At 44.4% G+C, this 144,179-nt stretch overlaps 2 protein-coding genes and 1 pseudogene across 5 annotated transcripts; 1 reads left to right on the top strand and 2 right to left on the bottom strand.

Annotated features, from left to right (window-relative positions):
• The first annotated feature begins 27,448 nt into the window (after positions 1 to 27,448).
• Positions 27,449 to 37,220, top strand: APLN (apelin). Its single transcript, XM_072745016.1, has 3 exons — positions 27,449 to 27,815; positions 33,810 to 33,981; positions 34,644 to 37,220. Exons 1-2 carry the CDS (start codon positions 27,749 to 27,751, stop codon positions 33,974 to 33,976), a joined length of 234 nt encoding a protein of 77 aa, XP_072601117.1. The 5' UTR covers positions 27,449 to 27,748; the 3' UTR covers positions 33,977 to 33,981; positions 34,644 to 37,220.
• Positions 37,221 to 65,623: 28,403 nt separating this feature from the next.
• Positions 65,624 to 66,267, bottom strand: LOC140596125 (large ribosomal subunit protein uL23 pseudogene; annotated as a pseudogene).
• An 18,004-nt stretch (positions 66,268 to 84,271) lies between these two features.
• OCRL (OCRL inositol polyphosphate-5-phosphatase) lies at positions 84,272 to 137,664 on the bottom strand. Of its 4 annotated transcripts, none has more exons than XM_072744519.1 (24): positions 137,380 to 137,631; positions 137,029 to 137,099; positions 131,086 to 131,165; positions 127,639 to 127,677; positions 118,948 to 119,058; positions 118,435 to 118,521; positions 117,691 to 117,811; positions 117,440 to 117,601; positions 116,172 to 116,273; positions 115,280 to 115,394; positions 114,085 to 114,201; positions 113,793 to 113,980; positions 111,694 to 111,805; positions 110,243 to 110,352; positions 108,221 to 108,356; positions 102,625 to 102,735; positions 101,818 to 101,983; positions 101,322 to 101,557; positions 93,156 to 93,179; positions 90,271 to 90,387; positions 89,292 to 89,376; positions 88,543 to 88,670; positions 86,909 to 87,020; positions 84,272 to 86,728 (listed from the first exon to the last, which is right to left on the bottom strand). In XM_072744519.1, exons 1-24 carry the CDS (start codon positions 137,416 to 137,418, stop codon positions 86,607 to 86,609), a joined length of 2,691 nt encoding a protein of 896 aa, XP_072600620.1. In that variant the 5' UTR covers positions 137,419 to 137,631; the 3' UTR covers positions 84,272 to 86,606. The 4 variants fall into 4 exon arrangements, with proteins under 4 accessions (XP_072600620.1, XP_072600619.1, XP_025873889.1 ...); XM_072744518.1 differs by having other exon boundaries at positions 137,029 to 137,117; positions 137,380 to 137,552; XM_026018104.2 differs by having other exon boundaries at positions 137,029 to 137,108; positions 137,380 to 137,552.
• Positions 137,665 to 144,179: the final 6,515 nt, after the last annotated feature.

Genomic DNA, 144,179 nt, shown 5'->3' with positions numbered 1-144,179 from the left:
AGGCTGCAGCCCAAGGGGAATAGGAATACGGTGTTGGGAGGGCCGAGCCATTTGAAATGGGCTCTGCTGTCGGGCCAGGGTGGAATACTGTCTTCTCTGGGAGGAGGTCAAGGACACAGCTGAAGCCTATTTACAGCTCCCTTCCTCCCGTGTCCCTGTGATAATAGCTCCTTCCTATTGAACCCTTGGTAAGTGCCAGGTACTGTTCTCAACCTTTTCCATGGATTATCTCATTTAATCCTTCCCAACAGCTCAGTGAGGTAGGTCTATTATTATCCCTATTTTAGATATTAAATATTAATAATTTTTTAAAACCCCAAGGCACATAGAGTTTAAGTAAGCTAGTAAGTGGCTCAACCAGGATTATGAATCCGGACAGTTTGGCTTAAGAGGACAATGACCTAACCGTGAGGCTTACTACCTGTCACCCCACAGCCCAGCTACCTTGACCCAGCCTCTGGGACTGCCTTCTGAAATGCCCCTTCAATCCTGGCCCTCTTGGGGCCTATGTCCTGCTTTGAATATGGTAATAGCCACCACCTTACCTCGTGCTCAGTATGCACCAGGATTGTGCTAAATGCCTCATGTGGCTTATTTAGTAAGCCCGGTGGAATAGGTATCATTGCTCTCTCCATTCTACAACTGAGGAAGCTGGGGCTCCAGAAGATTTCGTAACATGTTCAAGGTCAAGCTACTAAGTAGCAGAACCAGGATTTAAATCTGAACCAAAGTCTGTCTGATTCCAAAGCTCTAGAAACACATTTTACTCATCATTCATTCATTCATTCATTCAACCAACCAAAATTTTCTAGACCATCTGTCATGTGGCTGGCGCTGTGCTCAGCATAGATGGATATGCACAGTGATAATGTTTCTGAATTTCTGACTCCATCTCTCTAGCTTAGACTACTCTCTAGAACTGCAGGCTCCTGAATCCAACTATCTGTTTGACACTACTGTCTCAGGTAAACATGTTCAAAACAGAACTCTTGACACTTCCTCCAGAGTCACTTCCTTGGTTCTGCAAATGGCATCGCCATCCACGCAGCTGCTCTGACCGGGGCTTGAAAAGCTTGAGGCTGTCTTTGAATCCACACTTTCCCCTCATGCCCTATATCCAATCTATTAGCCTGTCTGCTTGACTTTAACTCTGAACACATTCTAAACCTTTTCACTTTTGTCCATCCCCCTGCTTCCCATCCTATGTGTTCTTTCTAAGAGAAGCCAGCATGATCTGACAATATGAACCATCCTATGTCCTTTCCCCTGCTTCAATCACTCCAATGGACCCCTGGATGCTCCTAACTCAGCTTCTATAAAGAAGCTTCTAGAAAGACTACTTTATAGAAGTAGTCACTCTCTTCTCTCTGCATGGCTCTTATTACTAAAGAATACTTTCTTTTTTTTATTTTCCTACTCACCTGTGTCCCCCACCCACTAGAATAAAAAGCTCCATGAGAGCAAGGAGCTGACTTCTCTTATTTGTCATTGTCCTCTCCACCTAAAACCCCACCTGGCACATAGCAGGTGCTCAGTAAGTAAAGCAGCATTGGTGGATAAAGTTGGTGGACAGCAGGGGGTGGGTACACAGAGCAGTATATAGTCCTTGGTCAATGACAAGGGAACAATAGTCTGGAAGCGGCAGAAGGAAGTAAAGAATATGCTGATCCCTCCCTGAGCCTGGGGCCACAGAAGGAGGTGTGAGGCCTCCAAGTTTCCACTCTGCTGCTCACTCAGCTTTCCTGAGCTTTGCGCCTCATCTGGAAATGGGAGTAATGCTACTACCACCTAGCCACATTGCTCAAGGTAGGGGCAACTCTGTTCAAATCCTCCCACTTCCCCTCTGCCTTCATCTGCTACTCCTTTTCTGCTCATTCCTCTTCTCCAGCCCCATAGGCCTCCTCTGTGTTCCGGCCTCAGGGTCTTGGCAAAGCTGTTCTCTCTGCCCAGAATGATACCTCCAAATATCTGCAAAGGCTCACCTCTCACTTGCTTCAGGTCTGGTCTCAAATGTCCACCTCCTCCGTGAGACCTTCCATGGTCACCCCACTTGACACTGCACGAGAGGTGCCCCCTCTCCCCTTCTCTGCTTGGCTTTTCTCCAAAGCATTTCCCACAAGCTGGCATACCGTGTCTATTACCAGTTTGCTCTCTATAGCCATGTGTCCTCCCCAGTAGATTGTAAGCTTTGTGAGAGCTGGGAATTCAGCTGTCTTATTCACTGCCATCCCCACAGCTCCCAGAACAGTGCCTGGTACAGGGCAGGCACTCAGTAAATCTTTACTGAATGTATGAAGTGCCTGCATGATACCTGGCATATAAAAAGAGTTTGGTAAGTGGTGGGTGCTATTATGAATAACTCTCTCTCTCTCTCTCTCTCTCTCTCTCTCCCTCTGGCCCCCGTTCCAGCAGCTGGACCACAGCGCAGAGCCCTGCACTTGACAGATGTGCAGTCAACAAGTGTAGAAAGAGGAAACTTGCTGGAAATGGAAAGTCCTCTACCTGTCACAAGAGAAAACCAAGTGTCACAGATCTAAGAGTGTAGAGGAGAGAAGGCAGGATGGCAGCTCCACCCCTGTCCCTCAACAATGAGAGCTCCAGTGAGGGCAGTTGAAGCAAAGGGCGATTCTCACAGATGGGCAGCAGGAAGGCTATGTGGGTCCTTAACCTGGGTCCCTGGTCTTCTTTTTTGGTGGTGGTGGGGGGAGTCCCTGGTCTTCTAAGGAGTCTGTGGCTAGAATTCAGAGAGTTCATGAACTTAGATAGGGAAAATTGCCTGTTTATGTCTTCTCTCTTTTTAACTACTTAACTTAAAGCACTACTAACTTTAGTGCTTCCTTCAATCATGAATGTCAGCAACAATCCACCAGAATACTGGAGGACCTGTGAATTGGCCCCCAACAGAAATCACACATATTTTGAAGTAGATCTCTTCAAATATCAATATGTTCATCACTCTTTTGGAAAACTTTTAAGACTTACTGCTAGATTTTTTTTTTTAAGTTTTATTTATTTAAGTAATCTCTACACCCAACACAAGGCTCAAACTTACAACCCCGAGATCAAGAGTCGTATGCTCTTCTGACTGAGCTGGTCAGGCACCTCACTGCTAGATCTTTTGTTTCATGTGTTAATAACGGGCTTACATATTACAAATTTAAATTTTTATTATTATTATTTATTTATGATAGTCACAGAGAGAGAGAGAGAGGCAGAGACACAGGCAGAGGGAGAAGCAGGCTCCATGCACCGGGAGCCTGACGTGGGACTCGATCCCGGGTCTCCAGGATCACGCCCTGGGCCAAAGGCAGGCGCCAAACCGCAGTGCCACCCAGGGATCCCTATATTACAAATTTTAAAAAATATGTTGATAGCTGTATTTGAGCCTAATTGGTTTTCATTATAATCCCTTATGTTTTATTTTATACATTCTGAGAAGGGATGTAGGGGCTTCACCAGACTGCTAAGAAGCCCCTGGCACATAAAACAAGGCCACAAGCCCCATGTTGCAGTACATACAGTCTGGTTGCAATTGGTGCCAGCTCTCCTGGGTGACTTCTTCCAAGGGGAGCCCACACATGTACATGTTTGAGCCTAAGTCTGCCAGAGCAGACCTTTTCTAGTCACTCTTGGATGGGGGCACCCCCCTCCCCAACAGTCTCTCACCTTCTAACACTATGATGTGTTCATGAATTGGTTTGTCAAGTGAGCAGTAGGACCGGTGGGATCAGAACAGGCAGTGGGTCTCAAGCTCCTTCCTGAATGCCCCTACCAGCCAAACTGGACAGCTCCTGGTTCCCTGGTTGTGCCACAGATATTCCACCTTCCTAGTTTTACATTTCCTCTGCCATTCCTTCTGGCCAGAAGGCTGGTTCAGCTCCAGCCCCAGCCCGAAGATCATGCTCCTCAAACATCAGATCTTCCAGCCGACCAGGCTAAAGTCATGTTTTTACACTCCAAGACCCATTATTCTGCAACCTCATCTGCATACTTGTTCCAACACTTGAGCTGATCCACAGTTGTTTCTTGAAGCAATGCATTGGCCCTGCTCCCAAACAGTTCAGCAGCTTGGGGTGGGCGGTGGCCTTCTGTCTAGGCATGAAGAAAGGCAGGCGTGTCCATTTTGAAAACAAAATCCCAGCTCCTCTACCTGTGTTACCATTCTTGGTACCCAGCACACCCAGATCCAAATTTTAGTCTGCAGCACAGAAGCCTCCCCTCTGCATACTCACTGAAGAGCTCAGCCTTGACACCCTCACACACACCCAAGGCCTGTTGGGTGCATGGCTCTTAATCCCAGATCAGTAAAACTGAACCTCAGGGTTGGAACCCAAGCATGGGCATATTTTTTAAAGTTCCCTGGGGATTTTAATTTTCTGGGAACCTGTGATCTACATCGATGCCTCCCTACCTTTTGAGCTTCATCTTGCCCCATGACCACCCTGGCTGCATTCTGGCCACATTGCCCTACTGTCCGTCTCTCTGCCTAGAACATCCCCCCTTCCTTTCAACCCATTCCCTTTCACCTCCTAGTGACAATTCATCCTTCAGATTGCAGGTAATTAATTGCCATTTTCCTGCCCTTACTCTCCCCATGTACACATTAAATCAGATTCTTTCCTTCCTAGCACTCATTCAATTGTACATCTGCATTTATTTTGGCCATTATTTGATTACTGTCCATATACACCAGTAGACTGTCAGCTCCATGTCAATCTTATTCACCGCTGAATCCTTAGTAGCTAGCACAGTGCCCAGCACAATATAATGCCTTGATAAGTATTTGATGATTGAATGTGAGGTAAAACGAAGTATTTGAAACTATATGATCAATGAAATATGTTCATTGATCACAAACTGAATTCCTAATCTTTGTCATAATCCTACAGTACTGAATCAATGTCCCTGGCTACAGCCCATGTCCCTCCTCACAGCTGCTTGGTGAGTGATTCTCAATCCTGGCTGCCCATAAAAATCACCAGAAAAGCTTACTTTAAAAAGAGAGCCCAGGGGCGTTTGGGTGGCTCAGCTGGTGAAGCATCTGCCTTCCGCTCAGGTCCTGACACCCCCACCCCCCCTCTCCCAGGAGGGGGCGGTGTCCTGCTAGCCGGGTGCCTGCTTCTCCCTCCCTCTTTCCCTCTCTCAAATAAATAAACAAAATCTTAAAAAAAAAAAAAAGCCCAGTATTACCCCAGACCAATTAAATTGAAATATTTGAGGGAGGGGGAGCCGGCCTAATTAGTTCCCTCCCCCAGGTTTATTGCAGTACCATTGACAAATAAAAATTATATATACTTAGGTTGCACAACATGGTGTTTTTAAAGGTGTACACTGTGATGGTTTGATATAGGTATATATTGTGAAATGATAACAGTTAACATAACCATCACCTCACAGAGCACCTCACAGAGGCACCTTTTTTTGTAGTGAGAACATGTAAGATTTATGCTCTCAGTGTAGTGTCTCAAGCTCCCCAGGTGATTTGAATACGCAGCTGCAGTGAAGAGCAATGATCTACCCCTTGCTCCTCCAAGTGTGGTCCCCGCAGCAGCTGTGTCCCTTGGGAGCTCCTGAAGCATGCAGAATGTCAGAACCTACCTAGATCTTCTAAATCAGAATCTGTATTTTAACAAGGACCCCACGTGACTCATCCAAGTAACAATGTTTGAAAAGCACCGCCAAGGCCAAGGAATCAGGCGGGAAAGTGTGAACTTGGGTTGTGCTCCCAACTTCCAGCAAAGTGTGCGGTTGCCGAAGTAGGAGCAAACCTCCATTCGTCCTCCCTTTCACACTTCCTACCCTAACCGTTCGGCGCTTTCCCAGCCTGCTGGGTCAACCTCCTAGTGTAGATACTGTGAGTAAGGTCTTAGCATGGACAGAAACGGCGTCCTGAACAGCGATGGCCAAGCAGAGGTCTCCATGCCGGCGGGAAAGCTGGGACCAGCAGGAGATGTTTGCTAGGAGCCCTTTCTGACGAGTGGGAACAATAGAATAAAGAACCAGCCCTCGCGGTCCTGTCACGTCCCTGCACCCAACGAACAGCAGGGCTGGGCCTAGCGATGATCGCTGGCATTGCAAGCACTGAGCTGGCACCGAGGGACCAGGGACCGTTCGCCAACGCGCGGCTCCCAGCAAGGGTCTCCACCAGCCCCGCCCCCGCCCCCAATCCTTCCAGCTCCCCCCCAACCCCGCCCCGCGGGAACAGATGTGTTCCAATTCTGTTACTGGTTGGTTTCTGAAGGTCGACCCTGTTTCGATCGCGAGCCTGGAGCCTTTGGGCGGAGCCGGAACCCCCTCCTCCCAACCCCGAGCGCTGGGGAGGGGGTGGGCAGGCAGAGAAGCACCGTGCCCTGGTCCCCCCGCGCGGCGCGTGCTGCCGGAGGGCGGATCCTGAGGCGCCCCCCCCACCCCCAGGACGGCTGCTGGGCCCCGCGCGCGGGCGGGCGCTGCACTGCCCCCCTGGGGCGGCCGGAGGCCGTCGCTTCCCGGGCGGCTGGCACGGCCGTGTGCCACCGCTGCCGCCTGTCTGTCCGGCTTCCCCGCCAGGAAATGTCTTCTTACTGGAAAGACAGCCGCTGTCTGCTGCAGCGGGTGGCTGAGTCTGAAACCAAGTCGACAAGCTCCGGGCGACAGAAAACTTTGTGTTCGTCATGGGGGTGACGGTTGTTGTTCTCTCTGAACAAAGCCACCTGTCAGGTCCCAGCTCGTAAGTGAGCACACCCCCCAACCGGGAGGAAGGTGGGGGTGGAAGGAAGCATTTTCCTGGGCGAGGCTGACACATCGCTGCAGCTGCCAGCTCGCAGCGCCCAGGACGCTGCCCCTCCGGAGCCAGCTGTTTGCTGTGTAACTGAGAGCCGAGTCCTCTGAGGACACTCGGGCTGTTGGGTAAACACTCTCCTTGCTCCTGCAGCTGGGCGTGGATCGCAGCCACCTTTGACTGGGGAAGCAAGGGCACCCAGCTGTTGCCCAGCCAAAGAGCCAACCTGTCTCCCTCCGAAAGTCCCAGACTCAAAGTCCTTTCCTAAAGGACACAGAGCTTCTGAGAAAAGCACAAGCTGCTCCCTCCAGGGGGAAATCGTTAGGTATATATACATGTACGGGTATGTAAAATCTTGTGCCTGGATACTCATCCCTGGCTCTGGGGCCTATGCCCATCCACCTTCATCCTGGCAGTGGATCCCAGGCCCAGGCATAGTCTCCACAGAAAAATTGGGTCCTGCATGAGCTCATGTCCATCCTCTGCCTTCTTTCTCCTGCTTCCTTAATCTTCCTCATTCTTCTCTTGTTGTCACTAGCTTTCTTACTTCATCTTCTCTCCCCATTCATTCCAGCCCTTCCTCTTCTGTTTCATTCTTTCTCATTCATTCAAAAATGCATTGATTGTGTATTAAGCAGCATAGTAGCCAGCCCAGCTGCCATAACAAAATACCATGGTCTTGCGGACTTAAACAATGGAAATTTATTTTATCATAGTCTGGATGCTGGAAGTCCAAGATCAGGGTGCCAGCATGGTCAGATTCTGGTGAGCCTCCTTTCCTGGCTTGCCAGTTTCCCACTATGTTCTCACATATTTTTTCCTTTTATGACGACACAGCCCTAAGGGTTTAGGGCCCATCCATATGACATCATTTAACCTTCCTTACTTTCTAAAGACCCTATCTCCAGATACAGTCACATTGGGAGTTAGAGATTCATCATATGAATTTGTGGGAGGGACACAGTTTCCCCCCAGCAAGCACCTGCAGGGATTACTAGATTCCTAGGGGGAATCTAGACGGGGGGGGGGGGGGGGGGGGGGGTTGGGGGGGGAGAGACAGCAACCTAAACAGATGTGATGAGCCCTGCTAACAAAGTGTGAACAGACATGAGAGACTCCTAACTCTGGGAAATGAACAAGGGGTAGTGAAAGGGGAGGCGGGCAGGGGGATGGGGTGACTGAGTGATGGGCATTGAGGGGGGCACTTGACGGGATGAGCACTGGGTGTTTTACTATATGTTGGCAAATCGAACTTCAATAAAAAATATATAAAAAAAGAAACATCAACAATATAAAAAACAGTGTGAACAGAACACAGTAGGGGAACAGAGGAGCAGGAGTGAATCCATGCCTCAAGGAGCACTCAACGGAAGAGGCGCCTTCTGAGCTGGCTCTTGAAGGATAAGAAGGAGTTTTCTGGACAATGAAAAGAGAAACTATATTTCAGGCAAGGAGGATAGCACTTGTGAAATGAGGAGTAGCAGGGCATGCTGGAGGTGCAAGTCGGGGCCTCCCTATAATAGTCATGGCCTATACTAGGGCAGAAAAAGTGGAAGTGAAAAGGAAGAACAGAACGCAGGAGCCATTGGCAAAGCCAAATGGACTGAATGGTGTGGTGATGATGGGGCAGGAGTGGAGGGTGACCCTCAGATTTTAAGCTGGGGGACTGGCACCATTCACCGGCACCTATAAAAGGAGTTGTAGATAGATCCAAGGTGGGAGTAAGCAGAAATGGTGAATGTGAAGTATCTCTAGGACAGCCTGAGGATATCTGCTGGGTGCTGGGGGTGAAAAAGGGATGGGGTAAACTCTATATAATAGGTTCATGAGCATGTGTGAGGACACTGTCTGATGCTGGGGAGAGAACCGTAAGAAATGATTAGAGTGAACATCACTCAGAATTCACACAGGGCTGAGAATAGTGCCAGTTCCCAGTCAGCTGAAACTGGAGCATTGGGTAGAGGACACAAGAGGGTCTTGCCTCAGTATCGGGGAATAATTAGCCCCAGACCGAGCCTCACTCTGATTTAATCTAACATAGCTTAACAGCAATATCCAAAGGGATCAAACAATTTCCCAGAAACTTAATTAAGTCCCAGAGCAAAGTTCAAGAATATTTATAGCAGGCTTTCTCAACCTCAGAACAACTGACATTTTGAGCTTGATAATTCTTTGTTGTAGGGGCTGTCCTGAACATTGCAGAATATTTCCCATCATACCTGTCCTCTACTCACTGGATACCAACAGCACCCTCCAGTTGTAATGACCAAGAACATTTCCAGACCAAAAAAAAAAAAAAATCACACTGATAAAGGAATACAGGCATATAAATAACCCAACACGGTAGAATTCATGTCTGGCATCCAAAAAAATTTATTTGGCATGGATGGAGCTGGTAGCTATGGGCCACAAGGACTAGATAAATCAGTTAATTGAAATCTAAACCGGAACTGGGCCAGATATGAGAATTAGTAAACAAGAATATTAAAACAGTTATTATAACTGTATTCCATATGCTCAAAATTAAGTAGAGACAATGGAAGATATTTCGAAATACCCGAATCAAACTAATAAAGGTGAAAACTCCAACATGTGGGGTAGAAAGTACCTTCAGTGGGATTAATGACAGATTAGACACTGCAGAGAAAACACTAGTGAACTTGAATGCTTAGCAATGGAAATGATTCAAAATGAAACACACACAGAAAAGAGAATGAAAAGAAATGAACAGAGCATCACTGAGCTGTAGAAAACATTCAAGTAGCCTAATATAAATATAATTGGAAAAGAGACAGGTGGGAAGAAATGTTTGAAGAAATGATACCCTCCCACATTTCCAAATTTGGTACAAATCTGAAACCCAGAGATCCAAGGAACTCAGCAAAGTCCAAGTGCAAGAAACATGAAGAAAACTACATCAAGGCACATCATAATCATATTGCTCAAAACCAGTCTTAAAGAGAATATTTTTAACAGCAGCTGAGAAAAAAAGACATGTACAGAGAAACAAAAATAAGATTTCTCATTGTAAACAGTGCAAGTGAGAAGACAGTGGAGCAAAATGTTTAAAGTACTGAAAGAAGAAAACCATCAACCAGGAATTTTTTTTAACATCTTATTTATTCATTTGAGATAGACAGATACTGAGAGCACATGAGCAGGGGGAGGGGCAGAGGCAGAGGGAGAAGTAGATCCCCACTAAGCAGGCACCCGGATCCCAGGACCTGGGATCATGACCTGAGCTGAAGGCATCTAGATGCTTAACCATCTGAGCCACCCAGGCACCCCTCAACCAGGGATTCTATAACAGGCAATATCTTTCAAAAAGGAAGACCAAGGATGCCTGGGTGGTGCTCAGTGGATTAAGTAAGTACCTGACTCTTGATCTTAACGCAGGTCTTGATCTCAGGGTTGGGAGTTCAAACCCCCATTGTGGAGCCTACTTTAAAAAAAAGGAAGGCCAAATAAAAACACTTCAGTCATACAAAAGCTGAGAGAATTCATCACAAGCAGACCCACACTACAAGGAATGGAAGGAAGATGATAACAGATGAAAACAGATTTCCGCAAAGGAAGGAAGAACACTAAAAATCATAACTACATGGGTAAATACATAAGATTTATAAAGATTATTTAAATACTTTTGATAGTGGACTGTTTAAGTGAAAATAATGTGTGCAGTCTAGAACATATATAAATATAAAATGCATGACGACAATAGCACCAAAGTTGGGAAGGGAGAAAAGAGCATATGCTATTGTAAAGTCTTTATAGTATATGTGATCTGGTATATCACTTTAAAGCTATGTACTATAAATCTGAAAGTAACCACTGCAATAACAAAACAAAGAGTTACTGCTGATAAACCAAAAAAAGAGACAAAATGGAATAAAAACAATTCAGTTAGTCCCAAAGAAGAGAAAAGGAAACAAAGAACAGATGGAATAAATAGAAACAAATGACAAAATGATAGATTTAAACTTATCTATATCAGATTGGATATGAAAGCAAGCACCAATTCTATGCTGCCTACAAGTAAAGTATTTTAACTATAAAGTTAAAAATGCATTCAAAAAGTAGGGGCGCCTGGGTGGCACAGATGTCTGACTCTTGGTTTCAGCTCAGGTCATGATCTCAGGGCCCTGATCTCAGCTTTAGGAGATGGAGTCTCGTGTATGGCTCTGTGCTCAACAGAGGGTCTGCTTAAGACTCCTTTCTCCCTCTGTCCCTCCCCACCTCTGAACACTCTCTCTTGCTAAAATAAATAAATAAAATCTTTAAAAAATATGTTGTAAAAGTATGAAAAATATATGCCATGTCAAAGCTAATAAAAAAGAGTTGTGGAACAGCTATATTAATATGAGATGAAGTACATTTTAAAGCAAGAATCATTACCAGAGATAAAGAAGGTTCTTTCATAGTGAAAAAGGGCTCAATTCGACAAGAGGATATAAGAATCCTAAATGTGTATGCCCTTAATAACAGAGCTTCAAAATACATGAAGCAAAAGCTGACAGAACCTCAAGAAGAAACAGAAAAGTCCACAATTGTAATTGGAGATTTCAACACTCATCTCCCCATAATTGATATGCAGAATAAGTGGGCAGAAAATCAGCAAGGAGAGGAAGCTATGAACAACACTATCAACCAACTTGACCTAATTGACATTTATAGAACACGCCACCCAATGAGAGCAGAATATACATTCTTTCCAAGAGCATAAAGCACATTTACTAAGACTGGCAGGCCATATTCTAGGGCATAAAACAAGTCTCTAAACTTTTAAAAGAGTACGAGTCACACAAAGTATATTCTCTGACTACAATGAATTTAATTCAGAAACCAATAAGAGAAAAATCTCTGGAAATTTCCTAAATATCTGGAAAATAAATATGCCTCTAAATAATCTATGGGGCAAAGAGAAAATCAAAAGGAAATTTAGAAAGTATTTTGAAATGGATGAAAATTAAAAGACAATATAACAGAATTTGCAGGATGCCACTAAGTGACTGTATTAGAAAAGAAGGGGGACGCCTGGGTAGCTCAGTGGTTGAGCACCTGCCTTTGGCTCAGGTCGTGATCCTGGAGTCCTGGGACTGAGTCCCACATCGGGCTCCCCGCAGGGAGCCTGCTTCTCCCTCTGCCTATGTTTCTGCCTCTCTCTCTGTGCCTCTCATGAATAAATAAATATAATCTTTAAAAAGAAATGAAAGGTCTCAAAATCAATGATTTTCAGCTTCTACCATAAAAGGCTAGATAAAGATGAACAAATTAAACCCAAAGTAAGTAGAAGAAAGGAAATAATAAAGATCAGAGCAGAAATCAAGGAACTAGACAAGGAATAAACAATAGAGAAAATAAATGAAGCCAAAAGCTGGTTCTTTGAGAATATCAAAAAAAATTGATAAATCTCTAGCCCGGGAACATTAGGAAAAGAAGAAAGAAGACACAAATTACTAATATGAGAAATGACAGAGGTGATAGAACTACAGATTCTACAGATATTAAAAGGATACTAAGGGGATATTATGAACAACTTTCTAACACTAAACTTGACAACTTAGATGAAATGGACAGACTTCTTGAAAGACATAAAATACAAAAGCTCACTCAAGAAGAAATAGGTACTGTGAATAGCCCTCTATTAAGGAAATTGGATTTATAGTTAACCACCTTACTACAAAGATAACTTCAAGGCCATTTGACTTCACTGTTGAATTCAATGAAACATTTAAAGAAATAATACCAATTCTATACAAAGTCTTCCAGAAACTTGAGAAAGTTGGAATACTTCTTCATTAATTCTGTTTGCTAGGCAGCCCTGGTGGCTCAGCGGTTTAGCCCCGCCTTCAGCCCAGGGTGTGATCCTGGAGACCCGGGATCGAGTCCCATGTCAGGTTCCCTGCATGGAGCCTGCTTCTCCCTCTGCCTGTGCCTCTGCTTCTCTCTCTCTCTATGTCTCTCATGAATGGATAAATAAAATATTAAAAAAAAAGATTTAAAAAATTCTGTTTGCTATCAGCATTACCCAGATAACAAAACCAGAAAAACTCATAACAAGAAAACTACATATTAGTGTCTCTCATAGACACAAAATTTTAATAAATCAAATCTAACAGTATATTAAAAGGAGACTACATCCATGATAAAATGGAGTTTATCCCAGGAAGACAGGGTTGATTTACCATTAGAAAGTCAAGCAATGTAATTCATCATATTAATAAATAAAAAAAAAGAAAACCACCACATGATTATCTCGATAGATTCAGAAAAAGGATTTCATAAAATCCAGCATCCATTCTTAAGGGAAAACCTCAGCAAGCTAGAAATAGAAAGAAACATTCTCATCTTGATGAAGGATATTATGAAAAACTTACAGGTAACATAACATTTAATGGTCAATTACTGAATTCTTTCCCCCTAAAATCAGGAGCAAGACAAGGATGTCTGCCCTTATTCAACATTTTACTGGAAGTTCTAGCCAGTGAAGAAAGTCAAGAAAATGAAACAAAAGGCATCTAGATAGGAGAGGAAGAAGTAAAACCAACTTCATTTGCAGATAACACCATCATCTATGTAGAAAATCTAATGGAACCTACAAGAAATCTACTAGAACAAATAAGTGACTTTAGCAAGGCTTCAGAATACAAGATCAATACATGAAAATCAATTTTATTTCTATATACTAGGAACAAACTATTAGAAACTGAAATTTTAAAACAATACTATTTACAGTTCAATGGGGAAAAGAATAGTATCTTCAACAAATGGTGCTGGGACAGATGAAAGCCACATGCCAAAAAATGAAGTTAGTCTCCTTTCTTAAATCATATATAAAATGAACTCAAAATAGACCATGGACCTAAATACAAGAAGTAACACTATAAAATTCTTAGAAGGAAACATAGGTATAAATCTGTGTGACCTTGGATTAGACAATTGTTTCTTAGATATGATACCAAAGGCAAAAGCAACCAAAGAAAATATAGACAAATTTGGACTTCATCAAAATTAAAAACTTTTGGGGCATGTGGGTGGCTCAGTGATTGAGCGGTTTGCCTTTGGCTCAGATCATGATCCCGGGGTCCTGGGATCGAGTCCCACAACAGGCTCCCTGCAGGGAGCCTGCTTCTCCCTCTGCCTATGTCTCTGCCTCTCTCTGTGTGTCTTTCATGAATAAATAAATAAAATCTAAAGATAAAAATTAAAAACTTTTGTGCATCAAAGGACATTATCAAGACAGTGAAAAGACAATGCACAGAATGGAAGAAAATATTTGCAAATCATATGTCTGTTAAGGGTTCTACTATCCTTCAATATATAAAGAATTCTTATAACTTAATGAAAAGACAAATAACACAAGTGAAAAATGGGCAAAGGCTCGGAATAGACATTCCTCCATAGAAAATATACAAATGGCCAACCAGCACATGAAACATGATTAGTCATGAGGGAAATGCAAATCAAAACCACAATGAGATAGCACTTCACACCTACTACAATGGCTATAATAAAAACAGAAATGGAAAATAAGTGTTTGGGGGAGGATGTGGAGAGATTAGAACCCTCCCACATTCATGGTGGAAATGTAAAATGGTGCAGCTGCTATAAAAAAACACTTTAGCAGTTCCTCACAACATTCATCATAGAGTTACCATATGATCCAACAATTCCATTCCTCAGATTATACATCCCAGGAGAATTAAAAACACTTTCACAGAAAAATTTGTACATAAAGCTCATAGCAGTATTTATAATAGTTCAAAAGTAGTAATAACTCAAATGCCCATCAACTGATGAATGGATAAACAAATGTAGTATATCCACATGATAAATGGATAAACGAATGTAGTGTATCGACTACATTTGGATGGAATATTATTCAGCCATAAAAATGAACAAAGTACTGAAACATGCTGCTACATGGATGAACCTTGAAATATTATGCTAAGTGAAAGAAGCTGCTTATAGAAGGTCACATATTATAGGATTCCACTTATATAAAATCCATGTAGATATAAAGTAGATTAGTGGTTGCTAGGGGGTAGAAGAAGAGGTGAATTAGAACTGACTGCTTATAGATATGGAGTTTCTTTTGGGAGTGATGGAAATGTTCTAGAATTAGATAATGGTGATGGTTGCACAACTTAGTATACTAATAGCCACTAAGTTGTACACATTAAAATGGTGAATTTTTTAAAAATATAAGTTCTATGCCCAATGTGGGGTTTGAATTCATGACCCCAAGATCAAGAATCACATGCTCAACCGACTGAGCCAGCCAGGTGCCCCTAAAATGGTGAAATTTATGCTATATAAACTATATCTCAATTTTTTAAATGGACTAAGGGTTTGAATGGATATTTCTGCAAAGAAGATATATAAAAGGTCAACAAGCACATTAAAAGATGCTCAATATCAGTAATCATTAAGAAAATACAAATCAAAACCACAATATCGCTTCACATCGCTAGGATGGCTAAAATTAAAAAGACAGACAATAACACGTGTTGTTGAGATGTGGAAAAATAGGAACCTCATATGTTGCTTGTGGGATTGTAAAATGGTACAGCTGATTTGGAAAATAGTTTGGTGGTTCCTCAAAAGGTTAAACATAGAAGTGCCTGGGTGGTGCAGTTGGTTAAGCATGGGACTCTCGGTTTCTCAAGTCATGATCTCAGGGTCGTGAGCTTGAACCCTGCCTGGAGCTCTGCATTGGGCTCCACTCTCAGTGCAGAGTCTGCTTAAGACTCTCTCCCTCTCTTGGGACACCTGGGTGGCTCAGCAGTTGAACAGCTGCCTTTGGCTCAGGGCATAGCCCCGGGGTCCGGGGATCAGGGATGGAGTCCCACATCCAGTTCCCTGTGAGGAGCCTGTTTCTCCCTCTGCCTATGTCTCTGCCTCTCTCTGTGTGTCTCTCATGAATAAACGAATAGAATCTTTAAAAAAATCCTCTCATTTTTCCCCTCCTCCCAATCAAGTACTCTCTTTCTCTCCTTCGTTCTCAAATAAACAAATCTTTTTTTTAAAAAAGGTTAAACATAGGGATCCCTGGGTGGCACAGCGGTTTGGCGCCTGCCTTTGGCCCAGGGCGCGATCCTGGAGACCCGGGATCGAATCCCACATCGGGCTCCCGGTGCATGGAGCCTGCTTCTCCCTCTGCCTATGTCTCTGCCTCTCTCTGTCTCTCTCTCTGTGACTATCATAAATAAATAAAAAAATAAATAAAAATTAAAAAAAGGTTAAACATAGAGTTACCATATGATTCAGGTAAATACTTATAGGCATATCCCCAAGAGAACTGAAGACATACATATACACAAAAATGTGTACGAGTGTTCAAAGCAGCAATTTTTTTTGCAATGGCCAAAAATTATAAACAACCTACTGATGCATATGACACTATTAATACATACAACAATGTGAATGAATCTCAAAATAATTTTGCCAAGTGAAAGAAGCCAGCAAAAAAGAAAGGCTATTGTGTTATTCTATTTATATAAAATTCTAGAAGATACAAGCTATATAGTAACAGAAAGCCCATCAGTAGTTGCCTGTGGATTGGGGACTGGGGAGTGGATGGAGAGATTACAAAGGGTCAAGAGGAAATTATATGGAATGCTGGAAACTTGATGGTGGTATGGTTTCACGGAGGTGTGTATATGTCCAAATTATATATGAGCAAATTATACACTTTTTGGATGTGGCATGCAAAGTGTGCAGGTTACTGTACATCAATTATACCTCAATAAAGCTATAAACAAAAAAGGAGCAGGTCTTTGAACAGATGAGCTGCAAGGTCCTTCCCAGCTCTATGGCATCTATTAGAGGGAATTATCTCAAAGCTCTGGATCATAATAGTGCTTTGTATTAGAATGCCCAAACCACTGAGACCAAACTGGGGATTTTGCTTGGATTATTCAGAGACATGCCTTTGTTCTTTACCTTTCTGGGATGGTGAAGACAGAGCCTCCAAGCCCAGTGGAGCAACAGAGCAGGGAAGCACACTGGCAAGCCAGTGACATCCAGGTCAGAGAAGGACAGAGAAGGAAACTGGGGAAATGACAGCCTAATGAACTCCGCTCTTTCCAATTTCTTTAAGTTTATGATTCAGAGGATTGGCTCGCCGTGGACATTCCAGACCAGTGAGGTATCTCAGGTCCTTGAATGCATAGACATCCCACGGGAGAAAACAATGGAAGACAAGATGGAAATGAGAAATGGCCTTTTTAGGTCTCTTGACCCAAATGCAAGGAGCTAAGAGGATATGCAGGAAGAGGTGGAAGTGTCCCTTCCCTGCAGGAAAGGAGATTATGACTTGATGGGGTCTGGGGAAATCAAATGTAAGAAACTAGAGACCTGGAATGTCAAACCTCCAGGGATGCCTTATAGATGGACGTGCTAGAGGAGCAGAAGGAAGGGGGTGATCCTCTCCATGTCCCCTCCGCCTCCCGCCCAGTTAGCAGTGAAAGCCAAGAAGGCAAGGAAGGAAAAGAATGAAAAGCTAAGGGACACACTTCAAAGTCATTTGTCAGCTGGGCAGTTACTTAGGTAAGCCAGCCCTACGGCTGAGAGATTACCCCGTGGGGAGCACCGGTGAAGAAAGACCTGGCCCAAAAGGCTGTTGCCTCCTCCTCAGCCTGAACCCAGAGCAGATGCTTGAAAGGAAGAAAATCAAAACCCTAAAGGCCCAGGGTGACTCCAGGCAAGGTTTATGCCAGAGAAGAGGAGTGGTATTTTCTTTTGATCCCAGGGGGTGATAAGGTATGAGCTTCAAGTTCGGAGCAGGGGAATTGAGTGTTCTTGTAATTTTATCCTACACAACAAAGCCACAGAAAACCCTTCTGATTCAGAGCCATGTGGATGCCAAGTAGCATACCTTATCCCCACCCTCGTTTCTCCTGCTGCACCTACCCTGTGCAGTGCGCCTCCCCAGCCCACCCCCCCAAACTGGCTACATCAGCCAATAGCATGACAATTTTTTAAGTTAGCAAGGCATCTCCTGGTTTATAAAGCCCCTTCTCCATTATTTCATTTTTATTCTTATCCAACCCCATGAAATAGGCATTGTTTTTCTCATTTTTTTTAGGAGAGGAACTTGAGGGATCAGAACACAGATATTGAGACTAATTCACCATTAATCCACTCATATATTCATTCAAATAATGACCGAATGCCTACTATGCATCAGACCCTGATTAAATGCTGAAGACATAGTGATGAAACCAGATAGGCACAGTCCTTGCCCTTGTGGGGCTCAGTCTAGTGAAGCTGGGGAAGGGGTAGTGAGACATTTATGCAACACAGATCTAATTACAAACTATGAGGAATGCTATTATAGGGGACTCTCAATCAGTCTGGAGGCCAGAGAAAGCATCACTTGAGGAGCAGTGATTTGGCCTTCAAGCTGAGCTTCTGAATGATGGGTGTTAGCTATGAGATAATAGGATGAGAGAGAGAGAGTTTTCTAAGAGGAGAGGAGAGCCCTGGGAAGGCACTATGACAGGAAGGGACATGGCATTACAGACAAAAACAGGGTGAGAAGTGAGAGAGGAGTCTGGCAAGGCAGGCAGGGGCCTTGCAGACCATGGCCAAGAATTGGGTCTTGATCCTCAGAGCCAAGGGGATCCACAAAAAGTTTTCAAGCAATGCAAGACCAGCATGACCATTCTGGTTGCTGTGGACAATGTGTGAGAAATGACAAAGACTGCATGAGGACGGGGCAGCAGAAACCTAAATGAGTATACAGACTCGAGAGATATTTAGAGGTAAAATTGACAGAAAGTTCATACTCTTTCGATTCCAACGTGCCAAGAATGTGAATGGAAGTAGTGGGGCCTAGTCGGTTGAGTGCTGGCACCCCCAAAAGATATGTCCATGTCTGAACCCCTGGAACCTGTGAATGTCATGTTTTTTGAAAAAGGTCTTTGCAGATGGGGATCCTAAGTTAAGGATCTCAAAAGGAGATTAGGGCATTATCCAGGTGGGCCCTAAATTTATTTATTTATTTTTAAATATTTTATTTATTTGAGAGAGAGAGAGTGTGCATGCACGCACACATGGGGAGGAGGAGGGGGAAGAGGGAGGGGCAGAGGCAGAGGGAGAAGCAGATTCCCCGCTGAGCAGGGAGCCCCAGGGCTCAATCCCAGGACCCTGGGATCAGGACTTGAGCCAAAGGCTTAACCAACTGAGCCACCCAGGCACCCCCAAGTGGGCCCTAAATTTAATGACAAGTGTCTTTATAAGTGAGGCAAAGGGAGATCACAAAGAAGAGGAGAAGGTAACGGGAAGATGATGCAGCCCCAAGCCAAGGAAGCCTGGAGGCATCAGAAGCTGAAAGAAGCAAGGAAAGACTCCCCCCCGCAGAGACTTCTTGATCAGACTTCTGGCCTCCAGGACTGAGAGAGAGTACATTTCTGTTGTTTTAAGGCCCATGATTTTTGTTAATCTGTTATAGCGGTCTTGGGAAACTAATACATGTGATTTTTCTGTAAAATGACTACTTTTCTTTTTCTTCCTCCCCCCACCCTGAAATGTTATTTTTGTTTGTTTGTTTGTTTGTTTGTTTGTTTGTGTGTTTATGAGAGACACGCACAGAGAGGCAGAGACAGGCAAAGGGAGAAGCAGGCTCCATGCAGGGAGCCTGATGCGGGACTTGATCCCAGAACCCCAGGATTACACCTTGGGCCGAAGGCAGACGAGACGCTCAACTGCTGAGACACCCAGGTGTTCCAAAATGTTACTTTTTAAAGGTTGGTACACGATTGTACTTTCTTTATGTATTCAGGAAATTTATGAAAGGCAAAGAAGAGAGAAGTCAAGAAAGTCTCAGTCTATGACTAGGGTTAGGATCCATGTGATGATTGGTACCAATCTCTGATCACTTTAGGGGTACAAGCTTGGATTTGGGATGGGGAAAAACTGACCCAGATTACCCCCTCTGACTTTAACCTCATTATTTCAGAGCTCTAAGCCCATAAACCAAACCAGCATAGACTCAACATCTAGTCTCCAACAATCTTTGCTCTGGCTCAGTACACAAAGGTACCAGATTTGAGATCAGATAACATTCCACCATCAGGTGGGATGTTAAGTCCAGATAAGACTACCTGGCAAAGTAAGAGAAAGAGAGGTCCGATGGCCCACTCGGCCTTGGAGATAAACCTGCTTGTTCAGGAGTGGCTATCCTAGGGCCACTCACAAGGACCTTACTGCCTGAGGAAGGAATTTGCATGCCTCCCCTGGGAGACTAGAGTATTTATAGACCCTAGAGGGGAGGAAGGATGGAGGCCCCTGGGAGACGTCATAGAGGATGTGCAGAGGAAATGAAGCTGCTCTGAAAGACCAGCAGGAGGAACAGGGACCTGTGTGGCTCTGGGACAGGCCAAAGGATCAGAAGGACCTGAGCAGGAGGCAAGGAAAAGGCGGTGACTGTGGGGCTGGGATGGCATCAGGAGCAGAGCGGTAGTTCTTCACCTTTTGGGAGGGCCTCTATTAGGACCCATTCTGCTAGTAAACAGTGATCCCTTTGAAGACATTTGAAAGACATGGCTGATTATCTAAATTCCATTGCCATAATATTTTTCAGGAACATGATTATTGTGTCGAATGAGGTCTGTGTGCAGAATATATGTAGTTTGCAAAGAAGTTGGAAGAAACATGTAAGTGGAATAAGCATTTCTGGGACATTTGGAGCCCCTTAGGGGGTGGCCGAAAGGTGCCGTTATGGAAGGGTTTAGCAAGCAGTGGGGCTCAGATATAGTGAGAAATACTGGAGACGTAAACAGGAGTAGTGCAGTTATGTTGCCTTGTGGCTACTTCTCTCATTTTTGCAAAAGTGATAACTTATAATGGTTAGTATTTGTGCGCTTGGGAAAAGGGCAAGAGTGAGAGACAGGATGTCCATCTACGGGCAGAGTTAGGATCTGTCGGTGATCAGGATTAGGAGGCACTGGACACCAAGGTGAGAGGGGAATCACGTAGCTAGATGAAGAAGAAATCTTGGCAAAGTTCAACAACTCCCAACAACCAGTCTTTTTCCTCCGAACAGCTGTGAAAGTCTTTTGAGTCATAGACTAGGTTCCAGGCTAGGTTCTGTATAATTAATGTCATGCTCTCTGATCAAAATGGTCTCACCCCCACAGTGGGTAAGCTCATAACTGAATACGTCTTAAGCATCTGCTCTATGGCAAGCATTGTGTTGGTTGCTCTAGTGGATATAGATGAGTTAGAAAGCTCAGCTCTGGCCAATAGAATTCAAAAGACAAATGCTTAGTAACGAGACAGTGAAAATTCCTGTTCTCTGCCTGTGCTTAACCAAGCAAAGATCATTTGTCATGGAGCTAGTTGGTGAGGAAATCAAGTAGTAGCTAGCCTCTTCTGCTGCTTTTCAAGTTCCCGCTAAGAACCTCTAGAGACAGGGGCAGCTTTGGGGATCTTTTGAAATACTTTTTACTGTTGCTATTACTGAACTTCTTCGCTCATTAATTTAGCTTAAGTCTTAGGGAACAAACTGGAAGAGTGATATTGAAAACACACAGTATTATGAGTGTTCTGGAAGGGCTGGGTTGTGGAATGAGGGTTCCCTTGCCTAACTACAGAGTCCTGAGTGTCTTCACAGCTGGTGGGGTGGGGAGGCACTGCTCAGCCAGTGAGCCAGAGCTCTCCGCTGGGAAGGCATGGAGGGAAAAGTAGGAGATGGGAGTTACTTAGACCTAGATCCTCATCTTGACTTAGCCATGAGCTTTCTGGTAACCTTGGGCAAGTCACTATTCCCTTGTGGCCCTCAGTTTCTCCATCTACATAACGAGGGAGTCAGGGCTGTTTCTGTTATGAGATTTCTCTGATCACTGGCCAGGCTCATCATTCCAGATGCCCTCTCCCCACTATACTTTTTACATCACTCCAGTAAAAAGCACCACTACACAATTGGGGCTGGATGACACTCACATCTTTTTGTTACTGCTGCTGTCAGTATTGCTCTAAGAACCCACTGGACAAGTTGTGATGATTTTGCCCAAATAAAAGTGTTCAAATCAGGACATGATATAGATCATAAACCCAGAGTGATTATTAACATGACTATGCAGTTCCTTTCTGCAATCAATGAACATTTATTAAGTATTTGCTTTGGAAACCAATACTGCTGGTGAGGACACAAAAATGAGTAAGACACAGTATTACTATTGCACAGTATTGGTAAGACATATACATAAATATCTATGAGAACATATAACATTTGTATAACGTTTGCCTCACTAGGAGACCCGAGCACTGTACCAAGTACTTTATAGGTGTAGATTTTTTTTAAAGATTTTATTTATTTATTCATGAGAGACACACAGAGAGAGAGGCAGAGACACAGGCAGAGGGAGAAGCAGGCCCCCTGCAGGGAACCCGATGTGGGACTCGATCCCAGGACTCCAGGACCATGCCCTGGGCCAAAGGCAGGTGCTAAACCGCTGAGCCACCTAGGGATGCCTATAGGTATAGATTTATTTAATCCTTCCAGTAACACAGGGAGCTAAGTATTAGCCCTTTCTTCAGATGAAGAACCTAAGACTGAGAAAGAGCAAATAATTTGCCCCAAGTTACCTATTTAGTAAGTGACAAAGCTGCCTTACTGCAGAACCCATATGCTTAACCATTATTGCTTCACTGCTTCCTCAATTCAAGACAGGATGAGTTCAGCCCTCTAAGTGCAAATAAAGTGAGCCTTCAAGAAGAGAACAGGACACTTGGAGAGTCCAATTCAGGAAGGTTAAGAAAAGCTTTCTTTCCAAAGTTTCTGGACCCACCTCAATAGCTTTCGCTGCTTGTTCTTTTGTTTCAAATTACACAAAGGCAAATTCCTTTGGATCTCCAGTAGATTTATAATGTGGTATACTTACATAAACAATAGTGCCACATCCCCCAAATACTCTTTCAATCCAACTGTGATTAACGTCTTTGAGAAGTAATTCCTATGATAAATTAGAAGCAATATTAAATAGACACATACTCTTTCTCAAGGTCAATACATTTTTACTTGTAATATTTTTAAAAGATTTTATTTATTTATTTATTCATTAGAGACACAGAGAAGCAGAGACATAGGCAGAGGGAGAAGCAGGCTCCCTGTGGGGAGCCCGATGCGGGACTCTATCCCAGGACTCCAGGATCATGACCTGAGTCAAAGGCAGATGCTCAACCACTGAGCCACCCAGGTGCCCCTGTAATATTTTTTAAGTGCAAATAAAGTGATATATGGGGCTAAAGATGTGGGAATATGCTTTTCAAAGCTCAGTGAGGGAAGAGCCTTCAGTGAAGGCTTTTGAAGTTAGGCAGGCCTGAGAAAACCTCTGTTGCCTCATCTGTGAAATGGGGATGATAAGGAATAGGACTACTTCATAGGTATGAGGGTTAAATGAATTAACATATGTAAAGCATTTAGAACAGGGCTTGACACATGGCACATGCTCAATAAATTTTAGCTATATTAGCAGCAGCAGCATCGGCAGCAGCAGCAGCATCTTTGGGGACAGGCAGAGAGGAATGGGCTGCAACAGGATCGAACTCTGTGGTTTCAGTGGCTGGACCCACAGGTTAAAAGTTGGGTTGTAAGTTGCCAAAGGTAATCCTTTTTTGCATTGACTTTGAAGCAGGGTGAGCTCTATTTAGAGCAAGTAAATGAAAGTCACTAGAGTATCTCCTGGCTCAAAAGGGCAAAGCTTGATAGTACCTTAGGATGGGATATTGTCTCCCAAAGGCCCCTATTAAAATGAATACCACACCCAGGAGGCAAAACCTCAAACCACCATCACACATTAACTCCCTGAATCAAGTACATTCATCAGATTGGCTCCAGCAGAGATCGGTGCTTTTGGGGAATAAGACAGTGAGCAGTTGTGATGGCTACTAAAAAGACTTGTGTGGATGGAGCAGAGCAAAGACAGCCTTTCCTTCTGGATCAGTTTCAAGAGGCCAGAGGTGAGAGGCCAGAGCCCTAAGTGGGAGGGGCATATCAGGAAGAAGAGAAAACTAACATTGAATAAGCAACTTTTGTAGACTAGGGACCACGCTGCTGAATTCTTTACTTGCATTATCTCATTTAATCTTGCAAGCATAATAAGGTAGGTACTATTACTACCCTCATTTAACAGCTGAAGAAACGGAGTCTCAGAGAGGTTAGATGACTTTTCCAAGGCCACACAGTTAACGAATGGGATAGAGGAGGTGGAACTTGAATTTGGTTATTTGAAGTTCCAAAAGCTGAGCTCTTTCTAATATACCACAGTGAACAGAATGCTGGATGAGTCAACTGAACGGCATTAACTTGTGGTGGTGACATAGGACGCTAAGCAATGCTGAATAGCTTGTGCATAGCAGTGATGAGGGTGACAAGTCACAGAGGGGCTTCACATAGGTCAGTTATCTCATCTTCGTGGCCAGTAATACACTGAGTCCTACCCTTACCCCCAGGATTGCTCCTGACTTTGATTGGAACCTGAGTCTTGTCCCTGACACCCAATCCTCATGTGCAACAATGCACTTCACACCTGTTTGCTACCTCGGGGCAGGAGAGTGGGGGAGGTTTAATGTACCTCCTCCTCACTCCTGAAGAAACGCCTTAAAACGTTTATTTGCTGATATTAACTCAATAGTCTCATCTTCCTTGAACAAATGAACAAAGGCAGCAGAGAGCTATGCCAGCAGTTATTCCTTCAACAAGCAGTTTCCAAGTGCCAACTCTATGTGCTAGGCACTGTCTAGGTACTATTGTTCCGGTGACCTTAAAGTCCAGTGAGTGGAGACAGATATGAAAATCGGTCATGAATATGAATGTCATGAGTATGACATTAAGAATATATGGGAGGGGCACCTGGGTGGCTCAGTGGTTGAGTGTCTGCCCTTGGCTCAGGTCCTGATTTCCGGGTCCTCGGATGGAGTCCTGCATCAGGCTTCCCACAGGAAGTCTGCTTCTCCCTCTGCCTATGTCTCTGCCTCTCTCTGTGTGTCTCTCATGAATAAATAAATAAAATTTTAAAAAATATGAGAGCCCATGGGGCTGTCAGAGTGAGCAATCAGAGTTGCATTCCTTGCCTCACATGCCTCTATACCAGAATGGGTATGCTGGTGGTGGACCCTCTCCACAGGCCCGCAAAGCAAGACATGCAAATATGAAAGTACTCCCAACTCATTTCAGGAGTAACTGCAGGTTACTGCAGCCATATGAAAGGTATAGCCACAGCTGTGATGAAGAGGGCAAAGTCTCTGTGGGCAAGAGTGGCCTGAAAAAGGAGGAAGATGAGATCTGGGACTGAAAAAATGGGTGCAATTTGGTTAAATGGAGAGAAGGATTAGATTAAAATATGATTCTCCCTTGTGTTCAGCTCTTTAAATCTTGCTTTTAAATGCATGCCTTCTATTTACTGAGTGCTACTTGCCTTGAACACTATTGTTTGCTTTTGTATTTTTTTTCCCTTGAGCATTTTGAAGATTAGGTAAAGTGGGAAAAAAGATTACAGAAAAAGGAAGAATGAATGAGGTGCTTTAACCGAGCACTGTCTGATAGAGCTTTCTGCAATGATTGGAAGCTTCTATTCTGTGCTATCCAATTCAGTAGCCACTGGCCACATGTTGCTACTAAGCAACTGAAATGAGGCCAGTGTCATGGAGGCAATGACTTTTTCAATTTATTTTAAATGTCATCCATTATCTACTGTATTGGAAAGCACAGCTCTAACTGCTTAACAAATAGCCCATTACACACCCTAGTAAAGGTGCGGTTAAATATAAACGCTTCTATTAACCTAGTTATGGGGGCACTCATTTGGAGTTGCACGGGCTTGATCAATCAGGGGCTGGAGGATCACGGTTCTTCAAAACGACCCTACAAGGGTTTATTCCCTATTTGCACTGTGCCTTCAGGTACTTTATCTCATTTAATCCCATTACAACCCTGAAGAGGGGAGGCTGGAGATGATCATCCTCATGAAATCCAGTAAGTAGGTGACACTAGTAAGGTCCTACAGCAGATAAGGGTGGAGACCAGAGGCCAGGTGTTTTTCCTCCTGATTAAAAGAGTCTTTCCAGAGGAAAGGCACCAGGGGAAATGATGTCATATTACAAACGCCCACTGCTCACAGCATAGGCCTTATGGATGATGTGCTCTGCTTCACATGTCTCTGCCTTTTTCCTACTGTACTGTGGCTAATGGGGCCATAGACTATTAACATGAACCCTATTTTATTCCCTTCCCACTGCCTTGATTGAAGCAATCGGGATGTTTTTTTCCCGAAGTTCATTCATATATTCAAAATTGTGTATTGAGCATCAACCTCGTCCCAGTCAGTGTTCTAGTTTTGGGGATACACCTGTGAACAAAGCAGAAATCCCTTTCTTGTGGACCTGACAGTTGTGGCGGTGGGGGGGGGGTATGGACAATAAATAAATCGTGTATATATTGGATTATTTCAACATTTTAAAAAGATTTTAAATATACCAAAGTATCTCACATCTCTTATGGCACACATACACACTGTCCTATTGTGTGTGTGTGTGTGTGTGTGTGTGTGTGTGTGTGTGTGTGTAAATCTGGATCTGCACTTAAAGAGTCTGCCTGGCTAGCTGAAATGTGGAAACACCTTTCGATGTAGTCTTTTAACATGTGTTGAGTGCCACCTATGTGCGGAGTCTGATACTGGGAACTTTGGAAAGATGCAGAAGAATGAGAAGACAAGGTCCTGTTTAGGGGGTTCCCAGCCCGGTGAAAGAGGCAGTCCCTTCCCTTAGGAGCTCCCAGACTATAAGAGCTGACAGTCTAGCTTGGGAAGGCAAACAAATTCAAGACCCTGTTACAAAGGGGAATCCCAAGTAGGGGCAAAATTAATGCAGCCTAGACTGTTCAGAGCTGGGTAGACTCTCTCCCTCATGATGATGGGGAACAAGAAAGGGGCACCCTAGAAGCTGCTGCTTGTCCCAACGGGCAAGGAGGAGGATCCTGGGGCGAGGGGGCAGCCCTTCCCGGATTACTGTTACCCTGGAGAGTCTTCTGGATGAGATGGGACTTGAGGTGCTGTTGCAAGAATGAATAACTGGGAGGCAGGATGGGGTGGGGTGGGCATTGCAGGTAGAAGATGCCTCCGGGGGCCCTGGGCAATTAAACAGTCTTGGGCATAAGCCTAAACAGTTAGGCCCAAGACAAACCCAGCTGAAGATGCAGAGGAGAAAGGAGGGCTAATGGGAGGAGGTGGATCTTGGCTGGGGAGTGGCAGAGGGCAGGAGCCTGGTCAGAGGTGGAGGGGATGAGTGGGAGCAGCCTGGGCCGAGTCCTCCCGGGAGTGCCCTGGTTCCTTGACAGCCATTAAGGAAGCGAGGTGAGAAAGGGTTAAGTGTGCCCCTCCACCGCCCCAAAAGCTTCCTGTGTTTGAAATCCTTCAGGTCTCCTAAACCCTCTGGCCCCGGGCCAGGCGGGCATTGTCCTGGGAGCGGTTGTGGGTTGTCAGAACAGCCCTGTCGCCTTTGTTGTGTGGCCACCTCGAGGTTCCCTCTCGCTCCCTGGCTGAGGCTGCAGAATGCGTGCTGGGAGGGGGGCGGTGCGGGAGGCTCGCTCCCTCTCCCTCTTCCTGGCCCCCCCTCCAGCCCTCCCGATGACCACATGACCAAGTGGGCTCGTGGCCAAGCCACAAGCTACAAAATGCAGCCCCTGGAGTGAGCGGGGAGCATTCTCGCTGGCAGCCTGGGCCCTGGGCAGTTGGAAGCCGCCGCCGAGCAGCCAGCCTCCTGGAAAGAGCTCGCCTCTGTCCCCAGAGCCGCCAGCCGAGGCCAGCTTGGCGGCGCTGCCCCCGCGGCAGGAGAGGAGGCGGCGAGCGAGCGCGGCAGCTGGCCAGCCTGCGGCGCAGCCCGGGAGCCACGCGAGCTCCGCGCCCGCCCGCACGCACGACCCGCGGCTCGCGCCTCTCCTCGCCTCGGGGCGCCCGGCCAGGGCTGCAGCGGCCGCCGAGGAGCAGCATGAATCTGCGGCGCTGCGTGCAGGCGCTCCTGCTGCTCTGGCTCTCTCTGACCGCGGCGTGTGGAGGTGAGTGCGTGCCCTAACACTCGCCCGCGTGCCCCTCGCCGCCCTCCTGGACCGCAGCCGACGCCCTCCCTTCCCTCCGCCCCCAACTCGCGCGCTCTCCGCCTCCCGGACCCGGGCACAAGCCGAGCAGGAGCAGCCACGCGCCAGCCGCGCCGGGCCGCAGACTGACTGACGGGGCGCCTTGGGCCGGGACCGGCCGGGGGAGGGAGGGGCGGTTGTGGGGGGTTGTTGGCGGGGAGGGTGCTCGGCTCGGTCTCAGGCATCACCCGCCGGGTGCCTCGCCCCTCTCCGCGGCCCCGCGAAGTCCGCGGAGCTGCCGGCCGCGGGCGTGCGCCCGGGGTCCCGCTCCCGGCACCCCACGTGGTGGCGGGTATGTGTGGGTGTGGGTAGGTGGGGGAGCATGTCAGACTCCCCATGGATCAATCAGTGAGTGAAGGGAGCTGACCTGAGCCTGGCGGGCTGGCCTCCCGAGTTGAAGGTTTTCCGGCCCCTGGAGGCTAGGGGCTGCGCGCCGGCCCGGGGTGCGGGCCACTCGGGATGATGTGCCAAGATGCAGACGTGACACTTGTTGCATAGGCAGGAGCGCGCGGTGGGGGCGGCGGCGTGGAGCCCAGCTGTTGCTCCTTTCAGCCTGCATGTGAGCAGAGGCAGGGCCTGGCCAAGCTGGTCTTCTCTTCCGCGCCCTGCGGTCCTATCTGCTCTGCTCCCCTGCTCCCACACAGCAGGCTCTCCCCACACACTCCGCGCCTCCCCAAGGACTCATTCTTCGATGTCCTGGCTCCGGCTTTTACTCGGCCCCAGGCACAGGCGCCCTTCACCTTAGTCCCCTTGTCTCCAGGCACCAAACCAGGAAGCATGAGCCTGACTGGACACCTCCATGCAATTCTGGGAGGGGAGACATTTCTCCCCCACCTGCCCACATCCCCCACCTGGCATACTTGGCACTAGTGCTCCCTTGCTCTCCCCAAACCTGGTCCCCACGGATGCCCTGGCAGCCCCAGCCCAGGCTGCCTGTTCCCTGTGTGTCAGTGTCTCCTAGGGCTGTCAGCTCCTACCTCCGCGTGCCACAGTCCTGTGATCTGGCTGTCACTGCTGCCTGCCTGACACACAGAAGGGGAAAGGCCACAACCAGGTAGACTAATGGCAGTGCCAGGGCTGGAGTCACAGAAAGGTGGGAGCAGAGGGAAGGAGAAGGCAGGGCAGCAGGTTTCCTAGATGAAGAGCATGGGGCCCTACTTACTTCCAGACCCTCCAGAGCAGGACGGTGGCCTGCAGCCCAGGAGCCTCTGAGGGGCCTGGCGGGGCTCCACCTCTCTCTCTTTGCAGGCTGCCTCCTCTCTCTGCTCTTGCCTTTTGGCACTGCCCTCGCCCTGGGAGCACTGCCTGGCTTCTCAGGAATGTACATTGATTGGCTCTGCCCCCCTTTCCTTCAGCTAGCTATCCACTGGTCTTCTTCAGGACCCAAGTGCTGGGTCAGCCTCTTCCTTGGTAAGAAGGGAGCAGGCTTTTCCTCAAAAACTCTTGTCAGGCAGGCAAACAGAGAGCAAAAGATATGAATGAAGGACACCACATGGGCCTGTCCTCCAGGCACCTACCATCCAATGCAGTTGGCAAGACGAGACACCCCACCCACATGACACCACCACTGGCAAACAGAACAGGGAAGAAAAAGTGGGTACAGCGAAGGCATCCCAGAGGAAGCTGGGGCTTCCTGATCTGCATACTTGGTGCTCCCCCAGAGCCTATGGGGGGACCCTTTGGCAACTGACCACCACTAGGACCCTTTTGGGGGTCCAGCTGGTTAAGGGAACAGCCAGTTTCAAGGAATGGAACACTGTGTTTGGCCCAGACCCCATTGCCTCTTGTTTTAACTCACCCTTCTTCATTAGATCATCTAGCTTCGTGCCCTTATGTGGGTAAATCTGTTGCCCTCACATTTTGCTTCAGCCTGGCACTGGACACTTCCAAGGCTCTCACTGCCGTCTCTACCCCATGACATCTTTAGGAGCCAAGGAGGGACCCTTCTGTGCAGGTGGCCACCAGCCAAGGGTCCAGGTACTCATGTCCTGCTCCTCCTGCCTCCTATCCTGGGACCCCAGAACCACCTTGCCCTCAGCCCAGACTTGCATGCTTTCCCCAGCCAGAGTCTCCAGTCAAAGTCCCAGGCCCAGGGGCACCTGGGTGGCACAGTCGGTTGAGTGGTCGACTCTTGGTTTTTGCTCAGGTTGTGATCTCAGGGTCATGAGATCAAGCCCTCTCACCCCCTCATCGGGCTCTGTGCCCAGAAGGAAGTCTGCTTGAGATTCTCTCTCCTTCTTCCTCTGCCTCTCCTGCGCGCTCTCTCTCTCAAATAAATAAATAGTTTTTAAAATAGTCCCAGACCTGAAAATCTTGCTTTCTCCACAATACACTATGTCCCGACTTGGAATGTCCCCCTCTCCCTTCACTGAACACACTCAAACTCCTCCACTGCCTCCTGACCTGGGATACACCTTGCTCTTCTGAGTCGGAGAGCTGCTGGGCCAGGGCCAAGTGTCCCTTGGTCTTTGTCTGAGCACCTCTCTCTCTCTCTTCCCCCTCACTCTCCCCTTCCTTTTCCTCCCCCTTCTCCCCACCTCCTCAGCCAGAGCTCCAAGCCTGCAGTCACAGTGCTAGTGTGAAGACAGCCTACTGTACCTCACCCTCTCAGGGAGGGGGCATCTCTCCTCTATCCCCAGTCCCTAAGCGCTAAGCACTCCTGTAACCTGAGTCAGGGCCTCTGGGGCAAAAGACTAATGCATGTGAAGTGGATGGCCAGGCTGCCAGAATGTGGTGTGTCCAAGGGCAGCAGAGCTGGCATGGGAAGATAGCTCCGGCCAAGGGGGAGACAGCGGTACTAAGCGGACCAAGGACGGGTGCCTCAATGGGAGAGAGCTGCCATATCATACATAGAACAGTGGAGGGGGCATAGTCAGCGGGGCTCCTGCCACAGCACCCATGTGGGCTTTGAAAGCAGTCACAAGACAGACTGGACGGCAAGAGGAGAAACAGGTGCGTCATTCCTGGTGAGGCTGGCATGTTCCTGAAAAGTCACACGCACCTCTTTGTGCATGGGCAGGCGGGGTTGGAAGTTTACATTGCACAACCATCAAACCCTGTCCACCCCTGGCTGTGGTGCTCCGTGGAGAGCTGCTGAGGCTTCCTTCAGGCTCTTCCTTCTGATGGCGCTTCAGGGAGCAGGGGCTCCAGGCCCTCTGGGCTTCAGATTCTTCCGGGGAGTTGCCCCAGCCTCCCTCTAAGTAGCAAATGAGTTAGAAGAGAATATTGAAGCATACTGAGGATGGCCCCCGTTTCTAGAGGGGAGATTCTTTGGGGCAGCCAGGACCTTTGCAGTGATGAGAATCAACAGCCTCTAAGTTGGACAGGATAAAGCCTGGGTTTCAGGTGTCAGCTTATCTCAGGGTGAACCAGACTCAGAATCCAAAGTAGGAGGAAACAGGTGGGTGATGGGATCACGGTGTGGGAGGAGCTACAGACGTCAGGCTACAAAGAAGACAGTGAGCCCCCCACCCGATGGGATGTAATGTGCCAGGGGCTTTCTGGGTGGCTGCTTTCCGGGGCTTGACTGATTGCTCAGGCAGCTCAAGGGAGTTTTCTACAGGCTTGAAGTCTAGATGTCTCCCGGGCCAGAGTCTGAGCCACTCTCCCTGTTCTCCATCCTGGTTCGCGGCCTTCCCCCACTTAGGGCCTTTCAACCCTAGCCTTCCCTCCCTTACTGCCAGCAACACTCACAGTCCTAAGTACTGAATATTTTGAGGTGATGTCCTCCCCTACCCTCTTCTCCATGTCCACTCTACCCGTGGGGCTGTGCCTGTGCCATCGGCCCACCCTCACTCACCCCCAGTAGTGGAGGGCATGGACTGAAGAACCCAAGGCCCCTAGGGTCCTTCCCTGTGCCTGGCCACACCCTCAGCATAGTCCATCCCACCCTGAGTATGACTCCTCATCATCATTCCTACCCCCCTCAGTTGTCAGGGAGAGCCTTGAGGGGACCCCAAAACACAAGGCAGAAGCTGTAGCACCTGAGTTTGGGAGTGGGGTGGGGAGGCACTTAGTGAAGGCCCTTCCCTCCTCTCTCCTTCCCCAGTCCAGCCCTTTTGCAAATGGCTTTATGACAGACAGAAGTGGCCTCCTGCCCTACCTCCCCCAAAGTGCGAATATAATTTGTGTTTTCATTGTCTCATTCAGGTGATGGGTTTTAATTCTTATTAGGGGATGAGCTGACACATTAACCTACCCCAACCAGAAGCACAGAAGTGTGGCTGGCAAGCAGTGGGATCCTAATGGGCCTGTGACTTTTCTTGGGGAAGGTGGGTGGAGGACTAGAGTGTGCGCATGTGCGCAGTGGGCTTGCGTGTCTGAGAGAGCAGCAGGCCCCGGGAGCCTGGGTGGGGAGGGCCCAAAGGACAAACCTCGCCTGCTTTTGGCCCAAGAGGAGGATAAATGCCTGGAAATTGTGTGCAAATGGAGGAGGAATCACTAGAGCCAAGGAGCCAACAGAGGAACCAGAGCATGGGGATGCTGGAGACAGGAGGAGGGAAAGGAAGAGCAGCCAGGGGCATGACTGGGGGGCTAGCAGCCAACGGGTGGTTATATGGAAACTGTGAGCTAGTTGTGGGGATGCCTGGATGGATGGAAATGGGGCTTTGGGGGCAGGGATACAGCTTGAAGGCAAATCCGGTGGTGTGGGAGGAGAGAGACTGGGATTTGTGATCACTGACCTCAGAAGCCATATTTCTGCAGGCCAGCCCTGGACTTGGCATTGCACAAGTTCCCTGCAAGTCCACCTTCTGCCCAACACCACCTCATCTGCCTGTTCTGCCTGCTTCCAGAGGCCAGGCGTGCTTCTGAAGTGCAAGCCCACCTTCTGTGGCTGTCCTGCAGCCTTTATGAGAGCCTCCCTCACTACACTCAAGAGCATCCAGCGCCACTTGGATTCTTTTGTCAGGCCTTGGCCTGGCATTTGGAGGCTTCTACTCTAAGCCAGATGTGGACAGATGTAGAGCAGAGTCCCAGAGAGTAGAAGAGAAGCCAACTGGAATTTAAATGGAAGGAATTTACATCAGACACAGGGTAGAGGTGTGATCTGGGGATGAAAGGAGACAGGGCATTCGGTGGGGAGGTGCCAGTAACAGTAGCCTACACCCCTCCTGATGCACAGACTTGCTGCTTCAAGTGGCCATCCACTCACTGGGTCACTCATTCATTCTGATAATATTTATTGGCCTCTAAATCTGGTCACAGGCTGAAGAGAACCCAGCTTAAGGCCCACAGAACCAGAGATGACCCCCCACCCCAGCCATACCCACAGGGACATGACAGGGAACAAGGGAGCCTTAGTGAGGCTGAAACACTGATGAGGTGCCCAGGGGTGAGGTAGGAGATCTCAAAGTGGGTCACCTGCCTATTGAAGGATGTCAGAGCACAATGACGTGGTGTTCTGGATTTGCTGTAAAATACTTCCACTAAGAAAAAAGAGAAAAGGGATAACTAATGCATATGTGACTCCATCTGGATAGCTGTTGAACCCGGGTGGTGGGTATGTGGTAGTAGGGGATTCATTTCATTGTATGCGTGAAATGTTTGAAGTGCATCTGTGACAAGGGTGCCATGGGGAGTTATTGCTTGCTGTGCCCTAACCAAGGACAGACATATGCTCCAGATTGTACCCCCCCCCCAATGATGTTCTAAATGAAGAACACATTTGTGCCTGCCAGAAACATGGTAGAACTGCCAAAAGGCCATAAAGTCAGTTCCATAAATTACAAGATATGAGTAGTAGGTTTGGCCCAGGCCAGTGTAAAAATTGCAAACTGTTCACCAAGATGGAAGATAAAACCAAAGGGAAGCTTCAATGAGTACTACCTCGTGGAGAGGTTGCCCCTACCGTGAGCCCGCAGCCCTCTGTCCATTCGCATCAGCCTCCCTAGCTAACAGGCTTTCCTCTTCCTGCAGGGCCGCTGCTGCAGCCTCCTGACGGCAAGGGGCTGGAGGAAGGCAATATCCGCCACCTGGTGCAGCCCAGAGGCTCGAGGAACGGACTGGGGCCCTGGCAGGGCGGTCGGAAGAAATTTCGCCGTCAGCGGCCGCGCCTCTCCCATAAGGGCCCCATGCCTTTCTGAAGCAGGTACTTGAGCCTCTCTCTAGTCGGTGGGCAGCGGAAGGAGCAGGGGAGGGAAAGCCAGGAAGTTGAGTGACCCTGCTGCTTATTGCTGGCCAGACACCTGCACCAAGCAGTTCTGGGCCGGCACACAGCGTAGGGGCTTCCAGAGTACCCATCTTACTCCTGCATTTTACACATGTGGAGACCAAGGCCTGGAGAGGAGCTGGCCACCTGGGGCCAATCTCCACCTGGGGTTGCGCAGGCTGGCCCACTTGGAGAGTTCTAGAAGTCCTGGGTGGCCTTGAGAGCTGGAGAGGGGGGCCTCAGGGTATCCTAAACATGTGCAGGGTGGATCTTCACCAAAGAGGGGAGAGGGAGGCAGAGAGCCTTGCAGGGGTGGCGGGCGGGCAGCAGGCAGAGAACAGAAAGAGAGTTGCCCAGAGCCATAGGAAAGAAAGAAAAAAATGCAAGCAGTAGCAGAGAAAGACAGGCCTGCTTTCCCCTGTGGCCGGGCCTGCTGTCTCACCCCTCTAGCCTGGACAAGGTGGCATCAACTCCCGGGCCTTGGGCTTAGGTTCAGGGTTGTGGGGAGAAGGGAACAAAGGCTGTCTCCTTTCCTTGCCCGGCTGGTTCCTTTGACCTAGGACATGCCAGTGACTTCTCTCTGGTCATTTTTGTCTCTTTAGGATGGAAGGGGCCCCCGAGTCGCCGCCTCCTGCAACTCTGGCTACTCCATAGATTGGTCTGCTTCTCTGGAGCCCTCACTTCCACTCGCCTCTCTTGTCGCACCTGTCCTCGCTGCTGATGGTCCTAGCTCTTCTCACCCACCGGCTTCCCCAAAGGCACAGTCCTGCCTCAGCGATGATTCCCTTTGTCTCCCATGGATCCGTTCAGCCCCTCTTCCTGGCCCTTCACTGGACTGACTTTGGAGACCAGGCTTCCCCTTTCTCTGGTCCCTACCTCTCTCCCATCCTGCAGCCCAAGCTCCGCCCATAACCCTTCCTGCCTCCTGTGTGCCTGGGAAGGGGGGGTGGTGCTGCGGGGGGGGGGGGGGGGGGGGGGAGGCCACTGCCTTCTTCAATGGGCTCCTGCCAGTCCCAGGCTTTGGAGTTCCATTGGCCCTTCACCCAGCACGGAGGTGCCGGTTGGAAGGGCTGAGGCATTGCGACGCAGACGGGGTGCTTGGGGGGACATTGCAATGGGGCTCGGTCCTCTGGCAAAAGGGAGAGGGGAAAAGCTTTGGAGAGGAGGAAGACTAGCTGCTGTGGCCATTTCCCCAGGCCGTGTTTGGCTTAAGGAAGAAACAAAGGAGAGGGGCTGTGAAGTACCTTGTCACCTCTGTCACCTTTCTTTGTCTCCTAACACTGCCCCTCACCCCACCTCCCAACTCCCTCCTTCCCTTGCCCGCTAGTTCAAGCTCTCTCTCGCTTAGGAGCTAAAGCCAAGCAGGGGTGTTTTTTGCCAAGAATCACAGAATGTCAGAGCCAAAAGGAACCTTGGCAATCACTTTGCTCAGACCCCTTAGGCAAACTCCTGCGAAAGCAGGCCTGGAGAGGGTCGGTGATCTATTCAGGGTCACAGCTGAGCCAGAATGAGGACCCAGGTCTCCCTGCTCCCACTTGATGATGTCCTCTTCCCTCTTGATGATATCTTTTCACAACACATTAAGTGCCTTTCTTGGGGTTGGGGCGGGCGGGGCTGAGAAGGAGGGGCAGCCATGAACTGCCCGGTTGTGGGGGGACCCAGCTGCTCCCGCCTCCCTGGCCTGCCCCTGCCTGTCCTTCCCCAACCTGCGTTGCAAAGGTCTGGTCACTGGTCAGCTGCCCCACCTGCTGCACTTCCAGAGCCTTGGTATTCTCATAGGGGCCACTCAGGTACTGAGGCTTTCACTCCAACCCCTACTGACACTGGTTTCTGGGAGCCAGCAGGGAGCCTTAATTGGCCTTCCCTTTGCATTGACCCGACCTTCTTTCCCAGTGCCCTTTCCTCCTGGGAGGGGCCAGGGGCAGAAGAACGAAGGAGAGAAGGAAGGAAGGAAGGAAGGAAGGAAGGAAGGAAGGAAGGAAGGAAGGAAGGAAGAAAAGAGGGAGGAAGTATAGGTCTGAGCAGGCTGCCTTCTCAGAGACCTCCCAGGAGGGAGGAAAGGGGAGACAAGAGCCTGATGGCCATCTATGTATGTGTGGGGACAGGGGGAGTCAGGGCCCTCCGAGTCCCACAATAACCCCGACGTTGCCTAACTGCCTCTCCCCCTCACCTCTGCTGCTGCTAATGCTGCTGCTGCTGCTGCTACTGCTGCTGCTTCCAGGCCCACCCTGAGGAGCCAGCTGGGCACCTGCTTCCCCCACACCCCGTGGTCTGGATGTGGGGACTGGCCAGGGTCCAGAAAGCCTCTTCTGTCACTGATGCCCCCACCAGGGACTGGGCCTTCTTTCCCCTCCTCCTCTCTGCGTCTCCTGCCTCATCAGCTGCCAGGCCCCCTGGGGAGAGGGGGTAAGCTGGTAAAGTCCAGAGACACAGGGCAGAAGGGGGCAGTTGGGGGGGGGGCTGGGGGCCTGTCTTATTTAAAATGGTTGTGTATGATTCTTATACTAATTTATACAAAGATATTAAGGCCCTTTTCATTCAGAAATTGTCCCCTTCCCATAATTGTGTTCACTGTGTTTGTAAAGATTGTTCTGTGTAAATATGTCTTTATAATAAAGAGTTAAAAGCTGACAATTCACCCTTTCTCTTGGAGGTCATGTTCAGGAGGGGCATTCCTGTCCCCTGAGGCCCATGGTTGTCCCCATGCCCACATATTGCACTTGCACGGAGGTAAGTGCCTACATCCCAAATCGATTCCAGGTCAAATGGCCTCGAACCAATTTGCCACAAACTCCTAAAAGGAATCTCTGCGCTTAATGACTGGTCCACATAACATTCAGCCTGCTTTTAAGTGTTTTGGTATCTGTTTGGGTGTCCTTCCCCGCCCCCCTTCAGTGTCATTTAAAGCTTTTTACGAAGCAATTGATTTAAGGACATTCTGGTTAAAGGTGGGATTCCCACTAAAATTTGTTTTATATCCTTGGTGGGTGTCTTCTAATTTTATCTACTTCTGAACACTTTCAGGACTTTTTAGCCAGTTTGCCTTTCTCGAAAATCATTGTTTCCTGCAATAAGTACACTTGGTAATGACTTTGTATGTATCATTTTATGTTTCACAATATAGAGCTGCTTGATGAATGAGAAAGCCTGAAAAATAAAACGCAAGGAGTTCAATACAATTCTGCCCCATCTGTCTCACTTCTTCACGTTTGCTGTCGAAAGGCCAGTATCTTGCCGAACAGAGAGGAGCATGGGTACATGCTAATTTGGTTAATCAACTCATTAGGTGCACACAGGCATACACAATGCAGAGTACAACCCAGTGAGGAGACATAATCATCAAAAAGGTGCATTTGATAAATCTTGTGGGATATTCTACAGATTTGACAAGTATTCGGGGCTAGAAAGACATAATTTTTAAAAAATAGAAAGACATAATTTTAAGGAAAGGTCTGCAGACAAACTTGCCAAAAGGCCATAAAACTGCTCAATAGGAAATAAAATAGAAAAAACAACTCACAAGCATACAACTCACAATCATTGACAAAATGCTGCAGATTGCGACATAGTGATTTAAAAATATGACATTATGCTGGAAGTGCCTCTTGGGAAAATTGGTACAAAATGCCTTCTTTCAAAATTACTACTTTGACTTTTAGGCAAACTAGTCGTCAGAGTGACTGGTTAGGCAAAGAGGTTTTAGGTGGGCTGGCTTCATGCTGATTGGTCTGTTACCTCCCTAATCACCCCCCAAAGCTCTAATTTTCCATGAAACCAAGGAGAAGGGGGGTGGTGGCAGGGCCAGAGAACTTAATACCGACCCAGGAGTGTACAGCCCTTCAATAGCTTTCAGAGCTCTTTTTAAAAATAACTCATTTTATCATCCTAATGACTGGATGACACAGTCCCCCAACTCCTGTTTCACAAGTGAGAAATGAGAAAATGGGCTCAGAGTGGTGAAGCCAGCAAGTGAACCTAGAATCTGGACTTTGAATTCTAGAAGGCAAATTATTTCTATGGTACTATAGAAGTTTCCCCAATTACAGGGAAGACTGAAGTACAAAATGTGTCTGGTATTCTCAGTTTAAGTGCAGAAGAAGTAGATGGCATGGTGTAGACTGGTGGCATCACTCACACTGCCTCCAGAGGTCCAATCGCATTTGCATAAGTTGGCAGGAGGACAGTGGGCAGTGAAGGTGAGGACAGGACAGGGAGCAGCCACCTGGGTCCTCTGGGCATAGGTAACTCACTGGATGCTGGTCACAGGTGACTGCCAGTCTGATCTTCTTGGGGCAGAGAATGAGGGAAAGGTGAGCTGATAGCCTTCTGGGAAGGTAATTAGACATCAAATCAAAAGAAGGCAGGACATATGGGTTGCCACCCTTTGGCAATATCTTGACCAAATAAACACAGCAAAATCAGAATAGAGGGTTGTTTTGAAAATGCAGAGGTAAAGAGAAAAAGGCACTCATTTAACTGTTCCTGGACGATGAGTCCTAGACCAGGAGGTTGAAGGGTGGGGGTGGGGGACAGACAACTTGAGAAACAACAGGGGGACTTCAAGTCCCCCTGGAAATGAGGCGGTTTCCAAAGTGCCAGAGATTCGGGGGGCAAACAGACCCAGGCCCAGACACACGACTTCTTAGGCACCCAGAGGTGGTGTCAAATGAGCCAGAGCCCTCCAAAGCCTAACATCTCAGACTCTCCCACAAGCCCTGGCTGACTCGGTACCACCAACTGGGGCTGGGCTCACCCACTGTGGAGGGAGCTATGGGGCCTGGCCCATAGCAGCCATTCTGAAGTACTTCTATAACTTTATTGTTCGGGCCCAAAAGTTCTTCAACTGAATTGCTCAATCCAACATTTCTTTCTGACCAGCGTGAGCTCAGGCCAGCTAACCGTGAAAGGCAACAGCAGAGAAGACTCACTATGTTCCGCTCCCAACCCTAGAAGGGGCTGCAAACTCAGCCAGCATTTCCCTGGAACCCCCAAATGGAAGGCCTCTCCATTTGAAAAGGCCATTTTTCCTGATATAACTGGCCAGTGCCCACAAAAGGAGCCCAGCAAGGGGCTTCCCTCCTAATGGCCCCCCGAGGTCTTTAGGCAACGGCCAGAGCCGTGTCCAGAACATGTCCTTGAATATTTCAAATCAGGGGTCAACAGACTTTTTCTGTAAAGGGCCAGGTAGCATTTTTGACTTTGTGGGGGCCATTCCATCTCGGGCTCGACTACCCCAGTGAGTGGTGCTAAAGCAACCACGGACAACATGTAAATGAATAGATGTAGCTGTGTTTCAACCAAACTTTATTTATAAAAACAGGTGGCAGGTCACAGTTTGCCAAATCCTGTCTAAACTCTGCCCTTGAACCTTTGCCTGGGGCCTGAAGAGAAGACTTACATTCTCCAGTAGGATCTAGAATGAAGGGAATTTCATAAACTGATTATGAGCTGGCCTCTGCGCCATGCTAATCTGATAATAATCGTACTGACAAAGGGCTTTCAGTGGAAGGGGAAGTCTGGGTCAGATCAGGGTTCAAATCCCAGTGTCATTGTTCACTTATCTGTGAGAACTTAAAAGGCAGTGTCTTGATCTGCATGAGCCCTGTTTCCAAATCTGGCAGGATGCTCTGCCTACTTTTCAAGGCAGTGGTCAAATTTGAATGAAATGATGCGGGGAAAGTGTTGGGCAGCGTGCCCAGCCCATGGTACAAGCTCACTAGCAGGAGCTAATGTTATCTCTGCTAAACCTGCCTCTAAACCTGAGAAGTGGACAGGGTAGTCATCATTATCTCCAATTTATAGAGGGGGGAAACGGGCTCAGGGAGGTCAAGTCACTTGCTCAAATTCAGAGCCAATAATTGACCAGTCAAGCCTCAAATCTGGCTCTGTCCTCACCTAGGGTCAGCTGTCACGCTCTCACTAGGGGTCTGCTTCCCCACTGTGAGTGTGCCTTGGCCCCTGGAAGCTTCTGGTGTCCCAGACAACACATTGGGCCTCCCTAGGGACAGACTGGGCCCTCAGCACTTTCCTCTGTGGCAGTGATAGTTCTTGAAGCACTTGCGATAGGATTTCCAAGCCAGGCTCATTCTCTGGGAGGCTGACCTGGCCCTTTCATTCCTCTCTACACAAGGCCAGGGGCCCAGAAACCCAAGTCCCAGTCTTGAATCTGCTTCCACCCAGGGCTTGTTGGGTAGCTTGGCAAAGTCTCTCCTTCGCCCTTTCTGGGCCTCTGCCTCCTCACCTGCCCTTGAAGTGAGGTCTCCTTGAAGGTCTCCTTGAAATGAGAAGCACCTGCTTGTTGGGGTCCCAGCAAACAGCGAGGATGCTTCAAGCCACCCTCCAGAGGGAATCCAGGGCCTGACCTAAGGACCTGTAGTGGGGAGCTCTGGGAGACGAAATGGACATATAGCAGGAAATGGGAACCTTGGCCAGTGAGGAAGGCCACCACTGTGTTATGCAGGTCCGTACAACCTTCCCTTGGTCCCAAAGGCTGCCATAAAGTCCATTTTGTACTTTTTTTAGAATGAAAGCAAAATGCTTTCTAATCTCCCCTGGGTGTAGCCTAGCCAGCCCAATGGCCTGAAACTAGAGGTTTAGCACTCTGGAGCCTAACGTCATCTTGGCCAGTAACTGGCTGTGTGGCCCTTAACAGGTTAGTTCATCTTTAGGGAGGCTCCCAGTACCCCCTCATCACCTATTATCATAGCTCAACAATCTCTGCTTACGCTACCTCAGACACACAGAATCCTAGAAGAACAAAGCTGGAAGGCAAGTGGGAGGTCATTCAGTCCCCCAGTGGGACTCAGAAAACGAAAGTGGCTCATTTAAGGGCCACAGATAGGTGGTGCGAGCAAACATGCTGGAACACTTCCTACGGGCCAAGCCCTGTTGGGACATCACCTGTCCTGACTTCATCTCCATCACAAGTCGATTTTCTAGCTGAGGAGTCTAAGGCATGGAGAACCTAAGTCTATCTGAGGACCCTCTGTGGTGTGTAAAAACGAAAGAGAAGGCACTTTATTTTTTTTTTTGATACTTTATTTATTCATTCATGAGGCACACAGAGAGAGGCAGAGGGAGAAGCAGGCTCCCCACGGGGAGCCCGATGCCAGACCGGGTCCTAGGATGCAGGGACCACGACCTGAGCCCTGAGCCGAAGGCAGATGCTCAAGCACTGAACCACCCAGGTGCCCCAGGTGGCTTTATTTACTTATTTTTTTTGTATATTTTTTATTGGAGTTCTATTTGCCAACATATAGCAAAACACCCAGTGCTCATCCCGTCAAGTGTTCCACTCAGTACCCGTCACCCAGTCACCCCAGCCCCCCGCCCACCTCCCTTTCCACTATCCCTTGTTCGTTTCCCAGAGTTAGGAGTCTCTCATGTTCTGTCACCCTCTCTGATATTTCCCACTCAAAGGCAGTGTTGAAATGCAAAGCATTCAGTCAAGGGCGGCTGTCACTTGTCACCTCTGGGGAGGACTTCACTCTAGCGCCCCCAGGCCCTGGACGGCAGAAATGCTGCATCTGCAGGACCAGGGGAGATGTGCCTCCTCCCAAGTCCAGGTTTCCATAAAGGCAGTCTCTGGCTCCCTCCCCAGCAAGTGTGGGGACAGGGGCCAGTGGCTGGGACACAGTGATGAGGTTTCATCCCCTGTCTGTAGGTATCCAACCTTGCTCAGAGCCTAGAGTTCTCTCACCTCCTTCAGAGAACTCCCAACTCCTGGAGTGTGGGCAGGGTGGGAAGCTAAGGAGAGATACGCAAAGCAGAGGCAAGGATCCCATGGGGTAGAGAGAAGCTGGAGGAGGGGTTTTGTGAGGGAAGCTCACCACTCAGCCCCTTCGCCTCCATCAGAGATCTCAGACACTGCTTCAGCCAGAGTCCCGGGCTGATTTCCTTCCTTCCCCACCCGACTGTGGACCACCTCCCACCTCAGCCCCATCTCCCTCCCTGCCTCATCCCCTCTCCCAAACTGCCGACAAGCTTCAGGTCCCATGGCTTGTGCAAGTTTCTCCTGAACCGAGACTAACGTTTTCAGAACTCAAGCGTAAGAAAAGCCCATCTTGCATCTTGCCTGCCCTTACCCTGTGTGAGCATGAGTGATTGTTGAGGAGGGACAATAGAGGAGACTTGCTCCTCTCTTTGTCCCTGGAAGGCTGAGGGGAAAGATGCATGGGGTAGTGTGACAGCCCTTGCTGCCTGTGGCTTCCACCGTGCCCTCTGTACCCCTTGCTGCACCCTTGGCTCCAGCGTTTGCTGTGCAGGACTGGGTTTTCACCCACAACTTTCAGGTAGCAGAAACTGGGAAGGTCTCAGCCTAAGGTACCTCTTTCCCCTTTCTTGGAACTCTTCTAGTCTATCCAGGCTTCCCTTCCCTAGCCACCCCCCACCCACCTCTCCAAATCCTCCAGGTGCCAGCCAACTCAGCCTCCCCCAGGAAATCTTACAGGATGCTCCTCTACTCTGAAGGTCATGGCAGGTGATGCCCGGATGGGAAGCTAGGTGTGTCTCCCTCCTAATCCTGTGTGCTTGCCAACTATACTCTTTCTTGCCAGACTGCTCATGGCTGTAACCACAGTGGAGGTGACAATGCCCACAGTAATGATGACCAGGGAATATAATGGTTGTGCCTTCCAGCATGGGATCTGGAAAAAAAAAAACACACAGCAAACCCTGGCTCCTCTAAGTACTAAGCCTGGGCCAGTTGTATTGTATCTAAAATAGAAATCGTTTGACCCTCAACTCTATGGTCAACTAATATTTGACAAAGCAGGAAAGACTATCCACTGGAAAAAAGACAGTCTCTTCAAGAAATGGTGCTGGGAAAACTGGACATCCACATGCAGAAGAATGAAACTAGACCACTCTCTTGCACCATACACAAAGATAAACTCAAAATGGATGAAAGATCTAAATGGGAGACAAGAATCCATCAAAATCCTAGAGGAGAACACAGGCAACACCCTTTTTGAACTTGGCCACAGCAACTTCTTGCAAGATACATCCAAGAAGGCAAGGGAAACAAAAGCAAAAATGAACTGTTGGGAATTAACCAAGATAAAAAGCTCCTGCACAGCAAAAGAAACAGTCAACAAAACTGAAAGACAACCTACAGAATGGCAGAAGATATTTGCAAATGACCTTTCAGATAAAAGGGCTAGTATCTAAGATCTATAAAGAACTTCTTAAACTCAACAGCAAAGAAACAAACAATCCAATCATGAAATGGGCAAACGACATGAAGAGAAATCTCACAGAAGAAGACGTAGACATGGCCAACACGCACATGAGAAAATGCTCTGCATCACTGGCCATCAGGGAAATACAAATCAAAACCACAATGAGTTACCACCTCACACCAGTGAGAATGGGGAAAATTAACAAGGCAGGAAACCACAAATGTTGGAGAGGATGCGGAGAAAGGGGAACCCTCTTGCACTGTTGGTGGGAATGTGAACTGGTGCAGCCACTCTGGAAAACTGTGTGGAGGTTCCTCAAAGAGTTAAAAATAGACCTGCCCTACGACCCAGCAATTGCACTGCTGGGGATTAACCCCAAAGATACAGATGAAGTGAAACGCCGGGACACCTGCACCCCGATGTTTCTAGCAGCAATGTCCACAATAGCCAAACTGTGGAAGGAGCCTCGGTGTCCATCGAAAGATGAATGGATAAAGAAGATGTGGTTTATGTATACAATGGAATATTACTCAGCCATTAGAAATGACAAATACCCACCATTCGCTTCGACGTAGATGGAACTGGAGGGTATTATGCTCAGTGAAATAAGTCAATCGGAAAAGGACAAACATTATATGGTCTCATTCATTTGGGGAATATAAAAATTAGTGAAAGGGAATAAAGGTAAAGGAGAGGAAATGAGTGAAAATATCAGTGAGGGTGACAAAACAGGAGAGACTCCTAACTCTGGGAAATGAACAAGGGGTAGTGGTAGGGGAGGTGAGCGGGAGGTTGGGGTGACTGGGTGATGGGCACTGAGGGGGGCACTTGGTGGGATGAGCACTGGGTGTTATGCTAGCTATATGTTGGCAAATTGAACCCCAATTAAAAAAAAGAAAAAATAATAAAAAAATAAAATAAAATAGAAATCGTGAGGCTCTTGGGTGGCTCAGTTGGTTAAGCATCTGCCTTCAGCTCAGGTCATGATCTTGGGGTCCTGGGATCAAGTCCTGAGTGGGGCTTTCTGCTTGATGGGGAGCCTGCTTCTCCCTCTCCCTCTGCCATTCCCCCTGCTTGTGCCATCTCACTCTTGTTCTCTTTCAAATAAATAAATGGATAAAATCTTTAAAATAAAAATAAATAAAATAGAAATCATAATCCATAGCTTCCTTACAGGCTTGTAGTAAAGCTCAAGTGAAGTTAAAATGAAGTTAAAATGTTTGGTACACTGAAGAGTGCCATATTTGTGTGAACTGGGAGAACAATGCACACTTTCCAGTTTGCCCAGGAAAGTGCTTTGTCACATGCAAAGTGCCATAGAAATTCATTTCCCAACATTCAACAAATGATTGAGTGCCTACTATGTGCCACTTCTCTTACCATCTGGTGAGGAAGATCGATGTTATTCAAAAATCACAAGGGATATCTGACTGTAGCTGTGGTAAAGGCTCCGGGAGAAAGCACAGGGCTCCAGGAAGGTTTATTATAGAGAGACCTCTAAGTCTAGTGTGGGGAGGGGGTTCAGAGAGGCTTTCTTGAGGAGAAGTGGCGGCTGAGACCTCAGGGTGAGTAGAGGGTAAGCAGGAGAATGGGAATTTCTGGCGGAGGGAGCCTGCGCCTGAATCCAAGCGCCAAGAAGGGAGTGAGCAGGAGTGATTTATTCTTAAACCCATTTCACAAACAGGGCGTGGGTCCTGGCAGGGGCTATGACTCGAAGAATGAGAGGTTCCATTGAACTCCTTTGTGCCCGCTGATTCTCTTCCAGGCCTTGGGCAGAGCTAGAGCAGGGGCCTGCCATGGGACCTAAGACGTCCTCTTCCAATAACTTGCCCAATGCTCTCTCAGGTTCACCAGCTGGATGGGAGGGACCGAGGCTCCCACCCACAGAAGCGGGTGGCTAGGTGCACCTGGGCCAGCTTGCAGGCTAGAGAGGCACTTTGAAAACTTCTTAGACGCTCCACTTTCCCTTCTCTCTGCCTCCCTTTCTCCTCCAGTTAGTTCCCTTAGTCTCTGGGTGAAATTCACTGGGAGAGAGCATGAGAGGCTGCCCCCTGCTGGCCGATACTGGGGACTGCAGGGACTTCTTCCTGCCTGAGCCGGGCCTTGGTCTGGACCATTGAAGGGAAAGAAGCTCCTGAGGTCAGCTCATCTGTACCATTCTGCAGGAGCTGTGAGAACGAGCAGACCGAGGTGGGTGCAGAGGGGAGGCTGATCGAAGTTATTCGAAGCTAACTCTCTTAGTTGCCTCTGCTGCATAATTCTGAGTCTGTGAATGATCTTCTGGGTGTGAATGTATGTCTCATGACTTAAGAGATCGTGTGGGTGCAAGGGTGTGTCTACATCATGAGTGTAGATGGGCTATGTGTGTGAGTGTGTGCACACTGACTGGGGCAGGTACACATCTTTGCTCCAGGATTTGTACTGTATTACAGTCTGTGTACATGCTAACTATGGTTGTGGGTGATGCATGGTGTGTGTGGGGGGAGAAGTTGCCAACCAAGGGTACCAGGGGTGAAGTTATCCAGCTTGTGGTTGCAAAAGGCAGCAGCTGTCCCTCTAAATCCAAGCCAGGCTCTCTTTGCATCTGTACCAGATGGTCCTAGGCTATCTGGCTCTTGGGCTGTTCCAAGGAATATTTCTTTGTCCCAGCCAGAGTACCTTGCTAGCAGGTACACACCTACATCCTCACAGCTACTGGGGGAAATCTTGCTGCTTTTGGAGGCAATAAGCAAATTTGATTTCTGCATGTGCTCATGAGAGAGGCCTGAAGTGATAGTGCAGGCTTCCTGGATGTTTTTGGCCTGCAAACATTCTGAGCAGTCAGTGCTGATCATGCCATGCTGCTTCTTGAAGTTTTTTAATGGCACCCCTGTCCACTCCCCACATTGCCAATATACATATATATTTTTTAATCTGGAGCTTCAGGAGACCATGACTTAGGGTATTTCTCTAGTTCTCAAGCCTGACAGGAGGGTGTTTTAAGCCCTTCTTCCTAACCCCTCCAAATGCCAAGAAAATGTTAGTCCACCTTAGTAGTCTCAGCAGGCAAAATTCCTTGGTGAGGCCATCAGCCATCAGTTAAATACTGGAGTCATTAGGTTGGGTTCAGAAGTATCAGATCAGAGTCTAATGACTCCCTTGGGCTTTACCCAAAGGCCCAGCTTTCTGAGTAAGCTCAGAAGTAAGGAAGCTATGGAGGATTCAAGTTCAGGTTCAAGTGAATGCTCAGGAGCAGGCCTAGCCTTGTCCTTTGTCCATGGGTGAGGCACACTGGCCACACCCACAGCATTTCTAGGAAACACCTTCTTCTGCTCCCTGGGCTTTGGCCTCAGCTCTTCCTGAGAGAAATGCAAACTGGGGGAGCCGATTTCCGATTTCCACAGGTGACTGCTGGGCGGAATCCCTCCTCTGTGGCCAGCTGGTGACTTGCCCTTTCCACCTTCTGTCCTCCCCATATGCCCTGAGGATTGCTTGATGTATGATCCAGGGGAAGCTGCCCTCCCAGTTCTACCACTTGGTAGCTGCCTCACTCTCCCCCTCTAAGCTTCACCTCCCTTATCTATAACATGGGGGTGATAATTGTATCTCTTGAGTTGTCTTGAGGCTCAATTAAGACGCTGAATCCTAAAGCGCTTGGGAAAAAAAAAAAAAACATTGTTGGAAGCATGCAAGGGATGAATGTAAAGCTCTAAGGTGCTCTCCTCAGTCAGCTCCCCAGTGGGGCAGTCTCACTCTTGCCAGAATCCCTGTTTTCACTTCCAGCGTGCTCAGGTCGATTTGTAAACAACAATCACATAGGATTCCAGTGTTGGCAAGAACCTCTGTTGAGCCATCATTAGATCAGATAAGCTAATATTTGTTGAGGACTTATTATATGCTAGGTACTGTTCAAAGTGTGTTACATATATTATTATACTCACTTAATTCCCACAACCCCATGAGCTATAAACTCTTATTATCCCCATTTTACAGATGAGGAAACCAAGGCTCAATAAGCTTCAGTAAACTGTCCAGTCACATAGCTAGTCAGTTGGGCCAAGATTTGAAGCCTGGAAGTCTGGCTCCAGAATCCATGCTCTTAATCATTGTGCTCCATGAATTCTACGCGGTCTTCGCTGAGCAGTTGTTTTTGCCTCTGCTTGCATACCTCCAGTGGTGGGGAGCTCATCACTTCTCAAGGTAGCCTGTTCTAGCTGTGGCTGCTAGAATCTTCTTGCAAGCCTTTGGTGATCCAGACCACACAAAGATCTCAATTCCCTGAAGACTCAAGCAGGAGGAAGGCTACAGACAGAAGACTACAGAAAGCAAATGTTCTTCCTGTACCCCAACACACCCAGACCCTCTGATCCCATTTCCTTTGGCTTGCCCACACCTTCTCCTCAAATGGAGATTGAAGCAGGAAGTAAGGTGGTTCCCTTTGCCTCACTATCCCTCTTTCAGCTGAGGAGAGTGAGTGAAGTATAGGCATTCCTATACGTAGAGCCCAGGACATACACAGTGCTCATTGTATTAATAGGCAGTCAATAAGGGGTGCCTGGGTGGCTCAGAAGGTTAAGCATCTGCCTTTGGCTTGGGTCCTGAGATCAAACCCCATGTCAAGCAGGGAGCCTGCTTTTCCCTCTCCCTCTGCCTGCTGCTCCCCCTGCTTGTACTCTCTCTTACTCTCTCTGTCAAATAAATAAATAAAATCTTTTAAAAAAAATAGGCGGTCAATAAATCCTGAATGAGTAAGTGGACAAGTGAATGAAGAACAGATTCACAGCCTCCTTTCCTGCTAACCTCAAGCTCCTGGAAGAGTTACTTTTGCATTGTGCTTTGAGATCCTTAAAAGCAGCATTTCCATGGTAACGAGGCATAGCCTGCCACTCTTCAGGGCCAAATTCTTTCCTGTCTCATTGACTCTGAACTCGCTCCAGAAAAGATCCTTCCTTCAGTGTCTGTGGAGTGGTCACTATCAAGTGGAAGACCTGCAGAGTGTGCACTGCCATGGGTGGATCCCCCAGTGCACATCTCCTCCGGGAAGCTCTGGGCTGATCAACCTTGGGGGGGGGGGCGGTTTCCATGGTAACAACACTAGGGTAATGGGTTTCCAGGGTGATGGTGTGCTACTGCTAAGATTGCACGGGACAGGACCACACAGGGCCAGTGAGTTGAAAAGATGCTAATAACACCTTTCTGAGTCTCCATGACAACAACATTCAAGCACCAGGGTAGGCTTTGTCCCAAATGCAGATTAGACCCCACCATCCATACTCAGCAAGAACACCCTGGGAGGCAAGCCACTGGCCCAGTGTTCTGCTGTTCCCTCCCAAGACTGAGCACTAGCCAGGGCTTATTCCCCCATCCGAGCCCCCCTCACCATACTGTTCTTCATGGTGTTTGGTTGAAGCAATCTGAGTTCAGGCAGTTAAGACTGTCAGGGAGAAGGGGTGGGCAGGAAGAGGGCTCGGGCTGGTTGGCATGGAAGAAAATGGAACTTTGGGGCCACTTTAGGGTCAGGAAAATCTCTTGATAGGGCTGCTCCCAGGCCACAGGGCTCATGCACTCTGGAGCTGAGGAAGAAGCCAGGGGCCACCTCCCCCTAGCAAAGCCAGAAGCATGGGGCGAGAGTTTTCAAATCAAACTACTTTTAAAGCTGTGGCACATATGAATTCCATCAAAGCAGTGTCTGGAGGCCTGGAGTTTCATCCATTCAGTCTTATCCCTCTCCCTACCAGTGTCGCCCAAAGCCCTAGCCTTCTGTGAAGCACAATCTGAAAAGCCTCTGGCCTATGCCAGTCCCTCATAGTCAGGATGTAGAGGCTAACTGGGGACCAGAGAGGACAGGAGACTTGCCCAATGCCCCACAGCCAGTCACTAGTATAGCCAGCGCTAAAATCCAGGACTCTCACGCTGGTGGGGTCACTCCCCATCAACCAGGAAGATATGAACCTCCCGAGTGGTGTCTAACTTGGGCTCTTCGAATTCCCAAAGGCCACTAGGGCTTCTGTCTTCCTACCTATTCATGGGAGGGTATGATAAGAATCTGGAGAGGAGAGGTTACATTGCAGGGGCAGGCAAAATGTTTAGAATGGACCCTCCAGATTGACATATTTGAGCACCTACTATGTGTCAGACATTTGGTTAGAACATGCATTCTGTGCTAGACATCATCCTATTTCTTCCTCGTAACAAGCTATTTAGATAGGCATAATGACCTTCATTTAGCAGGCAGGAAAATGGAAGCTTTGAGGGTTATCTGAAGCTTGGGTCTACTAAACATTGAGCATCTCTTCAGCAGAGATGCCTCCTTACTGATCCAGCAGGAGATGCTGGGATAAATGCTAACCCATAACCTATCTCTGGTGACGTTGAGCTGAAGCAGATGGATGAATTAGAAACATTAGAGACCCCTTCCTGGCTACCCACCCCCACTAATATCCATATCTAACTGCCCCATCAGAGACAACTGAAGGGTAAATTCAATCTTGAGGGCCAGGCGTGTGATTTCTTCACGACTCACACAGCTGCCGGGCCACAATGGACAGAACATCTTGAGTTGGGATGGGGCGGGGTGGAGGGGTGATTCCTAGTTGCCAGGGAAAATCAGGGAAAGGTGTGAGGGACGCCACATCTGTCATGTGGAAAGTCTAGGGCTGCAGCATACAAAGCTCCGTCCCCAGGTGGTGGGCCTGGTGGGGGTAGTCGTACTTTGGCCGCCCCCAGGAACTGGCCAAGTGTGTGGGCTCCGGTGAAAAGCTTGCCAGGACTTCACTGGGACTCAGGGGGCACTGAGCTCCCTCAGGTCGCTCCTCTCTCTAGACATCTTTCCCCTCCTTTAGATCCCACCTCCTGTGGGATCCCTTTCCTCCATTGCACCACCTCCTGCCTCCACTGGAGCTTCTTTGTCTTTACTTGCTCTGCTGCACTGGGAAGTGCCTGTGACAAGGAGTCCAAGTGCTGACCCTGGCTCCTAGCTCAGTGACTCATTTACTTCACTGGGCCTCAGTTGTCTTCTCTGTAAACTGGGCTGTGGCAAGGATCGGGCAAGACATCCACTGAAAGAGTCAAGTTCTCGGGAAGACTATCCCTGGCATCCTAGACCAGTTTGGATTAAATGTCGATTTGGGCTCCTTTTTGGGCCTCCCCAGGCCTCTGGCTGCCCCCTTGATGGCCCCCCTGACATGGCAGAGTAACCGGTCACTAGTTGCTCTCCTTCCTTAGACTCTGTGGGCTGTGTGACTGCAGGGGGCAAGCCCCCCACCGGGCCCCCAGCATGCCCACAGAGTAGGTGGCTAGGAAGTATTAAAGGAACAGAGATAGCGACAGGCTGCCGGGTCCACTCTTTCTCCTTTGCTTTTCAAACTTTCCTACCCTAGTACAGTTTCCTTAGGGCCCCTCAGACACCTGCAAAGGTCTGAGAGACTTGAGTCAAGGCCCTCATTGGGGCCAAAGGCCTGACAGGCCTTTGTTGGAGCGCCTCCAGCCCCATGACACGTAGAAGCCATGTGGAAGCACACGGGACTTTGGCAACTCCAACCGGTGCCCTGTGATGCCACCGCTAGGCCGAGGTGGCTTTGAATGAGTGGGTCTTTGGCTGGCAGGGCCAGTGGCTCCACTCTGAGCTGCCCTTCTCAGACAGAAGGCAGTGTAGTCTCATGGTTAGGAGCAGAGACATTCGAGTCAGATGGCCACTTCTCAGCTGTGACTATGGGCGAGCTACTGAACTTAACAGAGCCAGTTCCCTGATCTGTAAAATGGATGTGTTGATGGCGTCTGCCTCATAGTGATCTTGTATGCCAGTGCTCTGAGCGTGTGTGTGTGTGTGTGTGTGTGTGTGTGTTTCTAATACTGCTTGGCACCAAGGAAACATGAGTAAGAATTGAAGAGGAAAGTAAGGGGGAAGTCTCCATCCCAAGTGACGGTGGGGCTTCCCTCCTTCTAATACCCCCTCATCGCCACCACCCCAGTGTCTTGTCAGAGTTAAGTCCCATGGGAAGAAAGCCTAGCCTTTCTGGGCTATTCCAGTCTCACTGATTTGGAATCAGGGAGACCCTGAGCAGGGCAGCGTTTTCTACCCCCATGGCATGGTCCTTCCCCCATCTCTCCAGGAGCAATCACTTTCATTTATTTACAATGCATTTGTTAAGCACTCATTGCATGCCACTCCCATGCCTTCTCAAGCGTGGCTTCATCAGTTCCTTAAAAGAAGTTCTGCATCAGCTGCCTAGCCATCCTTTCTTCCTTAGCTTCGAGTCTCCTTCAAACCGTGGTCCTCCCCCTCGACCTCTCAGTAGCTCTGTGACCTTGGATCAAGCTCTTCCTTATTCTGCTCTTTAATTTCCCTATATAAAAAATTAGGCCCAGGATGCCTGGGTGGCTCTGTCTGTTAAACCTCTGCCTTCAGCTCAGGTCATGATCTCAGATCCTGGAATCAAGCCTCACATCGGACTCCCTACTCAGTGTGGAGCTCGCTTCTCCTTCTCCCTCTGCTTGCCGCTCCCCCTGCTTGTGTTCTCTTTCTCTTTTTGTCAAATAAATAAAATACTTTTTTAAAAAATGAGGCTCTAGAAGGTCTCTGAGAACCCTTATAGCTCAGGTGGTTCCAGATGACCGGTCATCATTGTTTCCTTGTCCCAGGGTCAGGGTGAGTTGTGTGTGTCCTGGGCTCACGAATGGCAGGGCTTGGGTTCCCTGCCAGCTGGAAGAGACACAGCCCCTAGTGGTGGGGTGCTCCTGTTCTCCCCAGGAAGGGCTAAGGCTGTGGTGAGGAAGAGGGTGTGGCCAGAGACAGGGATTCCCAGAGGAAGACTGCCACCTCTCCAATGAGTTCCCAAATGTTGCCCAAGGCTGGCCAGGCTCCAGCTGAAAAAGGGGAAGATGGGCGTTGGCAAGGCTCGATAAAAGCAGCTGCTCCCTGCTCTCTACAGGTGGTTGGAGAGGTGGCATGGAGGGGCTAGAAGAGGAATTCATGGGGACAGCACCTCCACAGTGAGGGATGGCTCCCTGAGCCATGAGCCTCCCCCAAGGGGCTTTGTTTGGCCCATATAGACTCAGCATCTCTCCTGCATGTGCTGCCTCACTGGGCCTGATCAGAGTCCTGTGGACTGTGATGCATACACCTCACCAGACTACTGAACAGGGGCTTCCCCATGGCCCCCTCCTCCAAAGTCACTCAATTTGAGCTATAGCCCCTTGACAGTCAAGGAATTCTCACTCCTTTCCAGCTGTAGTCTGCCTTGCTTTAACTGAAACTGTAGCCCCTCATTTAGTTCCCTTGGGGTGAAGAGAAGTTCCTCAACTTTATAGGCACAAGGGAGCCAAGGTTGATTCTGGAGCAGTGGAATAGCATGCTGCAAGTGCTGGGGCCTACTGAGGAGCCAGCCCCGGACTTGAAACACTTGGACATGGAATACCCGACTCTTAGTCCTGACTCAGACTCTTACTGGCTGTATGACCTTGGGAAAGTTACTTCCCCTTCTCTGTACCTGTTACTTCATCTGTAAAATGGGGATGATGCCATAACCTGCTCTGCCAACCTCACTGGGTGGGTGTGAGGATCAAATGAGAATGTGTATATTGAAGTACATGTTATATAAATGCTCAGTGGTGGATGAGAAGATGCCCTGCCTCTTTCCCCAGGAGTCCGGCTCCATGCTTTACCTTTCCCCTCTACTACCTGTAATGTTCACCTCCCTGCTGGCTCCTTGCCTTCCCCTTGGCTTTCCTACGTCCTCGGAGCTTCTGTCCACTGGCATACAGCAGTGAAGTTGTGAGACAAATGGTCTCTGCCAGCTGCCTTTATCTTCTGTCCACAGCACATCCTCCTGCTCCTGCTCTCTGCTTTCCACCCTCCACCCACTTCACCCTTCATCCTCCTTGATGTCGCTGCAGACGTTTGATCCCACTGATCCTTCACCCATCTAAGTCCTCTGGCTTCTGTGGTAGGCAGCTTCATGATGGTCCCCATGATCCCTGCCTCTTGGTATCCCCACCCTCATTCAATCACTCCCTGAGTGTGTGATGACACCTAGTGACTCGCTTCTCATGGACGGAATGTGGCAAATGTGATAGGCTATCATTTCCAAGGTTAGATCCTAAGACTTTAACTCCTGTCTTTCTCACACTCTCTCTTAGCATCTGTAGCTTGCGTGCACTGAGGAAACTGGCTGCCATGTTGTGACCTGCCCTGTGGAGCATTACACATGGCCAGGAACTGAGGGTGGCTGACAGCAGGACCCTTGTACTTGCTACTTCTTATCCCAGAATGTTCTTCTCCTGAATATCAGCATGGTCTAGTCCCTCACAAACTTCAATATTTGCTTAAATGCCACCATCTCCATAAACTCCCCCCCCCCAAACAATGTTATACCTTTGACTTGTTTATTTATTGCTCTCCTCTCTGCATGCTAGAATGTAAACTCCAGGAGGGCAGGGGTTTTGTCTGGTGTATTCTATAAGCCTGGCAGGTGGGGGCAGCTTCCATCCAGAAAAGTGTACCTATCATCAAGGAAGAGTTCTGGAAAAGTCTCACTCCACACCCACAGCAAAAGTAGTTTCTGATTCTGTCCCATCTGATATCTTCCCTGGAAAAATGGGCTGCGTGCGGGCCTATGTATGAGAGCATGTGTGGAACTATGTGGAAGTGGGTAGGATTGGGAATAGGGAGTGTGTGTGTGTGTGTGTGCGTTAACTGTGGAGTAACCGTGTGTATGTGCTCAGGAGGGAGGGGGAAAGATGCCCTCCTGGGGCTTTTAGGGCGAGTCTAAGCCCCCCCAAGATTCCATCTCTGACCTCCAGCAGGTGTGCTTATGGTACAGCCAGCCTGGCCAGACTCTTTCAAGAGTGTCCCTTGAGGAGCCAAGAATGGAGGTGACTATTTGGCCAAGCATCTCTGAGGGGGTGGGGGGAAGCTTCAGGCATTTCCCCTCCTGAGCCAAAGGAATGCCGGAGAAGTCCTGAGAACAATGGGGAGCGGACAGCCGCTCAGTGGACCTGTGACGTGCGGACCCCCGAGAGGGTGCACAGCTGCCTGCCAGAACCTGGGGCATGGGGGCCGGGTGGGTGGGATCCGTGAAGGAGGAAGCCGGAAGCAGCTGGGGATGACACCAAGAGGCATTTCCCGCCTCAGGATGCCCTCCCGCTTTCTTCACTGCCGCTGCAGCTGCAAAAGCAAAAACTGCAGCTTCCCTCTGGCCCCCAGTGGCTGTCCTACAGGTTGGGAGCCCGGACCCCAGGCCGCCTCACTCCCAGCTGCCATCCCTGTCCCTGAGGGAGGCAGGCAGCTCCCCTAAGCCACAGTGGATGGGACCTAATGGGGCCCTTTGTGAGTTTAAGGTGATTGTCTAGAGCTCTCTTCCTGCCGACCCCAGGCTTATAATGAGAGCAGCTGGGGCTGAGGGCATTGGGGTCTGGAAGATCGCACCGGGCCCCAGATAAGTTGAGGCCTCTCCTTGGAGAGCCCATCCCACCACCAGAAGTTCCAGAACTTCTCAAACTTCTTTGCACCACAACACACTCTAAATGTGCTCCCATTGCCATCCTCAGATTGCGATAACAACTACCTCTCCACCCCGGATTTGTAGGACACAAGGCCACATGTCTTAGGGACGCTTCATGGCAACTCCAGGGCTCTGCCTGGGGAAGACAGGCCAGGCGGGGGCCATGTGCCATCCTTGCACGAAGCTAGAACCTCACCCTTCGTCTCCCATTTAAGGCCTGCTGGAGTGAAAACGACCTTGTCCTAGGGTAACCCAACTCTATTGCTATATGTAAGAATAATCCTGAATTCAACCTTGTTAATAATAAAAAGTCACTCATTGGCAGACTTTATTATTAGCAATATGCCTCATGACCGATCCGCCATAACTCTGTAGTCGACAGAAATGGCTCCCTCCAGAGCCTGCTCTGGAATCGATTGCCTAAGAGGGGCTCCAGGCAGTGGCCCCCTTTGGAATGTCTCAGTCAGGATGGGGAGGACTGTGGCGCCAGATGGCAGGCTGCAGTAGGGGCAAGTCCTTGGGCTGTGCACACAGCAGCAGCACTTGGTTCCTGCCACCTTGAGCACCCTGCTCACCACACCCTAGGTACACAGCGCACAGCCCAAAGACTAAGGGACAGAAACACCGTAGTCCCTGAAGACCGAAGGTGACAACACACCTCAAGAAATGCACGGGAAAGGTGCAGACATGGGGAGCCCTTCAGTAAAAGAGAGGGAAGGGTGCTGAGACATCCTATAGAGCTCCGCTGTCAGCAATGGTCACCAGCAGCCCCATGTCACTATGGAGCCCTTGAAATGGAGCTAGTGCAAAACAAGACACGTTGTCAGTGTAAAACGCATTGGAATCGAAAACTTCACATAAAAAAAGGATATCAAATAGCTCAATAACTTTCATGTTGAACTTATATATAAATGACAATATTTTTGATATAGTGAGTCACAAAATATATTAGTAAACATATCTTTACAAAGGGCACAAAGACACTATTTTGATCATGGGGAGCGTTTCACAGATGTATGTATATGTCAAAACTTTAACTGTACACCTTACATATGTTGCAGTCATGTCAATGACTCCTCAATAATGCTGTTAAAATTTAAAAATGGGTAGCTCCCCCATTGCTACCCCAGAGGATAAAAAGAACAATTTCACCTGTTTATTTTTTAATGTGGCTATTAGAAAAAGTATTTATTTATTTTTAAAGATTTTATTCATTCATTTATTTATTCATTTGAGAGAGGGAGACAGAGGGAGAGCACACAGGAAAGGGGAGGGGCAGAGTGAGAAAAATCTCAAGCAGACTTCCCTCAGAGTGCAGAGCCTAATGTAGGGCTCAATCCCACAACCCAGAGAGCGTGACCTGAGCCAAAAGCAAGAGTCAGATGCTTAACCGACTAAGCCTCCCAGGCACCCCAGAAAAATTATAATTACATGTGTGGCTTGCATTATATTTTTATTGGACAAGACTGATCTAGTGGTTATAGTCCATTTTACAGACCATGAAACTAAGGCCCAGAGAGGGGAAGGAGCTTGCTTGTGTAATGAGGTAGAGAAGATTTCCTTACTTAGTGGCAGGAATCCACAGGGCAAGAACTACCTATGTTGGTAAAAAGGACTCAGATAGGTTCTTGAGGAAAGTGATCCCCACCCCTGACCTTCACATACTTACTAGGCACCAAGGCTTCAGAAGTTGGGGATGAATTTGTAGTAACCTCAGAAACCTTGAAGGGAAAGGGTAAGCAGTGGAGAGGAAGAGGGACAGAGGAGTCAAAGAGGTGAAGAAAGTCTGTGATCTGCGTGTGATATCACTTCTTCCCCAGGAGTCCACCCACCACAGACCTTCAGCAAATTCTACTCTCCTTTACTTGGTGGAAACTGAGGAAGGGTCAAGTTTTTTCATGCATTGGTCAATGCAGTGAAAGCAGAGATCATGGCCCAAGCCACAGAAATCTAGGTGGCAGAGGAAGCTACAAGGTTATAAACCTTCCGGGGTGCCTGGCTGGCTCAGTCAGTAGAGCATGTGACTCTTGAGCTCAGGGTTGTGAGTTCAAGCCCCGTGCTGGGTGTGGAGCTGACTTAAAAAAAAAAGAATATAAATCTTCCCTATTCCTCCACCCCAAGAAATTTACCAATACCTTGGACAGGGTTCTTGACTTGCACAAATTAAGGGGCAGGGGTGGAGGCAGCTCATAATAATGTCATTTAGATCTCAAGGGTCATGCAGGACTCTGGTAATTCATGGATCCACTAGCATGATCAGAGTGACTGTAGCTTTATTTCCCTCCTCCCACCCTTTAATTCAGCAACTGAACCAAATAGGATTAAGGAAGCCTCTAGTACATGCAAGGCCAACTTCCACCCAGCCATGCTAGGTGCTGTGAAATATACAAAGAAGCTATGGTCACTTGAAGCCCAAAGAGAAGTCACTTCAGCAAGAGGTGGGTAGGCAAAGAACAAATCAGAGAGTAGAGTAGTTAAAAGTATATAAGGGTACTTGGGGTACCAAGGAAATAGCTCAGTACCCCAGTAGGACTCTTATATGGGACTTACTCAAGGAAGTGCTGGATGTGTCCATAATCCCTGTCCAGGAGGGCAGGAAAATGGGCAGACTCTGGAGGCCCAAGGTCAGCAGAAACCAGGTCAATCATATGGGAAGAGGAGCAGCGAGCTGCATTTTGGGGGAAGGAAATATGTGGCATTTTGCTCTGAGTTCTGGATTGATCTGGCTGTACTGTAGACATAGAATACCAGGATCAGAGTGGGCATAAAGCAGAGCCCAGATCCGATCCAGTGTGCTTCATGGCTACTGTCAGGGGACAACATGGAGGCAGCTTGGTGCATCCCTTTGCCCTGTCCCATTGACTGAATCCCAGCTTTACCAATGCTCACAAGGAAGGCCTGATCAGGGGGTAGAGGTGGATCCACAAGAGCTGGCCCCATTGTTATGCACATGACTGGCTGGCAATGGGTCTCTCACCCTCCCCTAGGGAAGCCAACCAAGGCTGAAGAGCAGCTGTACTATCCCTCTGGATCCTTCTCAGCTCCATTCAATCATTCACCAAGCATCTAGGAGCACCTGCTGAGTGTAAGGCCCTGTGGAAGTTACAGAATGGGTCCCAGCCCTCAGGTAGCTGATACCTGTGCATACATTGTTACAACACTCACTAGTTAGGTTTCCAGGACAGAATCAGCTAAAAAGCTATGGAAAGTTAGAGGAGGGAGAGAGCATTTCCACTTGGATGGTCAGGAAGACTTCATGAAGGAGGTGGCATTTGAATTGAACTTGAAAAGAGGGTAGGATTTGGATTTCAGTTCCTAACACTTTATATAGTGCTCGCTATGTACCAGATATTCTTCCGAGTGCACTAAAAATAGTAACTCATTTGGGCTAACCATTATCTTATGAAGTAAGGGCCATCACCACCCCCATATAACATTATGGAGATGGAGGCACAGAGAAATTGACTTGCCCAAGGCCACACAGATAGTGAGTGATGGAGCCCAGAATCAAACCTAGATAGAGTCATGCTCATAACCACATACTCATAACCACTGCCTCTTGAATCCATAGAAACAGGGTAGGGGCCCAGTGATCCAAGGAATAGAATGAGCAGAGAGTCAGGGATGTAAGAAAACATGGCCTCCTCATGGAGAGCAGAGATGAGTCTGTTAGGGCTAGAGTATTTGGTGTATGGAGATTGAGTAGTCCAAGGTGAGGTAGAAAAGGAAGGTGGTTTCAAACAAGATTTTCAGGCCCTGAGGATAATGGGTCTTGGGGAGCTTTGGGGTGCAGTAGCAGCCATCACCCTGGGCCTGACTAGAGAAGGGAGGCATGACCCTCTGAATCCAGGCCCAGCTGAGGCAGTGCTGCCTGTTTCCAGGGGGCTCACTGAGCCCCACTGGCAGCGATGAAGCTCCGAGGTGGGTGCTCATTCTGGGACAAGAATGGAAAATCCATCCTGTTCACCACAGGAAATAACACTGCATCAAGAGCCACCCCCCTTGGGAGGCAGGTCCCATTCCTGTTTTGTTTGTTTGGGGACTGAATGTTGTTATTCCCTGCTCAGCCTGTGTTTATGTTTATGTCAGGGAACATTTGCTATCAAAAAACAAAGTCCAGGCAGCGCCCCTACCAAGGCAACAACCACAGAGCCATTCACTCCGGCATTTCCGGGCTTGCTCCCACCTGATGGATTTCTTGATTGAACAACATCAAAGACCTCCTCTTTTGGCTTCCCTCTCATCTTAAAGGGACTGGTGCTGAGAGGAAGTCATTTGACTCTGGAAAAAAAGTGATTTCTAGACTTGGCATCCTTGTCTGTCTCTAACCTGGGTGAAAAGTGAAACAGGCTTGTTCCCTAAACCCCAGCATGCAGGAGCTGAGGACCCCAGGCCTGGCTCCTCATGCCTCTCCACCATGGGGACACATCCACAGGAGCCTGCAGGGCTCAGGCCTGGGAGAACAGCCCTAAGGAAGCAGGTCTTACTAATCAAATTTAACAACAGAAAGCAGGAGAGGTCATACCACAAGCCTCTAATATGAGCACCTTTATTGTGCAGATGAAATAACTAAGACTTGAAGAAGGGAGGACAGTGATGACAAGAAGAGAAGGGAGAGAAGGCAGGGGCAGTGGCGCAGAAAATCATTCCTTCAAGCCTGAGTCCTACCTCCTGTGCTGTGGTCCTCACTGCTCTTCCCTTCTTTGATGGCATAAAATACAGTAAAGTGCAGTATGGGCTGCATAGTTTCACACTGGGCTATGTATGCAATACCCCATGGGCTCCTTCCCTCCCTCCTGCACAAGATGACACTCTCCATCAGTCAGGGTGGAGACCGAGGACTCATCTCTCCCCTCCCTTCCCCTCCTCTCCTCTTCCCCAAAACACCTAACAATGGGCCATGTCCTGTGGGCCAGTAAGACATATTGATATGATCCAACAAGCCTCCTCATCGACATGAAGGATCCACTGATCACTGAGGCCAGTAGTGACTGAGGACAGGAATTGGGGAGTGGGCAGGTGGTGAAAGGAAAAAGACACAAAAGATAATAGGCAGAGTCCCTGACAAGGAGGGGAAGCCATTTCTCAAGAAAAGGGAGAGACTCGTGACACATTACCAATGGCCAAAAAGCTGAGAAGGGGAAGCAGAAAATTGGTGATCCAGTCATGATCTCCACAGCGCTGGCACCCTACTCTGTGTCTTACGTTGCGCCGTTGCTGGCCTTGAACTGGCACTCAGTTGTGTCTCTAGCACTGGCATGGGTGTGGGAAATGCGAGTGTGATTGGTGCATTGAGCCGGTGACACACTCTGGCCTGGACCTTGTGGGATGCACAGCAGGTGTTCACACACCCAGCTGCAAGGTCTCATGCCTGAGGCAGCTGGATTGGGGGCTAGGTGAGGAACAGAGCTAAGTTGGCCCTTGTCTGACTCATTTCTGAATTCCTCCTCCACACTCTCCTGCGCCTAGCACAGTGTCTGGCACACACTGCATGCTCAGCGAGGCCTCGCTAGTTAACAGTAATAACAGCTGCCATTTACAGAACACCTGTCATGTGCCAGGGACTGTGCTAGGCACCTGACAAAGATGATCTCATTTTGTCTTGACAATCCTATGAGGAAGATGTTGCTTTTTTAGCCCATTTTATAAATGAGAAAATGCATGCTCAGAGAGGTTAAAAGTGACTTGTCTGAGGTCGCAGAACAAGTATACGGTTGGACTAGTACTCAAGTTCAAGTCTATCTCATGCTAGACACAGGCTCTTAACTGTATGTTATACTGGTGAATGAAAGAAACCAGAATCTACAACTATGACCTCATTAGTACTATGCTGAAGCAAAAGACACGAATCAATGAAATGTGAGGGTTCTGAGACACATCCCTCCTTGCAGTGCACACACCCACACCCAGGCTTTGAGAACATCTCTTTAGTGCAAATGTTACAATCTCCAGCAGGGAAGTGATTCTGTGGAGCATAGGCTGCTGAGGGTTTGGGGGAAGGGGGAGAGGGCCTATCCCAGGGCTGCCCTCACACTAACAGTACAAAGGCAAGAGGACAGATAGCAACTGAGGTCTTCAGCAGGGAACCAATAAAATGCTAGGGAAAGGGTTTGCCCCTTTGAGACTTTGGGGGGGCCTCAGGGTTGTCCAGATGCCCCTTCGGTGGAAGGAGGTGCATGGGGGCAGGGTTATTTTAGCATAACAGCTTCTGAAGCCCTGGCTGGGTGGGCAGGTGGGTGACCTTGGTCTGAGCTGCTTATGCCAAGCTCCACTCAACAAATGGAGAACACAGGAACAGACTTGAAGGGATCCCTGGGTGGCGCAGCGGTTTGGCGCCTGCCTTTGGCCCAGGGCGCGATCCTGGAGATCCGGGATCGAATCCCACGTCGGGCTCCCAGTGCATGGAGCCTGCTTCTCCCTTTGCCTGTGTCTCTGCCTCTCTCTCTCACTGTGTTCCTATCATAAATAAATAAAAATTAAAAAAAAAAAAGAGTAGATCCAGGAGCTCCTGGGTGGCTCAGTCAGTTAAGCATCCAATTCGTGATTTCAGCTCAAGTCACATTCTTAGGGTCCTGGCATCCTCAGATCATGATCTCAGGGTCCTGAATTCAGCCCCATGTCAGGCTCCTGCTCAGTGCAGAGCCTGCTCGAGGGTTTTGTCTCCCTCTCCCTCTGCCTCTCCCCACTGGGCTCTGTCTCTCCCTGAAATAAATAAATGAAAATAAAAGAGGAGCTCCATCTCCAAGGCCTTGGCAAGTCCCAATGATGTCCAGGATTTTGTATATACGAGGGCATTGGGCTAGTCTCCAGGAAACAGGAATCGCCCCACCCCTCTCAGGTCTCTGCTCACTGGTCGCTTGCTCAGTGAGGCCTCCCTTGGCCACCCTCTTTAGAATTGCATCCATCCCCAGCTCTCCATATTCCCCTTCTAATGCTTTCTTTTTCTCTGGTAGCATCTATCATCAAATGACTTTTTTTTTTTTTTTTTTTTTACTTATTCATCTTTGCTGTCTAGCACATGATATGGACAACAGAGGCGGGGGTTGGGAGGTGTTGGCTGTTTTGCTTACTGCTGTGTCCCAGTACCAAAAATAGTCCTTGAGAAGAATTTGTTGAATGAATGAATACACTGATTTCAATTCTTTTTGAGCACTATGTAAAACGTGATATTTCCATTGTCATGCATTCTCAGCCATCCCTGAGCGGAAGGCATGGCATTTGGGAGCACAGCCATTAAACTGGCCAGTGTGAGATCCTAACTTAGAACAAAGAAAAACTTGTATAAACATGACTTCCCTGCCAAGATCGGTTACTGCAACAGTCACTCTTGAGGAAGGGCCTCAGTGACTGAGGTTCAAAGCTATTCAATCGCATACAAAATCAATGAGAAAATTCAGAAGTGCTCTGGGTGCACACAGGTCTCCTATAGTATTGTTTGTTTACCGTGACTATCAGCAGACGGGATCTAAACTGCAGTAGGGGTTGATGTAGTGCTTCCTAAGCAACCTGATTCAACAATGACCACAACAGAAACAGGGTAATTCCCCAGCTACTGACTAATAATAACTCATTTCACACTCAAAGGCTGTGTGACCTTGAGCAACTGACTTGACCTCTCTGAGCCTCAGTGTCCTTTTTTGTAAAAATGGGAATTATTAGGGATCCCTGGGTGGCGCAGCGGTTTGGCGCCTGCCTTTGGCCCAGGGCGCGATCCTGGAGACCCGGGATCGAATCCCACATCGGGCTCCCGGTGCATGGAGCCTGCTTCTCCCTCTGCCTGTGTCTCTGCCTCTCTCTCTCTCTCTCTGTGACTATCATAAATAAATAAAAAAATTAAAAAAAAAATATTTAAAAAAAATGGGAATTATTAGAGTGCCTGTCGCATGGAGCCACTGTAAAGTTTAAATGAGTTAATAGACGTAAGGTACTTGGAACAAGGCATGGCACAAAATAAGCACTATATCAGTGTCACTTATTATTTGTATTGTTAGTTCTAGATGGTGAGCATTTCTAGGAGAGGATCTATTTCCCCATCTCCCCATGAACAGAACAAAATATGTAAGCACATTACAAGTGTCAGCTCTTACTACTGACATCAGGATGATGATGATGATGATTAGGAGTAGGACTGGTGTAATTACTTGATTTGTCTGTCTTCCATAAGAACTGTGAGCTCCATGAGTCAGGCAGAAACAGTGACTTTCTAGAGTCCTAGAACATAGTGAGTACTAAAATTATACACAGTAGGTGCTCCAGTTGACTCTCATGCGACTTTCACCCAGGGCTTGGGTAACTCATCTGCTACTTTAGGACTCAAATATTCTTAAATACGAGTCAGCAGGGCCCCTCCCTACTATGGGGTGGGGGGGGGGGAAGAAGGATATAGAGACCGCAGTCCCTATTTTCCCTGAGGAAATCCAGTCTAGTAGGTCTCGCCCTCAGAAATCATGTCCAGGTCATTCATAAGCAAGTAACTGAAACAGATAGGTGCAGATTGTGACCACTGTTACCAAAGAAATAAACTGGGTGATGATAAAGAGTATATGTGTATGTGGGTGGCCAGGGGAGAAGAGGGGAGACTTTATGACTTTAAACAACTAGTAAGACTTCTGTGAGGTGGTGGCATTTGAGCAGAGACCTGAAAGATGGAAAGGAAGCAGACTGCAGTGATCTAGGAGAACATTTCAGGCAGCAGAAACAGCAAGCGCAAAAGCCCTGAGACAGTAAAGGGCTTGGGGTCTATTGGAACCCAATGAGGGCCAGCAGGCCTGGGCCATTAAACAGGGGGGTGAAGTCACAGAGGCAGGTGTGGGCGTAAGCCACAGTAAGAAAAGCCATTGGAGAATAATTCCAGATGATTGATGCAGAGCTTTCCCTAAAACAACCTGTCAAAACATATTGCACAATCATCCACATTTTATTGGAAAAGAGGAAAGATGTGGTGCCCAGTCACGCATTTCCCCATCGTGGTTATAGACATTTCAGAGCAGCAAACCCTATCTATTTTGGAATTCACCAATTCAAACTTTGAACTAGTCCACATGGAGGCTGGGCTATGAGGTAGTGGGTTTGCTATACTGCCTCCCAAATGCCACTAAATGAAGCAGAGCTGATCTGTTTAAAAGAACAGACTCTCCAGCAAATTAGAAATCAACTATGGCTGTGCAGCTCACAGAGCAGGCTTATCTAGTCATTAAAGCAGGTTTCTGAAGACTCTGACTTGGCCGTACGTTGTCATCCTTTTTCTTATTGACATGTAGTGGAAAATGATTTTTTGGGGGGGGTTTTAAGTAGGCTCCATGCCCAGCGTGGAGCCCAACATGAGGCTTGAACTCACAACCCTGAGATCAAGACCTGAACCGAGATCAAGAGTTGGATGCTTAACCAACTGAGCCGCCTAGGGGACCCCCAGATGATCTTAAAAAATAAAAAACAGCTTTGGTGGGAGGGCATTCAATATATCAATTTTTAAAATTGAATCAAGGGATGCCTGGGTGGCTCAGTGGTTGAGCGTCTGCCTTGGGCTTAGGTCATGATCCCAGGGTTCCAGGATCGAGTCCCACATCGGGCTCCCTGCATGGAGCCTGCTTCTCCCTCTGCCTGTGTCTCGCATGAATGAACAAATGAAATACTTTTAAAAAATTGAATCAAAAGCTTGCTCTCTGCCCAGTTCATAACTTCCAGAGCATCTATTGATATATCTGTGATGAGACATTTTGTTCACATCCTGGGCAGGACATAGAAAAGCTCAAAATATATCAAGCAAGGCACAAGCTTCCTACCCTCTCCGGCCCACCCCCAAAAATCCTATTCAGAATCTTGGCTCTTTGAACCTGCCTGGTAGACAGTCCCAGCCATGTGCTTTTCCTCCTTATATCTCAGAGCTGTTCTGACCTTCAAGACTTTCTTTTTCCAGCAAAGCTCAGCCCAGAAGAGTGTGGCAAAGATTGTGCTCAACAAATACACATTTGCTGCTCTACATCCCCAGCCTCCCTGACAGTTAAGTGTGAGCCACATAACTAATTCTGACCAAGGGGGATTTATCAGAAGTATTGTGCGCCATTTCTGGGCTAAGGTTGTTATGAGGTGGTATGTGCTCAGACTGCACTGCATCCCCTCCCGGAAGTTCATCTGTTGCAGCCCTAATCTCCACTCCCCAATGTGGCTGTATTTATGTTAAGGAAGTAATTAAGACCAAATGAGGTCATGAAAGTGATCTCTCTCTCTCTCTCTCTCTCTCTCCCCCTTCCTCTCCCCCCCTTTGCCTCCCCCGCTCCCCCACCCCCCTGCCATGAGGATGCTATGAGAAGGTGACAGTCTGCAAGCCAGGAATACATTCCTGTTGTCTAAGCCACTGCATCTGTGGTATTTTGTCATGGCAGCCCAACCTAAGACACATCCTTCTTCATCTCTCTTTCCCTGCTATGGTGATCTCAAAGATCACATGTTCCAGATAGCTTGGCTTGTTGTGTGAGCCAGAAATAAGCCTGTCCTGTGTTAAAGGTCTCTGTGTTACTACAGCATAACCTAGCTCACCTAACCAATGCACGGTGGCAGAGAAGAGGACATGTATATATCATGTTTATCCAAACAAGGGCCAAAGCAGATGAGTACCACCAGCACCAGTGACTCCTAGATATTCAGACGGATGCAAACTGTGCTTCCTGGGTCGTGGTATTCAGCCCACAATGAAGATGTAAACAGCTCAAGGAATCCATTGAGGTTTCACATAAGAAAGCAAGAGCTCCAGCTGCAAAACAGCTGGGAATCGTGAGCGATAAGGCATTGTCTCCAGGAAGCCCCCACTGAAACACATACCAGTTCCCTGGAAGGGCTCACTCATTCATCCTCTGACAACCAAGGGGCACTTTCTTCTTTTTATGGTGAAAAATTTATATTTAGATTTAGCCAGCTGGACTCAGTTTAGATGATCCCAATTTTGTTGGCAACATCCAAAGCATCACAGGGGCTAAACACATGCCTTCTTTTCTCCATCGGGCCTGATTGGGGTGTTGATCTTGGCCACGTCAATGTCATAGAGCTTCTTTACAGCCTGTTTGATCTGGTGCTTAATTGGCCTTGAAATCCACAATGAACACTAGTGTGTTGCTGTCTTCTATTTTCTTCATGGTTGAGTCGGTAGTTGGGGGAACTTGATGACGGCATGGTGGTCAGGTTTGTTTCTCCTCCAGGTGCTCTTTGGAGGATATTTGGGCTGCCTTCAGGAATGCAGTGTCATAGGCCATTGGAAGGTAGGTGATGTGCGGATCTTCTTTTTTTGTGGGACTGTGGACGCCTTTCAGCAGCACTTTCTTGGCCTTCAAAGCCTTTATTTTGGTTTCAGCTTTGGGAGAGACTGGGGCTTCCTTCTTTGCCTTTGGCAACGTCTTAATGAAAAAAGGAGGGGGTACTTTCTTAAGGATTGATTTCTCAGGGAAAGGGACAGGCCTGGGGGTCTCAGGGCCATCCCAAGTCACAAATCGGAGACAGACTACACAGCTTGGCCCAGGGTTATCCCTCCTCTGTCCGTGAGGGGATTTGAATTTCATCAGGAGCAGGAGAGTCATCTCACTCCTCCCTTTTCCCTATGACTTTTCCCTGGTATGCCCCTCTTGGTGTGGGCTACCCGTAGGACCATTTCTGTAAACCATCTAGGAGAGGGGATGGAAGTGAACTTTGGTGCCTTGGCTTTTTTTTTTTTTTTTAATGCTTGGCAAGCCTTACCTACAAGTATCTTCTCTCATCTGACCTCCCAAATTCTCCTTTTGCAAAGCCAAGCTCAAGCCTAATCTCTCCCATGAAAACTTCCCTGACACCCCTTCCCACCATCATGCTTGCTGATCTTTTAATAATAACTATAACATTTATTATTATACCACGATGTACTAATCCCTCCTGTAGCTCATATTTCTTGTGTGGTATCTCAGCTGATCCTCCTACATCGCTAATTTACACACAGGAAAACCGAGGTTCAGAGAGGGGAAGTGACCTACCCAAAGTCCCACAGCTCCTACGTGGCAAAGCTGGAACCCAGGCCTATCAGATTCTAAGACCCCCTCCTGCTCTAACCACTGATATCTCCTGCTCCTGACAGCTCAGCCTCCATTATCATAGATTTTGAATTGCTCTCCAATCCCCACAAGCTCTTTGAGGGTAGAAGAGTTTCCTCTAACTGGTTAATAATTAGTGTTTTTCTTTTGACCAGCACTTCACAGTCTATATAGGGCTTCCACATACTTGGTGTCACCTGATCTTTCCTCCATCCCTGAGACATCTGTGTTATTCTCAGTGTACAGGTGAAACTGAGGCTCAGAGAGGTCCACGAGTTACACAAGGCATGCATCCAATGAATGACAACCAGTCACTTTTTTTGCTACCCTAAGGTGCCTCTCACTTGTGAATTGGGCACCACCTAATCCCTCCTTCCTCTCTTGGAGGTGTTCTATGCCTCATTTCTGCCCAGTTGAGAATATCTGGGACTGATAAAGGCACTCATTTGATTTCTGATCCTGGATCGCTGAAACAGAGGTGTACAGAGTCACGTAGTTGACATGCAACAGAGGATGTGAGTGGAACCTCTCTTGCAGCTCTAGGGCTGGGAACTAGGGCCTAAAGCTGAGGTCAGACGCCACATGAGAACTGCTAAGGGACTTCTAGCAGTGGAGGGCCAGCATGCTCTGTAGAGTTTCTCAAGAGCCTACCAAACAGGCTCCACTGCTCTCAGTCCCCCCACCCCATCTATGTAAGCAAAAGCGGGGGCATCATTGGGATCCGGAAGCTTTGGACTGGTGCTGTAGCTTCTCTCTCTCTCCCAGGCCCCCAGCCAGGTAATGGGCTTCCAAGAGAATGCCATCAAGATGGGGGGGGGGGGGCACCTAGGTGGCTCAGCAGTTGAGCATTTGCTTTCAGCTCAGGTTGTGATCTCAGGGTCTTGGTATTGAGTCCTGCATCGGGCTCCCCACAGGGAGTCTGCTTCTCCCTCTGCCTGTGTCTCTGCTTCTCTCTGTGTATCTCGCATGAAAAAAAAATAAATAAAAATCTTTAAAAAAAAGATTGGGGGGCCCACAAGGAGAGCAGAATGGCATTTCATTCCTGGTTGGACAACTGCTTGCGTGGCAGACTTGTGGCTCTTTCCTCAGGTCAGGTGGATGCCTCAGAAGGTAGTGAGGTTTGAGTTGTTTTACCTTATACTACCCAAGACGACTGGCCACTGGGTGAGGGGACCCTGGGAGCAAAGGCTTTTGGCAATACACTGGCAGCAAGTGTGTAGAAGTGTGGGCATGAGGGAAGGGGGCTTGCTTGGAAAAAGCAGTGGCTCAATAGCTTCTCCCACATCAGGGAACTCTGGAGTGGGGAGGCCCCCAGACCCCTCCCAAGTTGGGGATAGTGACTGAAGAAGAAAATCATGGTATGTGCGGACCCCGCTGAGTTAAGACTCCAATGAACCAGTTATGCAGCATGGAACGCTGTCCCCAAACACCTGCCATCCATCTGCCCTGCCTTCAAAGAGCTCCCATGGCCCTTGCCTCTTTGTGGCTCCTCTGGGGTCAGGCGGGCCTGGCAGCTGGATGGAGATCAAGGTCTCTGTTTTGAAGCTGTGCCCAGGGCTGGGGCACAGACTGTCAGGAGGTACTCACTGTCCAGCCCTGATCTGGCTGGGTGAGCCAGACCCTGCAGTGGGTGAGCACCTCCCTCAATTTTGCACCCTAGGCACCTCACCTGCTTCCCCTTCATCCCAGTCCTGCTTGTAGCTGCCATGGGGTTTGGGCCAGGGCCCAGCGGTTTTCTGGGATTCACAGAACCTTTCAGGTCCACGAGGATAGTCTAGCCTTGGGTGCTGAGGATCTAGGGATCTGTGGCTAGCACGGCACCGTCCTTGACTGGGATGGACAGGCCCAGATCAGACAGGCTCTCCCATAGGGGAGAGGGGGCCACCAATGCCAGTGAGGCCGCTTTCTGTACCACTCCCCAACAAGCCAAACAAAACTAAGGTAATTCTGCCCCCTGGTGTCCCCTTCTGTCACTGCAGTCACTGCCACTGGTCCATCTAGGTTTCAGATTTAGTAGCATTTACGTTCATTCACTCACCATTTATTCATGCCCCACACGTTTACTAAATGCCCCACTCTGGGCTAAGCGCTGTGCCGTACACGGTGGCTACAAACATGAATAGTACAGAGACCCATCCTTGAAGGGTGCTGTAGTCTAGTGGGGCAGATAAACACACAAAGAGATCAATTTGATGCATTTAAATAAGGTCGTTTATTTTGTTAAAGGTCATTACGTAGCAAAAGAGGGACTTCTTGGCTTAGGTGAGGAAGGGGACATGTCGGGAAGAGCGTGGCAAGATGAGGTGGTGGTTGAGTTTGGTTGATTGACTTTGAGTTCTTTAGGAGGGAAAGGCCTTCTGGACAGAGATGGGTATATGTGCAGGCTTGGGGACACATGTAAGGCCTGTAGAATGTTTTGTTTGCTGCAGCCATAGTGTGCATCTGGAGAGACAGCAGGAGATGAACTTAAGAGATGGCTGGTGGTCAAGGCTTGGAGGGCCTTGCGTGCCATGTGGAGGGCTTTGACCTGATCCCTAGGTCATCAGGAATCCTTGAAAGGCTTTGAGTGGGGTAGTGACATTGTTAGATGTGAATTTTTGTGAGTTTCTTCTGGCCACTTTGTAGAGAATGAGTTGTAGAAGGGTAAGCCTGGGGAGGCTCTTGGGTGGGTTGCCAGATGTAGAAACAAAAGAAAACAAACAAACAAACAAAAAGAAAGAAAACAGGATGTCCACTGGATTAGCATTTCAGATAGACAAGTTCTACTATAAGTCTATCCCAAATATTGTATGAGATATACTAGAATTTATTCTTTGTGTATTCAAAATTCAAATTTAACTGGGCATCCCATATCTTATCTGGCCACCTTATCTTAGAGCCATCAAGGAGAGATGATGGGGGCTTGGACTAGGGTGGAGGTAGTGTGGTTGGATAGAAGTAGAAAAATTCAAGGGGTATTCAGGAGATAGAAATGGAAGAACTGGGATCCCTGGGTGGCGCAGCGGTTTAGCGCCTGCCTTTGGCCCAGGGCGCGATCCTGGAGACCTGGGATCGAATCCCACGTCGGGCTCCCGGTGCATGGAGCCTGCTTCTCCCTCTGCCTATGTCTCTGCCTCTCTCTCTCTCTCTCTCTGTGACTATCATAAATAAATAAAAAAAAAAAAAATTAAAAAAAAAAAAAAAGAAATGGAAGAACTTGGAAATGACATGGATGAGAAAAAGCAAGAGGGAGGTGTCAAACATAACACACAATCTCCTGTTTGGACTGCTTATTCTGTGTTGGGTCCTCTAACTGCACCTCACCCAGTTAACACATAACCTGAGGTCAAAGATCTTTCCTAAAACACCCCAGAGAACCTCTGAACCCAGGAGCCAGGACAGCCTCCAAACCCCTGTCCTCCCCTGCTCTGGCTGGCCTCCTACCTGGCTCCTTTTGGTTCTACACCTGCTTGCTTCTGCATTTTGATCTTACCCCTTGCTCGGTCCAGCTAATTGGTCAGGGTCTGGTGCCTGGAATCAAGCTATGGCGCTTTAGGCCTCTGTTCTTTGCCTCACCTTTTGCAACAGCTAGCATGAGATGCCCAGGACAGGCCTCCCTGACTGACTAGCACAGAACCTTCCTGGCAGGGAGGAAAATCCCCCAAATTCCCAGAACACCACAGGTTTCCCTAGGGGCTTTTTCACCTCCAGAAGGCTGGGGCTAGGAGGTGGCCTGGTTTCTCAGAGCTTTTGTGACCCAACAGTGCCGCCTAGTGGTCACACAGCACACTGCAGGCCACGGTGAGATGTGAGACTGGTGTGCAGACCACTGGAAGAGCTTTACATTCCTCTCTCTCCCCTGGCAGGGCACATGGGTCCTGCTTCTGCTGGTGGCTATCCATCCATGATACTCCTCAGCTCTTATGAATCTGAACAACACATCTGTGTGGTGGATCTGCTGGTAGAGAGGTGGCCCAAGATGGCATCCAAAGAACTAAACAACTAGGCCTTGAGGTCTCTGTTCTTGGTTGAACTCAGGAAGTTGGGCTCCAGGTTGAACTGGCTATAGTCTTCAAAATTCCCAGCCTTCCATATCTGGTAGATACACTCCTGATATCTATCTAAAAGTAGCTGTGTTTGAGGTCCATTCCACACCGGCTTGTGGACATTCCCACTCAGAAAACTAGAGTGGGTCTCATAACTGCGCTCCCCATGGTAGGCATGTTGCTAGCCAAACAGTGGACCTGGGCACTCTCCAGCATGCCATCACCTTCTCTAGGGTTACAGCCAGAGAGAACCTACCTAGTCAGAAAGAACCTACCAAGTGCCCCACCCTCTCTGCCCTCCACGCCAGAGCTTGTGAGTGTGTGGCCAGAGCCCACATTCTATGCCCTAATCTGGGGAGCTGAGAGACATCAGGCCTCAGATGATCCTGTGCTGTAGCATGAGGCTGGCCTGGAGTAATTGAAAATGTCTTCTAAGGACACTGGCTCAGGAAATATAGCTCCCTCCCTTGCCCTCTGACTCCAGGAACTTGCCATGAGGGTCTGCGGACACCCCAGGCTGTATCCTTGAGGCTGAGTTGATCACTGACCCACTCCTGGTGTCTCCTGCACCATCTGGCTAGAGATGGTGAGCCATCCCCAAGAAATGGCATTCCCTCCCAGCAGGGTTTAGCCATCAGCCTTTGTCATGGCTCCTGAGGGCCCTGGACTCTATTGTCCTGGGTCTATGACTTTGGAGAAATCTACAATTTATCATGTGTCTCATCTGTAAAATGGGAATAATAATAACACTCACCTCAGGGTGGTCACCCAGGCTACATGAGTTAATATACATAAAGTGCTTCATTGTTTGTTTGTAAAGATTTTATTTGAGAGACAGAGAGAGCACACGAGTAGGGGGAGGGGCAGAGTAAGAGGGAGAAGCTGAGTTCCCACTGATCAGGGAGCCTGATGCAGGGCTCGATCCCAGGACCCTGGAATCATGAGCTGAGCTGAAAGCAGACATTTAACTGACTGAGCCACCCAGGTGCCCCTAAAGTGTTTTGTTGTTTGTTGTGATTAATACTTCTCAGGGTCTGAGATTGAGCCCCTGCAAGGATATTGATGTGGCTTGGGTACAAAGTGCCTCAACTTTCTCCCTTTCCTTTCCCCTTTGAGTCTCCGGTTGTCGACTTGAAACAGGAATTGCTTCATCTTTTGCACGGGCTATGGCTCTTCCAGAATGAGGACCTCTGGAGGTTCTGTGGATCAGGGTAGGTTGGGCAGTTGGGGAGACCAATCATCATGGTCATTAAGTTGTGCAGCACTCCAGCAATCTTTTGGTAACTAATGAACAAGAATTTGCCTGACTTCCTGGGCTGAAGGGCTATGGTCTACTTAGGACAACAAGATATGCTCCTGAAGCCAAACTTTACATGAGCCACTGGCCTTCTCCATCCTAGACTGTCTGCTTTAGCCCTACTTCCTGGCTGTCTCTGAGACATACACATTTGAGAAGCACAGGTGGGTGTTTTCTGTCCAGCCAACGGCTCCACCTGCTGCAGACCAGCTCCGTAATACCCAAATTCCTTGCAGTCTCTGAGTTGCAAGGTGTGCAACCCGACCATCCTGCCAGTGGCCTCCTTGGGCAGGGGAGGAATTTCTCAGTCCCTGATTAAGGGGCATTTGCCTTGTTTAAATGCAGCGGTTTAGCGCCACCTGCAGCCCAGGGCGTGATCCTAGAGACCCTAGATCAAGTCCCACGTCAGGCTCTCTGCATGGAGCCTGCTTCTCCCTCTGCCTGTGTCTCTGCCTCTCATTCTCTCTCTGTGTTTCTATGAATAAATAAATAAAATCTTAAAAAAAAATAAAGCTGCTCAGGGCACCTGGGTGGCTCAGTGGTTGAGCATCTGCCTTAAGCTCAGGGCGTGATCTCAGAGTCCTGGGATTAAGTCCTGCATCAGGCTCCCCACAGGGAGCCTGCTTCTCCCTCTGCCTATGTCTCTATTTCTCTGTGTCTCTCATGAATAAATAAAATCTTTTTTAAAAAAGAGGAAAAAATAAAGCTGTTCGTGTGTGTGTGTGTGTGTGTGTGTGTGTGTGTGTGTGACATGCTTCCCAGGAACATTATTTCACTTTGGGGGTACTTAAGGGATTTTTCTGGGTATATTCAATTTTTGCCTGAAGTAATTGTAGTGTATCCTGAATGGGATGTGATGCCACTGTAAATGTGTCTGAAGTAGAAGGCAGTAGAGAGGGACACTGCTTCAGAGTTTTGGGATTCACTAGTGGCTAGGTGGCAACAGAAGACAGAAGAGTGAGTGGGGTTTATGGAGCAAGAATATACAGTATGAAGAGAAGTGGCCCAAGCCAGAGGCCTAGGGGCTAGGATGTGCTGTCATTTAGCGATAGGACCAGGGAAGAAGATGAGCCTGAGACAGAATGGTGGGTGAAGTGGGAGAGAAAGCAGGAGGAGTCTGGGCCCTGGCAGCCTAGTGGAGGGGGTGTTCCAGAAATGGTGAAGTGCTGAGAAGTTACAGAAGGTGAGGGCTAAGAAATGCCCTTTGGCTTTGGAAACAGGGAGGTTGCCAGTGAATGTGACAAAGTGAGGACAGTAACTGGAGACAACTCTTTTGAGAAGTATGGTTGTTGGAGACAGATTGGTAGAGCAGGAAGGCTTCTCTCAGTCAGCCATCACCCCTTCAGACCAGGGCATACAGTCCTGGGGGCGAGCAAAGCAATTCCACCATTTTCTGCCATCATCCCAGTTTTCCTAGAACCTTGTCCCCAAGAGCCTAGTTTTCAAGGGCTACCATAACAAAGTCCCACAGACTGGGTGACTTCAGCAACAGACAGTTATTCTCTCACAGTTCTAGAAACCAGAAGTTCAAGATCAAGGTTGGGGGATCCCTGGGTGGCGCAGCGGTTTGGCGCCTGCCTTTGGCCCAGGCGTGATCCTGGAGACCCAGGATTGAATCCCATGTTGGGCTCCCGGTGCATGGAGCCTGCTTCTCCCTCTGCCTGTGTCTCTGCCTCTCTCTCTCTCTCTGTGACTATCATAAATATATATATAAAAAAAAGATCAAGGTTGGCAGGGTTGGTGCTTCCTTAGGGTTGCAAGGGAGACTCTGTTCCAGGCCTCTCCCTTGGCTTCTAGTCATTTGCTGGAAGTCTTTGGTGTTCCTTGACTTGTAGATGCATCACCCAGATCTCTACCTTGGTCTTCACATGAGCTTCCCCCTGAGTATGTGCGTCTCTGTCGAAATTCCCCCCCACCCTTTTTAAGGTTTTATTTATTTATTCATGAGACACACACACACACACACACACACACACACACACACACAGAAGCAGAGACAAAGGCAGAGGGAGAAGCAGGCTCCACGCATGGACTCAATCCCGGGTCTCCAGAATCAGGCCCTGGGCCGAAGGCAGTGCTAACTGCTGAGCCACTTGGGCTGCCCCGAAATTTCCCCTTTCTATGAGGCCATTAGTCATACAGGATTAGGGCACACCCTACTCCAAAATAACCTCATTTTACCCCACTAATTGCATCTGCAATGATGTTATTTCCAAATAAGGTCACAACTACAGGTACTGGAAGTTAGGACCCTAACATATTTTTGGGGGGGGTGGGGGGGGGAATCCCTGGGTGGCTCAGCAGTTTGGCCCCTGCCTTTGGCCCAGGGAGTGACCCTGGAGTCCCGGGATCCAGTCCTGCATCCCGCATCCTGCTCCCTGCATGGAGTCTGCTTCTCCCTCTGCCTGTGTCTCTGCCTCTCTCTGTGTGTGTTTCTCATGAAAAAATAAATAAAATCTTTAATAATAATAATAATAATTTTTTGGGGGGGAGCACAATTCAACTTATAAGAAGCCTTTTGGTCTCTTTTCTTTCCACTTCCTCTCCAGTTGTCTGGCCAGGGATTATTCTGTTCTTTCTCATTCACACCAGTGCCTCCCCCTCCTCTAGCTGCCTCATCACTTCCATCCCTCCTTCCCTGCTTACCCTTCTCCGGGGAAGATCTAACTCATCAACTTTTTGCAGCAAGATGACCTCCCACCTTTGTTGAAACTTTCCAAATAACCTGCAACATTTGAGGGATGGTGAAGGAAGCAAGAGAGGAAAATGGTTTTTAATTCTGCCTGTTTTCACTGAGAACGGGCTGAAAGTTCCACGGCCTTTAGATAATTTCCAAAAAATGGTTTTTGTTTTTGCTGACTTTTTAGGCCGTAAGTAAGAGATTGTAAGGGGAACAGTCCATAAACTTCCTCAAAATAGAAATAAATCACGAAACCAGAAAACTGCGGCTTTAAATACGTTTTGCAACTGGGAACTCTCCTCTGCCACCTACTGGCCACAGCTACAATCAATAAATGACCCTTGCTCTTTCCAACCAGGGTCACCACTGGAGGTAGAGGAGTGGCCCATGGTCACCAAATGGCCCTTGCAAGTGTGCTTTGTGTCGGGTTGTGGCTTGGAGCATCATGCCCCAGAGAGCTGCGAGGCTGGCGGGAGAGCCCCAAGGCTGCCGGGGGTGTGCTGCTCTGCCTGCAGAAGCCAGAGAGGAGAAGCTTGCAGACGCTAGGGACAGAGCCGGCCTGGGATGTGACGGAGTGGTGTGGGGTGGGCCGGGCTCCATGCCCGAGAGGCCCTCTCCAGCCGCCTACAAGCCTGAGCAGGACACTGTGTCTGTTCATTCCAACACACAGACGTTTCTTTCTTTTATGAAATAATGTTTTCTTTAATCTTTTTCTGATATAAAAAGTAGTGCATGCTCATTGTAAAATATTTAGAGAAGCAGGCAAATATGAATGTAAAAAAAACAATTTAGGTTGGCATCAGAGGGTGGCTTGGGGGCTTTACCTTAACCCCCAGCAGCACCCCCAAAGACACTCCAAATATATATGCCATTTAAGGAAAAACTCTGCTTGCTATACAAATACAGCTTGCAGTTTCAGGACAAAGTCTCTAGCCTCCTCTGAATGGCTTCTAAACTTTCCTTTATAGACATTCTGGAGCCAGGGCTGCCCACAATGGTGGCCCACAGGGGTGACTGCTATTTACAGAATGCAGCATCGACTTCCACTATTTTTGTGTCTGTTATCTTTTAAATTTTTTACCTTTTTATTGAGATATAACTGATATATAACATTATATTAGTTTCAGGTGTACAACATAATTCAGCATTTGTATATATTATGAAATAATTACAGTGAGTGTAGTTAACTTCCATCACCAGAGAGTTACACATTTTTTTCTTGTGAGGGGAAACTTTTAAGATCTACTCTCTTAGTGAGGCAAACCATAAAAGACTCTTAATGATACAGAACAAACTGAAGGTTGTCAGAGGGGAGGTGGGTTCGGGAATGGGCTAGATGGGTGATGGGCATTAAGGAGGGCACTCGTTGTGATGAGCACTGGCTGTTATATATGTGATGAATCCCCAAATTCCACTGTTGAAACCAACATTACACTATATTGTTAACTAATTTGAATTTAAATAAAAACTTGGGGAAAAAATCTACTCTCTAAATAAATTTTTAAAAAGGGGGGGATCCCTGGGTGGCGCAGCAGTTTGGCTCCTGCCTTTGGCCCAGGGCGCGATCCTGGAGACCCAGGATCGAGTCCCACATCGGGCTCCCAGTGCATGGAGCCTGCTTCTCCCTCTGCCTGTGTCTCTGACTCTCTCTCTCTCTCTCTCTCTCTCTGTGTGTGACTATCATAAAAAAAAATCTACTCTCTTAGCAGTTTTCAAATATATTATACAGTATTATTGATTATATTCACCATGATATATATATTGCATGTTTATCTTTATGTATTGTCTTTATATCTGACTTCTTAAATTAGGGACATTTGGTACAGACCGACTTAGAAGCCTGCTTTTTTTTGCTCAATGTTACCTCAGCATTTTCCCTGTCACCATTCCTCAGCAACACTATTTGTAAAGGCTGCATGATTTTTTATCCATAAAATATATAATGTATTTACCCATCTTCTGGTCCTGAAGGGTATATAGATTGTTGCCAGGTTTTTGCTCTAATGAATAATGCTAGGATGAACTTCTGTGGACTTACCCTTTTTGCTCCTCTAGGGTCATCTCCTAGAAGCAAAATTGCTACTATGAGTGTTTCTAGGCTCTTGATACATATGACCATATTGCTTCTAGAAAGGTGACACTCATTTACCCTTCAACAAGCAGCAGACACACGTTTTCCCTTGCCTCTACAAACACTGAAGTTGTGGATGACACAAATTACTGGGTGCCAGACTGTAGGCTAGGTGCTGGGAATACCATAGTAAAGGAAATAAACCATGGCCTCTGCCTCCACGGTTCCTGACCCAGTGGGAGAACGGCCTGATCTAATAATGAATGTGTAAGTACACACTGTGATGATGCTCTGGGGGACAGCGTAGCATGGGAGGAATTGGCTCTGTGGTGAGAGGAAGCTGAGAGCAGTCAAGGAACAAGTCCCGTGTAGCTGAAGCAGAGAGAGTGGAGGTGGCAGGCTGTGGGAGGAGGGTTGAGTCAGTGGCACTCAGATCTACTGGGCCTTATGAGTCCCAGTTCTGGGAAGCCACTAAATGGCTTTAAACAGAGGGGTGATGTGATTCAATTTGCCCTTTGAGAATCACTTTTTTAAAAAAATTGTGGACACCTGGGTAGCTCAGCGGTTGAGCGTCTGCCTTTGGCTCAGGGTGTGATCCCAGGGTCGGGGATCATGTCCCATATCCGGGATCGAGTCCCGCATCTGGCTCCCCGCAGGGAGCCTGCTTCTCCCTCTGCTTATCTCTCTGCCTATCTCTCTCTTTGTGTCTCTCGTGAATAAATAAATAAAATCTTTAAAAAAACCATTTTAATTCTTAAAATTGTGGTAAAAAGGTAACAAAATGTACCACTATAGCCATTTTTAAGTGTATGATTCAGTAGTGTGAAATATATCCATATTGTTGTGCAACAGATCCCCAAAATGTTTCCATCTTACAAAACTGAAACTCTATACCCATTAAACAACAACTTCCCATTTCTCCCTCCCCCCAGCCCCTGGTAACTACCATCTACTTGCTGTCTATGAATCTGACAATGCTAGGCACCTCATGTAAGTGGGATCATACAGTACTTGTCTTTTTGTGACTGGCTTATTTCACTGAGCATAATGTCCTCAAGGCTCTTCTGTGCTATAACATGTGTCAGAATTTCCTTCATTTTTAAGGCTGAGTGATACACCACTGCATGCAAATACCACATTTTGTTTCTCCATTCAATTGTCAACGGACACTTGGGCTGCGTCCACATTTTAGTTATTGTGAATAACGCTGCTAAAAGTGGGTGTGCAGATATCTGTTCGAGTCCCTGTTTTCGATTCTTTTGGGTCCTATATCCAGAAGTGTGATTGTTGGATCATACGGTAGTTCTATTTTTAATTTTTTTGAGGAACCTTGAGCATTCGCTTTTAAAAAGCAGATTCAGCAAGGCCGATTTTGTTGGCTACAAAACAATAGAAAATAGTATTGGATGGCTGTGAAAAGCGATTAACTTCTTGGATGCCATTAATATAATTTACTAAGTACATACACACACAAGTGAACTCCTCTAAATAGAGCTCAGTGCGAATAATTAAATGTATTCACATTTCAGAAATACCTATTTTATACAGGCTTGTGTCTTTAAGTGCTTTGAAGGACAATCTTTATTTATTAACCAAATATTGTTGAGTACCTACTCTGTCTGAGGTATTATGGGAAAATCCAAAATATGCCCAGCTTGGTTCCCACTCTCATGATGCTTCTAGAAGCATCAATTTGTACCACTACTTGTAGGTTTTAAGAGTACAGAGGAAGCAGGAAGTGTCAAAATAGTGGTACAAAGGGAAGGTTCTAAGAGTTCAGAGGAAGTGGGAGTTGTGGGAAAAGACTTCCTGGAGGAGGTAACATTTGGTTTTGATAGGGTTTGGGCAGGTGGAGTGGTAGGGGCCAGGGAGTTCCAAGTGGCTGATGCAGACTGAGCCCAAGTGGAGTGTACGTGAGTTTAGGGAAGGCAAGGGCATGACAAGGTCAAGAGTGGGAGTTTTGGCCAGAGAGGCGGGCAGAAGACTCTAAGGAGAGCTCTACTATGAGGCTGAACTATCTTACCAGAACTTCTGTGGTAAGTGGAGGCTCAGGACTCTGAGGGGTTTTGATTAGGGGGATGACATCAAAGCTGTGCACTGAGAGGATTAGCCTGGCAGTGACGTGAATAGAATACACTGAAAGGGAGCTGAAAAATTAGTTGGAAAGGGATTAAACAGAATATGCCAGGCCTGAGGTAATGAGGATTTGAATTTGGTGGTAGGGCGTGGGCAGTGGGCAGTGGAAAGGAGGGGCCAGATAGACGAGACCATGAATGACCTGAATTTGGCCCCCTTTCCGAGAATGTCCCATCACATCTTTTCTGCCCTCCTCTCCCTCTTCCTTCCTTCCCTTTCTTTTCCCCCTCTCTCCTTTTCCTTCCCTCTTTTCTTCCTCCTTCTTTATAAAAAATATTATGTATGCCTTATGATGATCAGTGTTACTTATTTTTATTTCCTTCAGAACCTTGCATAGTGGCCTACACTTAGCAGGTACTCCATAAATATTTGTTCAACTGCAATTGGTGACTGATTAGAGGTGGGACAGGGACCAAAAATAAGCAAAGGTCAACCAATCAAGCCTGGCTGATGGGAGAGAGGAAGATGCCAAGAGAAGCTGGTGAGGGTTAATGTTAGGTTAACTAGAGCTTCTGGCAGGTTATCTAGTTAACCTGAAATCTTGGGGTGTAGCCTAAAGAGAGAGTCCAAGGAGCACTCCCATTTTTATCCCCACTCCAACTTGGGAGATGTTGGCTATATGAAAGAGCACAAATTTTGGTCTGGGGTTATGGTGTAGTTGGCCACTAACCGAGTACCGAGTTAAGTAGTCTCTCTGAGCCTGTTTTATACACCTATGAAAGGGGGATGAAAGTAGTACTTAATAAAGTGGTTGTCAAGGCTGAAAGTGAGGTTCAATACATTAGTACAGAGTCTGGGGTAAATGATAGCTGTAGGTGTTAGTGACTATTACTAAGATTAGGAGAAGCATAAATCATGTCATTCCCAAGTAAAGTCATCCACAGCTTCTTGTTGCATGTGGCATAAAAGGCAGCCTCCTTCCCCGGGTTCCACAGGCTTGGCTGGCCTCTTGTCCAGCAGCCCTACCCCTGCCCCCTGGGTTCTGCCTGGCTGTCCCCTAAACCAGCAAGCTGCTTTGGTGCCTTAAGGTCTTTGCATTTGCACTTTCCTTTGCTTGGAATGTTCTTTGCCTGGACACCTGGGTGGCTCAGCGGTTGAGCATCTGCCTTTGACTCAGGGAGTGATCCTGGAGTTCCAGGATCGAGTCCCACATCGGGCTTCCTGCATGGAGCCTGCTTCTCTCTCTGCCTATGTCTCTGCCTCTCTCTCTCTCTGTGTCTCTCGTGAGTAAATAAATAGAATCCTTTTTTTTTTTTTTTTTTTAAGGAATGTTCTTTGCCAGATCTGGTATAGCTGGCTTTTCAGGGGGAGGCAGGGGCATATATACTGTATGATCATCATTCAAATCAAGATATGGGAAATTCTGGCCTCCTGAAATTTAGGTCTCAGCAAACATCACCTCCTCAAAGCAACCTTCCCCTGACCGAGTCTGCTTGCTGGGCACATTGCCCTACTTTATTCTCTCCAGACTGTTTGTCATTCTCTCTAGTTACCCTGTGCACTATTTCTGTCTGCTTATCCCACCCCACCCCACCCTCCTAGTGAAAGCACTGTGGCACCTCTATCATCAGCACCGTGAACAGCGCCTGTCACACAGGAGGCCTCGATAAACACCAATTGAGTGAATGGCTGATATTGAAGATGCAATGTGGGGTGGTGGCAGTGAGGAGTGATGGGAGCAAGTCCACTGAGGGTGGGAAGAAATGGGCTCAAAGCACAGTGGAAGCACTTACCTTAGCCTAGGTAAGAAGGAAGACCACTTATTTCTGACACAGGCAGGAAGGAGAGAGGGATGAGGTAAAGCTGTGACATTTTGATTTGTAGAGCAGGGCTTTGAGGACTGCTCCTTCTACCGATTTGAGATTTCCACAAAGTAAAGTGTGTGGCCACCTCCTAAGAGCCAAAGGGCTGAGATAGAGAGGCCTGGGCCTGAGGCCAGTGGAAGGTTTTGGAATAATTATACTCGCTGCCATTTCTTTAGCACTTACACACCAGGCACTGTTCCCAGCCCTTGAAACGTACTAGTTGATACCATCTCATGACGATCCCATGAGGAAAGGTACTATTATTACTTCCATTTTAAGATGTGGTAACTGCGGCTCCTGGGTGGCTCAGTTGGTTGAGCGTCCGACTCTTTATTATTCTTTTAAAAGATTTTATTTATTTATTCATGAGAGATACAGAGTAAGAGGCAGAGAAAGAAGCAGGCTCCATGCAGGAGCCCGACATGGGACTCGATCCCGGGATAACGCCCTGAGCTGAAGGCAGACGCTCAGCCACTGAGCCACCCAGGCGCCCCGGTCCGACTCTTTATTTCGGCTCAGTTCATGATCTCAGGGTTGTGAGATGGAGCCCTGAGTTGGGCTCTGTGCTCAGTCTGCTTGGGATTTTCTCTCTCCCTCTCTCTTTGCCCCTCCCCCTGCTCTCTGTCTCTCAAATAAATAAATAAATAAGATGTAGTAACTGAGGCCTAGAGAGGTCAATTAACTTTTGTCCAAGGCTAGACATCGAGAAGTGGCAGAGCTGGGATTTGAACTCAGGCAATCTTGCTGTTGGAGTCTATGCAAAGAAGCACAGCAATTTCTTGCCTCTCAATCCCTGAGGTGCAAGTCTATGAAGGGTAAGAGAAGAAGAAGAGGACTGTGGAATGAATGATATATGCAGCCCTAGGAGCAGTCAGCCAGTCACCAGGCTATGCCAGGAAGCCCAGGAATGGGAGCAAAAAAAAAAATGAGATGGAGGTGCCAAAGGTGGTGGTGACTTTGTTAGGCATGGCAAAGATGGAAGCTGAGCTATTCCAAGTGCACGAGAGAGGTGGTTTCTGGGTAGAGGAAAACAGCATGTGCAAAGGTCCTGAGGTGGGGAAGAGCTTAGCTAATTGGAAGGAGTGAAAGGACAGTGTCAGAGTACAGTGGTGGAGGCAGGCAAGCATTACTGGTAAGCATTCAAACATTCTAAGGTAGGGTGTGTAGGCACTGGTATTTTTTTTAAACCTTACGTCATGTGGCCAGGGTTAAGAACCACTGATTTAGACCAGTTTCCAGGTGATACTCATTTGGGGACTGCACTTTGAGAAACATGCCCTAGATGATTCTGAGTAGCCAGGGTTGAAAACCACCCATCTAAATTGAAGACAGGCTATAGAATGGCAGAAAAACTACCACTTCAAAGTGTGACTGAAAGAAAAGGCAAACCCCTCTTCTCCACCTGGGGAGCTAGGGGATGGGAGGAGCTTCCACAGGACAGATGAAAGAGAAGGTAAGTAGCATCAGCTGGGTAAGAACCAATTCAGGTAGGAGCAGCTAAGGTGGAAACTAGCGGGCAGTGGATTTATCTAGAAGGCAGAGAGAGGAAAGAAGGGCTAGGAACCAGGCACAGCAGCACAGGAAAGAGCAAAAGGAGCCTGCTGGTCGGGATGGGCAGAAGAAAGGTGGGTGTGGTTCCTGGGGCTCAACAGCCAGGTGTTACATGCTGGTGATGGCATCTCATTATTCATCCTTCAATTTACACCTCACCCCTACTCCCCAAACACAGAAGTGCAGCAGAAGGGCAAAACAGAGAAGTGCAGAAGGCGGCATGGTGGGGAGTCTGTGCTGGGGGAAAGGATGGCAGTGGAGTAAGCTGAGCATGGGGTCTGATGGTGTCTAGTTAACAAGGTTAACATCAAATGAAAGCCAGAAAGCCTCTGGCAGTGCAGGAGAGTCCATGAAATATAGGGAAGAGCTAAGGGGCACAGGGCATAGGTTAACATCTACATAGCAGCCACTACATGCCAGGTACTGTGCCTGCCACTTCGTTTCTTTCTCATTTAGTAATGCAGGGCTTGCTAGGCCATGGGAAGTGTGGAGTTCCTTCTAAAGGCACTGGGAAGTCACTGGGGAGTTTTTAAGAGGGAAGTGAGATGTAGTTATGTCATCCAAGTGCAGTACTATGCCCGTTCAATTTTATAGGCCAGGAAACTACAGGGTAGCCGGTGCGGGGTCACACACGAGGAAGTGGCGGAATCCAGACTGAAGATCAGGCCTCTCTGAGATGAATGGTGGCAAAATGTTAACAGGTGGTGAGTTAAGGGTACCGGGTATTCACTTTACCCTTGTGACTTTTCTACATGTTTGAAAGATTTTGAAACAGAAAGTTGGAAAAAAGAACTAGGTATAACACCAAAGTTTAGACTTGATTTTTCCACTCCGCCATGCTATGTCGCTGACCTAGGTGACCTTGAATCCTTCACTGCCCCTTGAGCCTGACTGCCCATAGGAACAATGAGATTGGATTAGATCATCACTAAGGTTGTCTCCCTAACTCTTGATAATCCCACTTGGGCAGTGCATAGCTTTTAATTATTAGGCTACACCAAGAGCCAGGGCTTCCACTTGCCCTGCGGTCTGGAAGACCCTAATGGTTGTCCTGTAGCAGCAGCCAGGGAGGCGTTTGTAACCTCTGGAAAGGTAATCACTGGGACTGCTCTGCTACACTGCCTGTTCTGTGTAAAAACTGCTGGGTATCAGTCTCCATCCGCTGGGGGGAATCTCTCTCACAAGGAAACACCTTCTTCTGCCAAGGCTTCGGGTGGGGCTAAAAAAACTGTTCATGACAACACTGAATCAGCACATTCATCAGGGCCAAGCTCATAGTTAGGCGGAACTGGAAGAGGGCCCTGGTTGCAAAGAAAGCTCTAGCTCAGGCCTCTTCGGCCTCAAAGGGAATTAAACCAAAATGGAGACCGGCAGCAGAATAAAAGGCACCATGCTCAAATTAGGGGTTTCCTCTTAAAACACTAGAGTTCAAATTAGAGCCCTCCAAAAGTACTGAATTTATGGACTTCATCCCCCCAAGAGGTAGTAAAGGTTCAAAACTGGCTTTCAAAAGTTGTCAAATGAATCCTGTGGAAACAGGCTCTTTGTAGGGGCATGTCTAAACTGCTAAGGCTACACTGGCAAGAACACTCAAGATGTGTATGTTGGGGTTTGTCAGATTTCTGGGGGTGGGATGATCATGGATCTGACCCAGTGTGACATTTGCATGCATAAAGAATCAACATCTCTTTTCCTAACAGTGTTATTTTGTTGCCTGGATCCCCAGGGTTACAGTAAGAATCCTGGGCTGGCCTCTGGAAGCACTGTGACTTCTTTCTGAGCCTCTGGAAATATGTGGCTTCTTCTCCCCTCCAAGGGCAAATATACTGAGAATTCTTATATTTTATTGTTAAGACAGGAAATGACAGTATAGTTTTATCTGTGAGGACTACAGTCAAGGGGGACTCAGTGACATAAGCCTCCCCCCTCAGTTCTTCCTTACCAAGATCACACTTATTTTTCACACAACATATATTTATTCAGAAAAAATTGCAATAAATTATAATAAAAAAGATGACACAAAATACAGAATCCCACTAGCAGCTTTGCTTAGTGACCAAGACATTTCTGGGAAATATAACAATTACAGAATAAGAATCAGAAAACAGTGAAAGGGAAACTAATGCAATATCACCACATGGATTCAAACCATTTCTTCCCTAAAACAATATCGATGCAGAGTTCTTCTCTATCAGATGGATCTGAACTCCTTACTTCAGAGGAGCTATGAAATAAATAGCACATTAGAGTTACTCGGGAATTGGAGGTTGGCGTGCTGGAGTAGGCACAGTGGGGGAGCAGACTTCTTACATCTACTCTATTTCTATCTCCCCTACCTAGAGATTGTCTCAAACCCTTAATGCTGTGTACATCCCAGGACCAGAGCTGGAAAAATGTAGAGGCAGTAAACAAATTTAATGCATTTGCTTTATGAACAAAGAGCTAGGATGCTGCATACAATCCCTACTAACCCTATCCTTGACAACCCAAAGGTCCCAGGTTGCAACATACTAGACAATGTGCCAGGGACAGGCATCTCCCTGTCTCTGTGTCATGACCTTGCCCCTGCTTCTATAATCTGCCTCTTCTATGGTCGATTTCTGGCCTAGTGGAGATGGCAAAAGCAGTCTTCTCATAATCTTCCATTAATGAAGTTCTGATCTAGCAGATCTGCAACTATTTGGCACTAAGATCTAGACTCTTCGTTCTAGAACTCCCAATCAGGAAAGGGTTTAACCAGTATATCACAGGATACATACCTTTTCTTCCCCCACAGAACTCAACTTACGAGAGGTAGGGGGAACCGAAGAACCATTCAGCAGTTGTGTTTCCCCTGGCTCTCTCCTTCAATGTTCTAGAAGAGTCAGGAGTCAATACCCAAGACCAGACACAGAGTCCATATGTTAGGCTCCTTGGATTTAATGTTAACAGTCAAGAATGAGTTGACTCAGTGTGGTTTTAATGAAAGAAACCCAGGAAGAAGCCAACTGCATTAGGCAGTTTTGCAGTCAATGGCTGGTGGCTGGTTTGCCGACCAACACAGAATGATTTGAAAAAAAGAATGCTGCCCCACAGAGCTTGAGTAAATGAAAAGCTCAGAGGGTTGTCTTGGGTGGGAGAGAAAGGAGCTTCGTTGGTCCCACTGCCCAGTCTCTTTTATATAACACTGGGTAAGGTGACTAGGAGCCAAGGGGAGCTGGTCATAGAGTCCAGAGCCAGCCCTGATGAGGGAGGGGGCAGCATCTGCCCCCTGGTATTTCAGGAGACCAGAGAGGGTGTTCTAAGGATTATCCACAATACCCTGCTGGGGGAAGAAGCAGTATCACCAGAAAGGCCCAACTGGGGTCCAGACTGCCTTTTTGACTGTGATGGAGGTGGATTTTGCTCTGGAGGTGGATTTCTAAGTGGGGAATGGATCCTCCAGACAACCAGTATTAGTTCTCATGTGAAATTTGAATAAGAACAGAAAGGGATGGTAGAAAGCAAGACCTGTCAAACATGAATGTTCTCACTTTTAAAATGCTCAAAGTGCTTCCACTCTGATCATGATTCTCTCACATCAATGGGATGTCATATCTAGTAATCTCTAAAGTTCTGCTAGTAAACATGGTCTGAGACGAGAATACGGTTCCACCCAGTGCAGATCCGTGAAAAGGCCAATGTTACAGAGACATACAGATGCCACTGTAGTAGAAATGCACAAATGCATGTCACAACCACATGAAGATGGTAAACTCACTGTTGGGGACATCCGAATAGTTACTAGCTTCACTCAGACTTCCTTCGACGTAATAGAGTTAGTCGAGTAGAGTGCAAAGGGGTGATATGGGAGGGGGTCAGGCAAAAGTGCTTTAGACGAAGGACTACAGACAAGTCTGAGCTACAGCACGTAGTGCATGTAGGCCTAGAATAGGAACATCTCAGAATCTAGGCCTAGGGTGCTAAGGACAATCATGACAGCTGGGGAGGAGGGCAACAAACACATCCCCAGATAAAGGAGTGTAAATACAGATCTCTTTGCCTTATAAAGAGAGAACACAAAACCACCAAAATATGGTACCTTTGGCTTGGCAATATAAGTCTAAAAGTATTTTGCTGTGTAGGATATGGTAAGGGAGGGATTAGGAAACTCTCTTCCTCTTGCACTAGAAATAACCTTTTCATGCCGAAAGCCTCAAAATTCTGCAACTGACCCTTCCTGTGGCATGACTTTTCATTTCATTCTGAAATACTTAGTGCCCAAGATTTTCCACCTCTAGAATCTCGGAGAGTAGTAAGAGGAAAAGGCTTATTAGTCTTCATCACTCTCAAGAAACCCCAGAAGAAACTGGATAGCACGCTGACGGTCACTTGGAGTCTGTCTTGCCATAAGGTTGGGTGGAGGCCTTAGGAGAAGACTAGTGAAGAGAGTAGCTAGAGGGTGAGAAAAAGGAAAGGGGAAAACCCTTTGTCAGACACAATCTATGCAAAACTTCAGGAATGGGAACTGGGGGACCACTGGATGAGGGCAGTGAGCCGTGCGCCTGGACAGGAAGGCTGTCCCAACCAGCCCACCCTCCTGCTCATGCTGTCGTTTTTATGAAGTACTCTTACCGATCATGTTTTCGCTGACATTGTTGTACTTAGAGAATTTTAAGAGTTCTCGAAGGAATGCCATCAAGTAATGGAAAACATTTTTATGGCATCTTGGAAGCTGGGAAATCACCTGTTTTTAAGAAAAGGGGGGTGGGCAGTAAGGAGAACAAGTGAAAGAAGGGAGTAAGAAGAGCTCACAGCTGCCACAGTACTTTATAATTCAACCCATACAGGATCCCATTTATCTGTCATGACTCTCTTTTATTTCCTCATGCCAAATGGTAACTTCCAAGTCAGAATGGTCATACTGTTTGGCCCCTGTCCACTCAAAGACCAGGCCATATTCACATGTGTGATCATCACATATTCACACAAACACATCCCACCTTACAAGCAGGTTAGTATTAATCTGGTCTTTTTCAATCTCCTCAGACAGGTAGCCATGGCATCTGCCAAGCTCAATGGTTTTCTCTGCAATGTCATTTAACATAGATAGGAGCTCCTCCCAATACTCACTAGTCTGACTGAGAGGTATTCTCAGCTACTGTGCATCAAAATTATTTCATAATTAAAAACAAACACGGGGACACCTGGGTAGCTCAGCGGTTGAGCGTCTGCCTTCGGCTCAGGGTGTGATCATGGGGTCCCAGGATCGAGTCCCACATCGGGCTCCCTGCATGGAGCCTGCTTCTCCCTGCCCCTCTTTCTCTGTATCTCTCATGAATAAATAAATAAAAATCTTTAAAAATTAAAAAAATAAAAGAAAAACACCAAGGATGCCTGGGTGGCTTAATTGTTGAGCATCTGCTTTTGGCTCAGGTCTATTCCTGAGATCTAGTCCTAGTTAGGGTTAGGTCTAGTCCTGGGATCGAGTCTCTACCTATATCTCTGCCTCTCTCTGTGTCTCTCATGAATAAATAAATTTTTAAAATCTTAAAAAAAAAACACCAAGAAGGGACACCTGGCTGGCTCAGTCAGTGGAGTGTGTGACTCCTGATCTCAGGGTTGTGGGTTCGAGCCCCACATTGGGTGTAGATTATGTAGAAACAAAATCTTTAAAAAACACCCAGGGGGCGCCTGGGTGGTTCAGTCAGTTAAGCAAGCATCTGTCTTTGGCGTAGGTCATGATCTCAGGGTCCTAGGATAGAGCCCTGTGGCAGGCTCCCCACTCAGCAGGTGGTCTGCTTCTCTCTCTCTCTCTCTCTCTCTCTCTTTCTGCCCTTCCCCATCACTCATGTGCACATGCTCTCTCTTTCTCTCTCAAATAAATAAATAAATAAAATCTAAAAAACCGCCAAACCAAAACAAAACAAAACAAAAAACACCAAGAAGACAAAAAGGAGAAAGGCTCACAAGCATCACTGACCCTTTCTGGTAATTCAGCCAGAATTCCATATATGATCAGCTTCACCAATCCTATGCCAGAGCAGAGGTATCTGCCCTATTCAATAGGCCAACTAGAAAAGTGTGGCAAATATAACAGGAAATAACACAACCTAAAATTTAAAAGTCCCGACTCTCAATGCTGGTGTCCTGCCACGAATAACAGATTCAGATCCACCCTACCACACAGCTAGATACACACCTGGCCTTGTTAAATTGATTTCTCTATGGGGGCACTTGCCTCAGACACATAGAGCAGTAAAACTCACCTGTCGGCAGTTCTGGGGATCCTGAGCAGAGTCAAGGCATCGCTGATACAGCTCATAACATATGACAGGCTCTGGCAGGGCTTCCAGGAAAATGAGCAGTGCTTCAGCCACAGAGTGATTACTGCCAGCTGGATTACCTTAAGTCAAGGGAAAGTGGCTCCAGGAAAAAAGCCACACAGAGACCCGATTTGCTTTCTTCCTCCAGCTCCCTCAGGGACAGTTTCCTTCCTATTATTCAGGGCAGACTAATCCTAATTGGGGTTTGATATTTTAGTGGTTCAGGTATGCTGCAGCTGAGTTGTTACAGAATTTATCAACCTCTTGGGAGGTTTGGCTCAACGTGTGAGAGTCAGGGGAATATGGCATATAGAATGTTCACATTTGATCAGTCCTTTAAACTAGTCACCAATGTTTCCCATCCTCTTCCATGTCCTAGTGACAACACATGTGGTGGCAGGAGTGATCAATGGCCTGAAGCAAAACAGTGCCAGTGCTGTGGGTCCTATGTTCCATGTTTATTAAAAGTCGTTGTTACCTACCCCTTGATTCCTTTCAGTATGAGTCTAATACAGAGAGAAGTCAAAAGTTCCTAAAAGGAATTGAAAAACAACTGCAGAGTCAATGATTACCTTATAATAGAAGACAGAACGAAAGTAAAGATGGAAACACAAAACTCAAATGCAGGTGGAAAGGAGAGTTTGGTAAAGAATTTATCCGGCTTCCTAATAAGCCTTTGTCAAAAAGGATACGGATTGTCTCGGGAATGCTAGTATCCAGACAATCAATGATCTGTTGTAACTCCTCCTGCATTCCAGGGGTTTGGAACAGGTCCTCCTACCAGAGAGGTCACAATGAATGGAACAAGGCAAGATAATCGGCCCTACAGTTCTGAAGACCACCCAGGGATCAACAGAGTAGCAGGATGCAAATGGAAGGGTAATATGCATACTTGGGATTAGGAATGGAGGTATGACAATAGCATCTTTCCCATTTATCATCTGTATAATCCACGTGAAATTTTATTTCAAGTCAGAAAATGATCTTCAAAGCTTTTACCCTATACCTTAGATGGCAGAAGACCAGCTGTCTAGGGAGATGAGGTGTTCCCACTTCTAGCTTCCTGACAAGTAGAAGGCAGAGTCCAAACAGCTGAATCACGCTCAGATTCTGATAGTAGGGAATGCTAGGGCAGGAATAAATGGCATGCCCACACCAAACCTTGCTTTCAAGTTCTATTACTCTTCAGTAGGTAAGAAAATATTTTCCTTCAATTTAGTACCAGGAATTTCTCTATCTGGGGAGTTGGGTTGGAGGTAGCTAGCATTTTAGATAGGATTAAAAAATGAAAATCAAATTAATGAAGTGGGCTTGAAGTTTGCTTTGGACTTAAAATCTTCAATGTTTATGTGAGACTGAAAGCAGGCATTATAGACTGAGGTACACAGTAGTCCAGGGGAAAATGTGTGTAGCCAGGAAACAGGCGTGCTCAGTTTGGGCCTCATTCCACCATTACACTTAGGCTGTGGTGTTAGCTGAATCACTTAGTTTGCAGGCTTCAATTCTCCTATCTGTAAAATAGGGATACTTCCATCTGCCAGATAATCTGATAGTGCTGCTCTGTGAATGTAGCTTCGGAAAGTTATAAGCCCTATTACTGACATGAAGTATTATTATTTCCCACTGGATTCACACACCTTCCAAGTTGCAAGGCAGGCCACAGTTACTTACCTGGTGACAGGCATATTTGAATAAGTGATCTACCAAGAGCCAGATCTCCTTGGGGACCTGAAGGGGTCTTTCACTGGCACCTTCATCCAAGGGAACCATCTGCAGAAGGGATTTCTCCTAATAGATAAAAAAAGGAGGAGAATCAAAGCGGTTTCAATAAAAACTTGTGTGTAATTTAATCTCCTTCATATTCTGCTTATGTAGGTACAATTTGATCTTCATCTTTTAGGATTTTTTTCCTTTTTTTCTTACTGGAGACACCCCTGGTCAGAAGGCACTCGATACCGATTGTCACAGTTAAAGGATCGCCTTCCTCTTCCAAATGCTTCACTTAATAGTTAAGCACTCCATTTGGGATCATTCTGTTTACCACATGGATGCACTTTGTGTTGTAAATCCTTTCAGGGGTGATACTGAGAACCAGTGCTGCAGTAGCATGGTCACATGCCACTCGAAATCTGGGGACTATTCCAGTACAACGGACTGTATGATCCTCCGAGAGGGCAGCGTCTACTTAGGATTCAGTTGACTTTTAACTTACTATTCTCTCAGGTCTTACCACAAATATTACAGTTTTCACTGCTGATTTAAGTGAAGGCTCTCTGGTCCTCAGAAACTGAAGACAATTCTCCACATTATACCTACATTTGCAAATATTTTGGGCTCAAGAGAAGACCTAATCTTAAGGCTCTAAAACTCATAACTCTTAAGATTCAAAATTAGTAAACCAGATACAGCATACCAAGGGCCAGAAATACTGTGAGAAGTTCAGGGTCTGAGTCCAGAAGTTATTCTTTATATTAATAACCCAGTAGAGATTTCTCAGGGCTGTGATCCCTTTCATATTATCTTTCTACTCTGTTAGATTCTCCTGAAAGTATCTCAGAGAAAAACCCAAAAGTGACAATGACTAAATCTGAACTTGTAAATAGCTGGGGAAATAAACTCAATTATCTTATGTTTATATAGTCAAATAGAAATTATATCAAAAAGGTGCCTGAAACAAATTAAAATTCATATGAAGGCAGCCTACAGAAAAATCCCAGTGTTGAAAACGGTGACCCATTTTTTCATTTTCCTCACTTCTCCACTTCCACCCTAAGGTTATATATATATTGTGTACTTTCAACTTTAGGAAATTCTATAGATTCCATCCCAAAACCCAGCCATGTTGCTTCATGGGAAAGAAAAGAAGTGTTTCACTACTTCCAGAGACTGTGTACACTAGAGCCAAGCTGAGGGCTCTGCTTAACATTATGTTCTTCAATAAGCATTGGTGACCTTTTAAAGTCACTGTACCTTTCTAAGAGAATAAGGAAGAGAAAGGAGCATGACAGTTGGTTACCATTTCAAATCTCATTTCTTCACATTCATTTTGCTTGCTTTCTTTCTTTCCCTGGGATTCTATCATTTGATATTCATGTTCCCTACAGCTGCCAGAATTTCTATCAGTGGCTCATCCACTAACTTCTTTCCAGTTGCAAGTATTAAATCCAGGCATCCACATGGTATCTGAACCAAAGCACTGTCTATAATGCACTCTGCTCACTTTCTGAACCAAACACATGTATAGATTTAGCAGATGCCTCCAAACTTACCACATATAAATTATTCAGCACTGATTCATGTACTTTTTAAAAAATTTGACATCCAACTGGCGCTTTTCCTGTACTAAGGCATTACAGCAACACAAGTCACTGTCTGAGATGAAAAGACAACATGGCCTGCTATTAACAAGGAAGGGCTGGGAAGCAGAACCATCTCAATCCTTAGTGGTTTAAAAAGGTTAATAAAATGTCAGTAGGTTATATACATCATCCACTATCCATTTTCAAATTCATGTGTGATAATACGAAATGTCATACTTGTGTCTCTGAAGTCTAGAGAAAGATCATGCACAAGAAACAATACTTTCTCAAAAGTCCACAAATTATCCTGAACTCTAATTAGCAAAGGGAAATCAGGCACACTTTGTTTTCTTTTACTGAGACACATCTGGTGCCTGATAAGCCCACACTTTGAAACCTTAGTGCTGATAACTAATACAGAAAACAGTACATCATTCCCACCATCAAAATGCATTAAACTCCACCAAAATGGGGAGATCACATTACACAGTATAACAGTGCTTTAAGAACGTTTCTCAAGCCCACGTTTCTCTACTTGAGAGCCCTGTATGGAGCCAGACACCCTCCAGCTTGAAGATGGAAGGTGGCCAAGCACTGCAGGAGTGCTTTACTAGGTTCCTTCACTAGGTATTCAGAAGAACTGGGTTCTAGTCCCTTCTGCCCCACACCTCTGATATCAGGAGCAGTATGACTTTAGTGAGTGTTTCAACCTTCTCGGGCCTTGGTTATTTTGTCTATTAGAATGGAGAAAACACCTTACCCTGTCTGAAGGCAGAGTGCTAGAGCAGATGACCCCTTATGATCTCGTTCAGCATGATAATTCTATGTTCTATTTCTTAACCATATATCTATGCATTCTTTCAGTAATCAATAGTGTCACTAATCCCAACTCTTAAAGCAACAGAAATCCACTTCAGGTTTTACTATCATTGGAAATGTAGGACAGCTAAACAGTACCCTCCTCCACCTCATGAGCTTTCAGATATATCAAAGTAGCTCTTTAGTTACTTCTCATTTCAAAAATACAAATCTGGAACCTTGAGTACTATTGCTTTTATGTACTGGGTCTCAATGATGACCAGTACAACAAATATCTTTTCCATACTTCAGACACACTTAAAAACAGCTGGCAGGACATTGGTAGATTCTCATGGAGTCAGAGGTATCTGATACGGGAAAGACTAGGGACAAATTCTAGGGACCAGTTAAGTCTTAATCAGGCACATGAAACACATAACCACCAATTAATTGTATTACCTTTTCTAGGAAGCTGTCTTCTTCCTGAGAGCAGAGCAGGAAAAGAAAGTCATTGACAGACAGAAAATTATTAGAATTTACAGAATTAGAAACAGATCAGTATTAATAGAACTCACTAGCTTACTAGATACATCCACTTTAAACAGCTTTAAATTTTTCAAGTAAATCATTATTGTTGAAAACGCAACATTTCTCATTTGCAAAGTTCTCTATTGTACATATTAATTTTCATGCAGTTTATTGAGATTATCACTCAAGAAACATACATGTGTAGTCCTAGACTTCTGTGTCCTTTGGCAGCTGCCAGCTGACCTGGCCAAATGCCCCGTGACGGATCCATGCTGCTAGGAGGCAGGCCCTGCTGCTACACTCTGTAGCTTCCTACCTCATCCTAATGCCACCTGATGGGCGAATGTGAGTCTGATAGTGGCCATTCAGAAGGAGACGACTGGCTTCTCCCCTCTCTACTGCAATTTCTCTCACCCTAGTTGGCCCCCTAAGCAGTATCTCACACGCTTTGCCCTTGCCCCATACCCACTCACCTCTTCAAAGGACCCTAGAGTCCCCAAATATGGAGTCCCCTCTGAAATGTAAATTTATTTCATTCCAGACCTTTGTAGACCAGAAAACCCATCATTATCACCTATTGTGTTATATATGGTATAATGGGAAAAGGAGAAGCAAGGGAGAGGGAAGAAGGCACCTTCTTAATGGTCTCTGTCTTTTGTGCTCTTATTAAAATCCAATAACCACAACAATAACTACTGACAACAAAAAATAATAACTACTGACATCACTTAGCATCTGCCATGTAGAGGAAAACGTGTAAAGTGCTCATATACAGTGTTATTCAGTCTGCACAAGTGTGTAACGTAAATATTATTCCCATTTACAGATGAGGAAGCTGAGGCACTGAGAGGTGAAACTGTTTGCCCTAGGTCACACTATTAGGTATTAAGTGGCAGGATCAGGATCAGAACTCAGGTCTGAGAGATACTACAGAAATTACCACTATAGTCCCCTAGACAACTCAAAAAGTACAATCTGGCTGTTTACTGGACAAAGGCAGGGAAAAACTGAAAAAGACAGTAAGAAACAAAGCACCATGGTTAGCAGGAGAGCGCACAGGCAGTGGTGGTAGACAGTCCTGGTACAAATCTTTGTTCTGCTTCTGTACAGACATTAGGAAAGTTACTAAACTTTGTGAAGTCTCAGCTTCTTCATTTCCAAAACAAAGAGAATAATATCTACTTCATAAGGTCAAGGAAGCAGCCCAAAAGCCAGGCATGGTAGGGCAGTGGTAGTATAGCATATAAGCACCTCCCCAGAAACTCCCAACTGGAATCCTCCCAATTCTGCCATGGGCCACCAAGAACCTGAGTATAAATCATACTTCTCAGGTCTGATAGTAAAAGGAGAAGTCCTATCTTACTATGAAATATGTGCAGGAGGCTGGAGGCGGAAGAGTGTGTTCCCTCATGTTTCAAATAGCAATGCTAAATGCATTTCCTATAAATGACTCTTATATATATGGTGGATAGATTTTTTAGTATTATTACATTTTGAATTAAATAGGCTCTTGTAGGTTTATTTACACTTTTATATATAACATAGGAAATGAAATAAAAATAATCAGAGTAATATTGCTTTATGAAGTATACAATATTTATAGTATTGTAATTACAATATTTTTTTAATTTAAAAGTTAAATTCTGAGCACCAAACATCTAATTTAACACAATTTTGGAGTCTAACCTTTTTTAAAATTTAGGACTACTTATTAAGAAATAGTAGAAGGCAGCCTGGGTGTCTCAGCAGTTTAGTGCCACCTTCAGCCTAGGGCCTGATCCTGGAGACCTGGGATCGAGTCCCATGTCAGGCTCCCTGCATGGAGACTGCTTCTCCCTCTGCCTGTGTCTTTGCCTCTCTCTCTCTGTGTCTCTCATGAATAAATAAATAAAATCTTTAAAAAAAGAAATAGCAGAACCTGCTTGCCTAACAGACTTCTCTATCTTTCCTTCCATGAATAAATGCCACATGACACGATGAATAAAACTAGGTAGAGTTTTCATATACTAACCTGTCAAACCAGGCCCTCAAGGAAGTTTTCTTCAAGTAGTGGCCATCTACTAGTAGTGCAAAGCATGCCTTTGGGGGGTGCTGGGGTGGAGGATGAAAATGAGGCTATATAGAAGAAATGATATGGTCCCTGACTCGGGTTTGCAATTGAGTTGGAGTAAGAAGTCCCAGAATTTATAGCCTGATATTGTTATAATTCACACATATGGGTTCTCAGTAAATGGCTAATAGGGAAAACAAACAAAACTGGGGTTCAAAGGAAGGAGATGGCTTTCAGCTGGGGATATCGGGGGACTTTTCACAATAGAGATGGGACCTAACTAGCCTTTAAAAGATTCATAGGATTTTAAAGGAGTAGAGATGGGATGGGCACACTACAAGTGGAAGGGGCCAAAATAAATAAAGGTTCAGAGAAAGTAAATCCCAAGGTGAGAGTAGGGAAAAGTGGTCATCTATTCTGCAGGGAGCATGGGAGGATGTTGAGAAAACTATTGGGAAATAGAGGTGCCTGAGTGGCTCAGTCAGTTAAATGTTTGCCTTCGGCTCAGGTCATGATCTCAGGGTCCTGGGATCGAGCCCCACATTGGGCTCCCTGCTCAATGGGGAGTCTTCTTCTCCCTCTGTTTCTGCCCTTCCCTCTGCTCTCTCTCTCAAATAAATAAATAAATAAATAAATAAATAAATAAATAAAATCTTTTTAAAAAGGTAATGGGAAATAAATATGAAAAGGAATGTTGAAGTCAGACTTTGGGGGAACTTGAATGACAGGTAAAGCAATCCAGATTATATTTAGTAGGCATGGGGGAGCCACTGACTACCTTTAAGGAAGTAATAGGCCCAAAAGCTATATTACAGAAAGATCAGTCTGACAGCCCTGAAGAGGAAAAATGAAAGGGTAGTGATAGAGTCAAAGGGAATTGTTAAGAGGCTATCAAGGTAGGTCAAAAAGGAGAACGTTTTAATAATGGGAAAGTAATATTTTTTAAATGAATGGATAAAAGAAAACAAAGAAGAATCAAAAGGACTTTGATTAGATACTGATGGAGGAGCAGCACATTTACATTGAGAGTTTACTTCTCTGGCTACAGGCATATAGTAGATGTAAATAATATTTATTTTTAACAGTAGGCTGGATTCTGAAAATAAAAACACCACTTAGCCTCCACTAATAAACAGCATACTCCTAAGGTAGTCCTAAGGTTGCTGATAATCACTTAGCTCAACTGACCTGCCTACTTTGCAAAAGGCTGTGTGTTGATCACATTTAAAAAGGGAACCTAATTCAGGATTCCCTGGTGGAGCAACACAGGTATGCTACAAATGCACTGCAAATCAGTATTCACTCCAACATTCATCCATAAAGAAATTTTGCCAGTAGTAAGTACAGTTAAAATAATGTAAAAGAGTCATTTAGAGGTAGATTCAAATTTAAAAATAAAAAGCAGAAAACTGAATGCGTATCAAAGTTCTAGAAAGGATTAGTTCATGTGAACTATAAAGAGAAGAAACACAAACCATACACCAAACAGGATAAGAAATGAGTGGTTGGATCAGTAAGATGAAGTAAACACTTAGTGAAAAAATCACTGGGGATGAATTAATCACCAAGCTGTTATTTTTGTTATTTCAAACTTTGATATCGATCTCGAAATAAACGTGTCTCCAAGCAAATATAGTCTGTCCACCCATCCCTCAACCTTTTTTTTTTGTCCCTGTATCTACCAGCAAAACCTTTAACCAGATCTGGTAAATTCAAACCTGGCCTCTCCATTAGGTCCAATCTATAAGCAACACTAGACTATTCCTTCAAATGTCAATTTACAACCTCATACTATTCATAAAAGCCTTCTGATAGTTGTTGATGCCTCTGGCTTTGGCACAAACTCATCTGTGGACTTCAAGACTCTCTATCCCTTGCTCCTAACATACCCAAATCAGCCTCACATACTCTTTTTTTCCTTAATCTTCACTCTTCCTAGGGAAATCTTTTTTTTTTTTCCTAGGGAAATCTTAAAATTTTTCAAACATGGTCTTTTTTGCTTTCACCTAGCCTTTATTCATGATTTCCCTTATACCTGGAAGAACCTGCTCACCCAATATGTTAATACATATTTCTTGAGTACTTGGACTTGACTCAAAACACTTCTATGATGAACCCCAAATCACTTTTCTAGTCCACTTTATTCTTATGCGCTGAATTTGTTTCTAGTTGTTAATGTTACATAAAACAAATATTCAAAAAGCCAAAATAGGCTGGTTCTGAGGTTGATTGTTACAGAAATTAGCTGGTCAATAAGCTTTTATAGCATATAAGGCTTGAGTAAACAAGCACAGGAATCTATTGTTAATACAAATTACAAGCTCCACAACTCTCATTCTAAATGCCTTTCCAAAATATTGACTTACCAAACACATTGGACATTAGCCAGTAAAAGTAGTTATATGTTTAGATTACCTTTAACCAAATTTCCTATTAACCTTGATTTAGAATTCAGCCACACTGTATATATAAGTAAACTTTTATCACCACTAAATTCCAGGAACCCACATAAACTCCATAATACTTTGTATTCAATGTGTAATGAATAAGTATTGATGATTATGTGCTGGTTAATATGCTAGTTAACAAACCAGAAAAATCAATCTTTATTATGGAAAAGAATAAAGATAATTGCAAACAAATTCTCCTTTGCTCACCACTTGTGCTAATTCCAACTATTCTAATAGTGGCAAAGTCACTATCATTGAGAAGGGCAAGAAGAATGAAAAGGACATATGCCAATTATTTCACTGCACATTTGGTGGGAAGATGGTGTTACATAAGAATCTTTCTCAAACAGTACATGGAAAGTCAACATAAGCACTGAACTCATTTCTGGTTTCACCAAAATTTTAGAATGAATAATGCAATAAAGGATAACAGGTATCATTATTAATAGCATCATCTCATGGTATCTGAAATATCATTTTAGGTCTTGGAACAAATATGAACAAATGTAATAAAGCATTGCAGAAAGTCAATATCAAGTCAAAACAGAGTGAGAAGATATTATAAATGGCATACAGATAATCTTAGATTTCTTGTTTATTGCCCTACGCTAATATGGATAACTTCCTCATCAATGAGATACAAGAATTTAATAATACTGAAATGTGACAGGCTTTGGAAAAAATCAGAACCCTATACCCTACCGATAATAGCTTAGTTTAAAAGAATCAATGATGACCACAAACGTACAATTTAATAAGAACTCAGCAATTTCAATAATGAAAAATTATCAAGGGGGATCCCTGGGTGGCGCAAAGGTTTGGCGCCTGCCTTTGGCCCAGGGCGCGATCCTGGAGACCCGGGATCGAATCCCACATCGGGCTCCCGGTGCATGGAGCCTGCTTCTCCCTCTGCCTGTGTCTCTGCCTCTCTCTCTCTGTCTGTGACTATCATAAATATAAATAAATAAATAAATAAAAATTAAAAAAAAAAAAAGAAAAGAAAAATTATCAGGGTTCTATTTTTTTAAACCTTCAATCATTTGTGCACAAAAAAGGAAAAAAAAAAAAGGGCTTCCTACAGATCCATTCTACTAACTCCATTAAGGATTTTGGCTACTTCCTTTTCATGGTCAAACACTGAATTATCTGATAATATTTCAAATGAAATGAAACGTTTTCACACTGGTTGAGCCTCCTTCCAATCACTCTAATTAATACAGAACAATTACAATAAAGGGTATCATAATGCCTCTGCCAACTCTGACCAAAAATAAAACTAGTTTCCAGTTTACAGGAAATAAAGCAGAAGGAAGGAGTATGAAAGGATTAAATTTAAACAGTTACCAAGAGGAAACAGGCAAAGTTAGGAAACAGGGGATCCTTGACTGGACAACTATCCTGGACTCTTAAAAAGTCAATGTCATTAAAGAAATAAAAGATGAGAACTGTTTTACTCTAAAAGAGACTGCAGAGTGGCATCTGGGTGGCTCAGTCAGTGAAGCATCAGCCTTCAGCTCAGGTCGATCTAGGGGTCCTGGGATGGAGCCCCGTGTCAGGCTCCCTGCTCAGAGGGGAGTCTGCTTCTCTCCCTGCCCTCCCCCCACTCGTGCTCTCTCTCTCTCTCTCTCAAATAAATAAAATCTTTAAAAATAAATAAATAAATAAAAGAGACTGCAGAGACCTCGCCAAAGGTATTACATGAATCCAGATGAGATTTTGGCTTCAAAAAGCTATCAAAAAATTCCTAGGACAGCTGGAAAAATTGAAATATGGAGTGGCTAGTTTTCTTAGGCATAATAATGGTATTGTGATAATACAGAAATTGTCTTTTTTCTTGAGAGGCAGGCTAACATGTTCACCAGTGAAATAACTTATCACTACTTCATTGCAAATACCATAGCAAGAAAAAAAATACACGTCTATATATGTAAGGCATATAGGAGTTCATTGTGCTGTTCTTTTCCACTTTTCTGCGTATTTGCCACTTTCATAATTAAAATTTGGGAAAAAGAAAGCTGGAAAATGGTGTTTATGATGGAGGGAAGAGGGTAGGGAAAAAAAGGAAACTTTAGAATATATCCTAAATGGTGAAATAGTAAATTTGGAAAACAGAATATAGTGGTAAGAAAAAAAAAGTATAAAAAATAATAGAATGTAAGGATGTGAATTTCTGAAGAAAATGGTTCTCTTTTAAATAGAGGTAATACACCCAGTCATGAGGGCTCTAGGGAAACAAGTATAGTTCCAAGAAAGAATGCTGGGACTGGACTCAAATGTTTTAATCTGCCATCTGAGTCATAGCTAAAACAATTCCATGGCAACAGAACAGATCACTCTCAGACAAGCCAGCAGTTTACCCGCTGGTCTAGCCCTCCTTGCTAGATGATAAAGTCACTGCTCTGGTGAGGCTGAAAGGATCAACATGAATACTAATACTAATGATAAAGTATGGCTGTCACATCACCTCATTTTCTTTGGTAAAAGACCAAAGAGTATGCTTTTATAGCTCAAAGAGGTCTACATACAAACCCAGCAATATTTTCATTTAGAGGAAAAGTTCTTAATAGAATGAACTTGTTACTTAATCAGTTTATGTTACTGAAGATAATAAGCATTTCTTCCCTAAGGACACTGATATTAGAGGCTGGTGTCAGGGAGGGGAAATCCTACTCCTTCCCTTTTTAAGTGAGTCCCATTAAACATGCAGCAAACTTCAATGCACATTATAATAATCTGGGATGTTGATAAAATTCAGGTTCCTAAGCCCTGCACCCCAAGACTGTGATTCCATTGCCAGAGGTGAGCGGGGGGAGGGGGAAGGATCTGTACTTGTCCAAAGACCCCTGGGGGATTCTGACACAGGTACTCTGAGGTTCACTTACAGGTCTGGGCTGCAACATGCAGCCAAGTTTGGGATTAGATATGATGATATAGTGAGGAGTTGACTGGGAATCAGAAAGTCTGGGGACAAGGCAACCCCGGTGGCTCAGTGGTTTAGCACTGCCCTCAGCCCAGGGCCTGATCCTGGGGACCCTGGATCGAGTCCCACGTCGAGCTCCCTGCATGGAACCTGCTTCTCCCTCTGCCTGTGCCTCTCTCTCTGTCTCTCGTGATTAAATAAGTAAAATCTTTTAAAAAAAGAAAAAAAAAGAAAGTCTGGGGACAGATTTGTCACTAACTTATTCCACTTTGGGCAAGTTACTGTCTCCGTGCCTCAGCTTTCTGATGTGTTTAATGAGGATAATATTGCCCCCTGCCACTTACTGTTCCTTGCATACATGCTAATTTTTACAAAAGTATGAAGAGCATAACAAATAAGCATTAGACCTTTGAGAAGGGATCCTTTAATCTAATTCAGTGAACTTAGTATTATATATTATATTCCTGACAACAGCCCATTACAGATCACTCTCCTCTTTCCTTTTAGGCTTAATCTAATGAAAGTAATGCTAGAGTAAAGCAACATTCTTGCTATTATTCACCTGACAATTCCCCCCACCCTGACAAAAGAGAAAAGCACAGAGACAATGAGGACATTCCTTAAGTATTGTGAAAATTACATCCAGAGGAGGTTCCATGTCTTAGGATGTTTCTTACCAAGTCTATGAGTTTGGTGACGGGAACTTCTCTGATCGGTCTTTTCATTCGGCACAAGGCCTCCAAGGATGTACCAAAACAACTTGGGAGGTAATTTCCGCTAATGGTCAAGAAGTAATCTTTGCCTCGGTCCAGGTGAAGGACTAGAATATCTTCAATCTTATCTTCCCCTGAATTCAGGATGGTCACAGAGTCTTTACTGACATACACATCAAGGGAAATGTCCACTGTCTCATCTGAAATGTAAGAAATGACACATGGTAACAGAAACTTCTGGTGGAAAAGGAAAAGGGAGAGAAGCACCAACAGAAGTAGTGTCCTCTAAAAATCACCAAGTGATGGAGGAGAGACTGGACATACAAGAGATCTCCCCAATATAATGACAGTGAAGGTAAGAGACATGTGGTTAGAAAACAAGTAGTTAAAAAAGGGAGGGATGGGAGTCATGGGAAGATGGAACATTGCAAGCAGAGACAATGGCAAAGGGACAACTCACTTGGCTCCAAGTAGCCCTCAAAAGGTTCAGCTCGAAGCCATGGCTTGCAGTACTGGCTGTCATTAAGTTTAGGGATGAAAGAAAAATGGCAGGGAACCTGTCCATTGTTGCTGATCTGGAACTTCTCCTTTTGTAGTTGCCGAAACTTCACATTCTCAAACACAAACTGGGGAATAACAGACAGACACAAACATGCATCACTAGTAGGGGAGGTATGTCAGTTGGATTATTCCATAGAGAATATGAATAAAGAATAAGGTAATTATTAACCAGGTGTGCAATTGCTATATGCATTCACCAACTGAGCCAGCTGTACACCATGCCCTTTCATTTATTACTATATTCACACCAGCAAAGAAGGAATTTGGCAGCTCTTGCTACTTCTCTTATTGTTCCTGAGATCCTAAGAGGGTAACTGAGCCTTAGGGTTCAGGACATTCATCCCATGACCAAGTCCTAGTTCCTGAAATATGAATTAACCAGCAAGTCTGAAATATTAAATAAGAGCTGCTAACATCTGAGGGCTTTGTATCAGGAGCTGTTTTAAGAGCTTCACATACGTTAACTCATGTAATCCTCACAACCACCCCTTTAACCAGAAAAGGACACTGTGGCTCTGAGAGAGTCAGACATGCACCTGTGATCACACATCTACTAAATGACAGTGCTGGAATCAGAATGGAGGCAGTCTGACTTCAGCACACATGGTTTTTACCATTATGCTGTGCTGCCTCCTCTAACAAACATGATTTCCCCTGTACTAAACATGATGGCCAGTAGATGGGGAAGCCATGTATCTTTGCTCACCTCCCTCCTGCTGAGTTCTAAGGAAGGAAGGAAGTCATTTTCCATCCTGTCCATAATGCGTACAATATCCTCAAACACTTTCCGATACCTCCGTTCATCCACAACCTTCACCTGAAAGAAAACAAACCCTCTTTTTCAGTCTTATATGTTCCTAGCTCATCTTTTTTTGAGATTACCTAACAATTTAAAATGGGTTGTTACAACAATCATTTAAAATAAACTGTGGTGTAAATAACATCCTCAAATACTCTTAAATATCATTCCATACATAACTTTTATCTCAAAGAAAACAGATCCTTATTTTAGTCTTGTGTGCTCTCAGCCTGAATCTCTAAGAGTCTAACAATTTTTAAAATGTCACTAAAACAAATATCAATTAAAGTAAATATTACAGCATTACTCACTTTATGGTAAAGGTAAGGTTAATTGGGTAACATGCTGGAAAAGTTAAACCTCTGTGCTAGCTTGGCAGTCATATTTGGGAAGAATATTATCTTGCTCCAATGTTAAGTTATTTAGTGGTGGGGGAAATGTGACAATTGTGGTAAAAATTATTCCCTGCATTGCACAAAGTAAGTGTCAAAACATACCTGGTACCATTTCTAACACTGATCACAAAGCATTGAAACAGCAGAAAAAATTATTAAAGTATTAAATTCTATTAGCTGCTATGCATAATGCCAAAAATCATAATGTCAATGCACAGATTATATAATGATAAAAGCATGTTAGTAAATAGATCCTGTGGCCATTTTAGAAAACAGCCAATACAAAATGCCCTAGATTAGAGTAAAAGCATGACAATGGACAAACAAATAATTTCAACTAATAGATCAAAAACATCTCCCATCTGAAACAGCACTTTCAGCTTCCCGATATAGCTGTGGTTTTTTCACTATTAAAGCTTCATACAGATCAATGCAAAAAAGGGACATAATTAACATAGCATTTTAACATATTGAGATCCCAGTTTCTTTTGTGAAGAGGAAACTTCACAAATTCAATGCCAAAAAAAAAGGACTGATGCATTTAGAAGAGGTTGTAAATCAAATGTGGAAAATAAGACTATCAAAGGTGAGCTAAATATCTCAAAGATTGGAAAGGTTTTTACATATCTAAACCATAATGCCTGGAGAACTGAGAAGTAAGCAATCACTAGTGTCATGAGAGTCTATACTACAGTGTTAGGTTATAAGAAGAATTTTATACTTTTAAGTATTTTTATAAAATTTTGCAACTTGTGGGACGCCTGGGTGGCTCAGCAGTTGAGTGTCTGCCTGTGGCTCAGGTAGTGATCCCGGAGTCCCGGGATCGAGTCCCACAATGGGCTTCCTACATGGAGCCTGCTTCTCCCTCTGCCTATGTCTCTGCCTCTCTCTCTCTCTGCGTCTCTCATGAATAAATAAATAAATAAATAAAAATTTAAAAAATTTTTTCAACTTGCGTTTTTTTTTAAGATTTTTTTATTTATTCATGAGAGATGCAGAGAGAGAGAGAGAGAGAGAGAGAGAGGCAGAGACACACAGGTAGAGGGAGAAGCAGGCTCCATGCAGGGAGCCCGACATGGAACCCGATCCCAGGTTTCCAGGATCATGCCCTGGCACTAAACCGCTGAGCCACCCAGGCTGCCCAACAACTTGTGTTTTCATAAAGTATTTTACATGTGTCTTCTTTTCACAAGAACCTGTAAAGCTACCAAAGCTATCAACGATTTCTTCTGATTGTTGAAAATATCAAGATACAAATAGATCAACTAAGTTGCTCACTGCCACAGTTAATACCAGAAGTTGTATCTGGACCTCCAGTGCAAGATCCAAAATACCAGGTACACAACAGGATTAATTCAAGTAGGCAATACAGATGCCTTGGCCTACTGCATTTTTTAAAAGCTCTCTAGGCAATTTCTATGTCTACCAAAGTCTGAGAACCAATGCAACAGATCCCATTATCAAGTACTGGGGTGGAAACACTATCTCAGCTTAATCTCAGCCACCCCACAGAAAGTCTTCTAAAGTTAATTGGCCATTGAACATTTGGTCTCTTTTTTAACAGTCACTGATGACAATGGTGGTAAAAATATAATGTGGTTTTTAAAACCTCTAATCATAGCATGCCCAAGAGACCAAAATATGGGGTGGTTACTCAATAAACTCAAAGCCTTTTCTCAAGGATTATCAAGATCACACTCCTTAATGGTACATCAAGGATAATGAAGGGGAAAAACACCATAGAATGTCACTACCTGATATAACTCTTTAAAAAAGGAAATTACCAACAAAATTAGTATTTAAAAATGAGCTAGATGATCAATGAGCTAGATCTTTTTTAATGAGCTAGATCTTTATGTAATAACATGGATAGTTCTCCAAGCCACACCACTGAATTTTTTTTTTTAAAAAGCAAGCTGCAGACCAATACATACAGTACGAGACCATTTATAATATATGCACCAAAACACAGAACAATACTCTAATGTGTATGGTGCAACCGAAAAGCATACACAAAAGTCTAGAACTGTGTTGTTCATGATAATAGCCAGAAGCCACATAACGTACATTTAAATTTACACTACTTCAAATTAAATAGAAAATTCAGCTCTCTTGGATACACTAGCCACACTTCAAGTGATTAAGATTCACCTAAAGCTAGTAGTATTATACTGGACAGGACAGATCTATAACATTTCCATCATCACAGGAAGACCTATTCCTATTGGACTGTTGGTCTAGAGAGACATAAATTCATAACGGTAGTCAGCCTGGCTGGGAAGTGGGGGTTTGGGACAAAGGTGGGAGTGGGGGACAGAACAGGGATTAAAGAACTCCAGCCTTATCTGTACATTTTGCTTACATTTTTATTTTAAAGAAGCAATTTTGAATTCCTAAGGAATTTAAATAGTATTAAAAACTAGAAAGGTAGACCTTTATCAAAGATATACAAAAATACACAGGAAACATGAAAAATTTTTAAATATCCTGCTAGGAGCTCTAGATTAATATGTAATATTACAAACATTCCAAGGTTCTGAAAAGAAATACAAACAAAAAAGCCAAGCATACCTGATTAAACCAAAATGGTTAGTGTCTGGGGAAAGACATCCTTTTAAAAATGGATTAAGAGAACTCAAATGAAGAATGTACTGTAGGGCAGCCCGCCAGTACAAATGAGAAATTAGGTGGGCTAAAATTAGTATCTAAAGGTTTATCTAGCCTATAAGTTCTTTGGATCTTATAGAGGCATTATGAAGTTGGTGGAAAGAACATCAATAGGCTTGGGAGTTATTCAAGATTTGAATCTAAGTTCTCCTTCTAGTTGAATGCTTGTAAAGTTATTTAAACTCATTGGTTTTCCATTTGCTCATCTGTTAAATGAGAAATATTTAACCCAAAGCACTGCTGTAAGGAGTAAATGAGATGTGTATAAATTCTCTATCACTATCTCTGGTACATACTAGCTACTATTTGAGAAACAGTATTATTTACAATTCTTTTAAAATTTCAAAATGGACAAAAGTCATGATTGCCTCGGTAAAATTTAGATTGTATTCTAAGACTAAGACCTACTTTTGTAAATAAAGGAAATACCCCAAAGTCATCCCCCTTTAAGACAGGAATAGCACAAGATATATTGGCGATAATCTATCTGAAAAGCCAAAAGAATCAACACATACACCTAATACGTTCTTTGCATGTCTTACCTCATTAATCCTCATAAGTGGTACCATTGTCATCCCCATTTTATAGAGGAGGAAACTGAAGCACGGGGCTGTTACATAAATTTCCCATGGTTACATAGTTAGAAAGTGGTTGAACTGGGATGCAAGCAGTCTATCAAGTCCACCTTATTAAGCACTATATAGATTCTGACAGATTACATCACTGTTGGTCTGGAAAATCTACAGAAAATAATCTAAATGGGGGATCCCTGGGTGGTTCAGCAGTTTAGTGCCTGCCTTCGGCCCAGGGCATAATCCTGGAGTCCCAGGATCGAGTCCTGTGTTGGGCTCCCTGCATGGAGCCTGCTTCTCCCTCTGCCTGTGTCTCTGCCTCTCTCTCTCTCTCTCTCTCTCTCTCTCATGTCTCTCAAGAATAAATAAAATATTTAAAAAAACAAAATAATCTGTACTAGCTGTAATAAATCAACAAGATCCCAAGACATAACCTGCATACTATTAACATACTATTAATATGTAGCTAGAATATACAATGTGAAAACAAAAACTACTCACAACAGAGACATAAAAATTCAGTAACTGGCCATCAATCCAGCCCAGGATGAAACAAAGTTAAAGAAAAATTTAAAACTTGTACTCTCGGGGGCGCCTGGGTGGCACAGTCGGTTGTTTCTGACTCTTGGTTTTGGTTCTGGTCAGGATCTGAGATTGAGCCCCACATCAAGCTCCACACACTCAGTGTGAGATCTGCTTGGGATTCTCTCTCCCTCTCCTTCTGCCCCTCCTGCTCATGTGTGCACGTGCTCTCTCTCTAAGATAAATAAATAAATAAATCTTAAAATAAATTTTAAACTTATGCTCCAGGACAGGAAAAGTTCACTAAAATTACAGCTAACAGGGATCCCTGGGTGGCGCAGCAGTTTGGCGCCTGCCTTCGGCCCAGGGCGCGATCCTGGAGACCCGGGATCGAGTCCCACGTCGGGCTCCCGGTGCATGGAGCCTGCTTCTCCCTCTGCCTGTGTTTCTGCCTCGCTCTCTCTCTCTCTCTCTGTGACTATCATAAATAAATAAAAATTTAAAAAAAAAAATTACAGCTAACAACATGCCTTTTTATTTTTTAAAGATATTATTTATTCATGAAAGTCAGAAAGAGAGAGGCAGAGACATAAGCAGAGGAAGAAGCAGGCTCCCTGTGGGGAGCCCAATGTGAGACTCAATCCCATGACCCTGGGATCATGATCTGAGCTAAAGGCAGATGCCCAACAACTGAGCCACCCAGGCACCCCAACAGCATGCCTTTTAAGGTAAGATACAGATTTGGTTGTATGTTCATCATTCTATGCCTTTACTCCTGCTGTCCCCACCCCTCCACCTGAAACCTCTCTCCCAGAGCTTCCCCTCCTTACTATTTATCTGATGAGAGGCTACTCATTCTTTAAAACCTAGCTTCTAGGGGCACCTGGGTGGCTCAGTGGTTGAGCATCTTCCTTTGGCTCAGGTTATAATCCTGGAGTCCTGGGATTGAATCCCATGTTCAGGCTCCCTACAGGGAGTCTGCTTGTCCCTCTGCCTATGTCTCTGCCTCTCTCTCTGTGCCTCTCATGAATAAATAAAATCTTTTAAAAAAATAAAAAATAAAAAAATAAAACCTAGCTTCTAATTATTCCTTATGTATAACAACTTTAGTAGGCTAAGGTTACCACCCAGCCATTATGCAACATGAGAAACATCTGTGTCATTAAAAGGCTTAGCACATTAAGAACCATATGGACAGCGTTTGGGAGGTTTCTCATTTCTCAACGTTGCAAATGATTATTTGGTTATGGTAACATTTATGGCTCAGTGAACTACTGATTTGTTCTGAGTCTAAATGATGTTCTAAGAATACTTAACACACAAATAAATGAACAAACAAGTGTTTACCCCAATATGGAAGAGGGCGCTAACAGGCTTGTGGTCACTGGTTTTTAGTTCCATGTGACTCCGGTAATGAAGCTGATTAACATTTGTTCCTCTCCAAAGAATCCGGTCACACCAGGCTGGAACCCGACATTTCCCACTGCAAATAAAGAAAGGAAGTATAAAGGGAACATACCACACAAGAATGTAATACCTACCATACTGATTCAGACTGGGTTAGGCTATCTTTTATATGCTTTTCCTTCCCTAATGATTCCAACTATAATATTCCCTACTATATTCAGAAAGGATCTGTGTCTGCTTGTTTGCCACTGAATTCCCGACCCCTAGCACATTATCTTGGGCAAAGTAGGTGCTCAATGAATAGATATCTAATGAATGAATAAACAGTGCTCCCGGGATCCCTGGGTGGCGCAGCGGTTTAGCGCCTGCCTTTGGCCCAGGGCGCGATCCTGGAGACCCGGGATCGAGTCCCACGTCGGGCTCCTGGTGCATGAAGCCTGCTTCTCCCTCTGCCTGTGTCTCTGCCTCTCTCTCTCTCTCTCTCACTGTGTGCCTATCATAAATAAATAAAAATTAAAAAAAAAAAACAGTGCTCCCAAAATTAGCATTACATCTTTAACAACATTGCCCCAGGGAAAATATAATAGCCCCTTCTTAAAATATCCTCAGAAGGTCAGGATTATATTCAGCACACTTTGCTCAATGAACTGCAATGACATTTCACAACAGACAACTAATAAATAATCTAAATATCCAGGCAGCCTGGGTGGCTCAGCGGTTTAGTGCCTGCCTTCAGCCCAGGGTGTGATCCTGGAGACCTGGTATCAAGCCCCATGTCAGGCTCCCTGTATGGAGCCTGCTTCTCCCTCTGCCTATGTCTCTGCCTCTCTTTGTGTGTGTCTCATGAATAAATAAATAAATAAATCTTTTTAAAAAATCTAAAAATCCAATCCTATATTCCTAGACTGGGCTTAATTTCTGGAGATAATAATAGAGATTTCTCCTTTACACCTGGACTTTCATGACAAGTCTAGCTTCTTTAAATAGAGATGAACTAACATTTACGCAGCATGCAAATCTGAACATATAACAGCCCATAGATTACTAAGGTAGGGTAAAAAGCCTATTCATCATTCTATTAAAATAAGCAATACCCTGTACACCTGATCCAGAAGGTGACACAAATAAGTTCTTATCAGTAGCTCTTCAAGTGACTCTCAAGTCAGGTGATGGAAGAAACAAGGTGAAGTGTACAAGATATGTCAGTGTCATTTTTCATTTGCTGGCCAACCAGCTCCCTCAGGCATAGGGACACAGACTCCTCTCCACCTCCACCCCAGTGCTCCGAGTCTAAAGAAGTTGAACATGCCCAGAGATTTTCTTTCTCTTTCAAGCTTCTGGGCTCAACCAGCTAGGACACCACAGGAAACAAGAGATAGTAGATACAAGACCATTACCAGGAACATACTGACAGGGGTGCTTTACTAGGGGTAATTAAGAAATCAAAGCCCCCCACCCTTAGAGAGTGGTTCTTAGCTTTCTCTGGCAGTTGCAGAGTTTGGGCCCAGACATCAGTATTTTTTAAGAGTCCAAGAGATTCTAATGTGTAGTTAGGATTGAGAATCACTGTGCTGGAAGAACCTTTTTTGGATCACTTTCTGGTGTTCTGAGTTAAAGAGTTGCAAAGCAATTTGGAAAAAACAATCAGAACAGGATAATTGGTAAGGAAATAGGGATGGGATCAGGAAAGTAAAAATCTAAGTAAGTCTATTAAGATGATAGAAATAAGGCATTGCAGGCAGTCCATAAAACTTCAGCATAAGTAATCACATAAGTAATACTTTCTTAAGATAAGCTCACCTTTAGTACACATGAATTAAAAACTCTTCTGTAATAGCACTGAGCCATTAAGTTTATGTCTCCTAGCATGACTGAAAAAATTCCTAGCCCTTCACCAACACAGAGGGAAAGAAATAAGACCAGGCCTGAATCCACTCCAGGAGGAGGTTTTTGCTACTTTACCTGGAATCCCATCGGTCTGTTTTAGAATCATATTTATAAGTTGGGATAAACTTAATTTCACCTTCAGTGAAGTCAACAAAAGCTTTTTTCTGTGTGCGCTGAATATTTAGCTGGAGATAGAAAGAAGCATCATGTAAGCAGGGTAACACCATCTTAATACAAGTGATAATCAAGTTGACCAGCCATTTCTAACTATCTAGTTCCATAGCTTTTGCAAATGTCAGAATACATAAATAAAATCTCTGTACCTTATGAATTAAAACCTTGCCATTCCCAAGGCATCTAAACTCATTCACAGATAGGATGCTCATTATGAGCACACTGCTAATTTTTTATTGCTAATAGTCATTGGATAAAATGGAAAAATGAAATATGAATAATTGTACATTCTCTGAATTTGGGCAGAAACCATCGAGCACAATTTTAATTAAAAAAAAAAACACAAATGTTGAATGGATAATTCCAAAAGCCAAATTCAGTGAATTATTACGGATCGTTCTGAAAGTTATCCTCACTCAAATACTTTGCCAAAATTACCTAAACTCAGAATTTATTGCAACTGTACCCCCTTTGGAAGCATGAGAGAAGAAGAAATGAAAAGAAATCCACCAGCCAACCTCAATATGAAGAAACAGCCAAAAAAGGCTCACTATAAAAAACCATTCTAGTGCAAAACTCCTAAATTTTTACCATGTCTGAAGGTCAAAAAGGCTTACATAAGGATTTAAAGACATTAAAATCAAGTTGAAACATTTTCTTCCCTTAAGAAGCATTCACTTTTAGCAACTAGTATCCACAAGCTGAAGTAAAAATTCAAGTCATGTGCCAGGTTCCAAAGCAAATTTACAGAAACCTAGGTTCCTGAATATCAAGTTTTATATAAATGTTACCTAATCAATGCTTTCCCCACAGGTTTTAACATCTATAAGCCATATATCCCCAACTTCTCAATCAGTTCCCATTAGGCCACAGTCTGTGTTATTTGCCCCAAACTTCTCTTCTGTTCTTCCTGATCCCCTCCCAGGGCCTCCCTCTGTTACCTCCATCCACACTGCTGCTAAGCCTGCCAAGTAATCACAGAGCAACTTTCCCTGTTCCATCTGCCAAACCACATCAACATAGCTGAAGGCCCACTTCCTCCAGGAAGTATTCTCCAATTAACCCCACCCATTATCCAATTTATTGGATATAGATCTCTGGAACCTCTTCTTGACAAAGACAATGAATAAATGTTATATTTACTTTTTATCTCCCCTGTTTCTATACAAGCACTTAATAAAAGCACTACAAACCTTGTGTGTATCTGCTGCACCACCAGTCACACTGTTTTCCCAGGACAATGAGACCTTTCCATTTATTCCTAGAGTAAGACACAGCTCCCACACACATATTTCATAAACCTAACAATTTTATCTGCTATCTAGGAAAGTACCTATAACACGAAATTTCACCTGGTCAAATTTCAAGAGTCTCTGAAGGTCATTCTTGTTAATAAGACTCTTCACTTCATTGGCATCAGGCATGCAAAGTCTATAGTTCAAATCTCCCAACCAGATGACAACACTGAAATATCAAGAAAAACATGAACAAAGTAGCAATAATTAGCATAAAAAGGCAATCAGGGAAAATGGAGAGAAGAGAACTAGGTAGATTATTCATAAGGATTTATTTATCACTGAGACAAGGGGTTTAAGCTGTAACTTACCCTTCAGAGGGAAGTACTATCAACACATGAGAAAGACTAGGGATTACCAAATAGGTGGGAAGATAGGCACTCCATACATAAAGAACAAAGACAGGGAAATACAGCATATGTGTGGGATTCAGAAGCCAAGGAGTTAACTGCCTAAAAGAAGCATGTAGTTTATTTGCTGAACTAGTGCCAAAATTTTGTCTGGCTGCCTGCCAGGTCTCCAGGGGAAGAGAATCTGAACATTTTCTGCCTCTTTGAGCCCAGACATTCTGCAGGCTCTCTAATAAGGTCCGTGTGGTCTGAGTGACAGCTCTTCCCAGTCAGGACCCTAGCAAGCCAAACTAGGTCCACAGCTCTCCACTATAGCCAATCTCCCTACCCCTGTCCCAGATCCACAGTCCAAGTCCCAGGCAGGAAGGAGACTGGCTTGCCCCAGGATTCTCAGGCTCCCAATCAAAGCAACAGGCCCCTAGATGTCCTGAGAGCCCCCATAGGGAAGACCCTGAAATTACTACACTAAAAGGGTTTCTCCTTGTGAGCTATCTCAAGTTCTGATTGGGTCTCTTTGCTCATTTTAACTGCAACACGAAATTTCTGGAATTCTGAGGAAACAAATTTAAGGAATTTCAGGGCAACTTTATGACTATTAATGTCAAGGCCTTGACTTTGCTACCATGAAAGAGAATTGTACATGATCCTAATTGTTGAGACAATATGGTAACAGGTCAATATTACTACCCTTCCATACTCTTTCCTCAATTACTCTACTGATTCTAATATTCTAAACTATCTTTTGTTTTCCTACTAATTGTCATCTCAAACCACTCTCAGAATTTCAATTACAAGTATTAATTTCTTGACAACTAATCATTTTCTACCACCCAACCCATCCCTCAACTGATTTCTGCTTCTATCCTATTAAGTCCTATTCTCCATGAACTTTTCATATTATTCTATTGATCCATCACTGTCTAAATCTTCATTGCCCCTATTCTTAATGACAGCCACTAAAAAGAATATAGATATATATAATATAGTATATACATAATATATACACTAATATATGTAATATAGTACACACACACATGCACAGGCTTGAAAAGAGACCCACAATAATAGGATAATATAGTCCTATATAGTAAAGTGCATGTGTTTGTATGCTTATGAAGGTCTAGAACAGCACTATTCAAAGGAAATAAAAAGCACATCACAAACGTAATTTTAAATTTTTTAGTAGGTACATTTAAAAAGTTAAAGAAATAAGTGAAAATCACTTTAATGATAAATTTCATTTAACTCAATATATCCAGATTATCATTTCAACATGTAATCAATATTGAAAAGCTGAGATATTTTAATTTTCCCACCAAGTCTCTGAAATCCAATGCACAGTTTATATTTATAGCACATCTCAATTTGGACTAGCTACTTTCAAGTATCCAATAGCCACCTATGGCTACTAGCTGTTACGTTGGACAGCATAGTTCCAGGATACACAGTGAACTAATAGGTTCCTTTGAGGGACTGGCTGGGGAGAGCAGAGTGATTTCTACATTTATATAATCTTTTATTATATTTACAATGAACATTTCTATTTTATAATAAAAAACAATAAAACCGATTCCAGTTGACAGCTACCTCCAGTATTACTCTCTGGTGCCCACTAAGAGAACTTATCTTACCTCTGATAACAAATCTGGTTTCTCTGCCTCAAGGAATCTGCTATTTCCCCAAAACCCTCTCTTTGTGACCACAATCCCTAAATGGTAATCCTTCACTCTTCACAGTTCTATAATTTCCTATTTAATCTCTTCTCAGCCCCACTATTCAAAGGCCAAAGGAGAGTTAACCACTCACTCATGTTTCATGATGTTCAGCTGTGGGAGGGTCTGATTTGGGACCACAAAACTCATGCGTGCACAGATGTCCTTATAATCTTGATTCCTTCTCTCAAAGTCCTCCACATGGGCAGCCAGGTGGGAATTGACAATGCAAAAGGTAGTGTTGTGAAACACAAATCTCACAGCTACCCCACCTTTGTTTCCCTGTTAGCAAGAGTAATTATTCATGGTTAGTACAAAGATGCAACTAGCAGTTGAACTTCACATGGACATAAATGATAATCAAGCTCATTTCCAAAGTAACTTGCCATTTTCCCCATGATTCCAGTGCCAACTGTTTCTGTAGCAACATCACGAATATATCGCCACTGGTCCTTTCTGGCAAATATGAGAAGCATCATCCCAACAAGGCGGACTAGTTGAACCTATGAGTTTCAGGGAATTAGAAAAGGTTCATGTTAATACCACTCTTTGCCACACATCTAATCCCACAACTAATTTTCCACCAAGAAGATATTAATAAGGTTCAAATCTGAGTCCAAATTCTCTAATTTCCTAGTGGACCCTATACAAAGTAAATAAAATTTCTCTGGGGAAGCTCTTATCTGACTCTGACCAGTAGAAGTTAAAAGTCTTTGGGGACATCAAGTTCTACACTCAGCTTTAGGATCCATTATTTTAATCACATCTAAACCTACCAGGATATACTACCTCTATCCCAGCTTGCTCCTTTCGCCTTTCCTTCCTAGTTTCTGATTTCCAATTTCTCAAGAAATTAAAATTTATAAAATAGCAATCTTTTTTTAACTTTGACTATTTTAAGTCTGAGAACTAGAGCCAGAAATATGTCTGAAATATGTGTTAGTCAGGGACCTTTATGAGAGTAACACCTTCAAGATTTTTATTACCCATATCCACTGTTAGAAGAAGTAGATGAAAATTATTCAGATGACTGCTTTTAATGGGCTTACTATGGTAGCCATGTAATTAAAATAACTCTTCTGGAAACTTCTATCACATGCTTTCTAAAGACCAGCATACTGGCTCACCTTAAAGTCAACCCTACTTTTGATTTAAAACAAATTTTAGAACTCATTTAAATTCTACAACACTTCTTGCTGATTCCACAGCATGCATACCCTATGCACCCACATGCCTCAAACTGCTTTTCCGTAAAGCATCTCATTCTGACCATGGCAGTGAACAATTCCAATCTTAAACTCTTAATGTTACAAGTAATTATTTTAAGCTAATTGTCATTGTGAGAGTAAATTTTTTTTCTCCTAAAAGCTACCTAAGCAATGAAAATATAGGATCAGAAAGCTCAGGAAAAATTTTTTTTCTAGAAAATAGGTACAAAGTATTAGTCTGGCCTATTGCAGTATTACACACAGGGAAGAAGTCAATTAAACCATTCTTTTGGAATAAGTTCTAGATAACAAAATAACTTCTAGTGAGTTCTATTTAGGTGTCTATTTAAAAAGATAATTAAATGCAGCTTACTTTCTTATACTTGGCTTTGGAATGCAAACTCCTCTCCACAGCCATGGACCACTCTTGTTCTTTCACAGATTCAAAGTAGAAAAAGGCTTCTGTGCTCAAGTCTAGCTCTTGGAATCTGCAAAAAAGCAAAACAAGAAAATGTGAGATCTATACATATCCCATAATTACCTCTGACTACCTCCCATTTTCAGAGACATTAGGTGAAAAGGAAATGGAGAAAGAGATAAAATTTTATAGAACTGCTCTATTGACCCAGATAATCAGTAAGGACAAGCAGGTGTCTTATTTAAAAGACCTTCTATAAGTATATGCACATGCTATGCAAAATAAATCTTTAAAAAGTGGGGGAGAGGCGCCTGGGTGGTTCAGTCAGTTGAGAGGCTAAATCTTGATTTTGGCTCAGGTCATGATCTCAGGGTCCTGGGATCCCTGCTCAGTGGACAGCCAATTCAAACATTCTCCCCCTCCCTGCCCCTTCCCCTACTCAGGCACTCTCTCTCATTATCTCTCAAATAAATAAATCTTTTTAAAAAGCATATGCACAGACTATGCAAAACATAAACAAAAAAACAAATAAAAAACTTCCACAAGTGATAACAGTGGAGCTTTTTTAATACATCCTAGGAACATTCACAGTTGGAATTGACCTCAAGTCTCAGTTTGTATTAAGAATGCAGTTTTCTTTGCATTTTGAGAGGACTAGATGTTTCCTTTCACCATTTCAGGTATCATTCCTTTCTTACCTCACAAATTTGATCCACAAGTTAATTCTCACATATAGTCTTATAGTGGCTTTTTACCAAATAGATAAAAAAGAAAAAAAGGAGGGCAAAATGTCATATAAACTAATACCAAACATACAGCCAAAGGAAATTCCAGATGTATTCTTTACCCAATGCAGTAGATATCAGGAGGATTTGAATCACAGTTCAGCCAAGGTTCCAACTCACTATCTGGAGACTGGCCATTCACATTCCACGTTCCAACAAAAAATCTAATACACAATACCAAAAAATTATTTGAAAATGAAGCTCAAGTATGAACCAATGAAGTTCTCTCATCACTTTTATACAAGGGTATGTTCACAATAAGCCAACGTAATTTCTCAAAATGTTTGCTATGCACATAAGAAAAACCACTTGCATGTAGAATACAAAGGCAGTAGGCTTATTCTCTAAATTTTACATTAGGTGAATCCACAAAAAGGACCAAGTCTCCATTCAAAAAATACAAAGTTGATGGTTCCACCCAAACTTATACTTGAAGGGAGAGCTTGTAGATGGGAAAAAGGTATCTTCATGCTGTAAATATACCTAATGTGGATAACTGTTCCATAAGGAGCTATAGTTGAATCAAAAAACTCATTTCCTGAAGGATTACAAGGACATCTGTGTAGGAAATTCTGTTGAGGCAGATATAGTATTAAGGGGGAAAGCAGAAGGGAAAACTCATAATTGTCTTAACTGTTTACATACAAAAATAAGCATCATGGGGAATATAAGGAACTACAGGTTTTAACATAGGGATATAATTACAATTGAATTAGAACAAATGAGGCATAATGGGATAGCAAGCAGATGGGGCTGGAATCTTAGACTACTAAGGGTACATGCTGTTCACAAATAACAAGAGAAATGTTGCTGCTTTGCACACCGGAATATGCTCCATGCCACACCGCACACACCTGGTCCAGAAGATGCAAGAAGTAAAGGTGAAATGAAAAATATGATACAAAGAATCTAAGATCTCTCAATCAAGAGGACTGGGTAAAATTTTCTGTACTAAGTCAGTTAAGCTAGTGGTAATGGCAGACATTAATCTTCCAATATTAGTAAAAAAAATTCAGCAGACCAGAAAGATAAACACACTTGCTTAAGGAATGTGCTAGGAGACAATTCTCTAATCCATGTGAGCTTGATTTAGTTCTGAGTGGCTAGTACCATTAGTAGACACAGTATTATTAGTAGATAGAAAATCCAAGGGAAATTGTAGCATTTGCATTATGTTGAATATGTATATTATTGACTAATATAGAGACAGGGGCTTGAGCTAGTTGACCATTCCTTTTATTAAGCTTTTATTCTTTAATAAGCTAATTAATACCTTGAATAACAAATGGCCATTGTTTGCCATACCTCAGTTGGTAGAAAAGAAACTAACCTGAAAGTCTGAATGTTGACATACTCTTTCTCTCGCTTTGCCAGGATATGTTTGATGAGACCCTCCCGCTGCCCAGCCTGGGTATTTGGTACAAAGAGCTTTCTCATGGTGTTGGTCACTTTGGGTTGTTCCTTGTTAGAACCTTCTTTGTCACGTGGAAGCCTAGCAAATAAATGAGAATTTCAAAAGTGAAACTGCCTTATAATAAAAAGGTCTCCGAAATGGGAAATATGTTTTGACATAGGACTTACATTCTGTTCACTGAAGGGGGTGGGGGCGGGGGTTCCCGATGAATTGCTGTAGGATGATTTTGTGAAATAATTTTCTTGTCCAAATTCATAGATGAAAAATTATCCTCAAATCCAAGAAGCCCTAAAGTACACATAACCCAGAGTCAAAGGGGGAAAAATAAAAATAATATTCAACTTATTCAAGATAGAGCTTTACTTTGATCAGTGGTTTTATTTGATCACTATTTGCTCAATGGCATTACCAAACATAAGGATATCCTGAAGGACTTGACATATTAACTAGAACAATAGCAAGTTACATTAGTTTGTAATCTGAATTAACAGCTAACATTTATTGAAGACTTAGCATAATGACTGATAATAAGGGATTTTATCATTATCTCTTTTAATCATCACAAAGACCCCACAAGGCCAGCATTATTAAAAATCTTCCCAAGTTACAAAAAAAGAAATGGAAGCTCAGCATTGTTGAGTAAATTGACCAAGGTCATACATAACTAGCAAGCAGTTAGGCCCTGGAGCCTGAAATTTTTACCACACTGCTAAGCAGGCTCCTGAGGAGCTAACATGCCACAGAAATGATCAGGAATGAACAGTAGTCAGTGGGCATGGACTCAGTAAAACCACTTAACAGGAGAAGGTGTCTGGGATTGACATTAATCCATTTTATCTTATCTGTCTAGATAAAATCTATTTACTCTTCAATGATCATAGCAACCAGGCAAAAGAGAATCGTTCCAGTACCTGAAAAAACAGGTTTGTCCTTAGTGTCTAATTTCTGGTACCAGCTAGATGAGTCCTTTTGCTCTGGAACAAGAAGTTGTGACTGAGCTAGAGAGATAAGAGTGATTGTCAGAAACAGGGGATGTTACATGGGTTGCTTTCATGACAGCCCTTCATTGAATGGAATTTACCATAACCAAAATTCACTCAGCACTCCTCAAAGGCAGCATTCTTGAATATAAAGGAAGAGACTAAGAAAATGAGGGCAACTCTGGGATCATCTGGGATCATATAGTCTTCATTAAGTTGTCCATGCCATGACACTGAAGATTCTAGAAAATGGCTCAGTGTCCTTATAGCTGAGTAGACTTGTTTCCTAACCTAATCCTGGGTTCATTCCTGAAGGCAGAAAGTTCAGCACCGAAGACAGAAGGGGTAAGGTACTTTGTTAATGGCTGCTTGCCTCTGAGTCAGCATGTCAGCATTTCACTGCCACTCAAAGAACAGAAAGAAAACTGCTGAGTCTTGAGTTACCTTCCTGAGCAGCAAGGACCTCTGAGAGGAACTTCAAGCAGTGTTCCTCATCAGGAATTTCAAAGCACCGCTCTCTGATCCGGTCCCCCTGAATCCGAATTTTGCAGCCACCTAAAAAGAAGTGAAATCCACACACATATATCTATGGAATACATACTTTCTTGGGGTCATACTCTCAACTTATCAGTTTAACAGGAAAAGGTCCAGATCACAAATATTCTAAGATCTCTAATGTAGGAAATATGTCTAGAGGATCAGGGGATTTGGTGTGGGGGTGGTGGAGGACACAATACAGGGAGAAAAATCTAAAGGGCTGATGAACTGTGTCAAGGAGCAGCCCAATTACAGTGGTATGATACATACTAAAATCAGTGTTCCTGGGATCCCTGGGTGGCGCAGCGGTTTAGCGCCTGCCTTTGGCCCAGGGCGCGATCCTGGAGACCTGGGATCGAATCCCACGTCGGGCTCCTGGTGCATGTAGCCTGCTTCTCCCTCTGCCTATGTCTCTGCCTCTCTCTCTCTCTGTGACTATCATAAATAAATAAAAAATTAAAAAAAAATCAGTGTTCCTATGTTCTGATATCTTTCTCCAATGTCAATGTAGGGACTAAATTCTAACAAAAGGGCAATTCCCCAACCATCATCCTCCCATCTCCTAGCTGGATATTCCTACCATTTCAAATCCAGATCACATAGTAAGAGTATCTGAAGCATAAAGGGAATAAAGAAAACAAGATGGTTTGCTCCTAGGTACAGACTGTATGGAAGCGATTGAATTTACAAACTAATTAAAAAAGAAAAGAATGGTAGGATTGTTTTGAATTATTCTAAAAAGAAGCATCTATACCTCATTACCTCAAGTAAAAAATGCATGTCTTGGAAAAATGTACAAAAGCAATATAACGACCTATGATCAGGAGTGGTCTGGTTCAAGCACAGCCAATTGGAAAACAGTATAATTAGCAGCAAAGCGATCTAGGACTTTAGTTTGTTATGTATATAACATACTGTATCCCTTTTTCTGATGCCCTAGTTATGATTTGTATCAATCATCTGGATATGGTGATCCAGGAAACCTACATACTTGTTTACATTCTTTTTTTTTTTTTTTTACCGACTTAGTACCTATATTGCTTTCTCATGCCCCTGGAAACCATAAGCTCTTTGAGAGCAAGAGCAAGAGGCAGGCTGCACATACAGGTAATCCAACACAATACTTTTGATGATCTCCCAGGGTTGTCTGGGACTGAAGGGCTTCTCAGGACTTGGGACTTTCAAAGCTAAAACTGGAAAGTCCCAGGCAAACCAGGATGGTTGGTGACTTTACTGGTGACAATGCTGTCAGACTTCACAGACAGAAGGCATTTAATAGGCGACTGCTGAACCGGACTCCCTCACACTTGAAATGACAAAGAGATGAGAAAATGAAATGAAAATCCTAATTTCTTATGGTGGAAATCAACTTCTGAATCTCTCTTCTTCCTTTGCATTTCCTTATGTTTCTACCTTCACAGATTTAGTGATTAGAAAAGATAAAAAATAGAGAAAAATATGAAAAATATGGCACTCAGGTGGATCACAGATAAGAAAATTAGTGAGGGAGAAGAAAAAAACAAAGGGCATAAATAAAGGCTGTCAATTATCACAGCCTTGAAGATACAGGGAAAACCTCCTTCAGGGTACCAGTAGTCCTCCCTTTCTCAGATAACTTATATTAAAAAGAAAAGAAAAGATCAGTTTCTATCTGATAGAAACTTAAACAAGAACACATATTCTCTTTCTCCCACAATCCTTGAAAGATATATTTTAGCAAATATAAAAAATACACTGACTCGTTTAAAAGAAAATTCCAGAAATTGCTTACAAAATAACACTGGATGTTCTCTCACCATGCTGTGTGGGAAAGAGGACAAATTACTCCATGACCCAACCTTCTATTATTCTTCCTTCCAAAACCCCCTAGCCTCTTTGTGATCAGCAAACACTCCTATATCCTCAAACTTCTCTGAACATTCCCTGCATCTCTCAGTAATTGTCAACTATGAGTGTATTAGAATTATCAGAGGCATTTTTAGGAAATAGACATTTGGGTCCCACCCCAGCCCAATAAAGCAAAATCTCAGGGGATGAGGCCCAAGTACTGGTAATTTTTTAAAATACTCCGCAGGTGATTCTAATGTGCATCCAAACTGAAAATCAAAGAGCCACCTGTCAAGTGGCTGGTCCCTGAATGCTGTTTATGGTCTCTCACACCCGATGGAACTTAAGACTGGTGTCCTTATTTGTCCTAATGCCATCTCCAGACCATTCTCTTCTCCTCCCTCAGGACAAATCCTTTCTCCTTTTAGGTTCACCCATTGGGCTATACTGGCTTCTTCCCTTCCCTCCTTCCATGAGATCATGTACCATCTTCCCTAAAACTTCTGAATCCAGGATTCCATACCTGACTCATAAGACTTCCTCTCCACTCAAACTCTTGCCTTAAATCTGGGTCCCTTCCAAATTCGCCCAGAAAAGACAGTCAACATCTTAAACTTCTTCATCCAATGACCCTGCCCCACCATCTCAGCCACCAAGACCTTCGATCCCTACAGGGATTCCCTTAGTTATACCCTGAACCTTTTCATCACAGAAACACCATCACCTCATAAATCTCTAATCCAAATATCCCACTCTGACTTGTTACTTTCAGCTTATTTGCCCATATGGGAACCTCCAGCCCATTGATCCCTCTACTTTCTTAGTATCCATTTGCTCACTCCTGCTTTCACTTCCTATTTTGTCAAACAGATGTCATCATTAAACTCTGCTGCAAAAGCCCAGAAGTGCCTTATCACCCTACTATTCCTCCACAGTGCCTACCTGGTTAACTTTCAACCCTCAGAAATCCAGCTTACTCCAGAGGGAGTACACACACACACACACACACACCTATTATTATAAACTGATTATAAACCTCAATTGGGCCCTCTATGATAGAAAGTCATCTAAGTTTCTACAGTCAACTAGTCTCCCACTACTATCTGGAACAACCATTTCCCATCTCCTCATTTATCCTCAATTTTTGGATCCCTCTTCTCAAATCCTCTCATTCCAAGCGGATTGTTTCACTTCATGCTTCAGAGAAAATGGAAGCCATCACATGGAAACCTACCTGTATTTGTTCTCAATTTCTCCTTTCCCTTTTGATATAAGGAAGAGGAGTCCTTCTATCAAAGGCCACCACCTCTTTGACTTATAACCCCTCCGATTCTTTCAGGAATCTTAAACTCGTAATCATTCCCTAGACACCTCCCTTCAGTATCTTTAACCTCTCCTTTTCACAGACTCCTTCCCATTAGCATTAAATTAAATTGTGGTCTAAATCTTCCCTATTTTAGGGGTACCTAGGTGGCTGAGTCAGTTAAGTGGCTGCCTTCAACTTGGGTCATGATATCCCAGGGTCCTTGGATTGAGCCCAACAGCAGGCTCCCTGCTCAACAGGGGGTCTGTTTCTCCTTCTCCCTCTGCCCCTCCACCCACTTGTGTGTTCACTCGCTCTCTATCTCTCTCTCAAATAAAAAATAAATAATAATTCTTCCCTATTTAAAAACAAAAAAACCTTCCTAGATCCCATATTTCCTTCCAACTCCAGTCCATCTCTACATACCCCTCCACGGTAAAACTTTAAAAAAAAAAAAAAAAACAGTCACTACTTACTTCCCATTTCTCTCGTTAATCTATTCCAACATGACTTGGCTCCCACAACCCTTCTAAAATATCTTTGTTTTTTAAAAATTGTAAAAAGATTTTATTTATTTACCCATGAGAGACACAGAGAGGTGCAGAGAGAGAGGCAGAGACACAAGCAGAAGGAGAAGCAGGCTCCATGCAGGGAGCCCAACCTGAGACTCGAACCCAGGTCTCCAGGATCACGCCCTGGGCTGAAGGTGGCACTAAACCGCTGAGCCACCTGGGATGCCCTAAAATATCTTTGTTAAGGTCACCAATAACCTCCAAATTGCTAAATCCAATGGATCCTCTTCAGTCATCTTAGACCTATCAGCAGAAATCAATAGTTGACCACTTCTTGAAAGCTTCTATGATACTGTACTTGTTTAGTTTGCCTCTCTCTTTGATCACTAATTTTTTAATGCCCTTTGCAAAAGGTATCTTCTCCTCTAGCTAACCTTTAAAAAGCAGGGTTCCTTACAATTCAATCTAAAACCTTTTACTCACTTGGTATCAGCATTGTCCAATATGGTAACCAATAACCATATGTGCCTAATGAGTACTTGAAATGTGACTAGTGTGACTAAGGAAGTGAACTTCTAATTTTATTTCTAATTAACTTAAACAGGCACATGGAACTAGTACTACCATATCTGATGCCACAGCTCTATTTTCTTTTTTTAAAAATATTTTATTTATTTATTCATGAGAGACACAGAGAGAGGCTGAGACACAGGCAGAGGGAGAAGCAGGCTCCCTGCAGGGAGCCTGATGTGTGGCTGGATCCCCTGACACGGGATCCAAGATCATGCCCTGAGCCAAAGGCAGACACTCAACTGCTGAGCCACCCAGGGGCCCCAGCACAGCTCTATTTTCAATCACATCATTTTTCATGGTTTCAAATACCATCTATGCACTAGTGGTCCAGACTTTTCTTCTGAGTTTCAGATGCATACATTCAACTGCCAATTTATCATCTACACTCAAATGTCTCAAAGCAATCTCAAACTAAACATAGCCAAAACTGAATTCATGACTCCTTCAAAGGAAAACTCATTCTTCCTGCAATGTTCTTATTTTTGCAAATAGTATCATCATCCACATTCATGCCAGTAACCTAAGATTCACCTCTGACACTTCTCTTAAACTCACTCCCATGTCTAAACCAATCCATTGATTTAACCTACAAAAACACTTATCAAATCCATCCATTTCTCTCCATTTATACTGCCACCATACTCCTATTCTCTAGCTTAAACTTTTTAAAAAATATATTTATATTATAGAGAATGAGAGAGAGTGTGTGCACAAGCTGGGGGGAGGCAGAGGGAGAGATAGAGAATCTCCAGCAGACTCCCCACTGAGCCCACAGGCTATGCAGCCAGGTCCTGCGACCCTGAGATCACAACCTGAGCCAGAATCAAGGGTTAGACACCCAACTGACTGAGCCACCTCGATTCCCCCCTAGCTTAAACTTCTGACAGCCTCCTAACTGGCTTCCATGCAAATGATGACATCCTGGTATAAAATCCTTCATATTCTTCCCATTTTTTAAATGTAAAAATCGAGATTCCTTAACATGGCTTATAAGATCCCACTGGATCTGGCCTTAGCCTATCCTAACTTGATGCCTAAGCTTTGTTCCAACCACCCTGACCTTCTTTCATTTCAAAGAAAGTACCAACATATTTACCCAATTTGGGATCTTTATACATGTGGTTCCTTTTACCTGGCATAGTTTTCTCTCCCCCCATTTTTACCTCTCTCTTGCTTAGCCCCTCTGGTCTCAATTTAAATGTCACTTAAAGAGGCCTTTCCTGACCACCATCTTACAAACTGTATTTCTCTTTGATAGCATTTGCCAAAACTGCAATTATGTAAGAATCTATGCCTATCCGTTCAAAGCCTGTTTACTGAACTGATTCATGATGTAACATGACTACATTGCTTTCTGATATATGCCTAGAGCCTAGCACAGTGCCTAGTATATAAAAGGTATTTATATTTTATAGTATCAATTAATGGATTATAGACATCTAGTACCAAACAGCACAGAAGCAAGAACAAAAGCAGGAGCATCAATCTTATCTACGTTGTTCTCTACTGATTTTGCAGCACTTAGAACAGTCCCGGCAAACAAGGCACTCAACAAATCCTTGTTAAGTAATGAATAAATAATGAAGGATTTAATATTAGGAAATTAGTATAATATATTCTATCAACAGGTCAAATAAGGAATAATATAACCATCTCTATAAATAGTGTAAAGACATATAATAAAATTGAATATACATTTATGATTTTAAAAACCACACACACAAAAAAAACCACACAAACTAGAAATAAATGCAGTTTCTGAATATGGTTCTTAAAATACTCTACCAAATCAACAAGCAGGGATCCCTGGGTGGCGCAGTAGTTTAGCGCCTGCCTTTGGCCCAGGACGCGATCCTGGAGACCCGGGATTGAATCCCATGTCAGGCTCCCAGTGCATGGAGCCTGCTTCTCCCTCTGCCTATGTCTCTGCCTCTCTCTCTCTCTCTGTGTGACTATCATAAATAAATAAAAATTAAAAAAAATCAACAAGCAATCATGTCCTCAACAATGAAGCATCACCTGAGGCATTCTTACTGAAAATAGGAGCTAAACAAGGATTATCATCAGTATTTAATATTGGTCTTAAAATTCCCATTGGTATAATGAAACATGAAGCAAAATTAACAGTTATAAGTACTAGAAAGGGACAAAATTGTTATTTGTAGATGACTAGGGCTGACTATCAAAACCAAAAAAACAAACAGCACCCCCAAAATTTAAAAATATAATTCTATAAAGTGGCTGGATAAAAGATAAATATCTAAAACTCAAGGACTATGAGTAAGTTAGTAGACCATGTTCCTTGATAGTGTCTTAATTTTATAAAGGTCTTAATTTGGCACATACCTATGGTGAAATATTAGTCATTTAAAATTATGTTTTTAGGGATGCCTGGGTGGCTCAGCAGTTAAGCACATCTGCCTTAGGCTCAGGGTGTGATCCTGGAGTCCCAGGATCGAGTCCCACATTGGGCTCCCTGCATGGAGCCTACTTCTCCCTCTGCCTCTCTCTGTGTCTCTCATGAATAAATAAATAAAATCTCTTAAAAATCATGTTTTTAAATAATTTTAAATTACATGGAAAAAGGTCACAATATAATGTTAAATGAAAATATAGCACAAAAGTTACATATAAAGATTCCAAACATATAAAAATATAAATGAAAGACTGGAAGGAGATATGTAACAATGTTAACTACAGTAGTGGTCTCTGGATTACAGGAGCATAATTTTAATTTGATACTTCAAACTTTTCTCAATTTTCCAAATTGTATATAATGAAGATATATTTATTACATCAATAATCAGAAAAAATTTTTAATGTTTAATATCAAGATCCAGACAAAAGAAAACACATATTTACATTAAAATCAGGCCTGCCTAGCAAACCCAGGGCCTTCCTCCTGCAACACATCATGTGCTTTAAAGGTTTATGTATGAAAAAAAAAAAGGTTTATGTATGAAGCCCCAGGATACAGATAAAATCTGGTTTCACTGCAACCATTACTAAATGGGGAGAAATAACAAGGATTGTATTCAAGTGGCTACACAACTATTAACCTGCTATGATCCAATAACTCAAACTCTGGCCAATTTCTATATAGTAGAAACCAATAGAACTAGTGCCATAAATAGGTGTTTATAAGAGAAAAGGCACAGTTCAGTTTAACTTTTCGGCTCTGGATCAAATATCTATTTCTAGAGCAAGAACAGGACATTTTGGCATCTTATTTCGACAGCAATGTCAGTCACCACTGAACTGCTGGGGCTCAAATTCTGCTTTTTCAGTGCTGTTTCTGCCTTCTTTCTAAGCACAGTAAGACATAGAGAGCAAGTTATTTGCTCTCTTGGATACCTGCACAAGGCAGCAGCTGGGTTTATTTAGCTTTTCAGAATCAACCCTTAAGATTTCAAGAATCCATGAGCAAAGAAAAGAATAATAAGACCCAAACCAGAAAAATCCTACCTAAACTGTTAAATATAAATGAATAGTGGCAAGGATAGGGACTGTTTCTAAACAAAATTATGTATAACCCTTGGCCCCAAGCTAAGGGCTACACGCCACTCATCCAAGGACTCAATCAAGAGATAAGCAAGCAGTCTGATTTACATTCATGTGGTCACAAACTCTTTTCCATAGCAACTACCAAGTAGTCAAGGTAGCATTCAAGTGCCCATTTTCTCCTCCCTGTAATGCAGTACAATTAGATGATAAACAGAGAACAGCTTGCACAAAAAGTCAATAATGATTTGCTTCAAACAGATAAAAAATAAGAAAACTGAAACAGTGAGAAAGAAGACCATGTTCTGTCTGATAAAGGGATGCCTGAGGTGACAGAGTTAAATAAAAGACCAAAATTATTTTAAGGAAAAAAAAGTAGTCTAAGATAAGCAAGGCATCTCTAGTACAAGAGGGACTCTATAGCCTCCCAAAATGATATAATGAATAAAGGAAAACATTATGATTTAATATGCAAAAATAAAAAGTGAGTGAGAAAAATTTTTTTACAGGAGTTTTTAAAAAAACATAAAACCACTCATAAACCTTATGTGCTTTGAACATTTTCTGGCCCTTCCTATAATTTCAATTCCACAGCAATGATTTAACTAATGGCAAAAATACTGATGGCTCAAAGAAGTTCAGCTTTAGAGAAGCAGATCACATCTTCAACTTCTAAAGGTTCTTGCCAGCCACCTGATTTTTCTTATGTTTAGTCTAAATGTTTTGGGGGGACAAAGTTAATTTGTATGGCTGCCTTAAGAAAATGAAGAATACAGGATAAGATGGTAAAATAAAAACGTGCCAAAAGAGTTCTTAAATATAGTGGGTATTCAATTAAATATGTGTTGAGTGAAAATAAATTCCATTCAGAATAGTACTCACTGTTTGAAGCTATATCAATCAAAAGAGTTTCTTCTGCTTCTGAGGGAAAAGAAGAAAGACCAGGATCAGGGAAGAGAAAACCATTCATTACAACTAAAAGAAGTATATGCCTAAGTAAATAACTGCTTCTCTCAGTCTCCACTCCTAGGTCTTAGAAAACATTTAAAAAATCCTTTCCTTTTTTCTTTAGCATTCTTAAAAATGCATTTTGGAAGCACTGGCTTCTAAAGATTAGGAGCAATTCAACTAAAAGAAAACTAAACTGAACAAATAACCAAATGGAATACCTCAAAGCAAATCAAGGAATGACAATAGTAGGCAATATAAGAAGATGTTAATCCAAGTGAAGGTGAGTTTAATTCCCCTCAACTATAATATACTGATTTAATATAGTCTAGCTGTGTCATTTAGTTAACTCTTAAAAAAAAAAAGACTTTGGGATGCGTGGGTGGCTCAGCAGTTGAGCATCTGCCTTAAGCTCAGGGCATGATCCCAGGATCTGGGATCAAGTCCCACATTGGGCCCTCTGTAAGGAATCTGCTTCTCCCTCTGCCTATATCTCTGCTTCTCTCTCTGTGTGTCTCTCATGAATAAAAAAATAAATCTTTTAAGAAAAGATTTCATTTTTAAGTAATCTCTACACCCAACGTGAGGCTCGAATTATAATACTTAGGGACACCTGGGTGGCTCAGTGGTTGACTACCTGCCTTTGGCTCAGGGCGTGATCCTGGAGTCCTGGGATCAAGTCCCGCATCGGGCTCCCTGCATGGAGCCTGCTTCTCCCTCTGCCTGTGTCTATGCCTCTCTCTCTCTCTCTCTCTCTCTCTCTCTCTCTCTCTCTGTCTCTCATGAATAAATAAATAAAATCTTTTAAAAAAGGAATTATAACACCAATATCAAGAGTCACATGCTCTACCGACTAAGCCAGCCAAGTGCCCCTAGATAATTCTTATAGAAAGCCATGGGGCATCTGGGTGGCTCAGCTGGTTGAGCATCCAACTGTTGATTTCAGCTCAAGTCATGATTTCAGGGGCATGAGACAGAGCCCAGCCAGCATCCAGCTCCACACATAGGGCTCCCTCCCTTTCTGCCCCCTCCTTTAAAAATGAATAAATTTTTAAAAACCTAAAAAAATAAAAGCCAAGGGAAGTGACCCCAAAGGCCCAGAAGTGAATTACTTTCTTAACTCCAGATCTCGTCTCTGAAAACTACCCAGTGATCTCATTTCCTCTGCCTCTGCCCTGTTTAGGATCAGAGAATACCTAAACTTCTTGACCTTCAGGCTACAATTAATATGTGGGGTCGGGCCTATCACACCTAAAGCGGAAGCATAAAACAGGGCAAAGCACAGTCTCTGAGTTCAGAGTTCTCTTTTCTCCCAGCTGGCTCTCCTGGACTACCTTCCTTACCTCCAGTGTCTACATGCCACCCATCTCTTCCTCTCTGACTTCCCTGAATTTGGCCAACAGAACCTGTACGACCCTCCTGGCCAGATGAACTATGGGTACTGGCTCATTAGGATTAGCCTGGATCTACCAGATGGAGTAGTCTCAACCTTTTCTAGCTCCCTCACAAGCCTGGATAGTATATTTGGCCCCATTATTCAGTTACTACAGTAGCAACTGGCAAGGAGTTAAATTGTCTAGTATTTAAAAATAGCCTCAATATTCTCACTAGCATGATGAAGCAAGGGACAATAGTGCATCAATACATAAGTACTATAAGTTCCCTACTATTCTTCAGTAACTTTAATTCTTTAAAACCCAAGTATTTATAGACTTATCAAAATAGATGCACAGGTTGAGAAACAGAAAGGATATGAAAACTCAAGGAAGTAACCATTTCTTTTGTTATGGGGAACTACTATATGTACACACATTTTCTTAGATTACAATCTAACAATCTACTATCTATTTCTTATTAAAAAGAATACTAAGAGAAATAGGGTAAAGGAGACTGTAGAAATAGTACAAAAAGGTATAGTTAATAGTATACTAAAACCTAAGGTTGTGCTCTTTGGCTTTTCTCTTTCTTAAAGAGCTAGTATGTAATAAAGGGTGCTACCACCATGAAAAGTGAAATGACCACAGCAACTTACTATGGCATGCAGATGCCTCATTCAATATGCCCCTTTCACATAGGGGAAGCTAAATGGCTATAAACTCATTCTTCTATACAATGTGGATGCTATTCATTGCAAGTATTTTAAATTCTTAATATATATTGTATTAAAAAGTCATACCCATTTAGCATTTCTACTTACAGGAATAAATCTTAACGAGAGATGCACAAGAAGATTTATGTATAGAGATATTCATCACATTACTATTTAAACTAGCAAAAAAAAAAAACACCCAAATGTCAAACACAGAAATAAATATATTATGGACTATTCATAAAATGGCATAATATATGCCTATCAATAGCATGGAAAAGCAATCATAATATGAAGGCATGCAGAACACACAAAAAACTGCATATTGTATGAGTTCTACCCGCCCTAAAAGTTACATGTGTAGAAAAAGGAAAATGTTCAGTGTTTACCTCTGAAGGATGAGAATATACTTATTTTCTTTATACTTTTTCTGTTCTTTCCAAACCTTCTACAGATATATGTATTACTTTTATGATAAAAAAAGTTCAATGTAAAAAAAAAAGTTCAATGTAAATTAACAAAAAATCCACACAAGGTAAGATTCAAGTTTTTCAAGAAGCTACAGCTGATACAGAATGTTTCTTTCTGATGAAGCCAATGAACCCACTAGAAACATAATGCATTTGTTCTCCAATTATCAATTCCCTTTTAGAGCAATGTGAGATAACAGAAGCAATACCTCCCACACAAACCTCCCAAATTTTGAGTCTCATTGTAGCAGATGAAACAACAGATTTTCTGTTCTTTGTCCCCAAATTTGAGGGCAGGAAGCCAAGTATTTCCTCCTTGGAGTCTATTTTCTTATGATTCACCAATGTCAAGGTCTGAGAATCAGCACAATTGAGTGTAAGGTATTAAAATGTAGTAAAACTTGTTGCCAAATGTTTTAATTTCAAATTGTGTGGGGAGAAAATGCTGAATGTGTATGAATCCAAGTGACCTTGATACTTTACAATGAGCAGTGTGTTTTTTAAACCCAAGAATGTCATTTAAATCCACATAAAGGTCCATAAGCATAAAAGACAACCTACACAGATAACAGACTACATACATCTCTAACTCCCAGTCAGGGAAGTAGATGAGACTATATACATATTTCAATGCAACCCTTCAACACTCACAAAGCATTTACCATCTTCTCAATGGTAGCTTAGTATTGTAATCACTTTATGCAAAGGGTAATACATTTCATGTTATGTGCAGTGACAAATTTAAATATGTATGGTATTACATAATGTAATAATGACCAAGGAAAAACACTGTAAAACTAGCTAGGCAATTAAAGCTAGTACCTTGAACACATTTGAAGTTGCTATTTATAGGAATGACCTCTTGAACACGCTGTTCCTTCTCGTGCAACTGGATTATTAGCCTAGGAAACAGAAGAACGCATCAACGAATAGCTACTGAAAAACTCAAACATTTAGCAACAAAATATATTGCTGTGTTGTTACACATATCTAGTCCATATTCATTAGACTTACTGTATCTCATTCCCTGGATCTGAGCATCATGACAGCTAGAAATTACTCTAGATCTAAGAGGATATTAGTAATGATCAATATCTGGATACCCACATTGTCCTATGCCATATATAGCAGTCTATGCCCTAAACAGTTTATGATCTTAAAAGCAAGAATTACAGTGCATTCATCTTTAGAGTATGAATACCAGAGTGAAAAGTAGCTAAGTGTGAACTCCACGAGGGCAGACTACAGTTGTCTTTTCACCATAGTATTTCTAGCACCTAACACAGTGCCTGACACTTAGCACTCACTAAAGTTTGTTGAATAAATGAATTAGAAATTTCATAAATTAGCTTTCAGATTATATTCCCATGACTTTTTATCAAAAAATGATTCTATCTCTTCAAACAAGTATACAGGTTCATGGATAAGTAAGAAGAGGGATGCCTGGGTGGCTCAGTGGTTGAGCATCTGCCTTCAGCTCAGGTCGTGTTCCTAGGGTCCTGGGATCAAGTCCCACATTAGGTTCCCCGGAGGGACCCTGCTTCTCCTTTTGCCTCTCTCTCTCTCTGTGTGTCTCTCATGAATAAATAAAAACCAAGAGTGTCTATTCTTTAAAAAGAGAGAGAGAGAGAGAAGTAAGAAGAGGTGCCCAGCCAGCTGGATTAGTTACAATAACCCATGACCAACAAGGTAGCAGATATCATAACTAGTGCCTTTATATTCCTTGTGTTTTTACTCTGGTTTCCAACTTCATGCTGGTATTTCTAGGTAAACATGACTGAATTTGCCCTCCCCACACAGTATGAAATAAAAGACTTCTAAATTCCTATGTACTCCTGAAATAATTTTTTTAAAGATTTTATTTATTTTTTTTTTATTTTTATTTTTATTTTTTTTAAGATTTTATTTATTTATGAGAGACAGAGGGAGAAGAGAGAGGAGAGGGGAGGGGGGGAGGGGAGGGAGAGAGAGAGAGAGAGAGACATAGAGGGAGAAACAGGCTCCTCGCAGGGAGCCCCATGTGGGACTCAATTCCCGGACCTGGAATCACGCCAAGCCAAAAGGCAGATGCTCAACCACTGAGTCACCCAGGGATCCCATGATACATTAATTTTCATTTAGTACTTATCCTTAGTGGCCCAGATTCGAGATATGACCTACTGGTAAACAACCATTCTGAACATCTCCTAGCTCCCCCAAATCAAGCAGTCTTCAGGTGGTTCTTTTTGCCAGGAACACTCTTCTTTTCTCCCTGAGACCTAGCTCAAATATCACCTCCTCTTAGCAGCTTCTCCTAATTCCCCAAAGAGGAACCAGTACCATGATCCTCTTTGCCCCTTTAATACAGTATTTATACCCTCCATTGCAGTTATACTTATTTCCCTCACTGATTTGAGCTCCTTGAAAACAAAGACCCTATTATACTGTTTTGCCTCCTGCTAGTAGATTCTCGATAAATATTGGTTGAATAAATGAGCCAGTTTAAACTACAAAGAGATAAATTTCTTAACATAATTTGTTCAATCTGGCATTAAAGAATGTCACTGTTTGAAGGGTTTTATTTCTAGTTTGTTGTTTATGAAGGGTTTTATTTCTAGTTTGTTGTCTATAAACTTCCAGTTATAAAATAAATAAGTCATGGGTGATTAAAATAAATAAATAAGCACGGTGATTACTGTCAATAACACTGTATTGTATATTTGTTTTTTTTTTTTTGTTTTTGTTTTTTTTTTTTTAATTTTTATTTATTTATGATAGTCACACACACACACACACAGAGAGAGAGAGAGAGAGAGAGAGAGGCAGAGGGAGAAGCAGGCTCCATGCACCGGGAGCCCGACGTGGGATTCGATCCCGGGTCTCCAGGATCGCGCCCTGGGCCAAAGGCAGGCGCCAAACCGCTGCGCCACCCAGGGATCCCTGTATTGTATATTTGAAAGGTGCTAAGAGAATAGATTTTACAAATTCTTACAAGAAAAAATTTGTAACTGTGTGGTGATGGATGTTAACTAGATTTATTGTGATAATTTCACAATATATATATTTATGAACGAATTTTTATGAATTATTTAATAATTTTTCAGCTTTATGAATTTTAGCTTTATGAATTTTTCAAATGTGTTAACTTTAAAGGAGATATCATGGAGAAAGGAATTGCTTAGACAAACTAAGGGAAATACAAATATTAATGCTGTCCTTCTGCTCTGATTCTGCTTGTCTAATTTGCATGAGTTCATATTTTTAGGTGACTAGAAGAATATGGGGCAGGCTCCTTTTTTAAAGATTCATTTATTTATTTTAGAAAGGACATGTGCACATGAGTTGGAGGAGAGGCAGAGGGAGAGGAAGAGAGAGAATCTCAAGCAGATTCCCCCACTGAGGGCAGAGCTGGACATGGAGCTCAATCTCAGGACCCATGAAATCATGACCTGAGCTGAAATCAAGAGTTAGATGCTTAACCAACTGAACCACCCAGGAGCCCTTGGGCAGGTTCCTTTCAGCCCACAAAGTTTATGAGTTGAGCAAAAAGTTCTATAAACCCAGATGAATATCAGAAACTAGATAAAGACTGACAAGGCAAGAGTGAAGGAAGAAGAGCTTACTTTGGAGAAAAAGAACACAAACCAATATAAATCTCAAAGAAATGAAGATGCGAAATAAAGTATTGGACATTAGCAGTAAAACTTTGACAATTGTACTGTTAAAAGCCATCATGAGGGACGCCTAGGTGGCTCAGCAGTTGAGTGTCTGCCTTTGGCTCAGGGCCAAAGATCCTGGAGTCCTGGGATCAAGTCCCGCATCGAGCTTCCTGTGTGGAGCCTCCTTCTCCCTCTGCCTGTGTCTCTGCCTCTCTATCTCTTTCTCATGAATAAATAAATAAAGTCTTTAAAAAATAAAAGCCATCATGAAACAGACAACATGGATGGACCTTGAGGACATTATTCTTAGTGAAATGTGTCAGTGAAAGACAAATACCATATGATCTCACTTATATGTAGAATCTAAGAACAAAAACAAAATCCCTGAAATCACAGATACAAAGAACAGATCAGCGGTTGTTGGGGGGGGGGTATGTTAAATGGATGAAAGAGGTCAAAAGGTGCAAAATTCCAATTATAAAATAAATAAATCATGGGGATGTAATATACAGCATGGTGACAACGGTCAATAACACTGTATTGTATATTTGAAAGGTGCTAAGAGAGTAGATTTTTAAAATTCTTACCATAAGAAAAAAATTGTGTGGTAATGGATGTTAACTAGATTTATTGTGATCACTTTACAATATATATAAATATTAAATCATTATGTTGTACACCTGAAACTAATATAATGTCAATTATGCCTCAATTTAAAAATGCAACTTCCCCAAAATCCATCACAAAACAAAAATAAACTTGGAATTTAAGTCAATTCCCCAATTTCTGCTATGTGTTAGTCACCAAATAAATTGCAACAAGAATAGGGCTAAAAATAAGTATAAAAATTCTTCCTAAATATAATCATTACTTTCAGAACAGGAAGATGAAAAATAATAGGTATATGGCAAAAAAAAATAGAGTTAGAATTTGGTAGTTGTTAAACAGAAAAGAGTAACAAATTGTGAATGTGGACTCAGCATTATCCATAAGAAATACTTTACTTTGTTCAAGGAATGTTAAAGATGAAACAACAGGTGGCATCAAAACCCATTTTCCTTAGAAAAAAATGAATACTGTTTGACTCTCTATCTCAAAAAAAACCCCTAATTTTTAATTATAATTTTATTCCCTCAACCCAATTTCTCCAATGGTTGACAGCAGGAACTACAGAACCAAAGATTATAACAGGCTTCAATTTCTGGGATAAAAAGACCAAAAGTAAAAAAAGTTCTGAGAAGAACGCAAGTCAGGGAAGGTATCCATGAGACAAGAATCTGAGGATTATAGACGGTATGACAGTATTAGGTGTCCCCAACAAATGATTTCAAAAGAAACTTCTCAGTGTAATTCTGAAATTTTACATGGCTTCGAATCTCAGGTATGCTACTTCCTGTGAACAAGAGACTTAATCTCTCTGTGCATCAATTCCTATATCTAGAAAAGGGGGATGATGATGAGAATATTATAATTTCACAGAAACCCTCACATGAGAGTTAAATGAAGTAATTCATGGCAAGTGCTTAGAAGAGTACCTGGCAGATACCAAAGCCATTAAGTCTTAGTAGTTGCTATACCCTCGTGCCTTAGCAGAAATGGAACATAAGATTTTGATTTCTTTGTGAAGAGGACACAAATAAGAGAGCTACCACTCCAAGTTTAAAAGTTCTCCAAGTACAGGAGGCCAGATAGAACGAAGCATTTATCTCAAGGCCAGCTGCTCACTTCTGTAATAGCTAACTAGAGCTCTAAACCTATCAAATCAAGGAACCACATCCTAGGCTGCGGTCTTCTCAACCACAGAATTTTATTTAATCCTCCTCATTTTGTTTTTACAGAAGAGGAAACCAAAGTGCAAAAAATTTACTGATTTATCCAAAGGTCACATCTCTCCATCTCATTCTAGCCTTTGGAAGTAGCATTGGTATTCCACTTTTCAATTCACTTTTCTGTTGCATTTACTATTCCAGGGTTTGATGAAATCTGGGAAAAACAACATGAATTTACCACACTAACAACTGACAGAATAGGACCTAGGGAAGAGCTACTTCATAGGCCCAATTGGCGTTCAGTTAGAGTGGGATCAAGAGTCTCAGAAGAGGGCAGGCTAGGTTAGTTAGTTAGGAATTTCTTCTGTGTTAATTAGACAGCATAGACACACTCAGTCTGGATGATCTAAAAGCAGAGAGTGAGAACAATTGCTTTTAGGCCTAATCCAACGTTGGGAGAAGACAGGATTTAAATGATCAACGAATTTTAAACTCTGATGTTGAGAAACCAATCAACAACCAAGGCAGGTGGCTTGGACACACAGGAATAGGGTCTATGATATGTAATGGTCACCATGGATACTTTTAAGATAAGGCATTAGTGGAAAGGGAGTGAGATCAGCAGCTAAAGTGATAGCCTTTCAAAATAATCTTTTATTCAATCAGTCAACAATATTTACTGAGCTTCTGTATGCAAGGCAGAGTGGAAGATAACACACACTGATAAAGTGCCAAAGGTTGTTTATATTTCTACACATTTCATTACTTTTTCTATCAGTCAAGTCAGTAAGTGAGGCACTTACTGGCCTACACTAAACCATTACTGAATTAATGTAAATGCCTTCAAGCAAGTGTAATAAGGGGGTGGGGAGACTGGAGGAACCAGTTGAATGGGGTTAAGGCACTTCTGTAAGGTTAACAACCAAGCGTTTCTATAATACTTTTACTTTTTGCAAACCACTTTTGCATTTATTATTCTTCCAGTTACAACTTCAAAGCCTATAAGGCAAAGGCAGTTAATGTTTTTATTTAACTGATGAGGACACCAAGGCCCAAAACTGACTTGCCCAAGGTTACACAACACATGTCAGTTGCAGAGACAGGAACTAAAAATCCAGGCTTCCTGCTTCAACGCCCGCCTGTTGAGTCCTTCCACTAAGCCACACTGCCAGGAGCGATCTGGCGACTTTGAAGTTGGGGACAAAACCCCAAGGCTACAGCACTCGCACTTCACACCTGTGCCTGAACCTGTTGCCCACACGGCTTCAGGGGGAGGAGGATGGGTGGCTTGTCGCGGTTTGGGGTTTGGGAGGTAATGGCAGGCTCCCCTCCTCCGTGGGAATCAGGTGGTTACTTACTCATATTGCCCGTTCCTTTGGGCTAGCGTCAGGGCGCAGGGCTCCCGGAGAGTACCCTTCATCTCCATACCCTCGATAGTATGCAGGCACTAGTCAAGGGTCTCCTCCAGATGCGCGGCCAGGGAGAAGTGGCGCGGTGCGGGGTAGAGGGAGGCTCCCACCCCTCTGCCTGCCCTCCCCACTGCCCAAGGCATCGCCTCCCGCGCGGGCCCCCTTCCCCCGCTCGGCTTGTCCTCTGGGCCCGCCCGCCCCCTAATCACTCCACCACGTCCTGCACTTCCCCCCGACCCCCACTCCACCACCACCACCCCACCTTGCTAGCTTCCCCTCCCCCTTCCCTTAGGCGGATACTGCAAGGGGCTGGGCTCCAACCGAGAGCGGCGGCTCCATCCCGGCGGACTCCGGGCTCAGTGGGGCTGCGGACTGCGGGCGGATCCGACGACTCTGCCTCCAGCGTCCTCACCCACCGTCCTCGGCTGCGCGTCGTTTGGGGGAACAGCTCCGCGCAGAGCAACGGGAGCCGGGAGCCGGGAGCGGAGCCGAGAGCCGAGAGCCTGACCCGAGAGAGAGCGGCGCCTCGCGCCCGCGCCGGTTTTCCAGGCCGCCGCAGATTTCGCCCCCTGCGGCCAACCTGCGGAACTGCAGGGAGAGACCCGACGGACCGGGGGCGTCTCTACCACGTCCAGGGAGGAGTGCGTTTTAAGTGCTACCCTGTGACACCAGAATTGTTCTGTGGGCTTCGAAGATTGCCAGAGAAACAAAACACAGCCATACCTATGAGAGAACTCAAATGTGTTGGGCCAATAGGACCCACATCATACGGTAAAAAAAAAAAAAAAATCCTTATTAAAGTTATAACCTACCGTACTGGTTATCCTACCTCTCAGATGTTTTCCCCTTCTTCTTCCTTCCACCAAGTAAATAGAAAAATCCCCAAAGCTCAGATCTTTGCTCTTCCTTTGTGCCCCCTCCAGATCCTCTCTAAGGAGACAACTACCAACTACACTTCCCAGGCCCAGCCCCCTTGCCTAACATATCCCACTGTGACCACAATCCTGGATGACAAAACTAACTCATCATTTACCACAGCCACTCACTCAGGCTTGAAACTTCGAAGCCATGTGCTTTCTTCCTTTCTCCTAATTTCTCTGTATCTAATTGATCAACAAACGTTATTAATATTTTCTTCAGAATTACTTCCAGATTCCCTGTTTTCTCTCCATTTGCACCCCCATCACTTTACTGGTAGCCCTTGTGATCTCTCCTTTGACCATTTTGCTCTGTTGATAATCATAAGAACATTCTTCTCATAGTAATGTTTCAACTGTGTTTTTTACTTGCACGAAAATCTACAGTGGACTAGAAAGCAAGACTTCTTTCAGAAGAAAATAGGAGAATATCTTTATGAGCTTGGAATAAGGAATAAGAATGACTACTTAAGACACCAGACAGCAGGAACAATAAAGGAATTGATAGATACATTTAACTACATTAAATTTCAAAATGCATGTACTTTAAGACAACATAAAAAACTTAAAAAACAAGCCATAGATTGAGAGAAGATATTTTTGATGCATTTAACTGACGAAGGATAACTTATGAGGTTCTACACTTCTAGCTGTCATCACCTTACAGAATTCTCTCCCACTACTCTCGGCAACTCACTCTGCTTAGTCACACTGCTCCTTGTTATTCCTAGAACTTTCTAGGCACACTCTTGCTTCAGGGCCTTTGCATTTGCTGTTTACCTGTATTCTCCCCACCTTTGGGTCTTTGCTCAAATGTCACTTTCTCAGTGAGGTCTCCCTAGACAACTTTATTTAAAATTGCAATTCAGGGCAGCCCAGGTGGCTCAACCGTTTAGCGACGCCTTCAGCCCAGGGCCTGATCCTGGAGACCCGGGATCGAGTCCCAGGTCGGGCTCCCTGCATGGAGCCTGCTTCTCCCTCTGCCTCTGTCTCTGCCTCTTTCTCTCTTTCTCTGTCTCTCATGAATAAATAAATAAAATCTTTTAAAAAATAAAATAAAATAAAAATAAAATTGCAATTAAAAAAATGCAATTCAACAATTTCCTTATCCACTTCCATAAAAACATGCCCCTTCATTCATCTTCCATGTTCATTTTTTCCCATAGGATCTATTACTCTCTATTGTTTTATTTATTTTACTTATTAATTTTGTCTATTCTTTACCTTCCCCCACTAGAATGTAAATTCCATGAGGGCAGAAATTGTGTCTGTTTTGTTCATAGCTGCATTCCCAACACCTACAACCATTCTTGCAACTAAGTATATTGATTTGTTAAATCCAATTTAATCAATATTAAAAATATTGATTGAATTAACAAATGAATTAGTGTCCAGAATATAAACCAGTGAGAAAAAGGAAGAAATCTAGTTTAAAAATTGACAAAATACATGAATATTTTGAATAAGCAGTTCACAGTCAAAGAAACCCAAATGACCAATAAAGACATGAAAGGATGGGGGCACCTGGCTGGCTCAATCTGAAGAGTATGTGACTCTTGATCTCAGGAGTCATGAGTTCAAGCCCTGTGAGCCTTACGGTGGGTGTAAAGATTACTTAAATAAATAAAAACTTGAAAAAAGACATGAGGGCAGCCCCGGTGGCACAGCAGTTTAGCACCGCCTGCAGCCCGGGGTGTGATCCTGGAGACCTGGGATCGAGTCCCACGTCGGGCTCCCTGCATGGAGCCTGCTTCTCCCTCTGCCTGTGTCTCTGCCTCTCTTTTGCTCTCTCTGAATGAATAAATAAATAAATAAATAAATAAATAAATAAATAAATAAATAAATCTTTAAAAAAAAAAGACATGAAAGGATGTTTCACTTCATTACTATTCAGAGAAACTGAAACTAAAAGGATGAGATAGTTGTGGTGATTTCACAACTATTGGTTTGGCAAAATTTTAAAATTCAGATAACACCAAGTGTTGTTGAGGATGTAGAACTGATGAAACTGATCTGCTGCTAAAAGGAGCATAAGCTGTTAGAACTGCTATGAAGAGAAATTTGACATTGCCTAATAAAGTTGAATATGTAATATGCTTCAACCCAGAAATTCCATTTCTAGGTATAGACCTGGGCAAAACTCTAAACTTTATGCACAAGAATACATGTAAAAGAATGTTCATTGCAGGGGCACCTGGGTGGCTCAGTAGGTTGGGCAAAGGCCCTTGGTTTCAGCTCAATTGTGATCTCAGGGTCAGGATCTCAGGGTTGTGGGATTGATCCCCACATCAGGCTCCACACTCAGTGCAGAGTCTACTTGGGATTCTTTCTCCTTCTGCCCCTCCCTGATCGCTCCCCTCAATTGTATACATGTACACACACACACACACATACTCTCTCTCTCTTTCTCTCTCTCTCTCTCTCAAATTTTAAAAAAAGAATGTTCATTATAGCACTACTTTCAAAAAAGGGAAGCAAATTAAATGTCCATCAGCAGGTGAATGAATAATAAATCACAGTATTCATGAAGTTAAATACTATTTGGAAACTAAAATGAATAATTTGAACTATGTATCAACAGAGTTAGATCTCAAAATATAATGTTGCGCAAAAAAAGGAGAACATGTGCAGTAGACTACTTATATAAAGTCTGAAAATATTATCTGTTGCTTACAGCTACATAGATATAATAGCAATAGTATATAAAACATGAAAGGGCACAATCATCACCAAATTCAAGGGAGAGAGTAGATGGAGACTAGGGAGGGGCAGACAGGATATATCAACTATATCTATAATATTTATTTCTTTAAACAATCTGAAAGTTGATGTTGCAAGATTTGATAGAACTGTGTGGTGGGTATATATATTGGTTATATTATTTTATGCAGCTGTCTGAATTTGAAATTGTAATTGATGAAAATGAAAAACAAAGAAGTAATATGTAGGGGAGAGTTAGCAGTGTCAACTGCTGCATGGAAAAATGAGGATGAAGAGTCTTTTTGGATGTGTCAAGGAAGTCACTGGAGACCACTAAGTAAGTGGTTTCAGTAAGTAGTGAGGATGGAAACAAGATGACAGGGAACTGAGAAGGGATTGTATTGTGAGGAAATTGAAACAAGATACCATGTACTGAAGAGGCTTGGAAATATAAAGGAGTGAAATACAATTTTAATTAAATTAATTAGAAGAGTCAAACAGAAATTCTTGACAAAACTTGAAGTCATTTAATATTTATTTATTTATTTATTTATTTATTTATTTATTGAAGACGGACACACAGAGAGAGAGGTGCAGAGACACAGGCAGAGGAAAAAGCAGGCTCCATGCCAGGAGCCTGATGTGGGAATCGGTCCCGGGACTCCGGGACTCCAGGACTCCAGGATCATGCCCTGGGAGAAAGGCAGGTGCCAAACCGCTGAGCCACCCAGGGATCCCCCTTGAAGCTATTTTAAAGCAAAGGGTCAGGGGCCAGAGAAGAGGGAGACGTTTAAGATACTAGAAGAGAGAAGCAGAAAAGTTACAGGAAAAATCCCCCAGGGGTGCCTGGGTGGCTCAGTCGGTGATGCATCTGCCTCTGGCTCAGGTCATGATCTCAGAGTACTGGGATCAAGCCCTTGTTCTCCCTCCCTCTCTCTCTTTCTCTCTCTCTCTCTCTCTGCCCAACCCCCTCTTGTGCTCCCTCTCCCTCAAATAAAGAAATAAAATCTTTAAAAAAGAAAAATCCCCTAATGATTGGGAAGGATGAGGATCCACAGATGGAGGAATCAACTTTAGGGAGGAGGAGAGAGATTTCTTCCTCAGCATCTAAAACAGTGCTTGGCTCATAGTGTGGTACTCAGATATTTGTTGTAAAGAATAAGAAGTTGTGAAGAAATGGAAATATATTGAAGTGAGAACACTAAAAACTGTGGTTTCTCACAAGGGAGATGATGATTTTCTCCAGAAAAAGCAATAAGTGGATATTACAATAGTAATTTAACAGTAATAATCTTGTGGTTAGGGACACCTGGGTGGCTCAGCGGTTGAGTGTCTGCCTTGGGCTCACGGCATGATGCCAGAGTCCCAGGATCGAATTCTGCATTGGGCTCCCCATGGGGAGCCTGCTTCTCCCTCTTCCTGTGTCTCTGCCTCTATCTGTGTGTCTCTCATGAATAAATAAATAAAACCTTTTAAAAAATCCTGGTGGTTAATGTTGAATATTCATATGACAGACACTCTCTGCATGGATTTACATACATACTTTCATTTAATCCTCACTAAATCCCTGTAAAGTAGTAATAGTATTGTTTCCATTTTAAAGGTTAGAAAATTGAGACTTGGAGAGGGTAAGCAACTTGCCCATTAACTAGTAAATGTCAAAATCAAGATTCAAACTTAATGTTCGTCTGACTCCAAAGTCGAACTATTTGACCAAACACATTATGTTGTTCATTCAGTATTAACAGTACCAACAGTGTTTACCAAGAACCCTCTGTGTCAGGCGTTACCTGAATTATCACATTTAATTTGATGAAACTGAAGTTGCGAGAGAGGGCTTGGGAACTTGAATAAGGTGGAGAAGGAAGGAAGGAAGGAAGGAAGGAAGGAAGGAAGGAAGGAAGGAATCCAGAAAAGTTAAGGGATTTTTAAAAAGATTTTATTTATTTATTCATGAGACAGAGAGAGGGAGGGAGAGAGGCAGAGACACAGGAGAGGGAGAAGCAGGCTCCATGCAGGGAGCCGGACGTGGGACTGGATCCCTAGTCTCCAGGATCCGGTCCCAGGCTGAAGGCGGCGCTAAACCGCTAAGCAACCGGGGCTGCCCAAAAGTAAAGGGAATTTTAGAGGAGCGCCTGGGTGGCTGTCTGTTAAGTGTCTGACTTCGGCTAAGGTCCTGATCTTGGGGTCCTGGGATTGAGCCTCATGGTCAGCTACCCACTTATTGGGGAGTCTGCTTCTCCTTCTCCCTTTACCCCTCTCCCCACTCACGCTCACTCGCTCTCTCTTTCTCAAATGAATAAATACAATTTTTTTAAAAAATAAGGGGTTTTAGAGGAACAGAGAGAGCCCAGTTGGAGGCAGATAACATGAATTTCTATGGCTGTCCAAATCAGCAAAGGTCTGTTATTTTCTTTGGCAATGCTTGGGAGATGAAAAGCAAGACTAGAGAAAATATACCAAGAAGGTACAATAAGCTGTATAGCAGGCAAAACAGAAGCCATGGGGCAAGGGAGTCTAAAGTAGCAGTTGTGATACATTGGAATAGCTGATCCTGGAATCAAAGTTAGGTAAACACATGTATCTCTTCAGCCTAGGGCCAGCAGAGAGAATGAAGGCAAGCTTAACCAATGTGATCATTCCCTATGTCTGATCCTGCAACAAATTATTGTATTTTTTTAAGGATCACTTCAGGGACTGTGCTTCTGTGCTTCTGTAGGTGTTAAGTAATTTTTGTAACTTGGTTAAAATCATAATTTTTTATAAATTTATTTTTTATTGGTGTTCAATTTGCCAACATATAGAATAACACCCAGTGCTCATCCCATCGAGTGCCCCCCTCAGTGCCTGTCATTTTTTTAAAAAAAATTTTTACTTATTTATTCACAAGAGACACACAGAGAGAAGCAAAGACATAGGCAGAGGGAGGAGAAGCAGGCTCCATGCAGGGAGCCCAATGTGGGTCTCAATCCTGGGACCCAGGGACCACACCCTGAGTCAAAGGCAGACCCTCAACCGCTGAGCCACCCAGGCGTCCCTAAAATCATTATTTCATCTACAACCACCTTCTGACTTAGCTATGGTTGTGAATAATATCACTGTTTAGTCACCCCAATTTGAAACTTCAGGTTTATTGGTGAACTGCTCACCTTCATCCATAGTATTCAATAACTCCAGTTTTGTTAGTTCTATAGTAAATTCCTTAATGTATATCCTTGATCATTCTCACCTATCATCATCAGCCAGCATTTTGCCTAACTAAATAAAAGTCTTATGCCCTATGCTTTTATTTACATACTAGAAACATCCAATGCAAAGAGTTAAATCAGGTTGTTAAACAAAATTCAAATAAATGAAATTCTAGCTGCAAGAAAGCATGAGTCTCACAACCTTCACCACCATCACAAACAAACATACACCACACACACAACACACACACACACACAAATCAGTGCTCAGTGCCTATCTTTTATCTATTAGGCA

This window comes from Vulpes vulpes, chromosome X (assembly GCF_048418805.1).
Source record: "Vulpes vulpes isolate BD-2025 chromosome X, VulVul3, whole genome shotgun sequence".
Classification (NCBI taxonomy): domain Eukaryota; kingdom Metazoa; phylum Chordata; class Mammalia; order Carnivora; family Canidae; genus Vulpes; species Vulpes vulpes.
The sequence above is the reverse complement of the archived record's forward strand: the minus strand, read 5'-3'. Positions and strand labels throughout refer to the sequence as shown.

Excerpts from the sequence above, each read along its gene's own strand:
- APLN (XM_072745016.1), top strand. The coding sequence starts at position 27,749 with ATGAATCTGCGGCGCTGCGTGCAGGCGCTCCTGCTGCTCTGGCTCTCT. Across the intron at positions 27,816-33,809 it reads TCTGACCGCGGCGTGTGGAG|GGCCGCTGCTGCAGCCTCCT; the intron begins GTGAGTGCGTGC and ends CTCTTCCTGCAG.
- OCRL (XM_072744518.1), bottom strand. The coding sequence starts at position 137,418 with ATGGAGCCGCCGCTCTCGGTTGGAGCCCAGCCCCTTGCA. Across the intron at positions 115,395-116,171 it reads CCTGATATCTACTGCATTGG|ATTCCAAGAGCTAGACTTGA; the intron begins GTAAAGAATACA and ends GCTTTTTTGCAG. Across the intron at positions 88,671-89,291 it reads TAGCATTCCCGAGACAATCC|CTGGCAGTAATCACTCTGTG; the intron begins GTATCCTTTTTG and ends AAGGTAATCCAG.